Source organism: Salvelinus fontinalis, chromosome 9, assembly GCF_029448725.1.
Source record: "Salvelinus fontinalis isolate EN_2023a chromosome 9, ASM2944872v1, whole genome shotgun sequence".
NCBI classification, from domain to species: Eukaryota; Metazoa; Chordata; class Actinopteri; order Salmoniformes; family Salmonidae; genus Salvelinus; species Salvelinus fontinalis.
In genome coordinates, this window is record NC_074673.1 from 9,128,033 (window position 1) to 9,248,979 (window position 120,947).

A 120,947-nucleotide genomic window follows, 5' to 3' on the forward strand; every position below is an offset into this window, starting at 1 on the left:
TAGTAACAAGACAGGATACAGCCTTAAATACAGTCACGTTGGTAAAGGTCACGTGGCTTAGTAACAAGACAGGATACAGCCTAAAATACAGTCTCATTTGTTTTCACAGGAGACAGTCGGAGGCAAGAGCAAATCTGTCACAAATGGTAAGCAAGTTCTCTCACCATGGTGTCTGTGTGTGTGTTTTGAAACAGGGCTTTTCCGAACCTGTTTTGTGTGACATCGTCACACATGAAAAGGAGGTGAGACTAAGAAAAGTTTCTCTTCTGAAGGACGGACACACGGACACACGGACACACGGACACACGGACACACACACACACACACACACACACACACACACACACACACACACACACACACACACACACACACACACACACACACACACACCTCGAATTGATTTACGACCCCCTCCCATGGAAACCAGGTGTCCACAACTCCTACAACCATCGTCCTGTTTGTGTTCCTGCTGGCCACCGTAAATCAAATCTGCTAGTCATCTTGGGCATGGCTCCTTCAAAGGTCCCTGCCTCGCTGCATTGCTGTTCTATATTTAAAGAGGCTGTTCCCCCTGACCTTGTTTCCCTGTAGAAAGAACCTTTCACGCTCCTTAGATGGCTACCGTGTCACTGTCCTGCTTCCCAAATGGCTTCCTATTCACTGAATACTGCACTACTATAGACCCTGGTCAAAAGTAGTGCGCTACATAGTGTGCCATTTGGGACGCAGACCCATTCCTTCGTAGTTCATCCCATGCCACCAGGAGGCGCAGAATACCGTGCCGAGCGTCGGCTTGATGCCATGCATGCCACAGAGCAGCTGCTTGTATTGTCCCATTACTGTTGCATTACACCTGTGTGCTGTGGAGGATTACTAGCCGGTTAAGCAGCAAAGTCACCGGGCTTATACACTCAACGTTAATGTTTTAAAGGCTTGTTCTCTCAGTAGGTCAATGGCTGTTGAGTGAGACTAGTAACATAGTATTTACTGATGCAGTTGTACTGACACAGAGCAGAAAGACTTGGCACCTACTGTATGGGCATCAAGTTGATATGTTTATTACAGTACGCCTTTCTGCCCAAGTATCTTTCACCCGACAGTGGTACTTTTTCTAGTTCCCCAATACAGTATACACTGTATAATCAGTAGCACCCTCAGCCCAGTCCAAGCCCAACTAGGGATATCCTCTCAGGATGCTACCACTGAATCAGACTTGGGGGAATGGAAAAGCTGTCGCAAGTCCTTTTGAGTGTCACCCTAAATAGCGCCCCCACCCTTGAAACCTTCGCAATTCTTCAGCTGAAATAGCCCCATGGTAATGAATTGAAGGGCAAATGACAATGGTACAGCTATTAATCCCTCTAGTGTCACTGCAGAAACAGAGGTGTCAACAGAGATGTTGTACTGGGTCTGACACACAGCTACACACGCATTCACACACAAAGCAACGCTCACATACACAAACGCACGCTTGTACGTACACACACATACACACACAATTTGATTAACAGCTCTTACATTAGATGACTCGTTTATCAATCAGTGTCTCTATTAACACCCAATAAAGTTTGATACGCTATGCCATTGTCTGAAGGAGTGGATAGATTTGATTAACTATGACTCACTTAGTACTAGAATTACCTTACTCCTTTATTTTAAAGTGATTTATTTATTTATTTTTAAGAGTTTGGCTGTTCTGGTTGTTTTTCTGTTTTCTTGCAACATTTTGCCACTTTCTGCACAGTTTTTCCATTTTATAAGACTTTTGTGTCTTTTGTCCGCTTTTTGTTGGAGACATTTCTTCGGGACTAAATTATATTTTCCTTTTTGTCTCTCAGCAGGTGTTGGACATTAACAATACAAAGGAAAACCCCTGAGGAAGAAGCCCCAACTGATGAAATGCAAGACTCTACTATGTGTATTCATAACACAAAATATCTCCATAACAACCACACACAATATATCTCCATAACAACCACACACAAAATATCTCCACAACAACCACACACAATATATCTCCATAACAACCACACACAAAATATCTCCATAACAACCACACACAAAATATCTCCATAACAACCACACACAAAATATCTCCATAACAACCACACACAAAATATCTCCATAACAACCACACACAAAATATCTCCATAACAACCACACACAAAATATCTCCATAACAACCACACACAAAATATCTCCATAACAACCACACACAAAATATCTCCATAACAACCACACACAAAATATCTCCATAACAACCACACACAAAATATCTCCATAACAACCACTCACAAAATATCTCCATAACAACCACACACAATATATCTCCATAACAACCACACAGGGTTCACGTTAGGTTTTAGGGGGAGGGAGTACAGGTTATTCATTTTGGTTGGTATTAGAGTTGAGATCCTCACGTTTAAATCCTTAATTGATGTCAATGGGAGACATGCGCCATAATTTGAATACCATCTCAAAATACATATTTGTACTGTATTTAAAGCCCTTTATATTATGTGGTATTTCAGATTCTTTATGAAACAGCGTTTGCACAATCCCTTGTACGTCCTAATAGAATCAATGCTGTGAAAATGAAATTTGATCAACCACATTTGTAGGAAATAAATGTATGTTTGTAATTAAATATATTTTAACCCCACCCCTTTGGCTTGACAAAATTTCTTTGATAAAGAAAATCAATTCAAATAATAGATATGAAACCTTCAAAATAATTCAAAAAAGTTTAAATGTTATCCAAAACGTAATGTGTCTTCTGAAGAGACACAGTAATAATTTAAATAGGTAATGTAACTGTCCAAATAGCCATAGTGAAGTGAAAGCTCCCAGTTGCATAAGGTTGACATTATCGGGCAGTCTGATCACATACTACCTACACCAGACGAGGCTGGTGGGAGGAGCTATAGGAGGACGGGCTCATTGTAATGGCTGGAATGTGTTTGTAATGTTTGTAGTTGCAATGGAATGTCATTGTAATGGTCAAACATGTAGTTTCCATGTGTTTGATACCTTTCCATTTATTCCATTCCAGCCATTACAACGAGCCTGTCCTATAGCTCCTCCCATCAGCCTCGTCTGACATACGCTGAGTGTACAAAACATTAGGAACACCTTCCTAATATTGAGTTGCACCCCCTTTTGCCCTAAGAACAGCCTCATTTTGTCGGGGCATGGGATCTACAAGGTGTCGAAAGCGTTCCACAGGGATGCTGGTCCATGTTGACTCCAATGCTTCCCACAGTTGTGTCAAGTTGACTGGATGTCCTTTGGGTGGTGGAACATTCTTGATATACACGGGAAACTGTTTGAGCGTGAAAAACTCAGCAGCATTGCAGTTCTTGACACAAACCGGTCCGCCTGGCACTTACTACCATACCCCGTTCAAATGCACTTAAATCTTTTGTCTTCCCATTCACCCTCTGAATGGCACACATAGACAATCCATGTCCCAATTGTATCAAGGCTTTAACCTGTCTCCTCCCCTTCATCTACACTGATTGAAGTGGATTAAACAAGTGACATCAATAAAGGGATCAGAGCTTTCACCTGGATTCACCTGGTCAGTGTATGTCATGGAAAGAGCAGACATTCCTAATATTTTGTAAACTCAGTGTATATGTCATATTCACATTATTCAGACATACAGTAGGCCTATGTATGGGGTATTATACTTTACTTATTTTATGAGTACGGTGTCCATATTCGTACTGCTACCTAGTCATAAGAAGGCTGTCCTAATATAGACACCATATAAACTTAGCAAAAAAAGAAGCGTCCCCTTTTCAGGACCCTGTCTTTCAAAGATAATTCGTAAAAATCCAAATAACTTCACAGATCTTTATTGTAAAGGGTTTAAATACCGTTTCCCATGCTTGTTCCATAAACAATGAACCATAAACAATTAATGAACATGCACCTGTGGAACGGTCATTAAGACACTAACAGCTTACAGACGGTAGGAAATTAAGGTCGCAGTTATGAAAACTTAGGACACTAAAGAGGCCTTTCTACTGACTCTGAAAAACACCAAAAGAAAGATGCCCAGGGTTCCTGCTCATCTGTGTGAACGTGCCTTAGGCATGCTGCAAGGAGGCATGAGGACTGCAGATGTGGCCAGGGCAATAAATTGCAATGTCCGTACTGTGAGATGCCTAAGACAGCGCTACAGGGAGACAGGATGGACAGCTGATCGTCCACGCAGTGGCAGACCACGTGTAACAACACCTGCACAAGATCCGAACATCACACCTGCGGGACAGGTACAGGATGGCAACAACAACTGCCCGAGTTACACCAGGAACGCACAATCCCTCCATCAGGGGCTCAGACTGTCCGCAATTGGCTGAGAGAGGCTGGACTGAGGGCTTGTAGGCCTGTTGTAAGGCAGATCCTCACCAGACATCACCGGCAACAACGTCGCCTATGGGCACATACCCACCGTCGCTGTACCAGACAGGCCTGGCAAAAAGTTCTCTTCACTGACGAGTCGCGGTTTTGTCTCACTAGGGCTGATGGTCGAAATCACGTTTATCGTCGAAGGCCTGAACTCTGGAGCGGAATCGATTTGGAGGTGGAGGGTCCGTCATGGTCTGGGGCGGTGTGTCACAGCATCATCAGACGAGCGGCGGAGCCAGTGTAGTACGATTCAATCTTGACCCTTTGACTGTTTGATGGTTCGTTGGAGGGCATAACGGGATTTCTTATAAGCTTCCAGGTTAGAGTCCTGTTCCTTGAAAGCGGCAGCTCTACCCTTTAGCTCAGTGCGGATGTTGCCTGTAATCCATGGCTTCTGGTTGGGGTTTGTGCGTACGGTCACGGTGGGGACAACGTCATCAATGCACTTATTGATGAAGCCAGTGACTGATGTGGTGTACTCCTCAATGCCATCGGAAGAATCCCTGAACATATTCCAGTCCGTGCTAGCAAAACAGTCCTGTAGTTTAGCATCTGCTTCATCTGACTACTTTTTTATAGACTCACTGGTGCTTCCTGCTTTAGTTTTTGTTTGTAAGCTGGAAACAGCTGGAAACAGGAGGATAAAATGATAGTCAGATTTGCCAAATGGAGGGTGAGGGAGAGCTTTTTATGCATCTCTGTGTGTGGAGTAAAGGTGGTCCAGAGTTCTTTTCCCACATTGCACATTTTTTCCCACGTGCACATTTAACATGCTGGTAGAAATGAGGTAAAACGAATTTCAGTTTCACTGCATTAAAGTCCCCGGCAACTAGGAGTGCCGCCTCTGGATGAGCGTTTCCCTGTTTGCTTATGGCCGTATACAGCTCATTGAGTGCGGTCTTAGTCTCAGCATCGGTTTGTGGTGGTATATAGACAGCTACGAAAAATACAGATGAAAACTATCTTGGCAAATAGTGTAGTCTACAGCTTATCATGAAATACTCTACCTCAGGCGACCAAAACCTTGAGACTTCCTTAGTTTTCGTGCATCAGCTGTTGTTTACAAATATACATAGACCGCCACCCCTTGTCTTACCAAAGGCCGTTGTTCTATCCTGACGAAAAAGCTTACAACCCGCCAGCTGTATGTTATTCATGTCTTCGTTCAGCCACGACTCGTGAAACATAAGATATTACAGTTTTTAATGTCCCGTTGTTAAGATATACGTGATCGTAGTTTGTCTATTGTATTATGATTGATTGTACGTTGGCTAATAGGACCGATGGTAAAGGTAGATTACCCTCTCGGCGTCGGATCCTAACAAGGCACCCGGTCCTTCGTCCCCGATTCCTCCGTCCCTTTCTCCTGCGAATGACAGGTATGATGGCCTTGTCGGGCATCTGAAGTAAATCCTTCAGACGCCCGAAAAAGTATTCCTCCAGTACGGGGTGAGTAATTTCTGCCCTGATATCTAGAAACTCTATTTAGCTCTATTCAGTAGCACAATTGGTTACGGGATCGTAAAATGTCAGCCATCTTCTTCAGCGCCATTCTCATGTCCTCTCAAGTTGGGCTTGACTTCAGTTTTGATCCATGAGGATGTAAAGGGCTCAGTGTATAACAAGGCTAATGGAATTAAGGACAATCCAGGAAAAGTGTGACTAAAGCAAAAAATGTACACCTTTTTTGAGAATGTCCTATTTATGTTGTTGTTGTAATAATTGCTAATCATTCATTCTATTTTAAAGGTTAATGTTTTCAAATTATATTTGCATCATTTTGAAACACCATTGAAAAGTAACATTAGGTGATATTTGCAGCATATTGCAAGTTGAGGGGAAAAGTAAAAGACCCATCTGTGTAAAATACAGCATACTTCACTGATTTATACCACAATAAAATCCTGTACCAGGCTTCTAATTAACATACAGTGCTATACTCACTGATGTTTCACTGTGGCATTCTGAATATGAGGTAGTATCCGTCTCTGAATGGTCCTTGAGTAAATGGAGAGTACTGTAACTCCTATAATTTAAAGGACTGTTTCGTTTGAAGCTTGTTCATTGTCCCTGCTACAGCAATAAAATAAATATAACAACGTTGAGAATGTCTTGTGATTTGTTTTGATGTTTTGTCTTTCAAGAGATTTAAAAAAATATATTTGGATGGATGAAAAGTTGACAGACCTGTGCCGATTTTCATGGAGGGGAGTGTAGGGTAAGAATTTCAAAAAAACCTTGTGTGTAAAGTGCTTGCGTGTGTGCATGAGTATTGCCTTCTGATATGTTGGGGTTCAATTGTCTAAGGTTCTAACAATAGCTGGACAACCATAGGGCAGTGTAGTCACATGAGTAGGAAGGGAACACGCTATGTAGACTTGATGGCCAAACCTAAACCTGTTTGGATTCTGAACCCCAAAGAATTGCAGCCTCTGTATCGGTATCCCTCTTCTCCCTCTAGCTCTGCCTTGGGCTCAGGTAAGGGATATTACTTCATACTAACATACCTCTATACATAACTGCTTTGGTATTCATCACAGACATACCGTTACATTGTCTTGAAATCAAATCAACTTTTGATGGTTCTTTGCTTGAAGATGATTGGTTTTCTGCTGCAATATATTATAGGCTAAATGGGATGGTTATTAACTATTGACTTAATGAACTGAATTGTGAATACCGTTTAGAAAGACAATGAAGCAATGTTAAGGAAATAGTAAAATGATAATAACAAAATCCTCTGAATGGTCATAAAAGTTGCAGACAATTTATTCCCTCTACAACTGAGCCTAGGGGAAGGGGGGGGGGGGGCTTCACCCATTTAGTTCATTCTTTATTTGAAGTGTACGTACATAAGGACTTCATAACACTTTCAACAATTCTACTGCTTATGTATGTGTTATGTATGTGTTACGAATGTGTTATGAAGCCCTCATGTAGGTACTCTTAAAATAAATAATGACCTACATTTTTATTATGACCAATATTTAGACTTTTTTTAAATACAACAGAATCCAACAAATACAACGTAATAAGACCCAACAAATACACCGTAATAAGACCCAACAAACACAACGTAATAAAATCCAACAAATACACCGTAATAAGACCCAACAAACACAACGTAATAAAATCCAACAAACACAACGTAATAAAATCCAACAAACACAACGTAATAAGACCCAACAAATAAACCGTAATAAAACCCAACAAATACAACATAAAAAGACCCAACAAATACAACGTAATAAGACCCAACAAATGCAACGTAATAAGACCCAACAAATACCAATTAACTCACTACCTTGAACAACAAAAATCTAAAAACATCAAACCAAAAGCAACAGAAAACTGGACTACATTCAGATAGCATCATTGGCTAATCACAACACATTGAGCAAGAATATGCCAAGAGGGTTAGGCTTATTGCTTTAATGTAACACAATTTTAAGAATTACAGACATTTCTAAAGCCACTGACAGGGTTCTGGCAAGCCGTTAGACATCACCAGACATGAGGATCAATTTCATGAGTGGTGAAGGGTCTGGCACTGCCCAACAGTCCTAAAGCACATGACTGACAGTCCTGTTTGTGCGCAAAGCAGACAGTGGCCTTGGCCACCATTCCCAGTTTAGACTCAGTTACAAAGGCTTGTCTCCTTTTCCACTGGTCAGAAGAGATGCTGTAGACCCTTTGTATCTATAGTAGGGAGTATGGATGAGTGAAATTTTGTTTGGATCAAGCCCTCGTTAAATAAACAGCTCAGGCATATATAGATAGTGTTCTTCTAAGACGAGCTAAGTAACTGATCAGACCGACAATGTCCTCTGAGCCAATCAACAAGCCAGAGCCAATACCTCAGATGGCAAGAGAAGAGTGCTGATGTCAAGAGTGCTGTGAGAGGGAGATTGACTGAGTGCTGTGCGATAAAGTTTTAGTACTGTGTGAGAGAGATTTAGTACTGTGTGATAAAGTTTTAGTACTGTGTGAGAGAGATTTAGTACTGTGTGATAAAGATTTGGTACTGTGTGAGAAAGATTTAGTACTGTGTGAGAGAGATTTAGTACTGTGTGAGAGAGATTTAGTACTGTGTGAGAGAGATTTAGTACTGTGTGAGAGAGATTTGGTACTGTGTGTGTGAGAAAGATTTAGTACTGTGTGAGAGAGATTTGGTACTGTGTGTGTGAGAAAGATTTAGTACTGTGTGAGAGAGATTTGGTACTGTGTGAGAAAGATTTGGTACTGTGTGAGAGAGATTTGGTACTGTGTGAGAAAGATTTAGTACTGTGTGAGAAAGATTTAGTACTGTGTGAGAGAGATTTGGTACTGTGTGAGAGAGATTTGGTACTGTGTGAGAAAGATTTAGTACTGTGTGAGAAAGATTTAGTACTGTGTGAGAGAGATTTGGTACTGTGTGAGAAAGATTTAGTACTGTGTGAGAAAGATTTAGTACTGTGTGAGAAAGATTTAGTACTGTGTGAGAAAGATTTAGTACTGTGTGAGAGAGATTTGGTACTGTGTGAGAAAGATTTAGTACTGTGTGAGAAAGATTTAGTACTGTGTGAGAAAGATTTAGTACTGTGTGAGAGAGATTTGGTACTGTGTGAGAAAGATTTAGTACTGTGTGTGTGAGAAAGATTTAGTACTGTGTGAGAAAGATTTAGTACTGTGTGAGAGAGATTTGGTACTGTGTGAGAAAGATTTAGTACTGTGTGAGAGAGATTTGGTACTGTGTGTGTGAGAAAGATTTAGTACTGTGTGAGAGAGATTTAGTACTGTGTGAGAAAGATTTAGTACTGTGTGAGAAAGATTTAGTACTGTGTGAGAAAGATTTAGTACTGTGTGAGAAAGATTTAGTACTGTGTGAGAAAGATTTAGTACTGTGTGAGAAAGATTTAGTACTGTGTGAGAAAGATTTAGTACTGTGTGAGAAAGATTTAGTACTGTGTGAGAAAGATTTAGTACTGTGTGAGAAAGATTTAGTACTGTGTGAGAAAGATTTAGTACTGTGTGAGAAAGATTTAGTACTGTGTGAGAGAGATTTGGTACTGTGTGAGAAAGATTTGGTACTGTGTGAGAAAGATTTAGTTGTCACGATCGTGTGGGGGATTTACGGACCAAAACGCAGCAGTTGGAAAATAAGCCATCTTCTTTTATTATACCACGAAGATGAACACGACACAAAAACACTTTGACAAAACAAGAAAACAACAAAACGACCGTGAAGCTACAAACGTTGTGCACATACAAACAGGCTACAAACGTTCTTACATAGACAATTACCCACAACCAATGAGAGCCTATGGCTACCCTAAATAAGGCTCCCAATCAGAGACAACCGAAATCAGCTGTCTCTAATTGGGAACTCATTCAGGCAACCATAGACTCTCCTAGACAACTAAACATACATAGACAACACTATACACCTGTACTCCACACAAACCCATATATTATACAACAACCCCTATACCATAAAAAACACCCAAAACCAACAAAACAAAAACATTCCCCATGTCACACCCTGACCTAACTAAAATAATCAAGAAAACAAAGAATACTAAGGCCAGGGCGTGACATAACCCCCCCCTTGAGGCGCGAACTCCGGGCGCACCATACACAGTCTAGGGGAGGGTCTGGGTGGGCTTCCCTCCACGGTGGCGGCTCCGGCTCTGGTCGCGGTCCCCACGTCACCACAGTACCTAACCACCTCCTAGGCTTCCTCCAAACGACCCCCCTCCACATTAACCCCATTGTATTAAGGGGCAGTTCCGGACTAAGGGACAGCTCCGGACTAAGGTCCAGTACCAGGGTAAGGGGCAGTACCAGGATCAGGGGCAGTACCAGGGTAAGGGGCAGTACCAGGGTAAGGGGCAGCACCAGGGTAAGGGGCAGCACCAGGGTAAGGGGCAGCACCAGGGTAAGGGGCAGCACCAGGGTAAGGGGCAGCTCCAGGGTAAGGGGCAGCTCCGGACTGATGAATGGCAGCTCCGGACTGAGGGACTGCAGCTCCGGACTGAGGGACTGCAGCTCCGGACTGAGGGACGGCCCATGGCTGGCTGACAGATCTGGCTGCGTATGGCTGGCTAACGGATCTGGCTGCTCATGGCTGGCTAACGGATCTGGCTGCTCATGGCTGGCTGACGGATCTGGCTGCTCATGGCTGGCTGACGGATCTGGCTGCTCATGGCTAGCTGACGGATCTGGCTGCTCATGGCTAGCTGACGGATCTGGCTGCTCATGGCTAGCTGACGGATCTGGCTGCTCATGGCTAGCTGACGGATCTGGCTGCTCATGGCTAGCTGACGGATCTGGCTGCTCATGGCTAGCTGACGGATCTGGCTGCTCATGGCTAGCTGACGGATCTGGCTGCTCATGGCTAGCTGACGGATCTGGCTGCTCATGGCTAGCTGACGGATCTGGCTGCTCATGGCTAGCTGACGGATCTGGCTGCTCATGGCTAGCTGACGGATCTGGCTGCTCAAGGCTAGCTGACGGATCTGGCTGCTCATGGCTAGCTGACGGATCTGGCTGCTCATGGCTAGCTGACGGATCTGGCTGCTCATGGCTAGCTGACGGATCTGGCTGCTCATGGCTAGCTGACGGATCTGGCTGCTCATGGCTGGCTGACTGATCTGGCTGCTCCTGTCTGGTTGGCGGCTCTGGCAGATCCTGTCTGGTTGGCGGCTCTGGCAGATCCTGTCTGGTTGGCGGCTCTGGCAGATCCTGTCTGACGGACGGCTCTGGCGGCTCCTGTCTGGCTGGCGGCTCTAGCGGCTCCTGTCTGGCGGACGGCTCAGTGGGCTCATGGCAGACGGGCGGCTTTGCAGGCTCATGGCAGACGGGCGGCTTTGCAGGCTCATTGCAGACGGATGGCTCAGATGGCGCTGGGGAGACGGATGGCTCAGATGGCGCTGGGGAGACGGATGGCTCAGATGGCGCTGGGGAGACGAGCAGTTCAGTCAACGCTGTGCAGACGGCAGACTCCTGCCGGCTGAGGCGCACTGTAGGCCTGGTGCGTGGTGCCGGGACTGGTGGCACCGGGCTGGGGACACGCATCTCAGGGCTAGTGCGGGGAGCAGCAACAGGACGCACAGGACTCTGGGGACACACAGGAGGCTTGGTGCGTGGTTTAGACACTGGTGGTAAAGGGCTGGAGACACGCACCATATAGCTAGTGCGTGGAGGAGGCACTGGTGGTACTGGATTGGGGCGGGGAGGTGGCGCCGGAAATACCGGACCGTGCAGGCGTACTGGCTCCCTTGAACGCCGAGCCTGCCCAACCTTACCTGGTTGTATGCTCCCCGTCGCCTGACCAGTGCGGGGAGGTGGAATGACCCGCACCGGCCTATGTAGGCGAACCGGGGACACCATGCGTAAGGCTGGTGCCATGTACGCCGGCCCGAGGAGACGCACTGGTGACCAGATGCGTTGGGCCGGCTTCATGACATACGGCTCAACGCTCAGTCTAGCCCGGCCGATACGAGCTGAAATGTACCGAACCGGGCTATGCACGCGTACAGGAGACACCGTGCGCTCTACTGCGTAACACGGTGTCTGCCCGTACTCCCGCTCTCCACGGTAAGTACAGGGAGTAGGCGCAGGTTTCCTACCTGACTTCGCCACACTCCCTTTAAGGCCCCCCCCAAGAAATTTTTGGGTTGTACTCACGGGTCTCCAGCCTTGTCTCCGTGCTGCCTCCTCATATCGCCTCCTCTCGGCTTTCGCTGCCTCCAGCTCTTCACGAGAGAGGCGCTATTCTCCAGGTTGATCCCAAGGCCCCTTACCATCCAGTATCTCCTCCCATGTCCAGAAATCCTTTGTGGTTAGGTCCTGTTGCCGCCTTCCATGCCGCTTGGTCCTATGGTGGGTAATTCTGTCACGATCGTGTGGGGGATTTACGGACCAAAACGCAGCAGTTGGAAAATAAGCCATCTTCTTTTATTATACCACGAAGATGAACACGACACAAAAACACTTTGACAAAACAAGAAAACAACAAAACGACCGTGAAGCTACAAACGTTGTGCACATACAAACAGGCTACAAACGTTCTTACATAGACAATTACCCACAACCAATGAGAGCCTATGGCTACCCTAAATAAGGCTCCCAATCAGAGACAACCGAAATCAGCTGTCTCTAATTGGGAACTCATTCAGGCAACCATAGACTCTCCTAGACAACTAAACATACATAGACAACACTATACACCTGTACTCCACACAAACCCATATATTATACAACAACCCCTATACCATAAAAAACACCCAAAACCAACAAAACAAAAACATTCCCCATGTCACACCCTGACCTAACTAAAATAATCAAGAAAACAAAGAATACTAAGGCCAGGGCGTGACATTAGTACTGTGTGAGAAAGATTTAGTACTGTGTGAGAGAGATTTGGTACTGTGTGAGAAAGATTTAGTACTGTGTGTGTGAGAAAGATTTAGTACTGTGTGAGAAAGATTTAGTACTGTGTGAGAAAGATTTAGTACTGTGTGTGTGAGAAAGATTTAGTACTGTGTGAGAAAGATTTAGTACTGTGTGAGAAAGATTTTGTGCTGTGTGAGAAAGATTTAGTGCTGTGTGTGTGAGAAAGATTTAGTGCTGTGTGTGTGAGAAAGATTTAGTGCTGTGAGTGTGAGAAAGATTTAGTACTGTGTGTGTGAGAAAGATTTAGTACTGTGAGAGAGAGATTTAGTACTGTGTGAGAAAGATTTAGTACTGTGTGTGTGAGAAAGATTTAGTACTGTGTGTGTGAGAAAGATTTAGTACTGTGTGTGTGAGAAAGATTTAGTACTGTGTGTGTGAGAAAGATTTAGTACTGTGTGTGTGAGAAAGATTTAGTACTGTGAGAGAGAGATTTAGTACTGTGTGAGAAAGATTTAGTACTGTGTGAGAAAGATTTAGTACTGTGTGTGTGAGAAAGATTTAGTACTGTGAGAGAGAGATTTAGTACTGTGTGAGAAAGATTTAGTACTGTGTGTGTGAGAAAGATTTAGTGCTGTGTGTGTGAGAAAGATTTAGTACTGTGAGAGAGAGATTTAGTACTGCGTGAGAAAGATTTAGTACTGTGTGAGAAAGATTTAGTACTGTGTGTGTGAGAAAGATTTAGTACTGTGAGAGAGAGATTTAGTACTGTGTGAGAAAGATTTAGTACTGTGTGTGTGAGAAAGATTTAGTACTGTGTGTGTGAGAAAGATTTAGTACTGTGAGAGAGAGATTTAGTACTGTGAGAGAGAGATTTAGTACTGTGAGAGAGAGATTTAGTACTGTGAGAGAGAGATTTAGTACTGTGAGAGAGAGATTTAGTACTGTGAAAGAGAGATTTAGTACTGTGAGAGAGAGATTTAGTACTGTGAGAGAGAGATTTAGTACTGTGAGAGAGAGATTTAGTACTGTGAGAGAGAGATTTAGTACTGTGAGAGAGAGATTTAGTACTTTGAGAGAGAGATTTAGTACTGTGTGAGAAAGATTTAGTACTGTGTGTGAGAGAAAGTTTTAGTACTGTGTGAGAAAGATTTAGTACTGTGAGAAAGATTTAGTACTGGGAGGTGATGATAGTAGCCTAGTCTACAATGTGTTTTTATCCCGTATGGCTTACTCTTATCATGTACTCAAGTAAAGGTGTATCTTGTATTTTAGGGTTCAAATAAGACAAAATGTCAGACACAGAAGAAGTGGAGGAAGTGCAGTGAGTATCATCTGTATTATTATTACTACATATATTTCATGTTTCAAAACCTTCCACTATATCAAACTAACGAAATATTTATTTTGTTTTCACGCCACTTCTTTTGTGAAGGGAAGAAGAAGGTAAGATTGCTTTGTCTGAAAGTCTGTCGATAAATGGAGATTTTACTCAGAGGCGATATGAAAAATGTTTTGTATTTTTTGTCTATTTGAAAGATTTACTGCTTGTGTAAATGCCAATGCACTGTATATTGTATTACACAATAATACTTTTGACCCCACCCCATACAGCTTTAATAAAGGAGTATTCTATCCTGATTATCATGACATCCTTCTAATAATACTTACAACATTTACATTTAAGTCATTTAGCAGACGCTCTTATCCAGAGCGACTTACAAATTGGTGCATTCACCTTATGATATCCAGTGGAACAACCACTTTACAATAGTGCATCTAAATCTTTTAAGGGGGGGGGGTTAGAAGGATTACTTTATCCTATCCTAGGTATTCCTTAAAGAGGTGGGGTTTCAGGTGTCTCTTTTTTATGATACAACCTTTTGTATGATATTATCAAGCTAAGAGAGTCACTGTTCTTTATTACAGATGGAGCCAAGCCCAAACCAAAGTAAGTTTTTAGATTGAATTTGACAGACTGTGATTCAGGGCTCTTTTCAGTCTGTGAAGCTGAAGCGTTAAGGATTCAACAATAGAAATGTCAAGGTCGTTTCCGATTGAGCCGACATATGCAGCTTCTTTGTTGTTGTAATACCGCAAAACAGACGTGGCCGTGTCACCGCTACGGATTCCAGCTTTAAGACCGTGGCTCTTGTAAGGATCATAGGCCGTTGACGAATATCCTCCATCTCACTCGGTACGGGGCAAGTTTTTCCAGGTCACACCAGTTGAGGCCACTCTTATGTAACAGTATAACTTTAAACCGTCCACTCGCCCCGACACGGGCGCGAACCAGGGACCCTCTGCACACATCAACGACGGTCGCCCACGAAGCATCGTTACCCATCGCTCCACAAAGGCCACGGCCCTTGCAAAGCAAGGGGCAACACTACTTAAGTCTCAGAGCAAGTGACGTAACTGATTGAAATGCTACTAGCGCGTACCCGCTAACTAGCTAGCCATTTCACATCCGTTACACTCACCCCCCTTTCAACCTCCTCCTTTTCCGCAGCAACCAGTGATCCGGGTCAACAGCATCAATGTAACAGTATAACTTTAAACCGTCCCCTCGCCCCGACACGGGCGCGAACCAGGGACCCTCTGCACACATCAACAACGGTTGCCCACGAAGCACGGTCGTTACCCATCACTCCACAAAGGCCACGGCCCTTGCAAAGCAAGGGGCAACACTACTTAAGTCTCAGAGCAAGTGACGTAACTGATTGAAATGCTACTAGCGCGTACCCGCTAACTAGCTAGCCATTTCACATCCGTTACACTTAGTCATTTCTGCCTGGAGGACGCTCCTCCAAGTGTTTCTGGGTAGCCCATTTTTTATTTTCCCCTGACAGATGATACTGTAACGGTTTTCCTCCTCCTCTTCATCCGATGAGGAGGAGCAGGGATTGAACCAAAATGCAGCGGAGTTTGAAGACATGATTTATTAAAGAAAAAAACACGAAAACACGAACTTGACTAAACTAACAAAAACAACAAACGGTGTAGACAGACCTGGACGACGAACTCACATAAACACGAAGAACGCACGAACAGGGAAAATAGCCTACACATAAAAATGACGATAACCAAAACAAACCGAACAGTCCCTTATGGTGCGACAAACACAGACACAGGAGACAACCACCCACAACGAACACCGTGAACAACCTACCTAAATATGACTCTTAATTAGAGGAACGCCAAACACCTGCCTCTAATTAAGTGCCATACCAGGCAACCCATAAACCAACATAGAAACAGAAACCATAGAATTTCCACCCAAACTCACGTCCTGACCAACTATAACATACAACAAACTAACAGAAATAGGTCAGGAACGTGACAGATACGTTATATCATAAGTGGTCTTGAAAGATCACGACATTTACTGAAATGCTCAAATTGAGATTATATATACACATTATACACGCAATTTTAATTTCCATAGGTTTGTGCCAAACATCTCTGCACCAAAGATGCCTGATGGCGAGAAAGTGGATTTTGATGTAAGTTGAATCACATAAACACACACACCACAGGTGATTGGTGGCACCTTAAATGGGGAGGACGAGCTCGTGGTAATGGCTGGAGTGGAATGGTATCAAATACATCAAATGCGTGTTTGATGCCATTCCATTCGCTCCGTTCCCTCCATTATTATGAGCCGTCCTCCCCTCAGCAGCCTCCACTGACAAACACATCATGATAAGAAAACTAACTAACCATTCGTGACAGACTTGCCTCCAACTGTATCCTGTTAAGATGAAGCAAATGAGAGGTACAGAAAGTCAAAAGATGACGTCTAACTAAGGAAATGACTCTTTTCAGGGTGTATTACATGTATGTTGTCTTACCAAAACAAACTATTCTTATTACTTAATCTGATTCTTCTGTGTGGTGGTCAGGATATACACAGGAAGCGTCAGGAGAAGGACCTGTCTGAGCTCCAGTCTTTGATCGAGTCTCACTTTATCCAGAGGAAGAAGGAAGAAGAGGAGCTCATCAGTCTCGTCAACAGGATTGTGAGTCAGCCATTTTAGAATCTGGAGTGAATGTTCTTTCACTGTTCCTAGAAACATTGCAATGCGACACCTGACAACTTGGTCACTGAGTGTGCGTGTGTGTGCAGGAGAAACGTCGCGCAGAGAGGGCAGAGCAGCAGAGGGTTCGTGCAGAGAGGGAGAAGGAGAGGCAGGCCAGGGTTGCGGTGAGTCTTCTCCCCATTATGACACCTAACTAATGTGTGTTCTATGCTGGAATTGAACCCACAACCTGTGTGTTGCATACTCTTACCAACTGACAGGACCACATATGACTAATACAATATAACTTCTAATGGCTAACGGGGAAACAGATTGTGGATGTAATTTCTATGATAGATCTTGATATTTATTCCCTAATGTTTTGTGTCTTTCTTCCCTCATGCTCCGTGTCTTTCTTCCCTCATGCTCCGTGTCTTTCTTCCCTAATGCTCTGTGTCTTTCTTCCCTCATGCTCCGTGTCTTTCTTCCCTCGTGCTCCGTGTCTTTCTTCCCTCGTGCTCCGTGTCTTTCTTCCCTCGTGCTCCGTGTCTTTCTTCCCTCGTGCTCCGTGTCTTTCTTCCCTCATGCTCTGTGTCTTTCTTCCCTCATGCTCTGTGTCTTTCTTCCCTAATGCTCCGTGTCTTTCTTCCCTCGTGCTCCGTGTCTTTCTTCCCTCATGCTCTGTGTCTTTCTTCCCTAATGCTCTGTGTCTTTCATCCCTAATGCTCCGTGTGCAGGAGGAGAAGGACAGGAAGGAGGCAGAGGATCAGCGTAGGAAGCAGGATGATGACGCCAAGAAGAAGAAGGCTCTCACCAACATGACCCACCAGTATGGAGGTATCCAGCAGAAGGTCAGTGGAATATTGTATCTTCAAAAACATTTTAGAAAACAACCCCCAGTGTTTTCTTTATCATATATTGACAATAGTGTAACGGAAGCATCAAGTAATGTTAGGCAATGAACATTTCCTCCAAAATATCTTTGAGAACAATGGTATTTGTGATGTTTCAACACTCAGAGTGAAAACCGCAAAGGAGCCAAGAAACAGACAGAGAGAGAGAAGAAGAAAAAGATTCTTGCTGACCGAAGGAAACCTCTCAGCATCGACCATCTGAACGAGGACAAACTCAAGTATGACGTCATCGTTAAAATTCAAAATCAACCTGTCCTCAGAAAAGCTGAGTGTTATCATATTTATTTATGATGGTTTACGTCTGATTTTTTAAAGTTTATGACTGAACACATGACTATGTGAACGGTTCGAATGATGAACATTCTTCAGTGAGACCAGGGTTCTTTGGGGCGTGTTCTGATCCACTGTTGCCCAACAGGGAGAAGGCCAGTGAGATGTGGCAGCGGATGATGGAGTTGGAGGCAGAGAAGTTTGACCTCAGTGAGAAACTCAAGAAACAGAAGTATGATGTAAGTCACCTAGACAACACACATGACAAACTCAAGAAACAGAAGTATGATGTAAGTCACCTAGACAACACACATGACAAACTCAAGAAACAGAAGTATGATGAAGTCCCCTTGACCTAACACAGAAACAGGTATACAACAGTCACCCTCAATGAAGTACAATATTTTCCAGTATTTCTCAACGGCAGCAAGGTTTTCATAAGTTGAAAGGGATCTGGGTGGTCTTACCTTTAGTATTGACTATCGTCTCAGGTCGTGTAGTCCCGTCTCAGTGTATTCTCTCACCTTGAGATGCAGTCTCCTCTTCTTTCGGTTGGCGATGTGGGAGGTCCCAGGCAGTGGCTACATCAGAGGTGACCTACAGGTCAATTCTGAAGTCTACAGGGTCATCGGCAGGTTTCTGGGTTCATTTCTCCTCTCAACCTCCCTGGGATCTGAGGAATACTGTGATATAGTCTTGTCTTCTTTCGGTTGGCAATGAGAGTTCCCAGGCAGTGGGTACCAGGGTTGGGGTCAATTCCATTTCAATTCAGAAAGTAAACGAAATTCCAAATAAACATTTTCCTCATTGAAAATCATTGAAGACACTTGGAATTTCAAATTACTTCCTGAATTGGCCCAAACCCTGGTGGGTACATGAAAGGTGAACAAGTTAAACTAAAAGTGAATTATGTGGTCTATAGTATCATCACGCTCCTGGGTTTCTCTCCGATGGACTCCACCTGTACAGGTTTCCACCACAGTAACTAAAAGGTGTTGTTAATCAAAGCTTACAGCAAGTCTTGTGTCCTTACAGATTAACCAGCTTCTCACCCGGGTCCAGGACCACCAGAGGTAAGTAACACGGAGGTTCAGAATTTTGGACTTTGAGGGACAAAGAAATTCTGAGTCGTGTTTATTAGGGTACAAAATGAAAACACGTAGACTAATAAACAGACAAGCATCTCTTATTGGACGAGTATAGAGTACAGTTTAGAACAGTTTCTTCCATGTTGTGCCTAATGAACAAGACCCAGCATTGTGGTTTTCATTTTAATTGGGCTGAGTCACTGGTTTCCATTCCATCAACAACTCCATTTCCCATCATTCCTTTCAAACTCTCAAGCAGGGATGGTCAATTAATGACCAGTGGAACAAACATTGATTGAAACCAAAGAAACAGCCATGACCATCACTTACACCGCCTATGTCCGTCTGTGTGTACGCATTGCGTATAGCACGATCACTGCACGATAGCTTGAAGACATTGTAAGTGGTGACAATGCAAATTGCCAACATGGTCTGGTCTGAAATTACAGCACAAAACTTTTTAATGATAAACATCAAGCCAAAATAAGTAAAATCCTGTGTAACTGATGGACTGACAAACCATTAAAACGTATTCACACTTGACCCAGAAGTGGAACACTTTTACCGCCAGGCTCTTGCATGAGAGGGAGTGAGAACAAGTGCACACTTCTGGGTGAAGCATTAGACTCAGAATGCAGTGAAGTGCTGCAACAGAGACATTCACTACTGGGCTTACTACCTGGCTGCCAAGTGATTCAGATTTCTTAACCCTGTCCTGCCCCTCAGCGCCAAAGGTCGAGGCAAGAAGATGGGCCGTGTGAGGTAAAGGAGCAGCCGCCATGGTCGAGGGCAGACAGCCGTGACTGGCGATCGGCCCATGATGATAATGTGTCTGTATACGTGTTGATAAACACATTTGATGTTTATTGTTCCGTCTGGTATAACAGCAGACTGGATCACAAGTCAATAAATGACTCATTCAACTCTGGTACCACTTTTTGAGAATATACAGAATAAACCTGCCACTTCAAGTTAGACGTTGCCACACAATTCTGCCCTGCCTTTACTACCCAATAGTTTACCACATGGTATTGTGGGTATGACAACAAATTATCATTATCCATATCAATATAGTAGGACAAATGACCTCATCAATACACTAGATATCTTAAACACATTTAACGACAGACGTACAGTAGAGTCAAAATAACACACAAGACGGTGTAGCATTGTTTGGTGAAAAGACATGAAATCCCATTCAGAGAACATGGAAGTGTAAGGTTTGCAGCTGCATTGTGGTGCATTCAACCAACAAATAACACTTACTCTACGTCAGAGTGGCATTTCTCTGCGCTTTGTAAACATCAGCAACACAAATGAGAGATTGTTACCATGTAAGGACATTTTCTGCAGTAGCATAGACATGCGAGACAATAGATCAGTAACCATGATGAAGACAGACAGCATTTACAAGTCGCAGCATACATTCCAGCAAGCCAGAAACTAGAGTAAACATCTTTAATGTAACTCCACATTATTCAGTAGGTAGACCTCACACATTCATCAATATAATACTGACATATGAAAGACCATTTGGTGTGCGATGTGGTGCAGGTGAAGACTGATACTGTATAGGTCAAGTCCATATAATACAATCTACAACTATATCCAAATGTGCGTCCCCATTCTCATGTGGTTTTACACTCCCGGTCATGCATTTAACAAATGGTTGAAACTCCCTTCAGCCAAGGCTTACACCAATCCATTGCTTTTAAAACCATGACAGGGGAGTGTGGAAGTGACAACTTCAGGAGGATGGAGCATTGATGATACTCAATAAACACAAATTGCCACCAGTGTATTTCCAAAGTTGTCCGTCTCTGCAGTCCAGGTAGGTTTGAGACAGAACAGGGTTCAGTGCTTAGGGTCCATGTGGAGGGAGAGCGTATGGAGGGAGAGCGTATGGAGGGAGAGCGTATGGAGGGAGAGCGTATGGAGGGAGAGCGTATGGAGGGAGAGCGTATGGAGGGAGAGCGTATGGAGGGAGAGCGTATGGAGGGAGAGCGTATGGAGGGAGAGGCCCTCACCACAGGTGTGTTTCTCTGATCTCAGCGATCACCTGACTGGCTTTCTGCAAGGCCTGCGGACACAGAGTGGAAAAGACAGTTCAGATGAGCAAATTCATACAGAAACAAAACACCCCCAGTGACGTCAAAGCCAGAGGCCACAGTTAGTCCCATTAGCTGCTACATTCAAGCAGCAGTTAGATCACGTTTGAAAAGGGTTAAAACACACTACCAAGCTTCTCGTTTGTGGTGCTGTGAGTTACTGCCCCAAAAACACATGTGTCATATTTCAAACTCCCATAGTTCTGTAACTAATAGCAGGCCTGTACATTGAGCATGTCTTCAGACTCGGTGAGCACGTTCTACACACACACACACCTGTACCTTGAGCATGTCTTCAGACTCAGTGAGCACGTTCTACACACACACACACACACACCTGTACATTGAGCATGTCTTCAGACTCAGTGAACACGTTCTACACACACACACACACACACACACCTGTACATTGAGCATGTCTTCAGACTCAGTGAGCACGTTCTACACACACACACAGCTGTACCTTGAGCATGTCTGCAGCTTCGTTGCGTCTCTGGGCCATGTCTTCCGACTCAGTGAGCAGGTCATCCAGCAGACCAGCCTTATACAGCTGCCCCACCAGCTCACTCTGCAGGCTGTCCTTTACATGGTTCACCAGGAAGTGCATCACCGCCTTGGGCACGCTGCAGAAGGAAGTGCCGAGGGAGAGACAAGTACACTGTGTACTAAACATTAGGAACAACTGCTCTTTCTATGATAGACTGACGGGGTGAAAGCTATGATCCCTTAATGATGTCACCTGTTGGGCCTCCCGGGTGGCGCAGTGGTCTAGGGCACTGCATCGCAGTGCTAACTGCGCCACCAGAGTCTCTGGGTTTGCGCCCAGGCTCTGTCGCAGCCGGCCGCGACCGGGAGGTCCGTGGGGCGACGCACAATTGGCATAGCGTCGTCCGGGTTAGGGAGGGTTTGGCAGTATGTAAAAAAAAAAAAAAAAAAAATCATAAAATGTATGCACTCTACTGTAAGTCGCTCTGGATAAGAGCGTCTTCTAAATGACTAAAATGTAAATGTAAAATGTAAAAAATAAATAAAATGATGTCACCTGTTAAATACAGCGTCGATGAAGGGGAAGAGGCAGGTTAATGAAGGATTGTTAAGCCCTGAGACATGGATTGTGTATGTGTGCCATTCAGAGGGTGAATGGACGAGACAAAAGATTTAAGTGCCTTTGAACGGGGTGTGGTAGTAGATGCCAGGCGCATCGGTTTGAGTGTGTCAAGAACTGCAACACTGGTGAGGTTTTTCACGCTCAACAGTTTCCTGTGTGTATCAAGAAAGGTCCACCACCCATCAACATGGGCCAGCATTCCTGTGGAACGCTTTCAACACCTTGTAGAGTGTGTGTCCTGGTGAATTGAGGCTGTTCTGAGGGCAAAAGGGGGTGCAACTCAATATCAAGAAGGTGTTCCTAATGTTTTATCACTCAAAAATGATGACTTTATAAATTTCTTCGAAGCAGGTGAAAAGGAAAAGAGGACAGATTGAGAGTCAAGTAGAACGACAAATAAAACAGAGGAAAACCATTTCAGCATATTATTTCTAGAAATCACATGGAGTCTAACAACAGGAAGTAGAAACACAGCGGGCACCATACCTGTCCTGGATGTTTTTCCTGACGATGAGGAAGTAGGACTTGATAAGCCTCTCGATGACCTCACAGTCCCTCTGCTCTCTGGCCGACAGCTTCCTGGAAACGGGAACAGGCTGGGGGGGGGGATACAAGGACACAAACAGACCAATCACTGACAACTCAAAAAGTTATGTGGTTGCTTAGCATTAAAATCTTCTCTCAAACAGCCTAGAGATGAATCTCTTAGAATAAGTTTTACTCCTAAGAATTAAGAGTTACGTTAGATTTTTTTTGTATTATTATGTGGTAAATCAGGCTAAATATTTCTGTCTGGATGCTACTACCCACCACATCCAGCAGGTTGACGGCGTGGCCCCTCTGAGGGCTGCCAGGGTTAGAGGTCTGGAGCATGGACTTGTCTCCGCCCACCCCCTCCTCTCCCTTCTTCAACATGCCCCTCCAGTTCCCTGTCCCTACATCCTGGTCTCCCTGGAAACCACCACCTGCAGCCTGGAGACCAGGAAATAGACAGACAGAACGGTTAGAGGTCATTTATACAGTCTCCTTGAGATTAAAATCTCTTTTATAAGAGATCACTTTTCAGTAGAGCCTCAATCATACACGTGTGACCATGCATTTCCAAAAAGCATGCCTCTCTCCAGGCTACTACATCAGCCTGGCTGGTATGACGGAACATCTACAGACTATACAGTTATGCCTGCACATATACTGACTTTCTGGAAGAAATAGCATTCTGACAGTGGCAGAGTCACATATTGTACGAAGACTTCCCTCCAGGGACCCTTCCTCTGTACAGAAGCACACATGCCGGGAGGAGGTATCAGATGGGAAATGTAGTTCACCCTCAGAGGGGTGGAAGGGGAATAGAGAAGGGGAACACAGAATTGCACCATACACAAAGTAGGGTCTTCAGTCTTCAGGCTTGGAGTCAAGGGAGAATGATGGTGGCTTGGAGTCAAGGGCAATTCCATTTGAATTAGTTCTGAATTGACGACCGCCAATTTTACTTAAAGTTAACTTCCCAAATTAACTGAATTGAAATGAAGCCCAACCCTGGTTGAGGTAGGATGCAGACAGGCATTGAGTGACACAGGGACACACCTTGGGTCTTTCTCCTTCTGGGGGAGGAAGATCAGTGGGGGAGAGAGACTGACCCCCTGGGCCCTTAAAGGACTAGAGAGAGCGCGAGAGAGAGAGAGTGAAAGACGAAGGAGCAATGGACAGAAGACTAGAGGAAATAAAAAAATAATCGGACAGACAAGACACAGGGACAGACATATGGCTTCTAGCGCTGCTCTAAAGGACAGACTGGGAGCCATAAAGACATATGGCTTCTAGCGCTGCTCTAAAGGACAGACTGGGAGCCATAAAGACATATGGCTTCTAGCGCTGCTCTAAAGGGTAGACTGAGAGCCATAAAGACATATGGCTTCTAGCGCTGCTCTAAAGAGTAGACTGAGAGCCATAAAGACATATGGCTTCTAGCGCTGCTCTAAAGGATAGACTGAGAGCCATAAAGACATATGGCTTCTAGCGCTGCTCTAAAGAGTAGACTGAGAGCCATAAAGACATATGGCTTCTAGCGCTGCTCTAAAGGATAGACTGGGAGCCATAAAGACATATGGCTTCTAGCGCTGCTCTAAAGAGTAGACTGGGAGCCGTAAAGACATATGGCTTCTAGCGCTGCTCTAAAGGATAGACTGGGAGCCATAAAGACATATGGCTTCTAGCGCTGCTCTAAAGAGTAGACTGGGAGCCATAAAGACATATGGCTTCTAGCGCTGCTCTAAAGAGTAGACTGAGAGCCATTAAGACATATGGCTTCTAGCGCTGCTCTAAAGGATATACTGGGAGCCATAAAGACATATGGCTTCTAGCGCTGCTCTAAAGAGTAGACTGGGAGCCGTAAAGACATATGGCTTCTAGCGCTGCTCTAAAGGATATACTGGGAGCCATAAAGACATATGGCTTCTAGCGCTGCTCTAAAGAGTAGACTGAGAGCCATAAAGACAAAGCTTCTAGCGCTGCTCTAAAGAGTAGACTGGGAGCCATAAAGACATATGGCTTCTAGCGCTGCTCTAAAGGATATACTGGGAGCCATAAAGACATATGGCTTCTAGCGCTGCTCTAAAGAGTAGACTGGGAGCCATAAAGATATATGGCTTCTAGCGCTGCTCTAAAGGATAGACTGGGAGCCATAAAGACATATGGCTTCTAGCGCTGCTCTAAAGGTTAGACTGGGAGCCATAAAGACATATGGCTTCTAGCGCTGCTCTAAAGGTTAGACTGGGAGCCATAAAGACATATGGCTTCTAGCGCTGCTCTAAAGAGTAGACTGGGAGCCGTAAAGACATATGGCTTCTAGCGCTGCTCTAAAGAGTAGACTGGGAGCCATAAAGACATATGGCTTCTAGCGCTGCTCTAAAGGGTAGACTGGGAGCCGTAAAGAAACAGTGAGAAAACTGTACTTTTTGTAGCGATCGAACAAATCCTAACCATATGACGGTCTGTTACCTTATCCCGAGGAACAGACGAGGGCAGCTCTCTCATTCTGTTACGTCTTTGTTCCTATGACACACAACCACATGATATCATTAAGTACAACACTTCATATACTGTAGAATAGAATTTAAAGAAGCAATTTCCAACTCTGAACAATGTTTCATACCTCTATGTTGTTGTTCATGAGGCCACAGGCATCAGCAAAGTCAGGGTGTTTGGTGTTAATGTAGGCCAACTCAATGGCCACCAGGTTATGAACCTGAAAAGAAAGACAGGAAATGTGATTTGGTACACTTAAATCTATGGGGTTTATGGGTTATTGTAGTGAATCAGAGAGCATTTACAAACATTTATAATGGCTTATTCATGCAAATGATTCTAAAAAGTGTAAGCGAAAACACTCACCATCTCATTGGTGACTGGTAACCTTTTCCTGAGGAGGGATGTGACCACTTCTACTATGGCATCATGGAGCTTAGGAAACCTCAAAAGCTCCTAGAGAGATACAACACAAATTCAACAAATTAACAAGGCACACCGGTTACTTGAAATGCATTCCAGGTGACTACCTCATGAAGCTGGTTGAGAGAATGCCAAGTGTGCAAAGCTGTCATCAAGGCAAAGGGTGGCTACTTTGAATTCTCAAATATATTTTGATTTGCTTACTTCATGATTCCATGTGTTATTTCATAGTTTTGATGTCTTCACTATTATTCTACAACATAGAAAACAGTACAAATACAGAAAAACCCTAGAATTAGGTGTGTCTACACTAGTACCACTCAAAAGTTACACACTGAACCACTCAGAAGTTACGCATACATAAACTCAACAAAAAAGAAACACCCCTTTTTCAGGACCCTGTCTTTCAAAGATAATTGGTAAAAATCCAAATAACTTCACAGATCTTCATTGTAAAGGGTTTAAACATGGTTTCCCATGCTTATTCAATGAACCATAAACAATTAATGAACATGCACCTGTGGAACGGTCGTTAAGACACTAACAGCTTACAGACGGTAGACAATTAAGGTCACAGTTATGAAAACATAGGACACTAAAGAGGCCTTTCTACTGACTGAAAAACACCAAAAGAAAGATGCCCAGGGTCCCTGCTCATCTGCGTGAACGTGCCTTAGGCATGCTGCAAGGAGGCATGAGGACTGCAGATGTGGCCAGGGCAATAAATTGCAATGTCCGTACTGTGAGACGCCTAAGACAGCGCTACTGGGAGACAGGACGGACAGCCGATCGCCCACGCAGTGGCAGACCATGTGTAACAACACCTAAACAGGATCGGTACATCCGAACATCACACCTGCGGGACAAGTACAGGATGGCAACAACAACTGCCCGAGTTACACCAGGAACGCACAATCCCTCCATCAGGGGCTCAGACTGTCCGCAATAGGCTGAGAGAGTGATAATGGAATTTACGTTTAAATTAATGATTAGAATATTCCACCCTGAAACCATATAATTGTATGAAATTGATTAGAACCATAAAATTTTATTCTGATGATGTGTGTAGTTTTAGTCAGAATTTTGTTAAAACAATGTATCTGTATAGTGGAAAACCCCAGACTGTCTGAGCAAGGCGTAGCTCAGGATTTTAACTTGTGTGTGTGTGTGTGTGTGTGTGTGTGTGTGTGTGTGGGGGGGGGGGGGGGGGGGGGGGGGGGGGCAAAGAAAGATACCGAGAACAGTTAGACTGTGTTTGAACCCACCTGGCAGGAACTGAGAACTTATGAGGACAGGGAGGACTTCTCAAGGTTTCCCTAATCTCGGGGGAGTGGAACTGCCGGTAGCCCACGCGGCTTGGTAGTGATAAACAGTGATACAACTCACCTACTGTTCGTATGTATGTGCGTATGATATCTACTGTTCGTGTGGAAGTATGTGCGCAGCTATAAAATGGATGTTTTTGTATTCTTCACTTCAGAGCGCTCTCGTGAATAAACATTTGACTATTATAGGCTAGGCCTCTGTTTTCATTTCAACCAGTATCTTACAAATTCTGGGTTGCAGACTGAGTAGTTAAAGTTCAGTTTATGAACATTGAGAACATACTTCTCTTAACAGAGAGGCTGGACTGATGGCTTGTAGGCCTGTTTTTCAGCTTCTATATACCAGCTTTGATGCACCTGTACTGTCTCCGCCTTCTAGATGATAGCGGGGTGAACAGGCCGTGGCTCGGGTGGCTGAGGTCCTTGATGATGTTCTTGGCCTTCCTGTGACATCGGGTGCTGTAGGTGTCCTGGAGGGCAGGCAGTGTGCTCCCGGTGATGCGTTGGGCAGACCTCACCACCCTCTGGAGAACACTGCGGTTGTGTGCAGTGCCGTACCAGGCGGTGATACAGCCCGACAGGATTCTCTCAACGGTGCCTCTGTAGAAGCTTGGCTGTGGTCAATGAACAGCATTATTACATAGGTATTTATCTTGAGGTGGGATAGGGCAGTGTGCAGTGCAATGGCGATTGCGTCTGTGGATCTGAAAATTGTTGTGGGACTAGGGTGTCTGGTAAGGTGGAGGCGATATGGTCATTAACTAGCCTCTCAAAGCACTTCATGATGACAGAAGTGAGTGCTACAGGGCGATAGTCATTTAGTTCAGTTACATTCGCTTTCTTGGGTACAGGAACAATGGTGGACATCTTGAAGCAAGTGGGGACAACAGACCGGGAAAGGGAGAGATTGAATATGTCCGTAAACACTCAAGAGGACACGACTTGGGATGCCGTCTGGGCCTGCAGCCTCGTGTGGGTTAACATGCTTAGTCCAGGGACTGAACGTTGGCAAGTAATATACTGGGAAGCAGTGGATGGTATGCACGCCACCTGAGTCTGACTAGGGCACAACTCCTATCTCTTCAACGTGGGCGGTTCGGTGCAGCTCCTGGGATGATCAGAACTGACTAGGGCACAACTCCTATCTCTTCTCCAACGTGGGCGGTTCGGTGCAGCTCCTGGGATGATCAGAACTCCCTCGGGAAGGTCAAAACAAAGGATCCAGGTCAGGGAAGTCCAATTTCTGGTAAGTGACCGCCGATCTAATATCCAAAAGTTATTTCCGGCTGTACATAATAATACAAGAAACATTCTGAGTAAATAATGTAAGAAATAACACTGAACAAAAAAAACGAAATACTGCAAAGTTGGCTAGGAGCAAGGCGACCGTGTCTGTCGGCCACCATCTTTTTAAAATGTATTTATTTATTTTACCTTTATTTAACTAGGCAAGTCAGTTAAGAACAAATTCTTATTTTCAATGATGGCCTAGGAACAGTGGGTTAACTGCCTTGTTCAGGGGCAGAACGACAGATTTGTACCTTGTCAGCTCGGTGATTCAATCCAGCAACCTTTGGGATACTGGTCCAACGCTCTAACCACTAGGCTATCTGCCGCCCCACAAATGTACTGCCAAAACAGAGTGTGTGTGCGTCCCTCTACCTGTGTGCTGTAGTTGCTGTGTGTGTGTGTGTGTGTCCCTCTACCTGTGTGCTGTAGTTGCTGTGTGTGTGTGTGTGTGTGTGTGTGTCCCTCTACCTGTGTGCTGTAGTTGCTGTGTGTGTGTGTGTGTCCGTCCCTCTACCTGTGTGCTGTAGTTGCTGTGTGTGTGTGTGTGTCCGTCCCTCTACCTGTGTGCTGTAGTTGCTGTGTGTGTGTGTCCGTCCCTCTACCTGTGTGCTGTAGTTGCTGTGTGTGTGTGTGTGTGTGTGTGTGTGTGTGTGTGTGTGTGTGTGTGTGTGTGTGTGTGTGTGTGTGTGTCCCTCTACCTGTGTGCTGTAGTTGCTGTGTGTGTGTGTGTGTGTGTGTGTGTCCCTCTACCTGTGTGCTGTAGTTGCTGTGTGTGTGTCCCTCTACCTGTGTGCTGTGTGTGTGTCCCTCTACCTGTGTGCTGTAGTTGCTGTGTGTGTGTGTCCCTCTACCTGTGTGCTGCAGTTGCTGTGTGTGTGTGTGTCCCGTAGTTGCGTGTCCTGTAGTTGCTGTGTGTGTGTGTGTGTCCCTCTACCTGTGTGCTGTAGTTGCTGTGTGTGTGTCCCTCTACCTGTGTGCTGTAGTTGCTGTGTGTGTGTGTGTGTGTGTGTGTGTCCCTCTACCTGTGTGCTGTAGTTGCTGTGTGTGTGTGTGTGTGTGTCCCTCTACCTGTGTGCTGTAGTTGCTGTGTGTGTGTGTCCCTCTACCTGTGTGCTGTAGTTGCTGTGTGTGTGTGTGTGTGTCCCTCTACCTGTGTGCTGTAGTTGCTGTGTGTGTGTGTGTGTGTGTGTGTGTCCCTCTACCTGTGTGCTGTAGTTGCTGTGTGTGTGTGTGTGTGTGTGTGTCCCTCTACCTGTGTGCTGTAGTTGCTGTGTGTGTGTGTGTGTGTGTGTGTGTGTGTCCCTCTACCTGTGTGCTGTAGTTGCTGTGTGTGTGTGTGTGTGTGTGTGTCCCTCTACCTGTGTGCTGTAGTTGCTGTGTGTGTGTGTGTGTGTGTGTGTGTCCCTCTACCTGTGTGCTGTAGTTGCTGTGTGTGTGTGTGTGTGTGTGTGTGTTTCCCTCTACCTGTGTGCTGTAGTTGCTTTGTGTGTGTGTGTGTGGGCACTCTACCTGTGTGCTGTAGTTGCTGTGTGTGTGTGTGTGTTCCTCTACCTGTGTGCTGTAGTTGCTGTGTGTGTGTGTGTGTCCCTCTACCTGTGTGCTGTAGTTGCTGTGTGTGTGTGTGTGTGTGTCCCTCTACCTGTGTGCTGTAGTTGCTGTGTGTGTGTGTCCCTCTACCTGTGTGCTGTAGTTGCTGTGTGTGTGTGTGTTCCTCTACCTGTGTGCTGTAGTTGCTGTGTGTGTGTGTGTTCCTCTACCTGTGTGCTGTAGTTGCTGTGTGTGTGTGTGTTCCTCTACCTGTGTGCTGTAGTTGCTGTGTGTGTGTGTGTCCCTCTACCTGTGTGCTGTAGTTGCTGTGTGTGTGTGTGTCCCTCTACCTGTGTGCTGTAGTTGCTGTGTGTGTGTGTGTCCCTCTACCTGTGTGCTGTAGTTGCTGTGTGTGTGTGTGTCCCTCTACCTGTGTGCTGTAGTTGCTGTGTGTGTGTGTGTCCCTCTACCTGTGTGCTGTAGTTGCTGTGTGTGTGTGTGTCCCTCTACCTGTGTGCTGTAGTTGCTGTGTGTGTGTGTGTCCCTCTACCTGTGTGCTGTAGTTGCTGTGTGTGTGTGTGTCCCTCTACCTGTGTGCTGTAGTTGCTGTGTGTGTGTGTGTCCCTCTACCTGTGTGCTGTAGTTGCTGTGTGTGTGTGTGTCCCTCTACCTGTATGTGTGTGTGTGTGTGTCCCTCTACCTGTGTGCTGTAGTTGCTGTGTGTGTGTGTCCCTCTACCTGTGTGCTGTAGTTGCTGTGTGTGTGTGTGTTCCTCTACCTGTGTGCTGTAGTTGCTGTGTGTGTGTGTGTGTGTCCCTCTACCTGTGTGTGTGTGTGTGTGTGTGTGTGTGTGTGTCCCTCTACCTGTGTGTGTGTGTGTGTGTGTGTGTGTGTGTGTCCCTCTACCTGTGTGCTGTAGTTGCTGTGTGTGTGTGTCCCTCTACCTGTGTGCTGTAGTTGCTGTGTGTGTGTGTGTCCCTCTACCTGTGTGCTGTAGTTGCTGTGTGTGTGTGTGTCCCTCTACCTGTGTGCTGTAGTTGCTGTGTGTGTGTGTGTCCCTCTACCTGTGTGCTGTAGTTGCTGTGTGTGTGTGTGTCCCTCTACCTGTGTGCTGTAGTTGCTGTGTGTGTGTGTGTCCCTCTACCTGTGTGCTGTAGTTGCTGTGTGTGTGTGTGTCCCTCTACCTGTGTGCTGTAGTTGCTGTGTGTGTGTGTGTGTGTCCCTCTACCTGTGTGCTGTAGTTGCTGTGTGTGTGTGTGTGTGTCCCTCTACCTGTATGTGTGTGTGTGTGTGTCCCTCTACCTGTGTGCTGTAGTTGCTGTGTGTGTGTGTCCCTCTACCTGTGTGCTGTAGTTGCTGTGTGTGTGTGTGTTCCTCTACCTGTGTGCTGTAGTTGCTGTGTGTGTGTGTGTGTGTCCCTCTACCTGTGTGTGTGTGTGTGTGTGTGTGTGTGTGTGTGTCCCTCTACCTGTGTGTGTGTGTGTGTGTGTGTGTGTGTGTGTGTCCCTCTACCTGTGTGTGTGTGGTGTGTGTGTGTGTGTGTGTGTCCCTCTACCTGTGTGTGTGTGTGTGTGTGTGTGTGTGTGTGTCACTCTACCTGTGTGTGTGTGTGTGTGTGTGTGTGTGTGTGTCCCTCTACCTGTGTGCTGTAGTTGCTGTGTGTGTGTGTGTCCCTCTACCTGTGTGCTGTAGTTGCTGTGTGTGTGTGTGTCCCTCTACCTGTGTGCTGTAGTTGCTGTGTGTGTGTGTGTCCCTCTACCTGTGTGCTGTAGTTGCTGTGTGTGTGTGTGTCCCTCTACCTGTGTGCTGTAGTTGCTGTGTGTGTGTGTGTCCCTCTACCTGTGTGCTGTAGTTGCTGTGTGTGTGTGTGTCCCTCTACCTGTGTGCTGTAGTTGCTGTGTGTGTGTGTGTCCCTCTACCTGTGTGCTGTAGTTGCTGTGTGTGTGTGTGTCCCTCTACCTGTGTGCTGTAGTTGCTGTGTGTGTGTGTGTCCCTCTACCTGTGTGCTGTAGTTGCTGTGTGTGTGTGTGTCCCTCTACCTGTGTGCTGTAGTTGCTGTGTGTGTGTGTGTCCCTCTACCTGTGTGCTGTAGTTGCTGTGTGTGTGTGTGTCCCTCTACCTGTGTGCTGTAGTTGCTGTGTGTGTGTGTGTCCCTCTACCTGTGTGCTGTAGTTGCTGTGTGTGTGTGTGTCCCTCTACCTGTGTGCTGTAGTTGCTGTGTGTGTGTGTGTGTGTCCCTCTACCTGTGTGCTGTAGTTGCTGTGTGTGTGTGTGTGTGTCCCTCTACCTGTGTGCTGTAGTTGCTGTGTGTGTGTGTGTGTGTCCCTCTACCTGTATGTGTGTGCTGTAGTTGCTGTGTGTGTGTGTGTGTCCCTCTACCTGTGTGCTGTAGTTGCTGTGTGTGTGTGTGTGTGTCCCTCTACCTGTGTGCTGTAGTTGCTGTGTGTGTGTGTGTGTGTCCCTCTACCTGTGTGCTGTAGTTGCTGTGTGTGTGTGTGTGTCCCTCTACCTGTGTGCTGTAGTTGCTGTGTGTGTGTGTGTGTCCCTCTACCTGTGTGCTGTAGTTGCTGTGTGTGTGTGTGTGTCCCTCTACCTGTGTGCTGTAGTTGCTGTGTGTGTGTGTGTGTCCCTCTACCTGTGTGCTGTAGTTGCTGTGTGTGTGTGTGTGTCCCTCTACCTGTGTGCTGTAGTTGCTGTGTGTGTGTGTGTGTCCCTCTACCTGTGTGCTGTAGTTGCTGTGTGTGTGTGTGTGTCCCTCTACCTGTGTGCTGTAGTTGCTGTGTGTGTGTGTGTGTCCCTCTACCTGTGTGCTGTAGTTGCTGTGTGTGTGTGTGTGTCCCTCTACCTGTGTGCTGTAGTTGCTGTGTGTGTGTGTGTGTCCCTCTACCTGTGTGCTGTAGTTGCTGTGTGTGTGTGTGTCCCTCTACCTGTGTGCTGTAGTTGCTGTGTGTGTGTGTGTCCCTCTACCTGTGTGCTGTAGTTGCTGTGTGTGTGTGTGTCCCTCTACCTGTGTGCTGTAGTTGCTGTGTGTGTGTGTGTCCCTCTACCTGTGTGCTGTAGTTGCTGTGTGTGTGTGTGTCCCTCTACCTGTGTGCTGTAGTTGCTGTGTGTGTGTGTGTCCCTCTACCTGTGTGCTGTAGTTGCTGTGTGTGTGTGTGTCCCTCTACCTGTGTGCTGTAGTTGCTGTGTGTGTGTGTGTCCCTCTACCTGTGTGCTGTAGTTGCTGTGTGTGTGTGTGTCCCTCTACCTGTGTGCTGTAGTTGCTGTGTGTGTGTGTGTGTCCCTCTACCTGTGTGCTGTAGTTGCTGTGTGTGTGTGTGTGTCCCTCTACCTGTGTGCTGTAGTTGCTGTGTGTGTGTGTGTCCCTCTACCTGTGTGCTGTAGTTGCTGTGTGTGTGTGTGTCCCTCTACCTGTGTGCTGTAGTTGCTGTGTGTGTGTGTGTCCCTCTACCTGTGTGCTGTAGTTGCTGTGTGTGTGTGTGTCCCTCTACCTGTGTGCTGTAGTTGCTGTGTGTGTGTGTGTCCCTCTACCTGTGTGCTGTAGTTGCTGTGTGTGTGTGTGTCCCTCTACCTGTGTGCTGTAGTTGCTGTGTGTGTGTGTGTCCCTCTACCTGTGTGCTGTAGTTGCTGTGTGTGTGTGTGTCCCTCTACCTGTGTGCTGTAGTTGCTGTGTGTGTGTGTCCCTCTACCTGTGTGCTGTAGTTGCTGTGTGTGTGTGTCCCCCTCTACCTGTGTGCTGTAGTTGCTGTGTGTGTGTGTCCCCCTCTACCTGTGTGCTGTAGTTGCTGTGTGTGTGTGTCCCTCTACCTGTGTGCTGTAGTTGCTGTGTGTGTGTGTCCCTCTACCTGTGTGCTGTAGTTGCTGTGTGTGTGTGTCCCTCTACCTGTGTGCTGTAGTTGCTGTGTGTGTGTGTCCCTCTACCTGTGTGCTGTAGTTGCTGTGTGTGTGTGTCCCTCTACCTGTGTGCTGTAGTTGCTGTGTGTGTGTGTGTCCCTCTACCTGTGTGCTGTAGTTGCTGTGTGTGTGTGTCCCTCTACCTGTGTGCTGTAGTTGCTGTGTGTGTGTGTCCCTCTACCTGTGTGCTGTAGTTGCTGTGTGTGTGTGTGTCCCTCTACCTGTGTGCTGTAGTTGCTGTGTGTGTGTGTCCCTCTACCTGTGTGCTGTAGTTGCTGTGTGTGTGTGTGTCCCTCTACCTGTGTGCTGTAGTTGCTGTGTGTGTGTGTGTCCCTCTACCTGTGTGCTGTAGTTGCTGTGTGTGTGTGTGTGTCCCTCTACCTGTGTGCTGCAGTTGCTGTGTGTGTGTGTGTCCCTCTACCTGTGTGCTGTAGTTGCTGTGTGTGTGTGTGTGTGTGTGTCCCTCTACCTGTGTGCTGTAGTTGCTGTGTGTGTGTGTGTCCCTCTACCTGTGTGCTGTAGTTGCTGTGTGTGTGTGTCCCTCTACCTGTGTGCTGTAGTTGCTGTGTGTGTGTGTCCCTCTACCTGTGTGCTGTAGTTGCTGTGTGTGTGTGTCCCTCTACCTGTGTGCTGTAGTTGCTGTGTGTGTGTGTCCCTCTACCTGTGTGCTGTAGTTGCTGTGTGTGTGTGTCCCTCTACCTGTGTGCTGTAGTTGCTGTGTGTGTGTGTGTGTGTGTGTGTGTGTGTCCCTCTACCTGTGTGTGTGTGTCCCTCTACCTGTGTGTGTGTGTCCCTCTACCTGTGTGCTGTAGTTGCTGTGTGTGTGTGTCCCTCTACCTGTGTGCTGTAGTTGCTGTGTGTGTGTGTCCCTCTACCTGTGTGCTGTAGTTGCTGTGTGTGTGTGTGTCCCTCTACCTGTGTGCTGTAGTTGCTGTGTGTGTGTGTGTCCCTCTACCTGTGTGCTGTAGTTGCTGTGTGTGTGTGTGTCCCTCTACCTGTGTGCTGTAGTTGCTGTGTGTGTGTGTGTCCCTCTACCTGTGTGCTGTAGTTGCTGTGTGTGTGTGTCCCTCTACCTGTGTGCTGTAGTTGCTGTGTGTGTGTGTGTCCCTCTACCTGTGTGCTGTAGTTGCTGTGTGTGTGTGTGTCCCTCTACCTGTGTGCTGTAGTTGCTGTGTGTGTGTGTGTCCCTCTACCTGTGTGCTGTAGTTGCTGTGTGTGTGTGTCCCTCTACCTGTGTGCTGTAGTTGCTGTGTGTGTGTGTGTCCCTCTACCTGTGTGCTGTAGTTGCTGTGTGTGTGTGTGTGTGTGTGTGTGTGTCCCTCTACCTGTGTGCTGTAGTTGCTGTGTGTGTGTGTCCCTCTACCTGTGTGCTGTAGTTGCTGTGTGTGTGTGTCCCCCTCTACCTGTGTGCTGTAGTTGCTGTGTGTGTGTGTGTCCCTCTACCTGTGTGCTGTAGTTGCTGTGTGTGTGTGTCCCTCTACCTGTGTGCTGTAGTTGCTGTGTGTGTGTGTGTCCCTCTACCTGTGTGCTGTAGTTGCTGTGTGTGTGTGTCCCTCTACCTGTGTGCTGTAGTTGCTGTGTGTGCGTGTCTAGTCTACCTGTGTGCTGTAGTTGCTGTGTGTGTGTGTGTGTCCCTCTACCTGTGTGCTGTAGTTGCTGTGTGTGTGTGTGTGTCCCTCTACCTGTGTGCTGTAGTTGCTGTGTGTGTGTGTGTGTGTGTGTGTGTGTGTGTCCCTCTACCTGTGTGCTGTAGTTGCTGCAGTGCTGGATGATCCTCTGCATCTCCTCGTGGACCAGCTCCACACAGCGCAGACTGGGCTCCTCCAGTCTCTTCACCTGTCTCTTCACCAGCAGCTCAAACGACACCTCAGGCACAAACAGGGCTGGCCGCGGGCCCTACAGAGAGAGAGAAAGAGACTACATTACCCAGCAGTCTCTGGCTAACACACAACTCACAGTTTAGAAGAACACTTAAGTGTTCATTTTCTTGAGAGAAGGTAAATGTGTCTTTTTCTGCTTTGAACTCAAGTTAAACAAACAAGCTTACGCCTTAAACAGATGTGTCAAACTGATCGTCAAAACACTGAACATTGCATCATTATACTTGAAAAGAAAATGGACCCCAGCAAATGTGAGGCTGTACATAACCATTAGCATACAACTCACTGTAGCGTTCCTAATAGCTGTTAGCACGTCTATGGTGGTCAGCCCTCCCAGTGGGTCGACGGACTCCAGCGTCCGACCAAACGTCTCATGGAAAATATAACAGATTCGTGCTCCACCACACCTGGAAGAGAACAACAATGTCATTTCGAGAGCTTGGGATTATAAGGTTCTATAGGCATTTGTCAAAATTGAGTTGACAGCCTTGTTCTACTATATAGTACTCTAAATGACCCAATTGTTATGTAAAATAAACACACACATTTGCTGACACCATTCAAACCAATGAGGTTTTGGAACTTTAAAGCCAATTATCTCAGAATCCTCATTTAGTAGATAGAACGTTGAAGTCCCAAGCTCTCGCTTTGTAACTGAAAGATCAAAGTAGTAGGCTAGCTAATCTACCTCCTACACAGGTGTATGGGCTCCCGAGTGGCGCAGCGGTCTGAGGCACTGCATCTCAGTGCAAGAGGCGTCACTACAGTCCCTGGTTCGAATCCAGCCTGTATCACATCTGGCAGTGATTGGGAGTCCCATAGGGCGGCGCACAACTGGCAAAGGTTTGGCCGGAGTAGGACATCATTAAAAAAAATATTTGTTCTTAACTAACTGACATGCCTAGTTAAATAAAGGTTAAATTAAAATTGAACTGCAAAAGCTTCCAATTGTTTGACTTGTGACGCTCAATTTGTACTGGTGCCACCTTCTGGCAATTAGTAGAGGTGCTCGGATGTTTGAAAGAGGTTACTTCCATCCTTCCTATTTTCCTCTTCAAATAAATGAACAAAATACTAAAGAGTAGGAATTCACACCTTTTTGGGGGAGGGGGGTATAAGATGCTCACAGTTCTGTTGTCTCTATGTACTTAGCGGTGCCCTCAATAGTGTGGCAGTACTCTGCAGCAAACTTGGTGATGAGCTGCAGCAGAGTAGAGCTCTGGTCCTCTACAGGTTCACCGTAGCTACTCAGCAGGGACTGGTACTGGGCCGCCAGCACATTGATACGAGTCTTCAGCTCCGGGAGACAGTCTCTAATGTGATGCATCAACAACCTGGCAACGAGGAGGAGAAGAATGTGAAGTTAGAAGTGAGAAAAGGGCAACAGACAGCATGATAGTCGTCCACAACGAAAGTGACTTGCTAGTTGCTTAGAGTGACATTACACTTCAAAATCAGAAGTTGGTCAAATGTTTTCAAACCTCAAAAGTTGTCTTCTGTTGAAGACTTGTTTGCTGAATAGATCTCTATTTTCATACCTGTTCAGCGTTCTGGCTAAGTATTTGGTTCCATTTCTGCTGGCGAGGGAGGGGTACTTCTTCTGTAGGAAGGCATATTCATCACGGATGGCGTCGGCCACTGACTTCTTATTGTTGATGTCGAGCTGACTCCTTGGAAAGGGATGTAGGTGGTACTGTGTCAGGTTTTTTAATGACATTGTTGTGTTAAAGAACATTGTAAACAAAACATCAAAAGAAATGCTGGCCCTTTCTCCATTTTGATCTTGAGGGACTGTTGGCTTCTTGAACCCTTTGAGGCACGAGGAGAGGCAATCCTCTCCCTTTAAAATATATACAGGATTTTCAAGAAGGCTGAAGTCTTGCTCTATTCAACATGTTAGAGACTGAAGTGTATTGTGTAAAGGTGCAGACCTGTTGACCACTCCTATGAGGCCCAGTTTGACAGGGATGACCCGACCCATCAGTACATCCATGGCATCTGTCCCAGCATCCATTAGGTCCAGTTTGGTCACCACAGCCAACGTCCTCCTGCCTACACACAGCGACAGAAACAGCAGAACCCATATTCATAAAATAATCAAGAGTAGGAGTGCTGATGTAGGATCAGGTCCTCCCTGTCTGGAGAAACTACAGGTAAAAAACAGGTAACCAAGGGGTTTATAGTAGGCGGTGTATCCTACACCCAGGTAACCAAGGGGTTTATAGTAGAGGGTGTATCCTACACCCAGGTAACCAAGGGGTTTATAGTAGAGGGTGTATCCTACACCCAGGTAACCAAGGGGTTTATAGTAGGCGGTGTATCCTACACCCAGGTAACCAAGGGGTTTATAGTAGGCGGTGTATCCTACACCCAGGTAACCAAGGGGTTTTCAGTAGGTGGTGTATCCTACACCCAGGTAACCAGGGGGTTTTCAGTAGGTGGTGTATCCTACACCCAGGTAACCAAGGGGTTTAAGGTAGGCGGTGTATCCTACACCCAGGTAACCAAGGGGTTTATAGTAGGCGGTGTATCCGACACCCAGGTAACCAAGGGGTTTATAGTAGAGGGTGTATCCGACACCCAGGTAACCAAGGGGTTTATAGTAGGCGGTGTATCCTACACCCAGGTAACCAAGGGGTTTATAGTAGGCGGTGTATCCTACACCCAGGTAACCAAGGGGTTTATAGTAGGCGGTGTATCCTACACCCAGGTAACCAAGGGGTTTTCAGTAGGTGGTGTATCCTACACCCAGGTAACCAAGGGGTTTTCAGTAGGTGGTGCATCCTACACCCAGGTAACCAAGGGGTTTATAGTAGAGGGTGTATCCTACACCCAGGTAACCATGGGGTTTATAGTAGAGGGTGTATCCTACACCCAGGTAACCATGGGGTTCATAGTAGGCGGTGTATCCTACACCCAGGTAATCAAGAGGTTTATAGTAGGCGGTGTATCCTACACCCAGGTAATCAAGAGGTTTATAGTAGGCGGTGTATCCTACACCCAGGTAACCAAGAGGTTTATAGTAGGTGGTGTATCCTACACCCAGGTAACCAAGGGGTTTATAGTAGGCGGTGTATCCTACACCCAGGTAAACAAGGGGTTTATAGTAGGCGGTGTATCCTACACCCAGGTAACCAAGGGGTTTATAGTATGCGGTGTATCCTACACCCAGGTAACCAAGGGGTTTATAGTAGGCGGTGTATCCTACACCCAGGTAATCAAGGGGTTTATAGTAGGTGGTGCATCCTACACCCAGGTAACCAAGGGGTTTATAGTATGCGGTGTATCCTACACCCAGGTAACCAAGGGGTTTTCAGTAGGTGGTGCATCCTACACCCAGGTAACCAAGGGGTTTTCAGTAGGTGGTGCATCCTACACCCAGGTAACCAAGGGGTTTTCAGTAGGTGGTGCATCCTACACCCAGGTAACCAAGGGGTTTATAGTAGAGGGTGTATCCTACACCCAGGTAACCATGGGGTTTATAGTAGAGGGTGTATCCTACACCCAGGTAACCATGGGGTTCATAGTAGGCGGTGTATCCTACACCCAGGTAATCAAGAGGTTTATAGTAGGCGGTGTATCCTACACCCAGGTAATCAAGAGGTTTATAGTAGGCGGTGTATCCTACACCCAGGTAACCAAGAGGTTTATAGTAGGTGGTGTATCCTACACCCAGGTAACCAAGGGGTTTATAGTAGGCGGTGTATCCTACACCCAGGTAAACAAGGGGTTTATAGTAGGCGGTGTATCCTACACCCAGGTAACCAAGGGGTTTATAGTATGCGGTGTATCCTACACCCAGGTAACCAAGGGGTTTATAGTAGGCGGTGTATCCTACACCCAGGTAATCAAGGGGTTTATAGTAGGTGGTGCATCCTACACCCAGGTAACCAAGGGGTTTATAGTATGCGGTGTATCCTACACCCAGGTAACCAAGGGGTTTTCAGTAGGTGGTGTATCCTACACCCAGGTAACCAAGGGGTTTATAGTAGAGGGTGTATCCTACACCCAGGTAACCAAGGGGTTTATAGTAGAGGGTGTATCTTACACCCAGGTAACCAAGGGGTTTATAGTAGGCGGTGTATCCTACACCCAGGTAAACAAGGGGTTTATAGTAGGCGGTGTATCCTACACCCAGGTAACCAAGGGGTTTATAGTATGCGGTGTATCCTACACCCAGGTAACCAAGGGGTTTATAGTAGGCGGTGTATCCTACACCCAGGTAATCAAGGGGTTTATAGTAGGTGGTGCATCCTACACCCAGGTAACCATGGGGTTTATAGTAGAGGGTGTATCTTACACCCAGGTAACCATGGGGTTCATAGTAGGCGGTGTATCCTACACCCAGGTAATCAAGAGGTTTATAGTAGGCGGTGTATCCTACACCCAGGTAATCAAGAGGTTTATAGTAGGCGGTGTATGCCATGGCATGTCGGATATAAGGATTAAAGGACTTTGAGAAACCACTGTAGGAGACAACCAATTGAGATTAACAGAGAGAGAGCAGGAGAGAGCGTACGGAACAGAGACAAAGAGCGAGAGAGACAGACAGTCAGCTACACACAAAAGAGAAGAAATTGAGAGCGGGAGAAAGGTGTTTACCGTCAGGGTCAACCTCGCGAGCCACTTTGAGGGCCTCTGAGGTAGCCATGTCTGTGTTGGCAGCAGTCACAGCCAAGATGATGGAGTTGGGGTTAGAGATGTGCTTCACGATCAAGTCTTTGATCTGCACCTCTATGTCTTTGGGCTGGTCTCCCACCGGCACCTGGGTGGACATACAGACTGTCAACGTAGCCTGCCCCTTTCATATTTCAAACCATACTTGGGGTTCTGTCTCCTTCAATGTTCAGTGAACCATGCTGGCAACATGAATAACCTCACCTGAGCTCTGAAGACTTTAATTAGCTCCCAGAGATAATGCCTTGGCTTTAGCTCAGCAGACTAAGTACGTTTCGAGGCGGGTTCAAACCAACTCGATCCCACTTGCGCAACTCAATTACCATTTTGATTTGAAATAAACACATACCTTTGTGATACCTGGCAGATCCACCAGTGTGAGGTTGACTACGTGAGGGGAGAAGATTTTCAGGTGTATGGGTTCATCCGTGATTCCCTGGAGGAAGACAAACAGAAACGTCAGTTCAGTAGTTGGTAATGATAACACGTGTTTGACATTGTTTGGGACTATCTTCGCACTAAATGATTTTGTTGATATTTGTATTTATTATGGATCCCCATTAGCTGTTGCCAAGGCAGCAGCTACTCTTCCTGGGGTCCAAACACACCAAAGCATCCACATGAAATATAAAACAGTGAACTGTTTGTACTGAATGGACTAAAGATAAAACAGTACATCATATAACATCTCTATACCACCACATATCCACAGCATGTTCAATACCACCATACAACAATATCACAGTGTGTGCTGATGCGTGTGTCTGTACTTTTGTGTGTCTCTTCACAGTCCCTGTTGTTCCATAAGGTGTATTTAAAAAAAAAAAGAATCTGATTCTACTGCTTGCATCAGTTACCTGATGTGGAATAGAGTTCCATGTAGTCATGGCAGTGAGTTGTACTGTGTACATCCCATAGTCTGTTCTGGACATGGGAACTGTGATGAGACCTCTGGTGGCATGTCTTGTGGGGTATGCATGGGTGCCAAACCTTGTTCTTGTTATGGCCCAACCTTGTTCTTGTTATGGCCCAACCTTGTTCTTGTCAAGGCCCAACCTTGTCAAGGCCCTACCTTGTCAAGGCCCTACCTTGTCAAGGCCCTACCTTGTCATGGCCCTACCTTGTCATGGCCCTACCTTGTCATGGCCCTACCTTGTCATGGCCCTACCTTGTCATGGCCCTACCTTGTCATGGCCCTACCTTGTCATGGCCCTACCTTGTCATGGCCCTACCTTGTCATGGCCCTACCTTGTCATGGCCCTACCTTGTCATGGCCCTACCTTGTCATGGCCCTACCTTGTCATGGCCCTACCTTGTCATGGCCCTACCTTGTCATGGCCCTACCTTGTCATGGCCCTACCTTGTCATGGCCCTACCTTGTCATGGCCCTACCTTGTCATGGCCCTACCTTGTCATGGCCCTACCTTGTCATGGCCCTACCTTGTCATGGCCCTACCTTGTCATGGCCCTACCTTGTCATGGCCCTACCTTGTCATGGCCCTACCTTGTCATGGCCCTACCTTGTCATGGCCCTACCTTGTCATGGCCCTACCTTGTCATGGCCCTACCTTGTCATGGCCCTACCTTGTCATGGCCCTACCTTGTCATGGCCCTACCTTGTCATGGCCCTACCTTGTCATGGCCCTACCTTGTCATGGCCCTACCTTGTCAAGGCCCTACCTTGTCAAGGCCCTACCTTGTTAAGGCCCTACCTTGTTAAGGCCCTACCTTGTTATTGCCAGAAACTCTTTCCGTTTCAGCTTCGATCTCGAGCCGGATTTCATCGAAGTCTGTGTAAATCTAAAAACAAAACAAATTTAACCTTAAAATGGAATAACACATTATTACATTAGGGTTTATATAGCTGCACATGACATCAATGTAAATATGATTTACTATGATCTGGTTCCAACATCAAAAGGCTACTGCAAAAATCTAAATATAATTTTACAAATAAAAGCATGAAGAAAAGTATAATCCTGTATCACCCACAGCATCCATTTACAGCACGTCACAAGGCCTTCTCTGTTCCTGACCATAAAGGAGACATCTAGAGCACCAGAGCAGTTCGCTGCACACGTCTGTACTATATATAGACCTATTCATCCCCATTCCCTTCCCTCTGGTGTATATTCAGACCTATTCCCTCTACTGTAAGATCATTCTGGGTCACTTTCAGAGGGGGGGGGGGGGGGGGGGGGGGTGACAGAGCGAGCAAGAGAGAGAGCGAGAGAGAGCGGTGTGACAGAGCGAGCGACAGAGAGAGAGGAAAGAGAGAGCGAGAGAGAGGGGGCTTGTGTGACAGAGAGCGAGAGAGAGGGGGCTTGTGTGACAGAGATCGAGAGATAGGGGGCTTGTGTGACAGAGAACGAGAGAGAGGGGGCTTGTGTGACAGAGAACGAGAGAGAGGGGGCTTGTGTGACAGAACGAGAGAGAGGGGGCTTGTGTGACAGAGAACGAGAGAGAGGGGGCTTGTGTGACAGAGAACGAGAGAGAGGGCGCTTGTGTGACAGAGAACGAGAGAGAGGGGGCTTGTGTGACAGAGAACGAGAGAGAGGGGGCTTGTGTGACAGAGAACGAGAGAGAGGGGGTGTGACAGAGAGAGAGGGGGGGGTGTGACTGATCATGTGACTTAGAGATAGTTCCTCTCCTACACAAAACATTGAGTTATTCCAATGTGAACAAATCAATACAATAGCCAAGGGTTCCCAAACTCAGTCTTGGGAAGCCTTGGCTCTGCGAAAGCCTACTGTGTGTGTTTATATCTGCTTAGGTTAATCAAATGTTTAAGCTGCGTGGCTATTTTTGGCAGTGAAAGGGAACTCTATGGAGAAGAAGAGAAAGCTGAGGGAGTGCTTTGCTTGGTCAGCAACCTGCTTGCTTCGAACCAACAGAGACTAGCTCGGAGGCATTGTTAGTACTGAGACATAGCCTACCTTGTTTTTGGTGTGTAGAAATTTGCCCCATTCCTCTCCGTCGACACCTGTGGGAATATGACAAGGCAGTCTCAGTCCCATTTCCCAGTCTATATGGCAGATGTCATTTGAAGTGGGCCTAGCAGCCTACTCTTAGGGCCAGTTTCCCAGACACAGATTAAGTTTAGGACTAATTTACATCAACAGGAAGCTACATTGTACCTGATTTTCAAGGTCTAGGCTTCATCTGTGTCTTGGAAAGCAGCCCATTGTGTTGTAATTAAACTGTCATGTTGACTGGTGTCTCAAAGGAGGATGTAGACCTATTTATTCGTTTGTTCAGCTGGGATGGGAATACGTTGTGCAGGCCAATAACCCAGGGGGATACGGACAGAGATCGGAACAAACAATACAGTGAGAAATGTGTTTTTTGACAAAAGCAAAAACAATATAGCTGCTGTGAGAAAAGCATGGTTGGTGCATTATGGGAAGCAAAGGAATAGGCATTACTACTACCTAGCTACCAAATATCTTTCATATAACAACAATGTTATTATTTAAACTATAATACATTTATTAGTTGGAACAATTCAACTGAAATAATTACCTACCAAACTATGTAATAAATTAAACAAGATGGTGGGTCGGCTGTTAGTTAGCTACAAGCAGCTATTTGAGGACATTTTAAGAGGTGTTTGTTTTTCAGCATGTTTAGAATTGGTGTGAATTAAAACAGAACATTTTAATTTGCCCTTAAGGGCCCTACTTACCACCAAATAAGTTATCACACTGTGACCATGCACTCCAAAATAGTTTTTCTTATGATGTCCTTTCCTTATACAGAATATAAAGTGTTTTGTCTGAATCAGAGTTTGACCTTCCTGGGCTTGATTCGCTGAATCAAGCTAAGCCACAGGGTTTGTCAGCTCAAAACCAACGGGCTAAAAGGCAGGATGGGAGAGGGGGCTAACAGAAAGGGGTAGGCCTAGACTAGAGTAAGAAGCTGCTGATTGAACACAGACAACAGGCAATAAGGGAACAAGGAAAAGGAGACCTTTGTAAAGGCGCATGTTTCTCCAAGCATTGGGGTCTGTGGTTCAGAAGAGATCAGACAGGAGAGAGGGGTTAGTAGTTATAGATGCAGCTCCTGCATCATGGCCATCTGCAGCAGTGCAGTGGTTTACATCATCCTTCATGTGACTATTCCCTGCAGCAGGGCAGACTCAAGCACTCCGCCTATAGGGCAGAATGTCTCATAAACCACACAAGGTTTACTACATTTGTCATTCTATTGGGGAAAGCCTAATCGTGGCATATCTCATAAGATGGTTTTGCGTTCAAATGTCTTGGATGTCATTGTGGATGGAGTATCATGACATTGCACGCTGTTGTGACTTGGTGGCTATGTAAGAACAATCAGGTGCCTGTAGAACTTTGATAGATAAGGGAAACCCTGTTAAAGCTTAAGTGCCTAATTTACGGCTAGAACTTGCTAGCTTGTCCACTGCTGTGAATGCAGACTTGTATATATGCTGAGGTGATATGGCACTTCTCACAGTCCAACTGAATAATGCACTGTGACGTGACTTGCTGGTGCAGTCATTCATACGAGCATGTCCTGGCCTAAGAAACTCTACCACACTTCTTCTAAAAAGGCTGGCCAATCAGAGTCAGAAACACAGGCACACAGAGCGTCAAAACACAGCATGTCACAGACACACAAACAGACACAATAAACGCACAGACACACAAACCTAGGACACACACTCAACTAAATTGGTTTAAATAGTAATCTGAGGACTGTAGACATGAGGGACAGGAAGGATGAAAACCACAACACCATCCCCAGTCAACTGCCAAGAGACACAGAGCAGCAACCAGCAGAATGTCACTTTGTCAAAGTTCACAGATTTTTCAGAAACTCTGGTTGGAGGATTTCCTTCCAGAATCAGAAGGTAATAGCCTAAGCAGAGGAAATACTCCAACCCCGGTTTCTGAAAAACCTGGGAACATTGATGCGAAGCATCCCAGAATTGTACAATCCTAGAGCAGTGATGGTGTCGTGTTTCACAGTACCATTCTCCTCACTGGTCTTCCTGCGGTCCTCTGGGTCCACATGGACCAGCTGGAGGATGAGGGGCCGACGGGTGACAACGCCAGTACCACGGGGCAGAAGGTCTCTCCCCACCAGAGCCTCTAGCACTGAACTCTTCCCACTGCTCTGGAGACAGAAACACGGCCCAATCAGTAACAACACAAAAAGTAAACGTGAGATAGTAAACAACACAAGTCAGCATCACTTACAAAACAAAAGAACTGACGCAATGACAGAGTTAAATCTTTCCACAACAACATTGATTTTAACCTACCTGGTCTCACCTCAGCTGCACCTGTCTGTAGTTGACCTATTTTAGTTTGCACTCGGTCATGTGGAAAATAGAAAAATCCCTGAAATCACTGTCAGTTCTAACAAACCCCTCGGAGTGAATCTGTCCTTTGAAAAGCAGTAACAAGACAATGCAGAAACACTCTGGAGGCCAGATAATTGGGGAAACATCCTATGGCTGCCCTCTTGTCGCCATGGCACCTTCAGTTCAGAGGTTTCCAAAGGGCTGAGACAGTGACATCCTCTTAGCAAATCAGTGGAATTATGTGTGACTGGGAGGGGATGGCTGCTACTGTAAACATGTTATGTAACACCAACAACAGCTGTGTGGAGGGAAGGGTACAGGTGCCGCCTATTTTGGTACAGGTATAGCCTATTTGAAGTATATCATCTATGTTCATCTAAGCAGATGGAAGGTAATTCTAGAAATCAAACAAAGAGGATGCCTTGGAAGACTTCAATTATGTTCACATTCATTGAAAAATATTAAAGTCTTCCAAGGCAAGGAGAAGAATGGATACAAGTTAGTGTAAACAAAACACAACACTGTAGCGTGTCAATTTAATGACGTGATTGCGTTTCAAAATCACCTGTAGTTAGTTGTTTGCTTTACTTTGGTCACGGCTTATGACACCTGCTGCTGAACATAGTAGTATGTTACAAGGATAGTTGGCCATGTTGCAATGCTTGTCAAATTCGCTCTAGTTATCGGCTCACAATAGTGTTAACTAGCTAACTAACAAGTTAATTCACGTGATAGTGGTTAGCTACAGCTAAGTAACTAACGTCAGATATCCTTCCCTTGAAAACAGAGCACACGAAGCTATATTTCTATGTTCCATGAGTGGATCTGCGTGATAGACAACAGTAGCTAGCTAACGTCGTAAGAGTGAATGAAACTCTGTGGTGAGAGCATGCTAGATAGCTAAAGTTCGCTAGCTGGCTGATTCTTACCTGCGTTCCAACAACAGCAATCTGCGGCAGTTGGATAATGTCCGCGCCAACTGTATTAAACACATCTTGTAATTTGTTGATGACCGGGATAAGGGCCTCCATAGCTCTGAAAAGGCTGTACCTGTCAAATAAATGGACTAACTAAAAAGCAACCCTGCTAACCACAGACACAAAGTCATCCAATGTCCCTCACACGGTCACAATGTATACTGCCCTGAAAACTGCGCAAAAAAAAAAATAGTCGGCGTTGCATTATGGGACTTGGCGTTTTTACATAGGGAAACGGTCAAAGGAACAGTAAAAAAAAAAAAGTTTTATAAACAAGTACAAAAAAATAAACTACATTTACAAGCGTTGACATCATGATGCACCAATGTTACTGTAGCTTGTTTTCCATCCAATTGGCGACAGATTTTCAGTGGCCAGAAAGAACAATGAGACTGAGATTTAACCGGATGAATAAATGTGAAGCATCCGGTTGGCGTTTCCATTCACTACCAAATATGGTGGTGAGAGGAAGAGCAGTGGCCGGCGGTGGGAGAATATAGATTTTGGCCGACAATTTCAATGGAACATTTGATCTCAAAAAAGTTTTCGGTTTCTAAAACGATGAACGTTACGAAAAGAGTGGACTGATTTTTGTATACGTTATCCTTTGCCAAAGTTTACAAAAATTGCGTTGTTTAGAAGGAGTGCAAAGAAGGAAGGAGCGCACACGCACAGAGTAGGCGTTCCCTAACGGAAATACATGCTACAACGGCCAATGGGCTCTCGCTAGCTCGTGCTTGTCTCTGCACACTATGATTAATTTAGCTTAAAAAGCTGTGATCTATCTTGGGTTAGTTAAACATCTTTGAGAGGTGTTTCCTTCAAACGGACTTGTTGCGCATAAAAAGTGTGTGGTGACGTAGTGCACACAAAATGTACTTTTTCTGTTCACATGTTCCGAATAAAAATGTAAAGTTCAATGTTTCCATCGGACTTTAAAAACTCTACCGATTAGTTGTCACGAAAACGGTTGCGTTAAATAGAAAATGTACCTACTCTGGTATTGGCACGTGCGCTCGAGCAAACTGCTCGCAGATACAGTGCGGGGAAGGCTACTCTACAATAACATTATTATGAATGAGAGCGAGAATATTTTATTTGTCAAACGTCAGTCAAGCGTCGATCATCGTGTCACCAGAATAGGACGTTCGATATTTATTGGAAAGCTCATCACCGTTCACCAACCTTATTTCATCTGTAGCCTAATAAACTGCATGGTTTCCCTCGTAGGACCACACACACACACCATATCATCGCACTTCCCCAAATAAAAGTTAGGTTGCAGAGAAAATTAGACTTGAGTGTGCAAACCTGCCACACACCTGACAAAGATTGGTACAATTTCACAGAATGAAAATACACATCGTTTGTTCTCATCTTTAATTTCCTGAAGCCTTTTAGATTTTTTTCCCCCTCCATTTTCGAAGGACTATACCCTATTTCCAGTCAAGATGTAACACATTTTACCCATAGGATTACAATAACAAAAGTGCTATATGGGTCATACATCAACATATCACAAAGCCAGCTAGTAACAGTGGCGAAACATATGAATACAAGAGGAGCTGGCTTTAAAATATTGCACATGACATTAACTTGGGCACATATTCATCAAGTGTCTCGGCATAGGTTTGCTGCCGATCCAGAATCAGTTCCACCTGACCATGTAGAATGTTATTCACATTTTTTTTTTTTTTTTTGATCAGAGGCAAAACTGATCCTCGATAAGCACTCCTACTCAGAGAACATTTCTGAATACAAGCCCAGGAGAACAGATATTTCTAGTCTACAGACTAGTGAAACATGAGGTAACGGGGAGGTTATGAGGTATTGGATGAATAACACTGGATTTTATTTACACCAATGTTAGCTTATAAATTCAAGTGGTCCATGCAGACAGCAGAAGAGATGTTAAATTTCCTCTGGAGTGAAAATCATAACAATGTAGCTAGTTACATCAACAGCAAAAAGTTTCCATGATATGATCTTTGCCAATACAAGTTCTTGTCGATCTGAATATTTCTTTCCTAATTTCAATTTAAAGTGGCGAGCATCCCTTACCACAAAAAAAGGAACTTCAGGCAGCATCAAAATGCTGCCATACAGTTTTAGTAAATGTTCTGAGGGAACATTTTTGCAGACGTTCTCCATTTATCAAGCAAAAGCAAACCTGTCACAGTTCATTATCCACACTGTTTTGTTCCAACCAAAGGTTGCTGGATTCACACAATGGAGCCGTAGGCTATACAAAATACTACATGCACACAGAAAATGTCTAGGTTCGGCAGTGGTAGTAGTTACTGAAACGTTTTGGCTGACGAATTACAATAACAATGCACAAGTGAAAACATTCTTCCATAAAAAAAAAATATTCAATAAAATAACTCTCATGGACAATTGAAGTTGCTTAAGCCAACAATACTGATACTATGTTCAATTGCATCTTTAGGTTTGCAAGGGACTATATAATGAATAGCTTCTCCTCAAAAAGCCTATGTATATATTAAGGGGGTTTCTAAATATACGGTATATATCATTCTAAGTAGCTAATGAAAATCTGGATCCAGATTAGACTTAACACTACCCAAAAAATATTTCTCTACATTTAAATTCGTAACTATACTGTGAGTGATATGCTTCAAAAGCTTTTCAGTGCTTTAATTCATTGTTAAAAATTTAACTGAGTGTGCTAAAAAAGTGTTTTCATTAGCTACTGTGACTCAACAAAATAGCAATGACCAGCATTTAGGTCACAGCAGCAACAAAAACAGCTTGCTCCCACCACAGGGGCCTACCCATGTGCAAGCTGTGGCAGGGTCATGTTCATTAGAGCACAACGTAGAGAAACATTTCAAAATGTTGTGCAATGGAAAACAAGCCTTTCTTATTGGACAAGTACAGATAGTACCCCCCCCCCCCATTTCAGGCTGCTTTCTTCCATTTCGTGCCTGATGAACACAACCCAGAGGACGTGGATACCGACAAGACCTCTGTCCTCAGGAGCCAGTGCAGTCAGTGTAAGTGGTGACCATGTTCCCCCTGCGCTGTGTCACTGTTCTGCAGTGTTGCTTCGTTGTAGTACCCTGAAATGTGCTCTCCGTTCGCTTAGTAGTGTCCCTGTCAAAAGTAAACATCTTCTCCATGTCGTCAAACATGTCGTCAAAGCCACCACCACCTGCTGCTCCAAAGGCACCCTGGAAGTGTCTCTTGTGTCTGCTGTGGTGAGCCTCCTGGTGGTTCCGGAAGTTGTCCTCGAAGTGCCTTTGGTGATGGGCGTGCCGGTTCTGGCTGTAAATATCAAAGTCCTTAAACATGTCGTTGAAGTTGAAGGGCTGGTGGACGTTTGGACCGTTTCGGTCTTTGGTTATGTCATTATAGAATGTGCCGTGATCAAACTGGTCGTACTCTTGTCTCCTCTTCTCATCTGATAATGTTTCATATGCTATAGATGACAGAAGTGCAAGAAAAGGTTTCAGATCAAAGCAATGATTCTATTAGCAGTACAGTGTAAAATAAAACCACTCGTTTTGCACAACAATGATGTAATTTGGCTACAGCACAATAATAAAGAAAGATCACACTGGAAGGAATGTGAGAAGATGGACATTTTTACATAAATAAAAGACACGAAAGAGCAAAGAATAATGGGAATATTTAAGATGACCAAAGTTCATATTTAGTTTAGAGTGATCAACACAACCTTTAGCATGTTTGGAGTTTCTTTAGTACACATCATTTCCAGTGTTACACTCAAGGTGCAGGTTGAGGGTCACTAGACTAGAAGCTGAATGTTGTTATGGATTACTCTCATGTCTGTTGATAGTGATTGACTCCAGACTGGAGGTAAAAGAACCGAGGACACTGATTATTCACGGCTGTATTGATGACATTCTGTGAACACCGTGTGATTCTGTAGCAGCTGACCAAGTCACTGCCTGTTTGTTGTGACTTCCTACAAGCCTCTCGGGCTGGTGTTTACAGAACATGTTGTGCTCTCTGATTAGGATACAAGCGCCTATGCTGAAAAGGCCAGTTAGACATTTTCTCGGCTTCTGCTCTGGAGGAGACTCACTGTTGCAACTTGTAATAAACCGGAATTACTTCTCTTTTGTTCACCTGGAATTTCCTATTACACTTACCCTCAGCAATTCCTCTGAACTTTGTCTCAGCATCTGGGCTCTTGTTCTTGTCTGGATGATACTTCATTGCCAGCTTGTGAAAAGCCTTCTTTATCTGACGCTCGTTGGCATCTTTCCGCACACCCAGTATGTCATAGTAGTCCTTCTTGGCAAGTATCAACTCTGTTATCATCAGGATACACACTGCAAATGTTAATGCTGACTGTGCAGTTGCCATGGTGCTGGTGGCTTCTGTAAAGTAGATATTGGGAGAGTAGAAGAACAGTTGAGATCCCATATCTTGGCCTATACCTCTATGGTTGAGATAAGCTACACTACAGCATACACATGTTCAAAACTTCAACGCATTGAAACCAGTGACATTTGTGATTTATGTAAAGGAGTGAGCAGAAAATGTCTTAATGTCTACTAGTATTAATATCATGTCCAACATAAAGATCCCCCTGTTCCCACATAATCTTGTATAGCAGCTTTAGTTAAATAGTGCCTTGAGTTGAGAGCAGTGATACAGCTATCAAATTTACACTGATCATCTGCATAGTCACGGTCATCTTGACTAACGTTAGGCAATATTGATGGAGCCAGCCAGACAAATTGAGCCTGGTTGAGCGAAGTAGCAACTCCCTAAGAAAAGTCAGTTTACCTGAACTGACACGATGTTACCAATATTTTCCATTTATCTTTTTCATTAATCCGAATGACGCTGGCACAACAAACGACATTGCTGATGATGTTAAATTAGCTTGCTAGTTAATATATAGGTGGTTAGCAAATGTTAGCTAGGTGGCTAGTTAAGCATTTAGCGCTAGCAAGCTTGATTGCCCAGTAAATCTAAAACCAATAATTCAATGACACTAATAATGAAGTTATGTGAGGACACATAGCTGCGACAATACAGCTTTGCTTACCTTTTTGCTGAACTGCGAAGGATAACTTCAGTTAGCTAGCGGTTATCGCGACGCTCTATTTTGACGCTCCATCACACTGAACGAAAACAACACGAATCGCAATGTGATTGGGCAGCTCCCTACCAAGTGATTTCTGACTCCGCCCTTACTTCCTCACTTTCCGCGGGAAAATAAACCAGTGGAAGCGGGTTTGTTTTTGCATGGAGATAAATTGCTAATTTCCAACGTGAGGCCTCGATCGAATTTTTGTTTCGTAAAGCGTAGGTTGTTACGAATGTACTGGTGTAAGTGGACGTTGTAAACAGCATCCCTCTTTTCCTCTGTTGAAGACGACATGACCACAGATATAAAACACAGATTTATTTAACCTTTATTTTATCAGGGAGTCATAATGAGACCACGGTCTCTTTTACAGATGAGCCCAGAACTACATAAATGACAGAAAATACACTCATCAATATAAATTCAAAATGCAAGTAGAAAGAGAAGCATGGTCATAAAAAACAAACCCCTTCATCAGTAATAAGGTCCCCAATCAGCCTTCTGAATTGCCCTAGAGCACAGGTGTCAAACTCATTTCACGGAGGGCCTTTTGAGTGTCTGCGGGTTTTCGCTCCTCCCTTATACTTGATTGATGAATTAACATCACTAATTAGTTAGGAACTCCCCACACCTGGTTGTCTAGGGCTTTATTGAAAGGAAAAAACAAAAACCTGCAGACACTAGGCCCTCCGTGGAATGAGTTTGACACCCCTGCCCTAGAGGCATCAAGTGGCTCCTGAGTGATGCAGCGGTCTAAGGCCCTGCATCTCAGTGCTTGAGGTGTCACTACAGACACCCTGGTTCGAGTCCAGGCTGAATCACAACCAGCCGTGATTGGGAGTCCCATAGGGCGGCGCACAATTGACCCAGCGTAGTCTGGGTTTGGCCTGTGTAGGTGGTCATTGTAAATAAGAATTTGTTCTTAAGTACTTTAAAGTACTACTTAAGTTGTTTTTTGGGGTATCTGTACTTTACTATCTATATTTTTGACAACTTTGACTATTACTTCACTACATTCCTAAAGAAAATATTGTACTTGTTACCCTGACAACCAACAGTACTCCTTACATTTTGAATGTGTTAAATTCACGTACTTATCAAGAGAACACGTGGTCATCCCTACTGCCTCTGGCCTGGTGGACTCACTAAACACAAATGCATATTTTGTAAATAATGTCTGAATGTTGGAGTGTGTCCCTGGTTATCTGTAATGATGTCTGAGTGTTGGAGTGTGCCCCTGGCTATCCATACATTTTAAAAACAAGAAAATCATGCCGTCTGCTTTGCTTAAGATAAGGAATTTTAAATGATTTATACTTTTTCTTTTGATACTTAAGTATATTTTAACAATTACATTTCTTGCTATTTATGTAAAACCAAAATACTTTAACACTTTTACTCAAGTAGTATTTTACTGTCTGACTTTCACTTTTACTTGTAACTTTCTATGAAAGTATCTATACTTTTACGTGTACTTTTTCCACCACTGGAGCTAAGAGGCACAGAGTCATCTGCAGCTATTTGTTGAGTGAGCTGAGACTTTGCCAAGGTCCCTGGCCAAACATGTGAGAGCAGAGCAGACTGACAAAAACCTCCCTCAAGTCGCTGGATTCAGGGGCTGGGGCGGGACTTGGGAGAGCAGTGTTGGCAGAGCTCAGTCCACACTGATGAAGCACCCTCCACAAGGAGTGGAGCTGCTGCAGTGGATCAGAGTGGCTGCCAATGCTCCATTCTGGGTGTGCACAGGAGGCCTTGGTGTGGCTCCTGTAGCAGGGTTGGTGCTGCCAGTTTTTTTGCCAATTCTCAGTTTGTAATTCCAGACATGATTAATGATTTGTCCTCTTCTTCTTCTTTTTTGGTGTCATGGCGTTCGCACAGTTTGTTTGTGTATGCTGCCATCTACTGTGCAGGAATGTGTTGTCGATCACCTTACATTTTGTGATACAAAAATAAAAAGGAAGGGGCAAAGGATAAAATTGAACCACCAACTAACCCTCCACCTATATACCACTATTACACCTATATACCACTATCCCATCCAACTACTTTGACCCTACACCGGCCTGGGAGGACGGGACTCTTTCGTTCAACACACCCTGTAACTCTTCTGCAGTAAAATCTCGTATACCCAAGTACTTCCCTGCAGCTGCCACCACAACATCTATTTTCTGTGATTTACATTCAATTTCAGTGGTACAGTTGATAACCATGGCAATGAATGCTAAGAAGCCAACCTTTCTGTAACATACATTTGTATCACTCTGTATTTGCCCAGGCTTGGCATCTGAAGCTTGGCATCTGAAACACCTTAGTGGGTTCGGCACAAAAGCTCTCATGGATAACTGGCATATCCCAACATGGCTTTATCAGGTGAAGACTGCTTTAGAACTAAAAAGGACAGATTGTCTTCTCAGTTTCACCACGCTCGTCACCGGGTCTGTGTCGTACCAAACGGCGGGCGTCACAGACACATGGAATCTTTAAATTCAGTTGCTCCACCTCAACATTAAAAACACCCCAGTAATCACTTCTTGTCCCAAAGCACGTGACGCGGAGAGCTCGCTCGCTCTGGGTAGAAGAAACACAGAAAATCATCACAAGTCCACTTTGAGCTACCTTCACTGATTTAAATTTTCTACCCAGCCTGAGACTACATTTGGGCCAGCCAAAAGTCAGGGATCCACTTTCTTCAAAAATGTCACTCCCACTAGGCCACTCCCACTAGGCGCTTTGCATGACCATCAGGGCGAGACTCAGAGATCTTCACCACACCTGCCACTGCAGGTAATGTATCCTCACTTTCTTGTCAGCTTACGTTTCTGTAACGTCCTGACCAGAGTTCGTATGTGTTTTGCTTGTTTAGTGTTGGTCAGGACGTGAGCTGGGTGGGAATTCTATGTTGTGTGTCTAGTTTGTCTGTTTCTATGTTGGGTTAAATGTGTTGCCTGATATGGTTCTCAATTAGAGGCAGGTGTTTGACGTTTCCTCTGATTGAGAACCATATTAAGGTAGGCTGTTCTCACTGTTTGTTGGTGGGTGATTGTTCCTGTGTCAGTGCTACACGGGACTGTGACGGTTAGTGTGTTTTGTCAGTTTGTATAGTGTTTTGTTTAATTAAATTCATTATGTCTAATTACCACGCTGCACATTGGTCCTCTGATCCTTCTCGCCTCTCCTCGTCCGAGGAGGAGGAAGAGCTAGACTGCCATTACAGTTTCTGAGCTATCAGAGACAGCAGAGTACGGTTTGTACTTGGCGCCATTCTTCCTCAACACATCTTCCCTCTGCATCAGCTCTTCTCCTTCTTTCTCGCTATCCATAACAATATATATCTGTTCACCACGCTCTTGCTGCGCCTTCATCCCCTGTATTGTCTTCAATACCCAGCTTCTGTTCCTTAGCCGAATTTACTAGTATGGCGATCTATGGCCTCTCCATGCTCGCCATTAAAAATAATCACACGTAGCTGATGCCAAATAACCCTTCTTCTTCTTCTATCCCCTCCACCAGTTCATCTGTTTGAACGGTAATCTGCATTGCTCTGTCATATTGTCAACAACGCAGCATGGTGTATCGTTCAGAAACATACAACATCTATTTTCCATAAAATATATGTTTGAATTTTCTTAACTAGTTTCATTGGGAAGGCAGATAAAGTGTTTGTATGTGAAAATACAGATCCTCGTGCTTAATCTACATTTTTATTTGAGCCAACTTCACCGTTGGCCAGAACCTGGCCAGAAGGGGCACCTGGCCAGAGAGGAAGAGGCAAAGCAAGAGGTTTTGCACCGCCCCAAAATCTGTTGTTGAAAATAAGCTTGCAAAGTGAATATTTTTTTGTATGAAGGTCAATGAGTGTCGAATTTGGTCAACAAAAAATGTAATTGCTAATTTGCTATGTGAGGCTTATTTGATCAAGTAGAAGTTTCGTAATGGTTAGGTCGGTTGTTACGAATGCACTGATATATGTGGATCCATTTGGCATTTCGGCAACTTTGATAAAAAATAGTTTAGCATGGACATTGCCATTGAGGGCTTCCACAATTTTAAAGTAGTCAACTGGGTGGGATATCCTATGAGTTGGAAGCAATCAGCCAAATGAAGAAGAAAATCGACTACTTTAAAATGGAGATAGCCTCAATGGCGCTGCCAATGCTGTCACATACACTATAATGGCACTGACCTAATGTAGCAGGCGTAAAATAAATGCCTGAAACTAGATTCCCTACATACTGGTCTTGACGAGAAGAAAAAAAAACTGTCCGTGGAGGTTCTCTTCTGCACTGTTCAACCAATCCAGTAAATGTGGAGGAGAAGTTAAGATGGCGTGCCGCCTTGTTAACATCCAAAAGCGGAGGTCCCATCACAGGTTCTCTTTCCATTTCCCCCCCAAAACGGAACGTCCGGTTGTTAGGGACTGGGCAGAGGCTATAATAGAGAGAATAGTAATGGTGTCTTTTTGTAGGCACTAACTCCGCCATTGTTCGTTAGAGGAAGACTATGAGTAAAATTTATGCCGTTTTTCTAGGGTTTTTGGATAAACACTGAAAATAAGGTCTGTGGTAAACAGGCTTAGGAGATCTTATGCATATTGTTCTACGAGATAATCTTCATCAACTAATGTCACTTTTTGTGAATTTTAAGAATTTATGTAATAAATAAAAAACACAAATCACATAAAGGCTTCATAACTCATGAAGGTCAATGTTAACTGACTGCTATTATCTCATAGAACAAAACATATAAGATCTCCTAAGCCTGTGTTAACGTCAGACCTTGTTTTCTGCGTTCATAGAGTACCGCAGGATGAGTCATAATACCCATAAAACCTAGCAGTGAAACAAGGAAATTGTTCCAATCGTTTTTCCATCATTCATTTTGCACGTAGGGGATTTTAGAAACGCTTAAAATAAGGTCTTTATTTCGTGTAGGTTTACCCTTGGGTGACGTTTTGATATCCGTGTAAATCTCTCTAGGACAATATAACTTTTATAAATATATTCATTCACCTGTATTTTCCCCCCCAAAATAAAATGCTAATTAGCTAATGTGGTTATTATAATACACTACAAATGCCATGATGATGTGGACGATATTGCCGAATCAGGCAAAGATAAGAATCACTGGATTAACGATCTAATGTTAGCTACATTTTGTAATGATTAAATTGGTTAAATTTCTTTCAATTGACAATTCTGTGAACTCTCTAGTGCAAGTTCTAAATTGACACAATACCTGTTAGCAAATGTGTCAGATAGAGATGACATGCAGGAGTCTTGCATGATGTCTACTTTGATGCATAGCTGTCATCAAGGCAAAGGATGGCTATTTGAAGAATCTCAAATATAAAATATATTTTGATTTGTTTAACACTTTTTTGGTTACTACATGATTCCATATCTGTTATTTCATACTTTTGATGTGTTCACTATTATTCTGCAATGTAGAAAATAGGAAAAATAAAGAAACACTTGAATGAGTAGGTGTTCTAAAACGTTTGACAGGTAGTGCATATCTATTTTAATAGATGTAGGTTTCCGGATGATGCACAATGCTGCCTTGATGGCAACACGACCGAGCGGCGCAGATTACTGTTTGATTTGAGAAGGGCGCTCCTCCCTCTCCGCTTTTGCACGGTCACGTCACGGGCCATAGAACGGTGTCCCGCGGCTCAGCATAATCGAATCTACCCATTTGTTAGAGCAGTCACTAGACTAGACTACTGTAATAGACTCCTAGCTCAGGCCCGTTAGGCAGTCCGGTTCCAAATCGAATGCAAACAACTAACCCGGTTCACCCGGGCCATTAATCGAATTCCCCTCAGTGGGCTGATAGTGGCAGGTGATAAATAGCCAATTGTAGGTCAGATCAAAGACCGCGTGATCATTGTTTTCCTCTGTTTTTTGTCCGTTTTTTTTTGTCCGTGGATATAAACTGTCGAGTCGAATGACTTCAACACACACCAAGAAGCTTGTTGTGAACCGTGTTTACATGTTCGTTTGATTTCGCTGTTACGAGAGTCAATGAATTCTTCAGATTTCCACAAACGGTCAACAAGAAACTGGTATGTTATCATTGCCTGGCTAGACTGTTACATTTAATATAGCTAACGTTACCCGTTTAGTGGCTGTTTCTGGAAAACCGGTAGCTAGCAATTCTAGCTAACTAGCTGTTGTTGTAAACTAGCTAATGTTCATGCATAGATTGCCTACTTCCCCAGCTTTAATCAAAAAGTGCTATAGATATGATTGTAATCCAATGGGATAACACATCTACAACATGGTGATATAACATATATTAACTGCGGTTAGCTAGCACACATTGGTCATTAGGTGCATTTGGAGTTCTGCAATCGACACGCTAGCGCCACTAGTAAGCCATCCAGATAACAGCCGCCTATCCCAGAGCTGGCCTTACCAGTTAGTTACATACATCTCCAATGTGTTGATACTACACAGTACCTCTTTTAGTAATGTTTATTTTTATTGTTCACCAGCTTCATGAAGGAATAAACAAATGAAAGCTGCCTTCCAAGACCAAGAGGGATGTCTCTGAGATGTGTTCCAGATTCTTGTGTGCTTAAAGTAAGCAGAGCAGCGAACTTCTGGCATACACAAGGTCAACGAGCAGCATCACTTCCATTGTCTTCTCAGCAACACCCCCCTTGTAGGTTTGATGTCCAAGCAGGCCTGAGCCACAAAGTTGGCTTTCTCAGCTGGAAGTATACCCACAGCACAAAAAGTAGAATTCGCAATAAGATATGGCTCTCCAGAGCTAGTCATATAAGACACAGGCTTGGCCTCCACACCAGCGCCTACTACTTAAATACATCCACCTCACGCTGGTCCACTGGTCTCAGCCACACCATGTCGCGCTTCAGGAGCACCCTGGACTCCGTCTCCAAGGCGGTGAGCGGGTCACACACTGAGCTCCTCTCCAAGATAGCCCGGCTCAAAGCCAAACCCAAACAGAACGCCATTGAGGCTGGCAAAGTGTTGGCAGCCAGCCCGGAGATGGGGCTAACACCACAGGGTCATGGTACTGTAGGGTACCCAGCCCCAGCTCTAACCCCAGCTCTAACCCCAGCCCCAGCTCTAACCCCAGCCCCAGTTCCTGCCTATACCTCCGCTAACATCACTGTTAATGCTAATGCTACTACACCTTCTCCAATCCCTGCCTCGGTGTCTGCCCCTAGTCCTCCAGGGGACACTACTACAGACACTACTACAGCCACTGCTTCTACACCCACACCTACTCTATCTCCAACACTTACACCTACTCCATATCTTACACCTGGCCCTACTCCTGGCATTAACACAAGCGCCCCTCCCATTGCCACCCCTCGCCCCAACATTGCCAGGGCAAATGCTGCTGTCTCAGGCCCCAGTATCCAGGAAGTCAGACAGAGGGTGCAGCGTGCAGCATCCACTGTCCCAACCACTGTGGCCACCAACGGGACCTCCAAAAGGCTGGAGCAGGTCAAATCACCACTACCAACAGAGAGTAGTGCACCTGAGAGAGCCACCACCACAGTCTCCCAACAGACCACAACACAACTCTTCCATCCCAGCTCCTTCTCTGTTAACCTGGATGAGACATACAACTACCTGTCCCACCACGTGAACTCGTACTTCAGCAGCATAACAAAGTCTGATGAGGAGAAAGCGCAAAACACAGACCGTGGTTCCACTGACCTCCTGCCGATGTCAGACAAAACGTCCTCAGGGTCTGCTGCTGCACCCGTAAGTTCCCCATCTTCTAAAAAGGGTATCGGCCGTTACCTATCCTACTCTGGTGACACTGTACAGGCCTTTGTAGGGAGCTACATTGCTCCCCTGGTCCCCAGGTTCAGCAGGGCGGCTGCTGAACCCAAGAGTGCTGCTGTAGAGCAGAAGAGGCTGAAGGCAGAAGAGGCAGGGGCAAAGCCATGGCAAGGAGAGGTGGCGGTGAATACAGAACAGAAGGCTGCAGAGGAGAGGGCCAAGAGACTGCTGCTCCAAAGAGAGAAGGTAGGCCTACATTATACCGTCTGTCAAGGGTCTGACTGTTTGGAATCATGTTGAAAAGGAATGGGACCTGTTGATGCATGACAGACAGACTAGGTGAATCCAGGTGAAAGCTATGATCCCTTATTGATGTCACTTGTTAAATCCACTTCAATCAGTGTAGATGAAGGGGATGAGACAGTTTAAAGAAGGATTTTTAAGCCTTAAGACAATTGAGACATGGATTGTGTATGTGTGCTTCAGAGGGTGAAAGGGCAAGACAAAAGAGTAAGTGCGGGGTTTGAACGGGGTATGGTAGTAAGTGCCAGGCGCACCGGTTTGTCAATAACTCGTTTTTTGTCACTACTGTGGCCTGTTTTCATATCAATACAACAACATACACAGGCAAAATACACCTGTTTACTAGGCTGTCGATTCCAGAAGGCTCACACCCAGGGTTATTTTTGAAGAGGGATTCTAGGAACCCTCTATCTAGCACATCGTGCCACTGTCACATCATACGTTGGAGTCACAACTGGTGTGACATGAGTCCTGGCAACGTTCCACCATAGGCTATACCCTCCATATACAACTATGTCATGTAGGCATCAGTGGAGGCTGCTGAGGGGAGGACGGCTCATAATAATGTCTAGAACGGAGCCAATGGAATGGCATCAAACACATGGAACCATGTGTTTAATGTTTTTGATTCCACCAATAATTCTGCTCCAGCCGTTACTACGAGCCCGTCCTCCCCACTTATTCTGCTCCAGCCGTTACTACGAGCCTGTCCTCCCCACTTATTCTGCTCCAGCCGTTACTACGAGCCCGTCCTCCCCACTAATTCTGCTCCAGCCGTTACTACGAGCCTGTCCTCCCCACTTATTCTGCTCCAGCCGTTACTACGAGCCCGTCCTCCCCACTAATTCTGCTCCAGCCGTTACTACGAGCCTGTCCTCCCCACTTATTCTGCTCCAGCCGTTACCACGAGCCCGTCCTCCCCACTAATTCTGCTCCAGCCGTTTCCATGTAGCCCGTCCTCCCCACTTATTCTGCTCCAGCCGTTACTACGAGCCAGTCCTCCCCATTTAAGATGCCAGCGACCTCCTGTGGTAGGAGAAGAAATCCTCTTAACATTCTAGCAATATAGATGGTTTTTGGTTCTTACAAAATAAACTGTTTCAGGCTTATAGACCGGTCATTTTAGAGCAAGCACCCCTAAATACATGTAAAGTGCAAATGTAGGTAGGTTGTGTCTGAGTTATTGACATCATGGCTAAGTCAAGTAATAATAAATGAGGTATTAGATAAGCCAGACTTAACTTGTTGTTGTGGTGATTGAGAAAGTGTCTAACCTGTGTGTGATCTGTTCCTAGATCATAGCTAGGGTGAGTGTGGACAACCGGACCCGGTCCCTGGTCAAGGCGTTAAACCGAGCGTCTGATGTCAGGGTCTACATCAACAGAGTGGAGGAGCTCAGCTATCATCTACTGGAGTTTCCAGAGACCCGCGGCGCGGCTGTCAAGGTGGGCTGGCTGACTGCTGTAAACGCCTATCGTATCAGCATGGTCAGAAAATCAATGTTTCACTAATGTGGATTTGAACTTAATGGGGGGGGGGGGAAATGGCACTATTTACTGCTGTTCAGTAGTTTGGACACACACACACACACACACACACACTAACAACTGTATTACAGCAGTGTCTCACATCTCTCCAGTACAGCAGTGTTTTTCTGCATACATAATCATTTAAGTCATTTAGCAGACGCTCTTATAATCATGTTGTCTGGTGAGAATATCTGGGGCGGCTGTTCTGTTTGTGTTACTCTTTTGGGTTCTGTCCAAATGGTACCGTATTCTCTATATAGTGTACTACGTTTGACCAGGGCACGTCCTTAAGCTCTCTGACTTGCTACATGTCAACTTTTGCTATGGCTAGAGGCGAAAGAAACACACACCTGTGTAGGCGAGGTGCTGGCTAGCGGAGTAGAACACTTGGAAAGGAGAGCCGGACACTCTAGGAGCTCCGACGCAATAAATGAATAACCTAATAACCAACGTTTCGACGCTGATGAAATGTTGGTTATTAGGTTATTTAAATGATTGAATCTGAGCTCCTATAGTGTCCGGCTCTCCTTTTCCTTTCCAACTTTTGCTATGACAACAGTTTAGCCAACATAGTGCTTGTATAAGATAAAGTCATAAATTGAGAGAAATGTGTTCCTATATAACTTTGTATGTGGGCCTATACACTGAGTGACAAAACGTTAGGAACACCTTCCTAATATTGAGTTCACCCTCTTTTTGCCTTCAGAACAGCCTCAATTCCTCCGGGCATGGACTCTCTAGTGTAGATGGCGTTCCACAGGGATGCTGGCCCATGTTGACTCCAATGCTTCCCTCAGTTTTGTCAAGTTGGCTGGATGTCTTTTCTGTGGTGGAACATTCTTAATACACACAGGAAACTGTTGAGCTTGAAAAACCCAGCAGCGTTGCAGTTCTTGACACACTCAAACCGGTGCGCCATACCCCGCTCAAAGGCACTTCAATATTTTGTCTTGTCCATTCACCATCTGAATGCCACACATACAGAATACGTCTCAGGGCTTAAAATTCCTTCTTTAACCTGTCTCCTCCCCTTCATCTACACTGATTGAAGTGAATTTAACAGGTGACATCAATACTGGATGATAGACTTCAGCTGGATTCACCTGATCAGTCTATGTCATGGAAAGAGCAGGTGTTCATAATGTTTTGTACACTCAGTGTATGTTCCCTTATCATCATGCAGGTTATTTACATTACACATACCTGTATCTGTAGGGACTGTCCCATTGGACAACTTAACCCAAGGCCATTGTTTCTGGCCTGAGGAAGCATTGGTTAACCTCGTGAACAGTGCTCAACTGAGGATACAGTAGAGTGTTTTTAAAGTCTGTTCAGTTACAGTATAGTAATGTCTAACCACTGGTCACAGATGGTGCGTGCTATTTCCTCTAAGGTGTTGTTTGTATTAAGGTCAATGTGTGTGTATGCTGGAGGCATGACCTCTGTTCCCCAGGAGTCACATGTACTAAATGCGTACCCTACTGTATGCATGCCACTCGCTGTACTCTGTTGCTTTGGATAAAAGCTTCTGCTAAGTTTGTGTTTGCTGAACTTTTTAATACCAGGGACTGGTGCACTATGGTTCCTTCTTCCTTGGGGGCAGGTTTGGTCCACATTCTTTTTTTACATTTTCACTTAGTAAATTCATGAAGTAAACTTAAATTCCAATTCTTTACCACGCTTATTTGAGAAGAATGTGCAATTTCAGCGTAGTTCCTGAATTGACTGATTTGAAAACGACTTACATTAGTTCTAGAACTGACCATATGGATGTCAGTGATGTCAACTATATATTGTTATATCTTGCTGTGTGTGTGGCCCTCAGGAGAAGGCGATCCCTTGCCTACTGCGTCTCCGCCAGGCTGAGGACCCGTCTCTGAAGGCAGCAGTCAGGGAGGCCCTCACTCTGGTGGGATACACCAACCCTGTCAAGGGCCAGGGGATCAGGGTCCTGTCCATCGACGGAGGGGGAACCAGGTACAGTAGGGTGTGTGTGTGTGAAGGAAAGGGTAGCATGTGAGGGGAAAAAAGGAAAATAAGAGAGCTAGTAAGAGCGATGGAAAGACTGTTGCCATCGTTCACCACGTTCAAGTTTATCCAATGTTTTCCATTTGAATGTGTGTGTCACTGGCGGATGTTGTTATCTGTGTTATTACTTCGTCCCCACTCACTTTTACATACCGTAGAGAATCTATATCAGTACTCTTCATGATGTGTGTGTTTTCTGCTGTCCAGGGGACTGATTGCCCTTCAGACTCTGCAGAAACTGGAAGCCCTGACGGGAAAACCCATCTACCAACTGTTTGATTACATCTGTGGTGTCAGCACAGGTATGTTGCATTGTCCTCCTAACCAACTTTATCTCTGGCTAATAGTGTGTTAGCGAGAGGAGGGCGTGTTAGCGAGAGGAGGGCGTGTTAGCGAGAGGAGGGCGTGTTAGCGAGAGGAGGGCGTGTTAGCGAGAGGAGGGCGTGTTAGCGAGAGGAGGGCGTGTTAGCGAGAGGAGGGCGTGTTAGCGAGAGGAGGGCGTGTTAGCGAGAGGAGGGCGTGTTAGCGAGAGGAGGGCGTGCTAGCGAGAGGAGGGCGTGCTAGCGAGAGGAGGGCGTGCTAGCGAGAGGAGGGCGTGCTAGCGAGAGGAGGGCGTGCTAGCGAGAGGAGGGCGTGCTAGCGAGAGGAGGGCGTGCTAGCGAGAGGAGGGCGTGCTAGCGAGAGGAGGGCGTGCTAGCGAGAGGAGGGCGTGCTAGCGAGAGGAGGGCGTGCTAGCGAGAGGAGGGCGTGCTAGCGAGAGGAGGGCGTGCTAGCGAGAGGAGGGCGTGCTAGCGAGAGGAGGGCGTGCTAGCGAGAGGAGGGCGTGCTAGCGAGAGGAGGGCGTGCTAGCGAGAGGAGGGCGTGCTAGCGAGAGGAGGGCGTGCTAGCGAGAGGAGGGCGTGCTAGCGAGAGGAGGGCGTGCTAGCGAGAGGGCAGCTTGCAGGGTGGATCATTCTAAACAGAGCAGAGTGCTCACTGCTCCTCCCAGTCAGCTCTGTACTGGGACTGAACCCAGACTCAGGTTCCTGCTCTGCTCAGTCCCATGGCTTACCCAGGTTCCTGCTCTCTGATGTGTACCCTGCACTGCATGCCAGGACACAGGCATTATGGCACATTAGGGGGCAAATCTTTAGTCTTGTTGTCATTTTCTTTTGTACTGTTGTGGGCAAGCTCTTAATTCAACAGAGCTCCTCTCTTATTTCAGACTTCATTAATGGTCTCCAGTTTATATAATACTAGAAGGTAGATGACTGGTGTATTTTGAGTGCCAGAGAAGGGAAGAAAAAAAAATGTAATGGAATAATTTTGTATAATTTTTTTTCTTTGTTTATTCTTTCCCAGTAGCGGAAAAAGAAGATTAAACGTTACATAAAAAATAGAACAGCTATTGAAGGATTTGACTACTGTGGCTGACAATGGAAATCCTTATCAGACCTACATAATCTACTGGCAGTTGTCATGTTTTGTCTGTCTATTTATATATGACAGAAAAAAACATTTTTATTTAACTAGGCAAGTCGGTTAACAACAAATTCTTAAGTACAATGACGGCCAAACCCGGACGACGCTGGGCCAATTGTGCGCCGCTCTATGGGACTCCCAATCACGGCCGGTTGTGATACAGCCTGGATTCGAACCAGGGTGTCTGTAGTGATATCTCAAGCACTCCGATGCGGTGCCTTAGACCTCTGCGCCACTCGGGAGGCCCAATATAATATTGTAGTACTCTCAACCACCACAAGGTGGTGCTGTTTACCATAACCCCCTGCTCTTCCTCTCAAGGTCCATCATGGCCTGACCATTTCTCTCATTTTAGGAAGCCTAATGTTTTCCCTCTCACAAAGCGCTACCCTACAGCTGCCACCAAACCTCTATCTTCCCCGGCCATGCTCTCTGTCTGTCTCCCCCTCTCCGTATCCATTGTCCCTAATCCGTTCCAGTTGGAGGTAGACAGCCACGCCCTTGGCTCACAGAAGGTCTGTGTGCGTGTGTTTCTGCGTGTGTTTCTGCGTGTGTTTCTGCGTGTGAGACTGCTGGCCAGTGTGTTAGCGTATCTGGTGGAGGGGATTACCTTGACTAAGTAAAGTGCTTTAAACTTTAACATTAAGGACAGCCACCACGTTTGGAGTTGGCTGCCCGTCTCGCTCTGGGCACGATGGTCTGGCTGGCTGGCACACCCTGGGTTCACCCTGTCATGCCAGTTTTGGGACAGGGGCCTGTCTTCTTGGATAGTGGCTGGCAGCAGCTGGGGGGTGGGTGGGGGACATCCTCTCCCCAGGTGGGGTTTGGGCCCCAGAGAGAGTTCAGCAGGAAGGCAGGCACAGATTTGGGTTGTTGGGTTAGGATTGAGCTGCTGTTAGTATTGGTTGGGTTGGTATTGTGGAGCTGCTAGCAGGCGGCCTGGGTCAGGTGACTGGTGATGGGTGTGGGAAATGCTACTGGAGAAACAGCGAGACATGGGGTTTGTGTTTTGGCTGTTAGCGGAGGTGTTTACAGAGCAGGAGACTTGTCTTGTCTACAGAGCAGGAGACTTGTCTTGTCTACAGGGCAGGAGACTTGTCTTGTCTACAGGGCAGGAGACTTGTCTTGTCTACAGGGCAGGAGACTTGTCTTGTCTACAGGGCAGGAGACTTGTCTTGTCTACAGGGCAGGAGACTTGTCTTGTCTACAGGGCAGGAGACTTGTCTTGTCATGTACATCACTATATGGTCATAGCACCTGTAGACGCTAGCAGTGATCTGCTTGTCACTGGTTGTTTTTTTTGGTGGCCATTTTAATCCCAGCCAGTGTCTGTGGATTGATCATCCCTGGGTAATGATACCCATAACGGATGATCCTACAGACAATTAGCCTCCTATCCAGTTTGCCTCTTGCTCCGTAAAGCCCCAGACCCTGATGCTATTTGAAATCTTTCAAATAGTTTGAGCGTTTCCTCTAGCGTGCCTGGGGGGCCAGATGTACATGGGTTTCTGTTTTGGGACTATTCTGTTTGAACCCAGGTCTGCCCCTGATGTATACGTCTCCTGATGTACTGGCCTGTCTCCTGGTAGCGCCTCCATGCTCTGGACACTACGCTGACAGACACAGCAAACCTTTTTGCCACAGCTCGCATTGATGTGCCATCCTGGATGAACTGCACTACCTGAGCCACTTGTGTGGGTTGTAGACTCTGTCTCATGCTACCACTAGAGTGAGAGCACCGCCAGCATTCAAAAGTGACCAAAACATCAGCCAGGAAGCATAGGAACTGAGAAGTTGTCTGTGGTCACCACCTGCAGAACCATTCCTTTTTTGGGGGTGTCTTGCTAATTGCCTATAATTTCCACCTTTTGTCTATTCCATTTGCACAACAGCATGTGAAATTTATTGTCAATCAGTGTTGCTTCCTAATTGGACAGTTTTATTTCACAGAAGTGTGATTGACTTGGATTTACATTGTGTTGTTTAAGTGTTCCCTTTATTTTTTTGAGCAATATATATATATCACCATTTATGGCCTTTAATGCAGGGCCGACAGACAATTTCCTTATCCCCATTCTACTTGCCTCTTCCATTTTTGTGGTAATGCTGCAATTAGCTGGTTTTAATATTAGGGTTTGTTTTATAGTGTCTAGTTATAAGGGGTAGGGTTTGTTTTATAGGGTGTAGTTATAAGGGGTAGGGTTTGTTTTATAGTGTAGTTATAAGGGGCAGGGTTTGTTTTATAGTGTCTAGTTATAAGGGGCAGGGTTTGTTTTATAGGGTCTAGTTATAAGGGGCAGGGTTTGTTTTATAGGGTCTAGTTATAAGGGGCAGGGTTTGTTTTATAGGGTCTAGTTATAAGGGGTAGGGTTTGTTTTATAGGGTCTAGTTATAAGGGGTAGGGTTTGTTTTATAGGGTCTAGTTATAAGGGGTAGGGTTTGTTTTATAGGGTCTAGTTATAAGGGGTAGGGTTTGTTTTATAGGGTCTAGTTATAAGGGGTAGGGTTTATCCATGTTTCTCCTCAGGCCTCGATCTGAAAATGTGTTGGTGTTATTGGACTAACAAATAATGATCTTTAAAATGTACATCCTCTGTCCTGTGTGGCTGAATATCCTGCTGTTCTCACTCTGTCAGGTTCCATCCTGGGCTTCATGCTGGGTGTATTCCAGATCCCTCTAAATGAGTGTGAGGTGCTCTACAGGAAGCTGGGTTCTGACGTCTTCAAGCAGAACGTCATCGTGGGAACCGTCAAGATGGGCTGGAGCCACGCCTTCTACGACTCTGAGACCTGGGAGAACATCCTCAAGTCAGTATTTAATATAATGGAATAGATTAACTTCATGAATTAAGAACAGCACAGCAGATCAATTCCTCTCAAAGCTCATTGGTGGAGATGATCAAATGTCCCTTCCTCTGACTTCCTCCAATGAGCTTTGAGGGGACTGGAGAAAACGAGTACAGAGGAAGCAAGGATTTTAAGGCTAGTAACTTGTTCAGACAGCCCCAGACTAAGCTCTCCTTTCATTTTCTCCCACAGAGAAAAAATGGGCTCTGATCTGATGGTGGAAACATCAAGAAACCCCAAATGCCCAAAGGTGAGTTTTTGTAACATGGCGTGACTAACAGTGTGGAGCTGGCAAACACACACACCCTCACGGTTGCTGAGGGAGGACCATGAAAAGGAAGTTCTTCCGTCTCTTAATAATGAGGTCACTGAGAAAGCCCCTGGCCATCGTCTCACTGGCTGGCTGGAACCATTTCTACCACACACACACTTCTACTGCTGCAGCTCCGGTGGCTCGACTGACACAGAATCCACACATACACTAGTTCCATGTACGACAGCCAGGCTGAGGCTAGGCAGTGAAATAATAATGAGGTGTTTGGTAAGGATTACACTGTATGTGTCAGAATACGTGCTTGTCTGTGGTGTTATTAGGCTTTTATAACATCTGACAGTGTAATGACTAACAGTTGTATAGATTTAATTTCAATCATTCCTCAGAGCATTACTGTGTTCTAAAGTATGTTTATGGCTCTAAATGTTGTCACTACGGTAATATAACTTCTATAGTAGTGCATTTGTGGTGTTCTGCTTTTAATGTTATTGTCCTATTTAATGTAAATGCCACCCTTCCTGTTTCTCTTATGGGGACTAAGTGGATATAGCAACACATTCTATTAATGCCACTCTTCTTCAATACAGGGTTATGTACATTGACATTTTAAATCACCATCAGCTTTATCAAATGGGGCCAAATGGAAAAACAAAACATGTCATGTACCCTCTTACCACCAGATGGCAGCAGTGAGTACCATCGTGAACAGGGGCACTCCTCTGAAGGCCTATGTGTTCAGGAACTATAACCTGCAGCCAGGGGTGCGCTCCCACTACCTGGGGGGCTGTGAACACAAGCTGTGGCAGGCTGTCAGAGCGTCCTCCGCTGCCCCAGGGTACTTCCAGGAGTTTGCCCTGGGACACGACCTTCACCAGGTAAGACGAGTTTTAAAAACCCTAATGCTTTGTCCCTCACAATGCTCTACACTACAGCTGCCACCAATACACCAATATCTTCCCTGGCCTCGCTCTCTCTCCTGTCTGCCTTCCCTATTCCACATCCCTTTTCCCTCATCCTCTCCGGTTAGAGGGATCCAGCACTTAGCTCTCTGACGGCCTGTGTAGTTTACGACTTAGTGTTAATATATTATACAAGGGGTGGTTCTAATGCTGATTGGTTATCAACCACATTCCAGCCGGTGTCTATTCCACAAGTTACCACCAGCTAAATCTATTATGTTAAAATGCCCATTTACTCTGTTCCATCTGACTGCACAATCCACTGTCTCATCAGCCCAGCCAAGCAATTTATAAACTTGATCTCCACTATAAAAAACAGACATTATCTCACATTTCTTTTAGACCAACAGGCTTCAACAGCGGAGATTTGTATAAACCCTGCTGTCTGTCTCTCCGACATTTACAACATTGTTTCAATATTCAAATTGGATCTCCAGCTGTCCCATAGTAATGAACGTGTTGGGAGTCAGGACATGGCAGACTGCTTTACTCAGCCAGTTGAAATCATGAATCAGCATAATTTTTATGGATGGACACAAAGACTAGAAGAAAACAGGTGAGATGAAGTGCAGCTAGTTTGCAGTCATTCCAGCTTCAGTTTGAAGTGATTGTGTTAGCTGTGTTGTTGGCTAGCTCCTCTGAACAACAGTGTTCTGACAAGTGAGCGCATTTTCTAAGCCAGGCGAAATCGCACCTCATTAGCTCATTGTTATGGATGTGTGCAAATAAATGTCACTAGAAAACAGCTTGAACAAATACAGCTACTTCGTTATTTTGGCTGCACTGTTTGACATGACTAAGTTAGCTGTAGTTGACTAACAAGCAAGGGATAAGAACGTTACCAGCCAGTATGGAAATGAACCATTTAGAACGAACGACTTGGGTCGCGTCCAAAGATGCAGAACAGAAAGACAATGACTGAGGCGCGTCTCTGGTAACCGAACCGATAGAACGAACGACCAGCCTGCTTGGGTAGCAACCCTAGATTTGTGTCGGGACTATATCTTGTGGAAGGATGAAATGGTATGAATTAATTCATCAAAATAATGTTTTTAATGAAAATATGTAAGTCATTATTTTAATATGTTGGTAACCATTGTATAAAAGTGATAATGCCCTCAGCCGGTGTTTGGAGGATATACTGTCACGTTTGGCTGGCGCTCGACTTTGTTTCGGGCCAAACACCCGTGCCAATATATCCTCCAAACCTGCATTACCACTTAAATAATGTATACCACTTAATGCAAAGTGACATAGGCCTACAGCACAGAAAGTATACTGCATAAATGTTTTATAGTGTATGTGATTTGCACCAGAACCTTGGTGTTGCTATCTCCACACTCTTACCAACTGAGTCATACAGGACCAAGGGTCTAACACGGTCAGTATGGACGGGGGTTGATGTAGGCGTTGTAACAGGATTATTATTCATGGTAGAATACTTCAGGATGTGTCCTTCGCAGCAGCCTGGATTTAAAGGACTGAGGTTTGTTTATGGCCTCCCTCCAGTCTGTTCCTGCTTCACATTATCCTGGATCATCCCAATTTCCTCAATACACTTCAGGAGTTTTGGTTTCATGTGAAAACCATCAGCGTGGTAAAATGGAGGAGCTCAATCCCTCTCCCGTCAGTGTTTGTTTGTTTCCAGGCAGTTCCATTTGGACGGAGAGCAGGAAGAGTCGGTCAAACTAACGGTTTGGTACCCTATCCCTTAAATAGTGCACTACTTTTGACCGGAGTCCTATTAGTGTAGTGCATAGGAAATAGGGTGGTGTTTGAGACGCAAGCCTGCCTGAGATACTTAACGTCAATATCCATTCTAAATAGGCATCTAAAGACGCATTCCATTAGACAGGAGAAGAGCACTGCAACAACAAATACCTACATCCTGACTCCTCTCCCTCCACTCAGCTATTTTACTGATCAATAATATTATGTCCCCTCTTCCGCCCACACACACACACACACACACACACACACACACAGTGCTGGGTGGGGCTTATTCATCAGTAAGCCCATCTGGCTTGCTACTAGAGACATCAGATCATGTCTCTCTTCAACCCCAGGTGAATGATGTGTGGGGTTTCATGTCTGCCTGGGCTTGACATCTCATAATGTAATCCTGGCAATATCCTCCCAATTGGCTTAGGAAACACACACATTTTACATCAAAGGTGGAATCCTGTGCTCCCAACACTCTTAATTGGAATTGGTGTAAGTTCTCTAGGTGAGTGGGGAACTCTCTGGCTGGTATATGAAATAGAATGGTTGATGACCTCGCTACTTCCTGGTCTCATCTCTCCCAGAGACACACACACAGACACACAGACACACAGACACACAGACACACAGACACACAGACACACAGACACACAGACACTCACACTCACACTCACACTCACACTCACACTCACACTCACACTCACACTCACACTCCTCATCCCACACTGTCTGACTGCTACATCTACATCAGCCTCGTTAAAATAGAGAAGCAAGCAGACAACCTCCATTATGGATGTTTGTCAAATCTCTGCTAGCCCGCTAGGTGCTTTCTAACTGGGGAAGCTCTTTCCTCTAACTGGGGAAAGTGGGTCACCTTAGTACTTAAAATGTAAAAACGACACCTGGGTTTCAACAAGGTCTCGTGATCCATTACTTTACATTGGGGTTGCATTGGGGTAAGATTGAATCATGACATTTTCTCAATTCCATAATCTTTCATAATTTCTCCAGTCCAATAAGCAATATTTAGAAGCCCACCAGCAGTCCGATACCCTTCTTCTGGTTGAGTGGATGTTTTTCTGAAGCGACGCGTCTGCATGAAATGGCGTCTGTGTGTGTGATGTCAGAATTCCCCAGTGAGGGAGTCATAGGTCGCCCTTCCGTTACCTCTCAACCCCGAAACAATCGTCGCCTTGTGTCGGAAGTGCCATAAAACAGCCATGTCCATGTGCTGAATGAATGCCGGGAAATTCTGGAATTCTCAAGCAACCATTTCAAGATTGTTTTGATTGCGCTTTAATTTCTTTCCATATTCAGCAGCCCTGGATTGGTGGACATTTTAAGCTCTAACTGACAGGATTCTGATTCTAGAACTGTGGTAAACAGTGGAGAAAGAAGACCTTTGAAGCAGAGGAGCTACAGCGCTATTACATCACGACACTACAACCATAGAGAGAATGCCTCTCTGGTGGAGGAAGAGAAGAGGGAGGAGCCATACCACATTAAAGCTGCTATTATCCCTCTAAAGACCACAGAACTAGAAGACTTCAGAAGTTGACAGAGGATACCAGGATGCCAGCCAGGGAATGCCATGCATGGAGAACTGAAGAACGGTCAGACATCTCCCTTGGCGGTGGGCAGGAATGGGGCATGTTTGTGTGGCAATCTCCTGTCTCACACGGTGCTGTCCCAAACAGAAAGACTCCTCACTGGCCTGGCAGAATGAATACTAGCCCTCTATACATACTTACTACACTCTATACAGTCTATACATTCACTGTCACTCACATGGACGGGAGAGGATGAGAACTAAGAATGAAGCGTTGAAGAGAGGGCTTCAGAAAATGTTCAGTTAAAAACCTTTAAGATAAAGACATTTTGAGTATGTGGTTTCACCTGCTTCAAGTACCAGTGTACTACTGAAATATTGAATATGTAGGCTATTATCTAGTATTGCTAGTAAACCTGGCAGAGTTTATTTCTTTCTGTGTTGTCATTGGCCAGAAGGGATGCTATTATCAGCCTTGTGCTGATGAGGCAGACAGGGAGGAGGGCTTGGTGAGGGGGGCTAGGGGAGAAGTAGAGGGGGGGCTAGGGGACAAGTGGAGGGGGGGGCTAGGGGACAAGTGGAGGGGGGGGCTAGGGGACAAGTGGAGGGGGGGGCTAGGGGACAAGTGGAGGGGGGGGCTAGGGGACAAGTGGAGGAGGGCTAGGGAGAAAGGACAGGAAGGAGGGACGGGGGAGAAGTGGAGGAGGGATAGGGGATAAATAAGTGCTTTGGGCTCTGTCTGCTCCTCTCCTCAGGGCTTGCTCTCCTCCTGTGTTAAACCCTGGAGGAACATGGAGCTTTTCCACCAGGCTACTATCCAACTCCTGTATCCCTCTATTCCCTTATAGACACTGTCTCCCTGGTATTCACACATTCACTCTGTTATTGCAGACACACATTACACTCTCTTCCCATCTCTTTCTCAGACACACTACACACCGCAGGAGGTGGGTGGCACCTTAACTGGGGAGGACAGGCTCGTGGTAATGGCTGTAGCGGAGTAAGTGGAATTGTATCAAATACATCAAACTTAGGGGTTCCATGTGTTGGTGCCATTCAATTATGTCCTTTCGAGCTGTTATTATGAGCCGTCCTCCCCTCAGCAGCCTCCACTGATACACACACACACACTATGCCACCCACCTGGTTGTGCTAGCACACTTCTTTAGGCATTAGGCTAGTCCACTGATATACATTGACTGACTGCTGTGTGAGAACCTGCCTCCCTCCATCACTCTCTCTATCCCTAACCCCCTTATCCCTCACAGTACTACCTCTGCACCAGCCATCTCTCTGGAGTGGCTCAAATGAGATTTTCTCATAGAAATCTCTGCGTTGAAGCCGCTGTTGTAAAACGGGCTGTCCGTCGATCACGTATTAATACATTCATATGTGAGTTCAGTCACTTAGACCTGTACTTCCACTGATCTCCCCTGGGACATTTCTGATTCATGCACTTGGGAAATCACTTTGCTTTATTTATTATAATGGGACTGTGAAAATGTGCCATATGAATATGAGGCAGCCAAATATGACCTATTGCCTAAGAGGGTACTGTCACATGTCAGGGGTCACAGCAGGAGAAGCGGATAATTCAGTGCTCTCGGGTGGGTGGGTGGGAGAGACTCAATTGCTTTTCCTAACCTGAGGGCATATTTGTCACTCCGTGTCTCTGTCTCACACAGATGAATACTTCATCCCTCTCCATTTTCTTCGTGGGAGGACGGCTTGGACCTCATTCTGACCCTTCTGTCCTCTCAGGTCAAAGGTCAAATAGGAGAACCAGGCTGCGTAATTACATAATGTGGCATGGAGACCTTTTGGTTTGACTTGGCCACTCATTCTTAGATGATGATGATGATGATGATGGTGGTGACATCACACTAACACCATTGTATGTCTGTCTCATCCTCGTTGGTGAAAGGGACTATGGATTAGTTGTTATCTGGACAATTGATTCATTGAACAGCCTGATTTATTCACTTGATCAGATGGATAGATATTATTTAAGGTTGTGTATCTGCTTTAACGAACACCCTTGATTTAGCAAACCTTGTTCAATATACTTGTGATTACATAGCTAAGAGTTGGTTTAATCTGGACAATGAATCAATAGAACAGACAGATTAATTCACTTGATTGCGTAGTAAACATGATTTTATACCTGTTTGATCTTAACATCCTGAGTTGAACAGGAAGACTCATGCTAAACCTTATTCAGTATATCCGTGAGGGCCTAGCTGAATATGCTCGTGGAGGCTGAAGGATCGGCTCCTGAAAACAGGGCTGCTATTGTAACACACACTAGGTAGCATCCATCAGATGGTCCATAATGATTTATGTAACCTCTCCCCAATTAAACCGTGTTTAAGCTTCAGTGCCAAAGTCTTTATGGGTAAATCAAGGCAGCAGCACTGGGCTCCAGCTCTGCCTAAAGTAGGGCACTATATAGGGAATAGAGTGCACTATGGTACTCAGCCAGACGTTCTGAGAGCAGCTCCTAATGACCAGAACAGCTGACTGGAGCTGAAAAGAGTGAATGCAGCATGGAACACATGTACTGGACCCGTCTCTTTGGACCAGAGTGTCCCATGTGCTGTGACCACTCATCTTGGCCCTCACCCAAGGGGCTATTGGCGCATAGCTGAGAGGGAGGGAGAGGGAGGTATGGGGAGAGGGATGGAGAGACTCATATATATATATTGTGAGGAGGAAGTTGCTAATAGGCGCTGACAAACGCTGATGCGTGAAATGACTTTTACTGATCACAACGCTAGATGGGAATTGGGTTCTATCTAAATCACACCCCCTAAAAAACAGCTTAGTGGAACAATGCAGATAAGCCAACAGGTCTTGGTAGTAATGGCAGCAGAATTAATTTGAAGTAGGAACTAACCGTCTCTTAAATTGTAGCTATTTATTTTTTTATCCTTTCATCTCTTCTCGTATATATGATCTTAATGGAACGTATTCTGCTACTTCTTCTTTTACACACTAATTCCGTTTAATTCGCCAATATCTTAGCAGTCAAACATGCTCCCACAGGTGCAGGCAGAGCCTTATTAGCTAGTAGGAATCTTGTGGCCTGACTAAAACAAGTCTGATGTGTGTATCATCCATTAGTGCCTGAAGGAGAGAGAACAACACCAGAGGAGGAATGTTGCCCCAGGAGGAGTATAAGGACAAGATCTGTCTTTTAACACCAGACCAGCAAACATATTACACTATATATACAAAACAATGTTTATTATTCAATTCAAATGATTGGATTCGGCTATTTCAGCCACACCCGTTGCTGACTGGTGTATAAAATCGAGCACACAGCCATGCAATCTGCATAGACAAACATTAGCACTGTCATAGGATGCCACCTTTCCAACAAGTCAGTTTGTCAAATTTCTGTCCTGCTAGAGCTGCCCCGGTCAACTGTAAGCGCTATTATTGTGAAGTGGAAACGTCTAGGAGCAACAATGGCTCAGCCACGAAGTGGTAGGCCATACAAGATCACAGAACAGGACCGCATAGTGCTGTAGCGTGTCTGTCCTTGGTGAAACATTCCCTACCGAGTTCCAAGCTGCCTCTGGAAGCATCATCAGCACATTAACAGTTTGTTGGGAACTTAATGAAATGGGTTTCCATGGCCGAGCAGCCGCACACAAGCCTAAGATCAACATGTGCAATGCCAAGCATTGGCTGGAGTGGTGTAAAGCTCACCGCCATTGGACTCTGGAGCAGTGGAAACGCGTTCTCTGAAGTGATGAATCACACTTTACCATCTGGCAGTTCGACTGACTAGTCTGGGTTTGGCAGAAGCCAGGAGAACGCTACCTTCCCCAATGTATAGTGCCAACTGTAAAGTTTGGTTTGGGCTAGGCCCCTTAGTTTCAGTGAAGCGGAATCTAAACGCTACCGCATACAATGACATTCTAGATGATTCTGTGCTTCCAAATGTGTGGCAACAGTTTGGGGAAGGCCTTTTCCTGTTTTAGCATGACAATGCCCCGGTGCAGAAAGCGAGGTCCATACAGAAATGGTTTGTCTCGATCAGTGTGGAAGAACTTGACTGGCCTGCACAAAACCCGACCTCAACCCCATCAAACACCTTTGGGATGAATTTCAACGCCGACTGTAAGCCAGGCCTAATCGCCTAACATCAGTGGCTGAATGGAAGCAAGTCCCTGCAGCAATGTTCCAACATCTAGTGGAAAGCCTTCCCAGAAGAGTGGAGGCTGTTATAGCAGCAAAAGGGGCCAACTGCATATTAATGCCCATGATTTTGGAATGATATGTTCGAGCAGGTGTCCACATACTTTTGGGCATGTAGTGTAAGTATGTTTTGGCTTGCAGTTCTGCATCATGCTCCACCTTTCTGTCTTGTTCTGCCTTTGATTCTGGGGGTTCTACTTTGAAGGGGTGCTAAGCTGCCGTCCTGAACCTTTCTTCAATATTTCAATTGCAGTTTAGCCTTTGGCACCGGGGTTACACTCTGTCAAATCACCTCAATAGAGAGGGGCTGTACCCTTCACCCAAAGGAGGACATTTTGACCTGTGGGAAGAGCTGCTTTCTATACAGGCATTGGCTACGGGATAGAGGTATTAAAATGAGACTTGCATTACAGCTCTAAATCCCTCTGAAGGGAAGTGACCCCTGACCTGCGTCATGCTGAGTTTGACAGGCAGCTTCTGTTGCCTCTTTCTGTGTGCCCAGCTCATTTGCCACAGTTTGGCCCCTAAGTAAATAATTGTTTCTAACTTTAACCCTCCCGTCCAAATTATACTCTGAAGAGACCCTTTCTGTGAGAACATGGCAACGGTCCAAGTGTATAAGCCATACCAGTATGCTTCTAAGATAAAGTTCCCCCCCCAAAGACCTCAAGCAGTGCTTCGCTGTGGCACTGGCATCAGTTGGGAAAGAAACTGTGTAGTGGGTGTTCAGCTGAAAAGACCCCAAGCAGTGTTGCAAAGCATACAATGGCATCAGAAGTCTGACACCGTAATTGACATCCATGTCTTCAGGGAACAGTGGGTTAACTGCCTTGCTCAGGGTCAGAGCGACAGGTTTTTACCTTGTCAGCTCTGGGATTTGAACCAGCAACCTTTTGGCTACTGGCCCAACACTCCTACCTGCCAGTCTACCTGCCGCCCACAGTGAACAAAGCCAGTCTTTGGAAACAGTCTTCTACCCGGACCCAGTATAATAATAACACTGTGGAATCTCTTCATCGTCTTCAGTGTTTAAAAACAGACTTCCCTACATAGTGCACTACTTTTGACTAGGGCTTATAGGGCTTATAGGGCCCTGGTCAAAAGTAGTGAACTATGTAGTGAATATGCTGCCTTTCGGGATGCAGCCTGTGCTTCAATGAGCCGACTCTTGTCTACAACCCTAACAGGTGCCGAGTCATTGACAAGTTGTAGCATTCAGAATGATTCTACTCTCGGCTCACTGGGAGACTGTGTGTCACACTGGTTATGAGTGGAAGGCATTGTGCTCTGTGCTTTTTGAAATCTGGCCACTCCAGCTATCAAGGAAAAGAAGCTGCGATGTGCCGTATCTAAGCCACTGCCATAATTAAACAAAAATGGAGTCACTCAGTGGGTCGAGTGATGATAAAAGCACTGAGTTGTTTTGTCCGGTCGGTCAGTCAACTTTGTCTAGTGCTTCTGGCTGCAGCATGATTTCCTCCCATTAAGAGTACATCTAGCGTGCACACACACCGATTGACAAGCCCACGTCCACCAACCACAATGGAAGTGTTTCCATATACAGTACCAGTCAAAAGTGTGGACACACCTACTCATTCAAGGGTTTTTCTTTATTATTACAATTTTCTGCACTGTAGAATAATAGTGAAGACATCAAACATATGGAATCATGTATAAAAAAAAAAAGTTTTAATCCTTCAAAGTAGCCTGCCTTCGCTTTGAGTTTTGCACCCTCTTGGCGTTCTCTCAACCAGCTTCATGAGGTAGTCACCTGGAATGCATTTCAATTAACAGGTGTGATATGTTAAGTACATTTTTGGAATTTCTTTCCTTAATGCATTTGAGCCAATCAGTTTTGTTGTAACAAGGTAGCAGTGGAATACAGAAGATAGCCCTATTTGGTAAAATACCAAGTCCATATTATGGCAAGAACAGCTCAAATAAGCGAAGAAAAACGACAGTCCATCATTACTTTAAGATATGAAGGTCAGTCAATGGAGAACATTTCAAGAATTTTGAAAAGTTTCTTCGAGTGCAGTCGCAAAAACCGTCAAGCGCTATGATGAAACTGCCTCTCATGAGGACCGCAATAGGAATGGAAGACCCAGAGTTACCTCTGCTGCAAATGATAAGTTCATTAGTTACCAGCCTCAGAAATTGCAGCTCAAATAAATGCTTCAGAGTTCAAGTAACAGACACATCTCAATATCAACTGTTCAGAGGAGACTGTGTGAATCAGGCCTTCATGGTTGAATTGCTGCAAAGAAACCACTACTAAAGGACACCAATAATAATAAGAGACTTGCTTGGGCCAAGAAACACAAGCAATGGACATTAGACTGGTGGAAATCTGTCCATTTGATCTGAGTCAATGTAACATTTTTGGTACCAACCACTTGTCTTTGTGAGACGCAGTGTGGGTGAACAGATGATCTCTGCTCATGTGGCTCACACCGTGAAGCATGGAGGAGGAGGTGTGAGGGTGTTTTGCTGGTGACACTGTTGGTGATTTTATTAAGAATTCAAGGCAAACTTAACAAGCATGGCTACCACAGCATTCTGCAGCGATAAGCCATCCCATCTGGTTTGCGCTTAGTCCCACTATCATTTGTTTTTCAACAGGACAATGACCCAACACACTGTTTTCCAGGCTGTGTAAGGGATACCTAAACAAGAAGGAGAGTGATGGAGTCCTGCATCAGATGACCTGGCCTCCACAATCACCTGACCTCAACCCAATTGAGATGGTTTGGGGTGACTTGGACCGCAGAAAAAGCAGCCAACAAGTGCTCAGCATATGTGGGAGCTCCTCCAAGAATGTTGGAAAAGCATTCCAGGTGAAGCTGGTTGAGAGAATGCCAAGAGTTTTCAAAGCTGTCATCAAGGAAAAGGGTGGCTACGTTGAAGAACCTAAATTATATTTAACACTTTTGCTCACTACATGATTCTATATGTGTTAATAGTTTTGATGTCTTCACTATTATTCTACAATGTAGAAAATAGTAAAAACCCTTGAATGAGTAGGTGTGTCCAATCTTTTGACTGGTACTGTAGTCTAGGAAGGGTTGCCTTATTTTCACAAAATGTTGAAGTAATCAAGTTCGTAGGAATACACTTATTCATCTTCTAGTTGAGACTTTTGCCTTCAAAAAGTATTCACATCCCTTTGACTTATTCCACATTTTCTTGTTAAATCTTCCCCCAGAGAGTTTCTAGCTAGACACTCCGGGCCCCAAAGCTCCCACCCCCCCCAGCCTGGCCTTCCTAATGAGGGCTGGCCCCTCGGTGTTTGATCCTGTAGCCAACCCGAGGCTCCCAGCCTCCCTAACACCCCCAGCCTCATGCATATTCAACACCCCCCTCAGACCATACACTCTCATTGCTCCTGGGTGGACACCACCTTGCTCCTGGGTGGCTGTTCGATATCAAAGCCAGTCAGACAGAAGGGAAGAGAAAAGCTACAGCCGTGTGTCTGTGTCCTGTACGTGTGTCTGTGTCCTGTACGTGTGTCTGTGTCCTGTACGTGTGTCTGTGTCCTGTACGTGTGTCCTGTACGTGTGTCCTGTACGTGTGTCCTGTACGTGTGTCTTGTACGTGTGTCTGTGTCTTGTACATGTGAAACTACACCATTGATCTGTTCTGTTACCTTCCTTTCCACAGATGTTCATAAATTATTTAACAACTGACGTTTTGGCTTTTCCTACTTTCCAAACTGCAACAAGCATGGAAATCTTTGAAATTAACTTAGTGTGTCAATAACTATTAAATGCTAAATGATGCTGGTACATAACTGTAGCCATGACTTTTTAAATTCTATACTGTATTATTTAAATGTTTAGAACTTTTATTTAACTAGGCAAGTCAGTTAAGAACAAATTCTTATTTACAATGACGGCCTACTCCAGCCAAACCCAGATGACGCTGGACCAATGGAACTCCCAATCACGGCCGGTTGTGATTCAGCCTGGATTCAAACCAGGGTGTCTGTAGTGATGCGTCAAGCCCTGAGATGCAGTACCTTAGACCACTGTGCCACTCGGGAGCCCCAAATGGGCATAGCAATAGCAGGAGCATAATAGTTTGTTCTCTCTCTGTCCCCAGGACGGAGGTCTCCTCATCAACAACCCCACAGCGTTGGCCATCCATGAGTGTCAATGCCTGTGGCCCAATACCCCTGTCCAGTGTGTGGTGTCACTGGGTACGGGCCGCGTGGAGACGGCTGGCAAAAACAACACCACGTACACCAGCCTCAAGACCAAGCTCACCAACGTCATCAGCTCTGCCACCGACACAGAGGGTACGTCTGGGTGGGTCCATGTACCCTCTGATATACACCCTGTAATACATCTCTGCATCACTTCAGCAATACAAATTCTATTAGTCTCATGCACCGAATACAACAGTACAGTTACTGTGAAATGCTTACTTACGAGCCCCTAACCAACAATGCAGTTTAAACATTTAAAATACGAAAAATAAATAAGTAAGCAGTTGTAAAATAACAATAGCAGTGTAACTATGTTCTAATGGCCACTTTGATTCTCACCACATTTTCCCAGTAAGGATGAGATGAAATGAATGCCGTCTGTGGTTGGAGTAAATGGTTTTTATTTAACCTTTATTTAACAAGGCAAGTCAGTTAAGAACAAATTCTTATTTACAATGTCGGCCTACACCGGCCAAACCCGGACGATGCTGGACCAATTGTGCACCACCCCTATGGGACTCCCAATCACGGCCGGATGTGATACAGCCTGGATTCGAACCAGGGACTGTAGTGACACCTCTTGCACTGAGATGCAGTGCCTTGTGCCACTTGGGAGCCCGTTAAAACAGGCATACCCACACAGCCTCTGCATGACTTCAGGTCCACTTCGCATCAACACAGCCTGTACACACCTTATCTCTGTACACACCAACACAGCCTGAACGCTACACTGTCTTACACACTGAGAGGGCTGAGGTGGTCTCAGTGAGTGCCGTGGTGCTAGGGGAGAGTGTTTTTAGGTGTTAATCTGCTGGTTATAAATAACCCCCTGAAAGGGGAGATGGGTGTAGAGCGGGAAAGATTCATCCCAAACTACAGGAGCACCACACAGAGACACAGCACTCATCTGTTTCACTACTACACCACTGATACCACACAGAGACACAGCACTCACCTGTTTCACTACTACTACACCACTGATACTACACAGAGACACAGCACTCATCTGTTTCACTACTACTACACCACTGATACCACACAGAGAGACACAGCACTCATCTGTTTCACTGCTACTACCACACAGAGACACAGCACTCATCTGTTTCACTACTACTACCACACAGAGACACAGCACTCACCTGTTTCACTACTACTACTACACCACTGATACCACACAGAGACACAGCACTCATCTGTTTCACTACTACTACACCACTGATACCACACAGAGAGACACAGCACTCACCTGTTTCACTACTACTACTACACCACTGATACCACACAGACACAGCACTCATCTGTTTCACTACTACTACACTACTGATACCACACAGAGAGACACAGCACTCATCTGTTTCACTACTACTACACTACTGATACCACACAGAGAGACAGCACTCATCTGTTTCACTACTACTACACCACTGATACCACACAGAGACACAGCACTCACCTGTTTCACTACTACTACTACACCACTGATACCACACAGACACAGCACTCATCTGTTTCACTACTACACCACTGATACCACACAGAGACACAGCACTCATCTGTTTCACTACTACTACACCACTGATACCACACAGAGAGACACAGCACTCATCTGTTTCACTACTACTACACTACTGATACCACACAGAGACACAGCACTCACCTGTTTCACTACTACTACTACACCACTGATACCACACAGACACAGCACTCATCTGTTTCACTACTACACCACTGATACCACACAGAGAGACAGCACTCATCTGTTTCACTACTACTACTACACCACTGATACCACACAGAGAGACACAGCACTCATCTGTTTCACTACTACTACTACTACACCACTGATACCACACAGAGACACAGCACTCATCTGTTTCACTACTACTACACCACTGATACCACACAGAGAGACACAGCACTCACCTGTTTCACTACTACTACTACTACTACTACTACACCACTGATACCACACAGAGACACAGCACTCATCTGTTTCACTACTACTACACCACTGATAACACACAGAGAGACAGCACTCATCTGTTTCACTACTACTACACCACTGATACCACACAGAAACACAGCACTCACCTGTTTCACTACTACTACTACACCACTGATACCACACAGAGACACAGCACTCATCTGTTTCACTACTGGTACCACACAGACACAGCACTCACCTGTTTCACTACTACTACTACACCACTGATACCACACAGAGAAACACAGCACTCATATGTTTCACTACTACTACACCACTGATACCACAGAGACACAGCACTCATCTGTTTCACTACTACTACACCACTGATACCACACAGAAACACAGCACTCACCTGTTTCACTACTACTACTACACCACTGATACCACACAGAGACACAGCACTCATCTGTTTCACTACTGGTACCACACAGACACAGCACTCACCTGTTTCACTACTACTACTACACCACTGATACCACACAGAGAAACACAGCACTCATATGTTTCACTACTACTACACCACTGATACCACAGAGACACAGCACTCACCTGTTTCACTACTACTACTACACCACTGATACCACACAGAGAAACACAGCACTCATATGTTTCACTACTACTACACCACTGATACCACACAGAGAGACAGCACTCATCTGTTTCACTACTACTACACCACTGATACCACACAGAAACACAGCACTCACCTGTTTCACTACTACTACTACACCACTGATACCACACAGAGAAACACAGCACTCATATGTTTCACCACTACTACACCACTGATACCACACAGAGATACAGCACTCACCTGTTTCACTACTACTACTACACCACTGATACCACACAGACACAGCACTCACCTGTTTCACTACTACTACACCACTGATACTACACAGAGACACAGCACTCATCTGTTTCACTACTACTACCACACAGAGACACAGCACTCACCTGTTTCACTACTACTACTACACCACTGATACCACACAGAGAGACACAGCACTCATCTGTTTCACTACTACTACTACACCACTGATACCACACAGAGAGACACAGCACTCATCTGTTTCACTACTACTACACTACTGATACCACACAGAGAGACACAGCACTCATCTGTTTCACTACTACTACACTACTGGTACCACACAGACACAGCACTCATCTGTTTCACTACTACACCACTGATACCACACAGAGACACAGCACTCATCTGTTTCACTACTACTACACCACTGATACCACACAGAGAGACACAGCACTCATCTGTTTCACTACTACTACACTACTGGTACCACACACACAGCACTCACCTGTTTCACTACTACTACTACACCACTGATACCACACAGAGAAACACAGCACTCATATGTTTCACTACTACTACACCACTGATACCACATAGAGACACAGCACTCACCTGTTTCACTACTACTACTACACCACTGATACCACACAGACACAGCACTCACCTGTTTCACTACTACTACTACACCACTGATACCACACAGAGACACAGCACTCACCTGTTTCACTACTACTACTACACCACTGATACCACACAGAGACACAGCACTCATCTGTTTCACTACTACACCACTGATACCACACAGAGACACAGCACTCATCTGTTTCACTACTACTACACCACTGATACCACACAGAGAGACACAGCACTCATCTGTTTCACTACTACTACACTACTGGTACCACACACACAGCACTCACCTGTTTCACTACTACTACTACACCACTGATACCACACAGAGAAACACAGCACTCACCTGTTTCACTACTACTACACCACTGATACCACACAGACACAGCACTCACCTGTTTCACTACTACTACTACACCACTGATACCACACAGAGACACAGCACTCACCTGTTTCACTACTACTACTACACCACTGATACTACACAGAGAGAGACAGCACTCATCTGTTTCACTACTACTACTACACCACTGATACCACACAGAGAGAGACAGCACTCATCTGTTTCACTACTACTACTACACCACTGATACCACAGAGAGACACAGCACTCATCTGTTTCACTACTACTACTACTACACCACTGATACCACACAGAGACACAGCACTCATCTGTTTCACTACTACTACACCACTGGTACCACACAGAGACACAGCACTCATCTGTTTCACTACTACACCACTGATACCACAGACACAGCACTCATCTGTTTCACTACTACTACACCACTGATACCACACAGAGACACAGCACTCATCTGTTTCACTACTACTACTACTACACTACTGGTACCACACACAGACACAGCACTCATCTGTTTCACTACTACTACACCACTGATACCACACAGAGAGACACAGCACTCATCTGTTTCACTACTACACCACTGATACCACACAGAGACACAGCACTCATCTGTTTCACTACTACTACTACACTACTGATACCACACAGAGAAACACAGCACTCATATGTTTCACTACTACTACACCTCTGATACCACACAGAGAAACACAGCACTCATCTGTTTCACTACTACTACACCACTGATACCTCAGAGACACAGCACTCACCTGTTTCACTACTACTACTACACCACTGATACCACACAGAGAGACACAGCACTCACCTGTTTCACTACTACTACTACACCACTGATACCACACAGAGAGACAGCACTCATCTGTTTCACTACTACTACTACTACACCACTGATACCACACAGAGAGACAGCACTCATCTGTTTCACTACTACTACTACTACACCACTGATCAATCAATTTTCAATTTTATTTTTATATAGCCCTTCGTACATCAGCTAATATCTTGAAGTGCTGTACAGAAACCCAGCCTAAAACCCCAAACAGCTAGTAATGCAGGTGTAGAAGCACGGTGGCTAGGAAAAACTCCCTAGAAAGGCCAAAACCTAGGAAGAAACCTAGAGAGGAACCAGGCTATGAGGGGTGGCCAGTCCTCTTCTGGCTGTGCCAGGTGGAGATTATAACAGAACTATGCCAAGATGTTCAAAAATGTTCATAAGTGACAAGCATGGTCAAATAATAATCATGAATAATTTTCAGTTGGCTTTTCATAGCTGATCATTAAGAGTTGAAAAACAACAGGTCTGGGACAGGTGGCGGTTCCATAACCGCAGGCAGAACAGCTGAAACTGGAATAGCAGCAAGGCCGGGCGGACTGGGGACAGCAAGGAGTCACCACGGGCGGCAGTCCCGACGCATGGTCCTAGGGCCCAGGTGCTCCGAGAGAAAGAAAGAGAGAAGGAGAAAATTAGAGAGCCAAGATTTTCAAAATGTTCATAAATGACAAGCATGGTCAAATAATAATCAGGAATAAATCTGTTGGCTTTTCATAGCCGATCATTAAGAGTTGAAAACAGCAGGTCTGGGACAGGTAGGGGTTTCGTAACCGCAGGCAGAACAGTTGAAACTGGAATAGCAGCAAGGCCGGGCGGACTGGGGACAGCAAGGTGTCAGCATGCCCGGTAGTCCTGACGTATGGTCCTAGGGCTCAGGTTCTCAGAGAGAACGAGAGAATTAGAGAGAGCATACTTAAATTCACACAGGACACTGGATAAGACAGGAGAAGTACTCCAGGTATAACCAACTGACCCTAGCCCCCCGACACAAACTACTGCAGCATAAATACTGGAGGCTGAGACAGGAGCGGTCAGGAGACACTGTGGCCCCATCCGAAGAAACCCCCGGACAGGGCCAAACAGGAAGGATATAACCCCACCCACTCTGCCAAAGCACAGCCCCCACACCACTAGAGGGATATCCTCAACCACCAACTTACAATCCTGAGACAAGGCCGAGTATAGCCCACAAAGGTCTCCACCACAGCACAACCAAGGGGGGGGCGCCAACCCAGACAGGAAGTTCACGTCAGTAACTCAACCCACTCAAGTGACGCACCCCTCCTAGGGACGGCATGAAAGAGCACCAGCAAGCCAGTGACTCAGCCCCAGTAACAGGGTTAGAGGCAGAGAATCCCAGTGGAGAGAGGGGAACCGGCCCGGCAGAGACAGCAAGGGCGGTTCGTTGCTCCAGAGCCTTTCCGTTCACCTTCACACTCCTGGGCCAGACTACACTCAATCATATGACCTACTGAAGAGATAAGTCTTCAGTAAAGACTTAAAGGTTGAGACCGAGTCTGCGTCTCTCACATGGGTAGGCAGACTGTTCCATAAAAATGGAGATCTATAGGAGAAAGCCCTGCCTCCCGCTGTTTGCTTAGAAATTTTAGGGACAATTAGGAGGCCTGCGTCTTGTGACCGTAGCGTACGTGTAGGTATGTACGGCAGGACCAACTCGGAAAGATAGGTAGGAGCAAGCCCATGTAACGCTTTATAGGTTAACAGTAAAACCTTGAAATCAGCCCTTGCCTTAACAGGAAGCCAGTGTAGGGAAGCTAGCACTGGAGTAATATGATCAAATTTCTTGGTTCTAGTCAGGATTCTAGCAGCCGTATTTAGCACTAACTGAAGTTTATTTAGTGCTTTATCTGGGTAGCCGGAAAGTAGAGCATTGCAGTAGTCTAACCTAGAAGTAACAAATGCATGGATAAATTTTTCTGCATCATTTTTGGACAGAAAATTTCTGATTTTTGCAATGTTACGTAGATGGAAAAAAGCTGTCCTTGAAACAGTCTTGATATGTTCGTCAAAAGAGAGATCAGGGTCAAGAGTAACGCCGAGGTCCTTCACAGTTTTATTTGAGACGACTTTACAACCATCAAGATTCATTGTCAGATTTAACAGAAGATCTCTTTTGTTTCTTGGAACCTAGAACAAGCATCTCTGTTTTGTCCGAGTTTAAAAGTAGAAAGTTTTCAGACATCCACTTCCTTATGTCTGAAACACAGGCTTCTAGCGAGGGCAATTTTGGGGCTTCACCATGTTTCATTGAAATGTACAGCTGTGTGTCATCCGCATAGCAGTGAAAGTTAACATTATGTTTTCGAATAACATCCCTAAGAGGTAAAATATATAGTGAAAACAATAGTGGTCCTAAAACGGAACCTTGAGGAACACCGAAATGTACAGTTGATTTGTCAGAGGACAGACCATTCACAGAGACAAACTGATATCTTTCCGACAGGTAAGATCTAAACCAGGCCAGAACTTGTCCGTGTAGACCAATTTGGGTTTCCAGTCTCTCCAAAAGAATGTGGTGATCAATGGTGTCAAAGGCAGCACTAAGGTCTAGTAGCACGAGGACAGATGCAGAGCCTCGGTCTGACGCCATTAAAAGGTCATTTACCACCTTCACAAGTGCAGTCTCAGTGCTATGATGGGGTCTAAAACCAGACTGAAGCATTTCGTATACATTGTTTGTCTTCAGAAAGGCAGTGAGTTGCTGCGCAACAGCTTTTTCTAAAATTTTTGAGAGGAATGGAAGATTCGATATAGGCCGATAGGTTTTTATATTTTCCGGGTCAAGGTTTGGCTTTTTCAAGAGAGGCTTTATCACTGCCACTTTTAGTGAGTTTGGTACACATCCGGTGGATAGAGAGCTGTTTATTATGTTCAACATAGGAGGGCCAAGCACAGGAAGCAGCTCCTTCAGCAGTTTAGTAGGAATAGGATCCAGTATGCAGCTTGAAGGTTTAGAGGCCATGATTATTTTCATCATTGTGTCAAGAGATATAGTACTAAAACACTTAAGTGTCTCTCCCGATCCCAGGCCCTCGCAGAGCTGTGCAGATCCAGGACAGCTAAGCCCTGGAGGAATACGCAGATTCAAAGAGGAGTCCGTAATTTGCTTTCTAATGGTCATGATCTTTTCCTCAAAGAAGTTCATGAATTTATTACTGCTGAAGTGAAAGCCATCCTCTCTTGGGGAATGCTGCTTTTTAGTTAGCTTTGCAACAGTATCAAAAAGAAATTTTGGATTGTTCTTATTTTCCTCGATTAAGTTGGAAAAGTAGGATGATCGAGCAGCAGTGAGGGCTCTTCGGTACTGCACGGTACTGTCTTTCCAAGCTAGTCGGAAGACTTCCAGTTTGGTGTGGCGCCATTTCCGTTCCAATTTCCTGGAAGCTTGCTTCAAAGCTCGGGTATTTTCTGTATACCAGGGAGCTAGTTTCTTATGACAAATGTTTTTCGTTTTTAGGGGTGCAACTGCATCTAGGGTATTGCGCAAGGTTAAATTGAGTTCCTCAGTTAAGTGGTTAACTGATTTTTGTCCTCTGACGTCCTTGGGTAGGCAGAAGGAGTCTGGAAGGGCATCAAGGAATTTTTGTGTTGTCTGAGAATTTATAGCACGACTTTTGATGCTCCTTGGTTGGGGTCTGAGCAGATTATTTGTTGCGATTGCAAACGTAATAAAATGGTGGTCCGATAGTCCAGGATTATGTGGAAAAACATTAAGATCTACAACATTTATTCCATGGGACAAAACTAGGTCCAGAGTATGACTGTGGCAGTGAGTAGGTCCAGAGACATGTTGGACAAAACCCACTGAGTCGATGATGGCTCCGGAAGACTTTTGGAGTGGGTCTGTGGACTTCTCCATGTGAATATTGAAATCACCAAAAATTAGAATATGATCTGCTATGACTACAAGGTCTGATAGGAATTCAGGAAACTCAGAAAGGAATGCTGTATATGGCCCAGGAGGCCTGTAAACAGTAGCTATAAAAAGTGATTGAGTAGGCTGCATAGATTTCATGACTAGAAGCTCAAAAGACGAAAACGCCATTTTTTTTTTTTTGTAAATTGAAATTTGCTATCGTAAATGTTAGCAACACCTCCGCCTTTGCGGGATGCACGGGGGATATGGTCACTAGTGTAACCAGGAGGTGAGGCCTCATTTAACACAGTAAATTCATCAGGCTTAAGCCATGTTTCAGTCAGGCCAATCACATCAAGATTATGATCAGTGATTAGTTCATTGACTATGACTGCCTTTGAAGTGAGGGATCTAACATTAAGTAACCCTATTTTGAGATGTGAGGTATCACGATCTCTTTCAATAATGGCAGGAATGGAGGAGGTCTTTATCCTAGTGAGATTGCTAAGGCGAACACCGCCATGTTTAGTTTTGCCCAACCTAGGTCGAGGCACAGACACAGTCTCAATGGGTATGGCTGAGCTGACTACACTGACTGTGCTATTGGCAGACTCCACTAAGCTGGCAGGTTGGCTAACAGCCTGCTGCCTGGCCTGCACCCTATTTCATTGTTGGGCTAAAGGAGTTAGAGCCCTATCTATGTTGGTAGATAAGATGAGAGCACCCCTCCAGGTAGGATGGAGTCCGTCACTCCTCAGCAGGTCAGGCTTGGTCCTGTTTGTGGGTGAGTCCCAGAAAGAGGGACAATTATCTACAAATTCTATCTTTTGGGAGGGGCAGAAAACAGTTTTCAACCAGCGATTGAGTGCTGAGACTCTGCTGTAGAGCTCGTCACTCCCCCTAACTGGGAGGGGGCCAGAGACAATTACTCGATGCCGACATCTTTCTAGCTGATTTACACGCTGAAGCTATGTTGCACTTGGTGACCTCTGACTGTTTCATCCTAACATCGTTGGTGCCGACGTGGATAACAATATCTCTATACTCGCCAGATTTAGCTTTAGCCAGCACCATTTTAAGATTAGCCTTAACGTCGGTAGCCCTGCCCCCTGGTAAACAGTGTATGATCGCTGGGTGATTCGTTTTAAGTCTAATACTGCGGGTAATGGAGTCGCCAATGAATAGGGTTTTCAATTTGTCAGAGCTAATGGTGGGAGCCTTCGGCGTCTCAGACCCCGTAACGGGAGGAGTAGAGACAAGAGAAGACTCAGACTCAGACTCCGACCCGCTACATAATGGGGAAAACCGGTTGAAAGTTTCTGTCGGCTGAATGAGCGACACCGGTTGAGCATTCCAACAGCATTTCCCTCCAGAAGCCATGAGAAAGTTGTCCGGCTGCGGGGACTGTGCGGGGGGATTTATACTAACGTTACTATCTGTACTTACTGGTGGCACAGACGCTGTTTCTTCCTTTCCTACACTAAAATTACCCTTGCCTAACGATTGCGTCTGAAGCTGGGCTTGCAGCACAGCTATTTTCGCCGTAAGGCGATCGTTCTCCTGTATATACAGTACAGCGACTGCAATTAGAAGACATCATGTTAATGTTACTACTTAGCTTCGGCTGTTGAAGGTGTTGACGAACCATGTCCAGATAAAGCGTCCGGAGTGAAAAAGTTGAATGAGGGAAAAAAGTTGCGATGGAAAAACTAAAAATATAAACGGTAATTAAAAACAGAAACAAAACAAAAAACGTAAAGTTGTCAGCTAGCAAAGTAAAGTAAAGTTGGCAGCAAAACGCACAGCAACAAAACGCACAGCAACACGTCTGCAGATTCAACAGGAAGTGACGATCATTGCACCTGTACACTGATTCTGATTCTGTACACTGATACCACACAGAGAGACACAGCACCCTCTGTTTCACTACTACTACACCACTGATACCACAGAGGGCCAGTCACAGCGCCGCAACAGAGGGAATGCAGTTTTAGTTGATCTATAGCTCTAGGGTGGAGTGTTTTTATAATGAGAACAGTGAAAACAATCCCTCCACCATCTCAGCTTATTTGTGGTGATAATGATTTTATATAGAGCATTGGTTGGGACCCAGAATCCACCACTCAGCCTCCAGATTTGTCGTCTGAAAAGTGTGTTGAACAGAGTCAAAGTCAATCTGTTATGTACTATAATGGCACATGTCTCCTGAACTGAGACTCACATTCCCACAGAGAAGTGAGTGAGGTAACATTGACGGGAACAGTTTTTCAAAGGTGATGTATTTGTGCCATTTTGACCTGTTTTTGTGTAACCTTCACACCCCCTCACTATTCTCCCAATCAGAAGTCCACATCATGCTCGATGCCCTCCTTCCACCTGACTCGTACTTCCGCTTCAACCCTTACATGAACGAGGACATCGCCCTGGATGAGAGCCGCGGTGAGAAGCTGAACCTGCTGCAGGCCGAGGGCCTGCGCTATCTGGACCGGAACCAGGATAAGCTGCAGAAAGCTGCCCGGATACTCACCAGGGACAAGACCACCGTCCAGAGGCTGACGGAGTGGGCCAAGCTCAAACATGACATGTACGATGGTATTCCCATCTTCAACTCCAAGCTGTAGAGGAGTAGGTCTCAGACTCCACCACAACACTAACTTCACCTAAAACTCTCTCCTAACACTGAATCATACATAGAATAATATAATGTATATGTTAGTCTCTGTGCTGGTAGACAATGTATTTTAGATTGGTAGAATACGTTTATTGTTGTGTTTTTACTGCACCCATGTAGGTGTTACTGCACCCATGTAGGTGTTACTGCACCCATATAGGTGTTACTGCACCCATATAGGTGTTACTGCACCCATGTAGGTGTTACTGCACCCATGTAGGTGTTACTGCACCCATGTAGGTGTTACTGCACCCATGTAGGTGTTACTGCACCCATGTAGGTGTTACTGCACCCATGTAGGTGTTACTGCACCCATGTAGGTGTTACTGCACCCATGTAGGTGTTACTGCACCCATGTAGGTGTTACTGCACCCATGTAGGTGTTACTGCACCCATGTAGGTGTTACTGCACCCATTTGCCAGTGACTGTTCCTATGCTCTGGCAGCACTTGGAGGGAGAGAGAGGTCTGGCAACATCAACAGAATGTTTCTTATTATCATACTCTGTAAGCCAGAGTAGATAACTTACCAATACCCCACTAATAGATCTATATAGGGCTCTGGTTAGAAGCAGTGCTTTCTATAGGAGATGGGGTGCTATTTGGAACACAAGCGGTTTCCTCTTCTGACGACTGGACTGACTGTTCTCCAATGAAGCACCTTTTTCACCTTTAAAAAGAACAAAAGATCACAGCCATTTATATCCTGACACTGTATAAGAGATATATCTGGGATATATTTTGGATTTAAATAGTTTTTTGTTTTTTTTAACTTTGACTTGAACCTAATCTGCCACCAATAACTTAATTTTTTAAAGGTTAGGACCATAAACAAACATATACCATTTTGGGGGGGGAATAACTATCTTGTCATGTCCAACGGTTGGATGTCAAGGTTTTACTTGAATGTATGCCTCAGAGAAAGATTAATGGCTGGTCACTTGACATTTCTGTTTCTAGTACTTTTTAACACCAATGCAGCTAGTGGTCCTTCATTTGATTGTTTTAATGTTGACGGTGATATTGGTAAATACATCAGGGTACAACTTTTTTGACATATACTATATAAATTGTTTATTAAAAAAATGTACCATGGTATTTAGAGGAAGATGTTAGCCACTGACCTGGCTAGTTCGCACATACGGCTGCTTTAAATCAGAGTAGGGTCCTAATCTATGGCTTATGTAGTAGCCTATAAGCTGCAAAATGTTCACTCCTCTCTTGTTTGATTTTAAGAATGCGTTACAGAACAATGACTTGACTGTTGTATTACTATTGTGAAGTTGTAGATATAGTTTGAAATGCATTAAGATTTAAAATGCTCCTGAATTAAGTCTTTTGACGCTGTATTATTTAGATTTAAATCCATGCTGCTTTTGTTTATTTTTTTTGCTTAGAGTAATTTATATCCTTCTATAATTTATTTGCATGAGCGATGCTGATGTTATGCATCCACTAATAACAGGTTAGGAAAACTTTCCTATCTCCAATTTGCTGTTTTCCAGACATGGGTTCAAGTACTATTTAAAACACTTAAAGAAATTGAATGGGATCTTCAGCACATACAAATTCAGGACATATTTTACGAATTGGCTTTCGTTACATATTCTACGAAATGGGTGCTGTTGTTGTACATGAGCGCTACTTTCAAAACTACTGGCTGAATTTACACACAACCTTGTATAACGCATTTTTTAAGCTGTGCTTGATTGAGCTTGCATGGCACAATAGAACCAATAGGACAGTCCCAAAATGGCAAACCCTGCCCACCCACACTCCAGGAAGGCTAAAGAAAATGCTCAAAATATTTGAAAGATTTCCAATAGTATTTGAACCCAGGTATGTTATCTCCATCCTAGCTACCCTGAAGTGCTGTTTCCCCTGTGCTATGCTATCGTCTGCCATGTTGTGGTATTATTACTGTTAGTTTGAATCATGCCGGTGTAGCAGAGGGATTGTATTCTATTATAGGCTGCTGCTTACTGCACTGCTACTGTTGCTCAGGAACTGTTACAGTAGTGCTGTGGCAAGTGAATGATGATGACATAGCTTAAAGATCTTCCACAGTATAGACTCATTTCAACTGTCAAACCTGAGTCCTGTATTCATCAAGCATCTCAGATTAGGAGTGCTGGTCTAGGATCAGGTCCTCTCTCCAGATAATCTAATTCATTACGGTCAGAAAGTCAAATGATGATCAGTAGTCTATAGTACCCTACCAAGCAAGAAGGCAGTAACTGCTCATCTGGTCGCAAATTAGTTAGTCATTTTTGCTACATTAAATACGTCCTTAATCATGTGGACAAGTATCCTGCCTCTGTGTTTTGGAGAAAATGGGGGTCATGTTAGCAGTAACTGCATAAAGTTACTGTGAAACCAAGGTAAATAAAAGCAATTTTTCTCAGTTCCATGTTATGAGCAGTTACTGCCGTTTTTCATGGTAGGGCAGTATACTACTCTGATGTTTTAAATAGGGTCCCAGGTTGATGACTGTGTAGCCAGGATGATGTCTTCATCACTCCTGAGGGACCGAAGGCAAGATGGACAGAGATATTGACTTGATTTGTTTTAATTACCATTCTCCTATTGATCCGATGTAAGCAGTGTGTGTGTGTTGAACATGTATATTGTGTAATTAAAATGCATCACTGAAACACTCTGACACGTCTTGTTTATTATGTAATTATCTGAGTACTGCTGTTCTTTTCCCCCATTAACAGACAACTTGTTCATCGTTCTTAAAGAATGAAGTGTAGGTCCTTGATGTTTTTTTAAATCATGTTTTTACATGGGTGATACAGCACATGCACACGGCACCACTTATATAAACTGAGTGTATAAAACGTTAGGAACACCTTAATATTGAGTTGCACCCCTTTTTGCCCTCAGAACAGCCTCAATTCCTCCGTGCATGGACTCTACAAGGTGTCGCTAGCGTTCCACAGGGATGCTGGCCCATGTTGACTCCAATGCTTCCCTCAGTTGGGTCAATTTGGCTGGATGTCCTTTGGGTGGTGGACCATTCTTGATACACACGGGAAACTGTTGAGTGTGGAAAACCCAGCAGCATTGCAGTTCTTGACACTGACTCAATTGTCCCCAGGCTTAAAAATCCTTTAACTTCTCTCCTCCCCTTTATCTACACTGATTGAACTGAATTTAACAGGTGACATCAATATGGGATCATAGCTTATACCTGGTCAGTCTGTCACGGAAAGGACAGGTGTTCCTAATGTTTTCTATACTCTGTGTATTTCACTGCTATGTAAATACATGCTGATTGCCTACACTTTTACCCTGGTGGTTCAATTTACTGGGCTTCCACTAATATTATGGAGGATTCAGTATATATTCATACTACTAACTACAGACACACCTGAGGAAACACCAGCTGGTGAGTGCAAGTTTGAAGGTAATTCGAAGCCGTTTTCCCTACCCAGCTGCACCACATATCCGACTCAAAGGAGAAGGTGAGATGACTGTGCAAGGCTGTGCTTAGACACCTGGGTAACCGAGACAGCTGCTACCCGGTGATGGATCACACACCCCCCCCCCCCCCCCCATCCCTAGAGCATAAACACCGGGCGGCCACAGACCGCTCTTTCCTTGATTCTTGCTGCTTACATGCATGGAGGCACAGGGAAGGCCCCACAACCACCCCAGCGCCATAATGTCTTATACACAGTAATCGTTCCATATAGTGAGAAACTGCTACAGGAAACGACACCATAATGTTTTATATACAGTAATCGTTCCATATAGTGAGAAACGGCTACAGGAAACGACACAATAATGTCTTATACACCGTAATCGTTCCATATAGTGAGAAACGGCTACAGGAAATGACACCATAATGTCTTATACACAGTAATCGTTCCACATAGTGAGAAACGGCTACAGGAAATGACACCATAATGTCTTATATACAGTAATCGTTCCATATAGTGAGAAACGGCTACAGGAAATGACACCATAATGTCTTATATACAGTAATCGTTCCATATAGTGAGAAACGGCTACAGGAAACGACACCATAATGTCTGGCCCAGAGGCTACAGCTAGATTGCTCCACATACACAAGCCACTGTGCTACAGTTACAGCCCTCCCACTCTGCTGCAGTTACAGCCCTCTCACTGTGCTACAGTTACAGCCCTCCCACCGTGCTACAGTTACAGCCCTCCCACTGTGCTACAGTTACAGCCCTCCCACCGTGCTACAGTTACAGCCCTCCCACTGTGCTACAGTTACAGCCCTCCCACTCTGCTACAGTTACAGCCCTCCCACTGTGCTACAGTTACAGCCCTCCCACTCTGCTACAGTTACAGGCCTCCCACTGTGCTACAGTTACAGCCCTCAGTAATTGGGTTTAGACGTAATCACACTCATTAAGATAATATTTACAGACATGCCAGACGTTAATGCCAGGTGATGCCGTCATATAAATAAAATTACTGTCCATGCCCAATCTAGTAATTATGTTCCTATGGGTGCAGCCTAGATGCCTGGCACAGATCGTAATGACGTGTGTGTGTGTGTGTGTGTGTGTGTGTGTGTGTTAAGTACACTCAGGTCAGGTCTTTGCCCCCCCTGTGTGTAAACATAGTTAGGCTGACTGTAGAGGCTGTATGCGGCTCAGTGTAGAGGTAGTAATGAAATTACTGATCTGAGGGAATGCAGCCTCCTCTGAGATGTAAACTGAATCGACTGGTGGACTTGTTTCAACGCAATAATCGTATTAGTGATTTGATTTCTTTGCACCGTTTGGGCATAGTTTCAAGCCTCTAGGGCTAGCTACCTGTGATTGCATTTCAATGGCGCCTCTCAAATAAACTCTGACTGTGCAGCGCCTCGCCCTTTTTAGATTGATTTTGAGAACACATCTTGCGGTGGGTTTAGATGTGTTCTGTTGTTCCCTCCCTTCCATCTGAACACTTATGTACTGTTGATGTTTACGCTTGGGGTGTCACTGCTACTCAATCATGCCTGGGATTCAGCCCAAGTGAATATCCTTTGCTCGTTAGCTCTTAATTTGTTTTGAAGTCAATATTGGATGGGGGATGAGTTAGTTAGATAGATGATGGTGAATAGGGGGATGAGTTATTTAGATAGATGATGGTGAATTGGGGGGATTAGTTGTTTAGATAGATGATGGTGAATAGGGGGGATGAGTTGTTTAGATAGATGATGGTGAATAGGGGGATGAGTTATTTAGATAGATGATGGTGAATAGGGGGATGAGTTATTTAGATAGATGATGGTGAATAGGGGGATGAGTTATTTAGATAGATGATGGTGAATAGGGGGATGAGTTATTTAGATAGATGATGGTGAATAGGGGGGGATGAGTTGTTTAGATAGATAATGGTGAATTGGGGGGATGAGTTGTTTAGATAGATGATGGTGAATTGGGGGGATGAGTTATTTAGATAGATGATGGTAAATAGGGGATGAGTTATTTAGATAGATGATGGTGAATAGGGGGATGAGTTATTTAGATAGATGATGGTGAATGGGGGGATGAGTTATTTAGATAGATGATGGTGAATGGGGGATGAGTTATTTAGATAGATTATGGTGAATAGGGGGATGAGTTATGAGTTGTTTAGATAGATGATGGTGAATTGGGGGGATGAGTTATTTAGATAGATGATGGTGAATAGGGGGGATGAGTTATTTAGATAGATGATGGTGAATAGGGGGATGAGTTATTTAGATAGATGATGGTGAATAGGGGGATGAGTTATTTAGATAGATGATGGTGAATAGGGGGGATGAGTTATTTAGATAGATGATGGTGAATAGGGGGATGAGTTATTTAGATAGATGATAGTGAATAGGGGGGTTGAGTTGTTTAGATAGATGATGGTGAATAGGGGGATGAGTTATTTAGATAGATGATGGTGAATAGGGGGATGAGTTATTTAGATAGATGATGGTGAATAGGGGGGATGAGTTATTTAGATAGATGATGGTGAATAGGGGGATGAGTTATTTAGATAGATGATGGTGAATAGGGGGATGAGTTATTTAGATAGATGATGGTGAATAGGGGGATGAGTTATTTAGATAGATGATGGTGAATAGGGGGGATGAGTTGTTGAGATAGATGATGGTGAGAAGGGGGGATGAGTTATTTAGATAGATGATGGTGAATAGGGGGATGAGTTGTTTAGATAGATGATGGTGAATAGGGGGATGAGTTGTTTAGATAGATGATGGTGAATAGGGGGGATGAGTTATTTAAATAGATGATGGTGAATAGGGGGGATTAGTTATTTAGATATATGATGGTGAATTGGGGGGATGAGTTATTTAGATAGATGATGGTGAATAGGGGGGATGAGTTATTTTGATATATGATGGTGAATAGGGGGGATGAGTTATTTAGATAGATGATGGTGAATTGGGGGGATGAGTTATTTAGATAGATGATGGTGAATAGGGGGATGAGTTGTTTAGATAGATGATGGTAAATTGGGGGGATGAGTTATTTAGATAGATGATGGTGAATAGGGGGATGAGTTGTTTAGATAGATGATGGTGAATTGGGGGGATGAGTTGTTTAGATAGATGATGCTGAATAGGGGGGATGAGTTGTTTAGATAGATGATGGTGAATAGGGGGGATGAGTTGTTTAGATAGATGATGGTGAGAAGGGGGGATGAGTTATTTAGATAGATGATGGTGAATAGGGGGATGAGTTGTTTAGATAGATGATGGTGAATAGGGGGGATGAGTTATTTAGATAGATGATGGTAAATAGGGGGGATGAGTTATTTAGATAGATGATGGTGAATAGGGGGATGAGTTGTTTAGATAGATGATGGTGCATTGGGGGGATGAGTTATTTAGATAGATGATGGTGAATAGGGGGGATGAGTTATTTAGATAGATGATGGTGAATAGGGGGGATGAGTTATTTAGATAGATGATGGTGAATAGGGGGATGAGTTATTTAGATAGATGATGGTGAATAGGGGCGATGAGTTGTTTAGATAGATGATGGTGAATAGGGGGATGAGTTATTTAGATAGATGATGGTGAATAGGGGGATGAGTTGTTTAGATAGATGATGGTGAATTGGGGGGATGAGTTATTTAGATAGATGATGGTGAATAGGGGGATGAGTTATTTAGATAGATGATGGTGAAAAGGGGGATGAGTTGTTTAGATAGATGATGGTGAATAGGGGGGATGAGTTATTTAGATAGATGATGGTGAATAGGGGGATGAGTTGTTTAGATAGATGATGGTGAATTGGGGGGATGAGTTATTTAGATAGATGATGGTGAATAGGGGGGATGAGTTATTTAGATAGATGATGGTGAATAGGGGGATGAGTTATTTAGATAGATGATGGTGAATAGGGGGATGAGTTATTTAGATAGATGATGGTGAATAGGGGGGGATGAGTTGTTTAGATAGATGATGGTGAATAGGGGGATGAGTTATTTAGATAGATGATGGTAAATAGGGGGATGAGTTGTTTAGATAGATGATGGTGAATAGGGGGGATGAGTTATTTAGATAGATGATGGTGAATAGGGGGATGAGTTATTTAGATATATGATGGTGAATAGGGGGATGAGTTGTTTAGATAGATGATGGTGAATAGGGGGATGAGGTATTTAGATAGATGATGGTGAATGGGGGGATGAGTTATTTCGATAGATGATGGTGAATAGGGGGATGAGTGTTTTAGATAGATGATGGGGAATAGGGGGGGTGAGTTATTTAGATAGATGATGGTGAATAGGGGGATGAGTTATTTAGATAGATGATGGTGAATAGGGGGGATGAGTTATTTAGATAGATGATGGGGAATTGTGGGGATGAGTTATTTAGATAGATGATGGTGAATAGGGGGATGAGTTATTTAGATAGATGATGGTGCATAGGGGGATGAGTTATTTAGATAGATATGGTGAATAGGGGGGATGAGTTATTTAGATAGATGATGATGAATAGGGGGATGAGTTATTTAGATAGATGATGGTGAATAGGGGGGATGAGTTGTTTAGATAGATGATGGTGAATAGGGGGATGAGTTATTTAGATAGATGATGGTGAATAGGGGGATGAGTTATTTAGATAGATGATGGTGAATAGGGGGGATGAGTTATTTAGATAGATGATGGTGAATAGGGGGATGAGTTATTTAGATAGATGATGGTGAATAGGGGGGATGAGTTGTTTAGATAGATGATGGTGAATAGGGGGATGAGTTATTTAGATAGATGATGGTGAATATGGGGATGAGTTGTTTAGATAGATGATGGTGAATAGGGGGATGAGTTATTTAGATAGATGATGGTGAATAGGGGGATGAGTTGTTTAGATAGATGATGGTGAATAGGGGGGATGAGTTATTTAGATATATGATGGTGAATAGGGGGGATGAGTTATTTAGATATATGATGGTGAATAGGGGGGATGAGTTATTTAGATAGATGATGGTGAATAGGGGGGATGAGTTATTTAGATATATGATGGTGAATAGGGGGATGAGTTATTTAGATATATGATGGTGAATAGGGGGGGTGAGTTGTTTAGATAGATGATGGTGAATAGGGGGGATGAGTTATTTAGATAGATGATGGTGAATTGGGGGGATGAGTTATTTAGATAGATGATGGTAAATAGGGGGATGAGTTGTTTAGATAGATGATGGTGAATTGGGGGGATGAGTTATTTAGATAGATGATGGTGAATAGGGGGATGAGTTGTTTAGATAGATGATGGTGAATTGGGGGGATGAGTTGTTTAGATAGATGATGGTGAATAGGGGGGATGAGTTGTTTAGATAGATGATGGTGAATAGGGGGGATGAGTTGTTTAGATAGATGATGGTGAGAAGGGGGGATGAGTTATTTAGATAGATGATGGTGAATAGGGGGATGAGTTGTTTAGATAGATGATGGTGAATAGGGGGATGAGTTGTTTAGATAGATGATGTTGAATAGGGGGGATGGGTTATTTAGATAGATGATGGTGAATAGGGGGGATGAGTTATTTAGATATATGATGGTGAATTGGGGGGATGAGTTATTTAGATAGATGATGGTGAATAGGGGGGATGAGTTGTTTAGATATATGATGGTGAATAGGGGGGATGAGTTATTTAGATAGATGATGGTGAATTGAGGGATGAGTTATTTAGATAGATGATGGTGAATAGGGGGATGAGTTGTTTAGATAGATGATGGTAAATTGGGGGGATGAGTTATTTAGATAGATGATGGTGAATAGGGGGATGAGTTGTTTAGATAGATGATGGTGAATTGGGGGGATGAGTTGTTTAGATAGATGATGGTGAATAGGGGGGATGAGTTGTTTAGATAGATGATGGTGAATAGGGGGGATGAGTTGTTTAGATAGATGATGGTGAGAAGGGGGGATGAGTTATTTAGATAGATGATGGTGAATAGGGGGATGAGTTGTTTAGATAGATGATGGTGAATAGGGGGGATGAGTTATTTAGATAGATGATGGTGAATAGGGGGGATGAGTTATTTAGATAGATGATGGTGAATAGGGGGAAGAGTTGTTTAGATAGATGATGGTGAATTGGGGGGATGAGTTATTTAGATAGATGATGGTGAATAGGAGGGATGAGTTATTTAGATAGATGATGGTGAATAGGGGGGATGAGTTATTTAGATAGATGATGGTGAATAGGGGGATGAGTTGTTTAGATAGATGATGGTGAATAGGGGGGATGAGTTGTTTAGATAGATGATGGTGAATAGGGGGATGAGTTATTTAGATAGATGATGGTGAATAGGGGGATGAGTTGTTTAGATAGATGATGGTGAATAGGGGGGATGAGTTATTTAGATATATGATGGTGAATAGGGGGGATGAGTTATTTAGATAGATGATGGTGAATAGGGGGATGAGTTGTTTAGATAGATGATGGTGAATAGGGGGGATGAGTTATTTAGATAGATGATGGTAAATAGGGGGGATGAGTTATTTAGATAGATGATGGTGAATAGGGGGATGAGTTGTTTAGATAGATGATGGTGCATTGGGGGGATGAGTTATTTAGATAGATGATGGTGAATAGGGGGGATGAGTTATTTAGATAGATGATGGTGAATAGGGGGGATGAGTTATTTAGATAGATGATGGTGAATAGGGGGATGAGTTATTTAGATAGATGATGGTGAATAGGGGGATGAGTTGTTTAGATAGATGATGGTGAATTGGGGGGATGAGTTATTTAGATAGATGATGGTGAATAGGGGGATGAGTTATTTAGATAGATGATGGTGAAAAGGGGGATGAGTTGTTTAGATAGATGATGGTGAATAGGGGGGATGAGTTATTTAGATAGATGATGGTGAATAGGGGGATGAGTTTAGATAGATGATGGTGAATTGGGGGGATGAGTTATTTAGATAGATGATGGTGAATAGGGGGGATGAGTTATTTAGATAGATGATGGTGAATAGGGGGATGAGTTATTTAGATAGATGATGGTGAATAGGGGGGGATGAGTTGTTTAGATAGATGATGGTGAATAGGGGGATGAGTTATTTAGATAGATGATGGTAAATAGGGGGATGAGTTGTTTAGATAGATGATGGTGAATAGGGGGGATGAGTTATTTAGATAGATGATGGTGAATAGGGGGATGAGTTATTTAGATATATGATGGTGAATAGGGGGATGAGTTGTTTAGATAGATGATGGTGAATAGGGGGATGAGGTATTTAGATAGATGATGGTGAATGGGGGGATGAGTTATTTAGATAGATGATGGTGAATAGGGGGATGAGTGTTTTAGATAGATGATGGGGAATAGGGGGGGTGAGTTATTTAGATAGATGATGGTGAATAGGGGGATGAGTTATTTAGATAGATGATGGTGAATAGGGGGGATGAGTTATTTAGATAGATGATGGGGAATTGTGGGGATGAGTTATTTAGATAGATGATGGTGAATAGGGGGGATGAGTTATTTAGATAGATGATGGTGCATAGGGGGATGAGTTATTTAGATAGATGATGGTGAATAGGGGGGATGAGTTATTTAGATAGATGATGATGAATAGGGGGATGAGTTATTTAGATAGATGATGGTGAATAGGGGGGATGAGTTGTTTAGATAGATGATGGTGAATAGGGGGATGAGTTATTTAGATAGATGATGGTGAATAGGGGGATGAGTTATTTAGATAGATGATGGTGAATAGGGGGGATGAGTTATTTAGATAGATGATGGTGAATAGGGGGATGAGTTATTTAGATAGATGATGGTGAATAGGGGGGATGAGTTGTTTAGATAGATGATGGTGAATAGGGGGATGAGTTATTTAGATAGATGATGGTGAATATGGGGATGAGTTGTTTAGATAGATGATGGTGAATAGGGGGATGAGTTATTTAGATAGATGATGGTGAATAGGGGGATGAGTTGTTTAGATAGATGATGGTGAATAGGGGGGATGAGTTATTTAGATATATGATGGTGAATAGGGGGGATGAGTTATTTAGATATATGATGGTGAATGGGGGGATGAGTTATTTAGATAGATGATGGTGAATAGGGGGGATGAGTTATTTAGATATATGATGGTGAATAGGGGGATGAGTTATTTAGATATATGATGGTGAATAGGGGGGGTGAGTTGTTTAGATAGATGATGGTGAATAGGGGGGATGAGTTATTTAGATAGATGATGGTGAATTGGGGGGATGAGTTATTTAGATAGATGATGGTAAATAGGGGGATGAGTTGTTTAGATAGATGATGGTGAATTGGGGGGATGAGTTATTTAGATAGATGATGGTGAATAGGGGGATGAGTTGTTTAGATAGATGATGGTGAATTGGGGGGATGAGTTGTTTAGATAGATGATGGTGAATAGGGGGGATGAGTTGTTTAGATAGATGATGGTGAATAGGGGGGATGAGTTGTTTAGATAGATGATGGTGAGAAGGGGGGATGAGTTATTTAGATAGATGATGGTGAATAGGGGGATGAGTTGTTTAGATAGATGATGGTGAATAGGGGGATGAGTTGTTTAGATAGATGATGGTGAATAGGGGGGATGGGTTATTTAGATAGATGATGGTGAATAGGGGGGATGAGTTATTTAGATATATGATGGTGAATTGGGGGGATGAGTTATTTAGATAGATGATGGTGAATAGGGGGGATGAGTTGTTTAGATATATGATGGTGAATAGGGGGGATGAGTTATTTAGATAGATGATGGTGAATTGGGGGATGAGTTATTTAGATAGATGATGGTGAATAGGGGGATGAGTTGTTTAGATAGATGATGGTGAATTGGGGGGATGAGTTATTTAGATAGATGATGGTGAATAGGAGGGATGAGTTATTTAGATAGATGATGGTGAATAGGGGGGATGAGTTATTTAGATAGATGATGGTGAATTGGGGGATGAGTTATTTAGATAGATGATGGTGAATAGGGGGAAGAGTTGTTTAGATAGATGATGGTGAATTGGGGGGATGAGTTATTTAGATAGATGATGGTGAATAGGAGGGATGAGTTATTTAGATAGATGATGGTGAATAGGGGGGATGAGTTATTTAGATAGATGATGGTGAATAGGGGGATGAGTTGTTTAGATAGATGATGGTGAATAGGGGGGATGAGTTGTTTAGATAGATGATGGTGAATAGGGGGATGAGTTATTTAGATAGATGATGGTGAATAGGGGGATGAGTTGTTTAGATAGATGATGGTGAATAGGGGGGATGAGTTATTTAGATATATGATGGTGAATAGGGGGGATGAGTTATTTAGATAGATGATGGTGAATAGGGGGATGAGTTGTTTAGATAGATGATGGTGAATAGGGGGGATGAGTTATTTAGATAGATGATGGTAAATAGGGGGGATGAGTTATTTAGATAGATGATGGTGAATAGGGGGATGAGTTGTTTAGATAGATGATGGTGCATTGGGGGGATGAGTTATTTAGATAGATGATGGTGAATAGGGGGGATGAGTTATTTAGATAGATGATGGTGAATAGGGGGGATGAGTTATTTAGATAGATGATGGTGAATAGGGGGATGAGTTATTTAGATAGATGATGGTGAATAGGGGGATGAGTTGTTTAGATAGATGATGGTGAATTGGGGGGATGAGTTATTTAGATAGATGATGGTGAATAGGGGGATGAGTTATTTAGATAGATGATGGTGAAAAGGGGGATGAGTTGTTTAGATAGATGATGGTGAATAGGGGGGATGAGTTATTTAGATAGATGATGGTGAATAGGGGGATGAGTTTAGATAGATGATGGTGAATTGGGGGGATGAGTTATTTAGATAGATGATGGTGAATAGGGGGGATGAGTTATTTAGATAGATGATGGTGAATAGGGGGATGAGTTATTTAGATAGATGATGGTGAATAGGGGGGGATGAGTTGTTTAGATAGATGATGGTGAATAGGGGGATGAGTTATTTAGATAGATGATGGTAAATAGGGGGATGAGTTGTTTAGATAGATGATGGTGAATAGGGGGGATGAGTTATTTAGATAGATGATGGTGAATAGGGGGATGAGTTATTTAGATATATGATGGTGAATAGGGGGATGAGTTGTTTAGATAGATGATGGTGAATAGGGGGATGAGGTATTTAGATAGATGATGGTGAATGGGGGGATGAGTTATTTAGATAGATGATGGTGAATAGGGGGATGAGTGTTTTAGATAGATGATGGGGAATAGGGGGGGTGAGTTATTTAGATAGATGATGGTGAATAGGGGGATGAGTTATTTAGATAGATGATGGTGAATAGGGGGGATGAGTTATTTAGATAGATGATGGGGAATTGTGGGGATGAGTTATTTAGATAGATGATGGTGAATAGGGGGGATGAGTTATTTAGATAGATGATGGTGCATAGGGGGATGAGTTATTTAGATAGATGATGGTGAATAGGGGGGATGAGTTATTTAGATAGATGATGATGAATAGGGGGATGAGTTATTTAGATAGATGATGGTGAATAGGGGGGATGAGTTGTTTAGATAGATGATGGTGAATAGGGGGATGAGTTATTTAGATAGATGATGGTGAATAGGGGGATGAGTTATTTAGATAGATGATGGTGAATAGGGGGGATGAGTTATTTAGATAGATGATGGTGAATAGGGGGATGAGTTATTTAGATAGATGATGGTGAATAGGGGGGATGAGTTGTTTAGATAGATGATGGTGAATAGGGGGATGAGTTATTTAGATAGATGATGGTGAATATGGGGATGAGTTGTTTAGATAGATGATGGTGAATAGGGGGATGAGTTATTTAGATAGATGATGGTGAATAGGGGGATGAGTTGTTTAGATAGATGATGGTGAATAGGGGGGATGAGTTATTTAGATATATGATGGTGAATAGGGGGGATGAGTTATTTAGATATATGATGGTGAATGGGGGGATGAGTTATTTAGATAGATGATGGTGAATAGGGGGGGTGAGTTATTTAGATATATGATGGTGAATAGGGGGATGAGTTATTTAGATATATGATGGTGAATAGGGGGGGTGAGTTGTTTAGATAGATGATGGTGAATAGGGGGGATGAGTTATTTAGATAGATGATGGTGAATTGGGGGGATGAGTTATTTAGATAGATGATGGTAAATAGGGGGATGAGTTGTTTAGATAGATGATGGTGAATTGGGGGGATGAGTTATTTAGATAGATGATGGTGAATAGGGGGATGAGTTGTTTAGATAGATGATGGTGAATTGGGGGGATGAGTTGTTTAGATAGATGATGGTGAATAGGGGGGATGAGTTGTTTAGATAGATGATGGTGAATAGGGGGGATGAGTTGTTTAGATAGATGATGGTGAGAAGGGGGGATGAGTTATTTAGATAGATGATGGTGAATAGGGGGATGAGTTGTTTAGATAGATGATGGTGAATAGGGGGATGAGTTGTTTAGATAGATGATGGTGAATAGGGGGGATGGGTTATTTAGATAGATGATGGTGAATAGGGGGGATGAGTTATTTAGATATATGATGGTGAATTGGGGGGATGAGTTATTTAGATAGATGATGGTGAATAGGGGGGATGAGTTGTTTAGATATATGATGGTGAATAGGGGGGATGAGTTATTTAGATAGATGATGGTGAATTGGGGGATGAGTTATTTAGATAGATGATGGTGAATAGGGGGATGAGTTGTTTAGATAGATGATGGTAAATTGGGGGGATGAGTTATTTAGATAGATGATGGTGAATAGGGGGATGAGTTGTTTAGATAGATGATGGTGAATTGGGGGGATGAGTTGTTTAGATAGATGATGGTGAATAGGGGGGATGAGTTGTTTAGATAGATGATGGTGAATAGGGGGGATGAGTTGTTTAGATAGATGATGGTGAGAAGGGGGGATGAGTTATTTAGATAGATGATGGTGAATAGGGGGATGAGTTGTTTAGATAGATGATGGTGAATAGGGGGATGAGTTGTTTAGATAGATGATGGTGAATAGGGGGGATGAGTTATTTAGATAGATGATGGTGAATAGGGGGGATGAGTTATTTAGATAGATGATGGTGAATAGGGGGAAGAGTTGTTTAGATAGATGATGGTGAATTGGGGGGATGAGTTATTTAGATAGATGATGGTGAATAGGGGGGATGAGTTATTTAGATAGATGATGGTGAATAGGGGGGATGAGTTATTTAGATAGATGATGGTGAATAGGGGGATGAGTTGTTTAGATAGATGATGGTGAATAGGGGGGATGAGTTGTTTAGATAGATGATGGTGAATAGGGGGATGAGTTATTTAGATAGATGATAGTGAATAGGGGGATGAGTTGTTTAGATAGATGATGGTGAATAGGGGGGATGAGTTATTTAGATATATGATGGTGAATAGGGGGGATGAGTTATTTAGATAGATGATGGTGAATAGGGGGGATGAGTTATTTAGATATGTGATGGTGAATAGGGGGATGAGTTATTTAGATATATGATGGTGAATAGGGGGGATGAGTTGCTTAGATAGATGATGGTGAATAGGGGGGATGAGTTATTTAGATAGATGATGGTGAATAGGGGGATGAGTTATTTAGATAGATGATGGTGAATAGGGGGATGAGTTGTTTAGATAGATGATGGTGAATTGGGGGGATGAGTTATTTAGATAGATGATGGTGAATAGGGGGGATGAGTTATTTAGATAGATGATGGTGAATAGGGGGGATGACTATTTAGATAGATGATGGTGAATAGGGGGATGAGTTATTTAGATAGATGATGGTGAATAGGGGGGATGAGTTGTTTAGATAGATGATGGTGAATAGGGGGATGAGGTATTTAGATAGATGATGGTGAATAGGGGGGATGAGTTATTTAGATAGATGATGGTGAATAGGGGGGATGAGTGTTTTAGATAGATGATGGGGAATAGGGGGGGTGAGTTATTTAGATAGATGATGGTGAATAGGGGGATGAGTTATTTAGATAGATGATGGTGAATAGGGGGGATGGGTTATTTAGATAGATGATGGTGAATAGGGGGGATGAGTTATTTAGATAGATGATGGTGAATTGTGGGGATGAGTTATTTAGATAGATGATGGTGAATAGGGGGGATGAGTTATTTAGATAGGTGATGGTGAATAGGGGGATGAGTTGTTTAGATAGATGATGGTGAATATGGGGATGAGTTGTTTAGATAGATGATGGTGAATAGGGGGGATGAGTTGTTTAGATAGATGATGGTGAATAGGGGGATTAGTTATTTAGATAGATGATGGTGAATAGGGGGATGAGTTATTTAGATAGATGATGGTGAATAGGGGGATGAGTTATTTAGATAGATGATGGTGAATAGGGGGATGAGTTATTTAGATAGATGATGGTGAATAGGGGGGATGAGTTATTTAGATAGATGATGGTGAATAGGGGGGATGAGTTATTTAGATCTGGGTTTCCCAAACTCGGTCCTGCCCCCCCCCCCCCCCCCCCGGTGCAAGTTTTGCTTTTTCCCTAGCACTACACAGCTGATTCAATAATCAAAGGTTGATGATGAGTTGGTTATTTGAAACAGCTGTGTAGTGACAGCGCAAAACCAAGACATGCACAAAGGAGGGGCCCCAGGACCGAGTTTGGGAAACCCCGGTTTAGATGATGGCGCTTAAACATTAGGCTATATCAGCATTGTCTGTCTATAACCTAGTCCCATACACAGACCTAGACGTACGCATTTATATACACCATCATTGGTCCCATTGGAATTTGTACGCTGTATATTGTACGGCTTGACAATGATGGAACAGTCGACGACAGTAAATAGATTGGACGAGGCATATCTTTTCTACGACGTGTCATAAGCATAAAGAAGAGAGTTATCTGTCAGACAGTTGTGTGTGACTGCAGGTCTGGCTTTAAGCAGTAGGGTGGTGTGTCCCCCATCTTTCTCACTGAGGTTAATAATGTCAACAACAACAAAAAGAAGTCACCGTGGGGTCTACACCTGCATTGCTCGCTGTCTGGGGTTTTAGCCTGGGTTTCTGTACAGCACTTTGAGATATCAGCTGATGTAAGAAGGGCTATATAAATACATTTGATTTGATTTGAAAACTCTCCACATGTTTTATTTAACATTGTTATCAGGAAATGTTCCAAAATGATGAGAATCAGTTATTGTGCTGCCGCTCCATAAGAGAGGATAGGGGTCATAAGAGGAGATAGGGATCATAAGAGGAGATAGGGGTCATAAGAGGAGATAGGGGTCATAAGAGGGGACAGGGGTCATAAGAGGAGATAGGGGTCATAAGAGGGGACAGGGGTCATAAGAGGGGATAGGGGTCATAAGAGGGGATAGGGGTCATAAGAGGGGACAGGGGTCATAAGAGGGGATAGGGGTCATAAGAGGAGATAGGGGTCATAAGAGGGGATAGGGGTCATAAGAGGGGATAGGGGGGGCCTCCCGGGTGGCGCAGTGGTCTAGGGCACTGCATCGCAGTGCTAACTGCGCCACCAGAGTCTCTGGGTTCGCGCCCAGGCTCTGTCGCAGCCGGCCGCGACCGGGAGGTCCGTGGGGCGACGCACAATTGGCATAGCGTCGTCCGGGGTAGGGAGGGTTTGGCCGGTAGGGATATCCTTGTCTCATCGCGCTCCAGCGACTCCTGTGGCGGGCCGGGCGCAGTGCGCGCCAGCCAAGGGGGCCAGGTACATGGTGTTTCCTCCGACACATTGGTGCGGCTGGCTTCCGGGTTGGAGGCGCGCTGTGTTAAGAAGCAGTACGGCTGGTTAGGTTGTGCTTCGGAGGACGCATGGCTTTCGACCTTCGTCTCTCCCGAGCCCGTACGGGAGTTGTAGCGATGAGACAAGGTAGTAATTACTAGCGATTGGATACCACGAAAATTGGGGAGAAAATGAGATAAAAATGTAAATAAAATAAAAAAAGAGGGGATAGGGGTCATAAGAGGGGATAGGGATCATAAGAGGAGATAGGGATCATAAGAGGGGATAGGGGTCATCTTCATCATTATCGCCCCGTTCCAAGGCTTCCTTGTCTAGCTTAGATTCCTGAATCCTTGGTAAATGTACAACTTTGCTCTTTTTTTGTATTTAGAATGTAAACCAATCAGGGTTTAGTCCTGGGCACAGCACTATTACAGCTACAACTTCTTGTCAATGCTGTAGACACTAAAATGACATGTTCTGGTTTGTTTGTGGACCTGTCAAAAGCTTTTGATACTGTTGATCATGTTGTTTTATTGAATACGTTTTCCTCAAAAGGCCTGAGCTTTGACGCCTGTTTATGGTTTCATGACTATCTTACATTGACAGAACTCGTGATTGATGGGGTTAAGTCTGAATTTCTTGAAGTACATAAAGGTGAACCACAGGTGTCGAGTTTGGGACCTGTTCTCTTCACTATTTAAACTCAGCAAAAAAAGAAACGTCCTCTCACTCTCAACTGCGTTTATTTTCAGCAAACTTAACATGTGTAAATATTTATATGAACATAACAAGATTCAACAACTGAGACATAAACTGAACAAGTTCCACATACATGTGACTAACAGAAATTGAATAATGTGTCCCTGAACAAAGGGGGGGGGTCAAAATCAAAAGTAACAGTCAGTATCTGGTGTGGCCACCAGCTGCATTAAGTACTGCAGTGCATCTCCTCCTCATGGACTGCACCAGATTTGCCAGTTCTTGCTGTGAGATGTTACCCCACTCTTCCACCAAGGCACCTGCAAGTTCCTGGACATTTCTGGGGGGAATGGCCCTAGCCCTCACCCTCTGATCCAACAGGTCCCAGACGTGCTCAATGGGATTGAGATCCGGGCTCTTCGCTGGCCATGGCAGAACACTGACATTCCTATCTTGCAGGAAATCACGCACAGAACAAGCAGTATGGCTGGTGGCATTGTCATGCTGGAGGGTCATGTCAGGATGAGCCTGCAGGAACGGTACCACATGAGGGAGGAGGATGTTGTTGCTGGGGATGTCTGGTGAGGACCTGCCTTACAACCGGCCTACAAGCCTTCAGTCCAGCCTCTCTCAGCCTATTGCAGACAGTCTGAGCACTGATGGAGGGATTGTGCATTCCTGGTGTAACTCCTGGTATGTTGTTACACGTGGTCTGCCACTGCGAGGACGATCAGCTGTCCGTCCTGTCTCCCTGTAGTGCTGTCTTAGGCGTCTCACAGTACAGACATTGCAATTTATTGCCCTGGCTACATCTGCAGTCCTCATGCCTCCTTGCAGCATGCCTAAGGGACGTTCACACAGGTGAGCAGGGACCCTGGGCATCTTTCTTTTGGTGTTTTTGAGAGTCAGTAGAAAGACCTCTTTAGTGTCCTATGTTTTCATAACTGTGACCTTAATTGCCTACCGTCTGTAAGCTGTTAGTGTCTTAACGTCCGTTCCACAGGTGCATGTTCATTAATTGTTTATGGTTCATTGAACAAGCATCGGAAACCATGTTTAAACCCTTTACAATGAAGATCTGTGAAGTTTTTTGGATTTTTACGAATTATCTTTGAAAGACAGGGTCCTGAAAAAGGGACGTTTCTTCTTTTTGCTGAGTTTATATAAACACCATTGGTCAATCTGTACAAAATTGTAAACTTAATCTATATGTGGATGCTACAATTATGTCTGCTATTGCCCTGACTGTTGATCTGACTGTTGATCTGGCTGTGTCTAAACTACAGTCAGATGTTATATCTATGTAGGAATCACTTGCTGATTTAAATCTTGTGCTTAATACGGGCAAAATGAAATACATGTTGTTTTCAAACTCTTGTAAGAATGTTTCAGATGAACTACATGTTGACTCATTAGATTGTTCTACCAATCAAACGTGTTCCCGCTTATAAATACTTAGGCATTGGGATTGATATGGATTTGACATTTAAAAACATTGATGAGCTGGTTAATAAGATAAGATTTAAATTTTGATTTTTCTACAGAAACAGATGGTGTCTTTCTCTAAGCAGTAGGAAGCAGATTATTCAGTCAACCTTTTGATCTGTTCTTGATTACGTTCATATTATTTATTAAAGTGCAGCTGCTACTACTGTTAAACATTTAGCTGCCATCTACCATAGTGCCCTTCATTTAGTTACAGGTGACAGTTTCAAATCAAATCACTGTATCCTGTATCCTGCATCATGTATCCTGTATCCTGCATCCTGTATCCTGCATCCTGTATCCTGTATCCTGTATCCTGTATCCTGTATCCTGCATCATGTATCCTGCATCCTGCATCCTGTATCCTGCATCCTGTATCCTGCATCCTGCATCCTGTATCCTGTATCCTGCATCATGTATCCTGTATCCTGCATCCTGCATCCTGTATCCTGCATCCTGTATCCTGCATCCTGTATCCTGCATCCTGCATCCTGTATCCTGCATCCTGTATCCTGCATCCTGTATCCTGTATCCTGCATCCTGTATCCTGCATCCTGCATCCTGTATCCTGTATCCTTCATCCTGTATCCTGCATCCTGTATCCTGCATCCTGTATCCTGCATCATGTATCCTGCATCGTGTATCCTGTATCCTGCATCCTGTATCCTGCATCCTGCATCCTGTATCCTGTATCCTGCATCCTGTATCCTGCATCCTGTATCCTGCATCCTGCATCCTGTATCCTGCATCCTGTATCCTGTATCCTGCATCCTGTATCCTGCATCCTGCATCCTGTATCCTTCATCCTGTATCCTGCATCCTGTATCCTGCATCCTGTATCCTGCATCATGTATCCTGTATCCTGCATCATGTATCCTGTATCCTGCATCCTGTATCCTGCATCCTGCATCCTGTATCCTGTATCCTGCATCCTGTATCCTGCATCCTGTATCCTGTATCCTGTATCCTGCAGCCTGTATCCTGCATCCTGTATCCTGTATCCTGTATCCTGCATCCTGTATCCTGCATCCTGTATCCTGCATCCTGTATCCTGCATCCTGTATCAAAAGGTTGGCTGGACTTCGATAAAGACCAGTAGATCTCTACATTATTCCCTTTTTGTTTACAAGGCCTTGCTTCATTAACTTGCTGTTGAAGTATAGACACATGAGTTGCCTAATCCTTTCACAGGATTGGTTAACTCATGATTTTCCTAGGGTCTCCACCGAGCTAGGTAAATCTGCTTTTAGTTTCAATGCACTGTATTGCTTGAACAATTAATACATCTTGATGTTCTGGTGCCGCTCGGGCAATTTAAAGTATTGATTGGGAACTTATTTGTAGAGGAATTAAAAAAATTATCTCCCATGAGTATACAAAATACTGTGCAGTGACATTAAATACTTATATTAGACTGTGTTGTGTTTGGTGTGTGTATGTGTGTGTGTGTGAGTATCTCTCTTCTCTGTGTGTATCTCCCTTCTCTGTGTGCATCTCCCTTCTCTGTGTACATCTCCCTTCTCTGTGTTCATCTCCCTTCTCTGTGTTCATCTCTCTTCTCTGTGTTCATCTCCCTTATCTGTGTTCATCTCCCTTCTCTGTGTTCATCTCCCTTCCCTATGTTCATCTCCCTTCTCTGTGTTCATCTCCCTTCTATGTGTTCATCTCCCTTCTCTGTGTTCATCTCTCTTCTCTGTGTTCATCTCCCTTATCTGTGTTCATCTCCCTTCTCTATGTTCATCTCCCTTCTCTATGTTCATCTCCCTTCTCTGTGTTCATCTCCCTTCTCTGTGTTCATCTCTCTTCTCTGTGTTCATCTCCCTTATCTGTGTTCATCTCCCTTCTATGTGTTCATCTCCCTTATCTGTGTTCATCTCCCTTCTCTATGTTCATCTCCCTTCTCTATGTTCATCTCTCTTCTCTGTGTTCATCTCCCTTATCTGTGTTCATCTCCCTTCTCTATGTTCATCTCCCTTCTCTCCCTTCTCTGTGTTCATCTCCCTTCTCTATGTTCATCTCCCTTCTCTATGTTCATCTCTCTTCTCTGTGTTCATCTCCCTTATCTGTGTTCATCTCCCTTATCTATGTTCATCTCCCTTCTCTGTGTTCATCTCCCTTCTCTGTGTTCATCTCCCTTCTCTATGTTCATCTCCCTTCTCTCCCTTCTCTGTGTTCATCTCCCTTCTCTGTGTTCATCTCCCTTCTCTGTGTTCATCTCCCTTCTCTATGTTCATCTCTCTTCTCTGTGTTCATCTCCCTTATCTGTGTTCATCTCCCTTCTCTATGTTCATCTCCCTTCTCTCCCTTCTCTGTGTTCATCTCCCTTCTCTATGTTCATCTCCCTTCTCTATGTTCATCTCTCTTCTCTGTGTTCATCTCCCTTATCTGTGTTCATCTCCCTTATCTATGTTCATCTCCCTTCTCTCCCTTCTCTGTGTTCATCTCCCTTCTCTGTGTTCATCTCCCTTCTCTATGTTCATCTCCCTTCTCTCCCTTCTCTGTGTTCATCTCCCTTCTCTGTGTTCATCTCCCTTCTCTGTGTTCATCTCCCTTCTCTATGTTCATCTCCCTTCTCTGTGTTCATCTCCCTTCTCTGTGTTCATCTCCCTTCTATGTGTTCATCTCCCTTCTCTGTGTTCATCTCCCTTCTCTCCCTTCTATGTGTTCATCTCCCTTCTCTGTGTTCATCTCCCTTCTCTGTGTGCATCTCCCTTCTCTGTGTTCATCTCTCTAGTTTGTTGTTTTAGTAAGGCAGGGAAACACTGACTCATTCAGGAAAAGGGACCTGGTTCCTGCCGGGTGATGACGCCTCTGTTTTCATGCGCCAGATTCATAATGCCTCCTTCAGCATCATCAAACAGATGAATAAGGTACATGTATACGTTTCTTGGCTTTTCTGACTCTCTGTTTTTGATGGTGCTTGAACATGAAGTGTTGTTCTTCAGGGTCCCTGGTTTGACCCCAGGGCGGGACGTAAACAGGACCTACTCTGTGTCTCAACAATGAGTTTACGTAGGAACATGCTAGAGAGCCATACATCCCTATAGCCACCAACACTCTCACATGAACTCTTAGAGTAACACTCCGCACAGTATGTTCCAGATAATTTGCATGCAGAAGGAAATTAAGTGAATATTTTAATTGGGATGATCCACAGACATGTCTGCAAGCAGTGTGAGATGAGAGGAGGGGAGGACAATAAGAGTATTTCTTAATGTGGTTCTGGGAGGATGTGGGCCGGGTGGCAGGCACGACTCCCCAGGCCCCTTGCAACTGATAATGAATAGGAGTGTGCAGGAGGAGAGGATCGAAGACATAGAAATAAAGGTTCTAGAATGGACATTCCCTTTAAAGAAATGCAATGACCAATAACGCTGCGCTAACAGTAGGCCTTAATTATAGGCTAGTCATTTGCCTGGTCCCTTAACAATAGATAATGCGTAGGACTACGGTGTACAGGAGAGGAGGACTGAAGACACAGCCTGTTACACTTTATGTATAGTATCGCTATGGTTATATATATTATAAGATCCTGGTATTGTCATGTTTTTATCTATTCTTGTGGGATACGGTTATTGTGTTTTTATTGTATGCCTGCACTCTTAGAAAGAAAGGTGATATCTAGACCCTTAAAGGTGATATCTAGACCCTTAAAGGTGCTATCTAGACCCCAAAAGGTGATATCTAGACCCTTAAAGGTGATATCTAGACCCTTAAAGGTGCTATCTAGACCCTAAAAGGTGCTATCTAGACCCCAAAAGGTGATATCTAGACCCTTAAAGGTGATATCTAGACCCCAAAAGGTGCTATCTAGACCCTAAAATGTGATATCTAGACCCCAAAAGGTGATATCTAGACCCTTAAAGGTGATATCTAGACCCTTAAAGGTGATATCTAGACCCCAAAAGGTGCTATCTAGACCCTAAAATGTGATATCTAGACCCCAAAAGGTGATATCTAGACCCTTAAAGGTGATATCTAGACCCTTAAAGGTGATATCTAGACCCTTAAAGGTGATATCTAGACCCCAAAAGGTGATATCTAGACCCTTAAAGGTGATATCTAGACCCTTAAAGGTGATATCTAGACCCCAAAAGGTGCTATCTAGACCCTAAAATGTGATATCTAGACCCCAAAAGGTGATATCTAGACCCTTAAAGGTGATATCTAGACCCCAAAAGGTGCTATCTAGACCCTAAAATGTGATATCTAGACCCCAAAAGGTGATATCTAGACCCTTAAAGGTGATATCTAGACCCTTAAAGGTGATATCTAGACCCTTAAAGGTGATATCTAGACCCCAGAAGGTGATATCTAGACCCTTAAAGGTGATATCTAGACCCCAAAAGGTGATATCTAGACCCTTAAAGGTGATAACTAGACCCTTAAAGGTGATATCTAGACCCCAAAAGGTGCTATCTAGACCCTAAAAGGTGATATCTAGACCCCAAAAGGTGCTATCTAGACCCTTAAAGGTGATATCTAGACCCCAAAAGGTGCTATCTAGACCCTTAAAGGTGCTATCTAGACCCTTAAAGGTGCTATCTAGACCCTTAAAGGTGATATCTAGACCCTTAAAGGTGATATCTATACCCTAAAAGGTGCTATCTAGACCCTTAAAGGTGATATCTAGACCCTTAAAGGTGCTATCTAGACCCTTAAAGGTGCTATCTAGACCCTTAAAGGTGATATCGATACCCTAAAAGGTGATATCTAGACCCTAAAAGGTGATATCTAGACCCTAAAAGGTGCTATCTAGACCCTAAAAGAGTTCTTTGGCTATCCCCATAGGATAACTCTTTGAAGAACCGTGTTTGGTTCCAGGTAGAACCCTTTTGGTTCCAGGTAGAACATTTTTCGGTTCCATGTAGAACCCTTTCCTCAGAGGGTACTACATGGAACCCAAACGGGTGCTGCTATGGGGACAGTCAAAGAGCCCTTTTAGAACCCTTTCCTCAGAGGGTACTACATGGAACCCAAACGGGTGCTGCTATGGGGACAGTCAAAGAGCCCTTTTGGAACCCTTTTTTCTAAGAGTGTGCGTTTGAGTGTAGCTTTTTTTATACAATAATAGCTAATTAAATTGCCCAATGTTGGGACAATACAGCTTTTCTGAATCAGAACAGTAGTAGGATGTTTGGAAAACTAGTGGAGACCATTTCCCATGTATTCTGACTGGCTGGATTCTCTCATTCTGGACCGCTTTGGTTGTGTTGTGTCTTTTCCACAAGATGATATCTGTAACCTCACATTACATCATGATGAGTCAGAGCAGAACCTATAACTTGGAGATGAGAGGAGGAAAGAGATGTCTCTCTCTGTTATCCAACGTCATCCTTGTTTTATTAGGACATGCTCCAGTTCGCAACACAACCACAGATCAAAATGTGGCTGCCTCGCAGCAAGACAGATTGCATGTGTGTCCGCACTGTGTGGTAGTTAAAGCTAAATTAAGGGATTGTGTTGCTATTTTGCCAAACCAGGCTTATTTAATCCCTCCTTCAGTAATAACAGAGTAACATTAAACCACAGTAACTTGCCTGCAGGCAGTGGAGAGCATCTCCAGTAGAATCACTAGAGGGCCTGGTGGTTGATTCCATACATAGAATTAGAATGAATCGTTATAATTCTAAGGTTCCATCCTGGTAGACTGCAGATGGCTTCCCGTGCTAAACCGCTGATAATGTGTGTGTTGTAACATCGGCATGCCTGGTTGAGTGTGACTCGCTCCAGATGGAATTGACAGGAAATGTATCTCGCTTTCTAGAGTCCCATAACCAGACCACCACAGCCACCAGGCCATCAGGACAATGGGAGGCTACAATAGAGGAGACATCAGGACAATGGGAGGCTACAGTAGAGGAGACATCAGAACAATATGAGGCTACAGTAGAGGAGACATCAGGACAATGGGAAGCTACAGTAGAGGAGACATCAGTACAAAGGGAGGCTACAGTAGAGGAGACATCAGAACAATAGGAGGCTACAGTAGAGGAGACATCAGGACATTGGGAGGCTACAGTAGAGGAGACATCAGGACAATGAGATGCTACAGTAGAGGAGACATCAGGACAATGGGAGGCTACAGTAGAGGAGACATCAGGACAATGGGAGGCTACAATAGAGGAGACATCAGGACAATGGGAGGCTACAGTAGAGGAGACATCAGAACAATAGGAGGCTACAGTAGGGGAGACATCAGGACAATGGGAGGCTACAGTAGAGGAGACATCAGAACAATGGGAGGCTACAGTAGAGGAGACATCAGGACAATGGGAGGCTACAGTAGAGGAGACATCAGGACAATGGGAGGCTACAGTAGAGGAGACATCAGGACAATGAGATGCTACAGTAGAGGAGACAGCAGGACAATGAGATGCTACAGTAGAGGAGACATCAGGACAATGGGAGGCTACAGTAGAGGAGACATCAGGACAATGGGAGCCTACAGTAGAGGAGACATCAGAACAATGAGATGCTACAGTAGAGGAGACATCAGGACAATGGGAGGCTACAGTAGAGGAGACATCAGGACAATGGGGGGCTACAGTAGAGGAGACATCAGGACAATGGGAGGCTACAGTAGAGGAGACATCAGGACAATGGGAGGCTACAGTAGAGGAGACATCAGGACAATGGGAGGCTACAGTAGAGGAGACATCAGGACAATGAGATGCTACAGTAGAGGAGACATCAGGACAATGGAAGGCTACAGTAGAGGAGACATCAGGACAATGAGATGCTACAGTAGAGGAGACATCAGGACAATGAAATGCTACAGTAGAGGAGACATCAGGACAATGGGAGGCTACAGTAGAGGAGACATCAGGATAATGGGAGGCTACAGTAGAGGAGACATCAGGACAATGGGAGGCTACAGTAGAGGAGACATCAGGACAATGGGAGGCTACAGTAGAGGAGACATCAGGACAATGGGAGGCTACAGTAGAGGAGACAGCAGGACAATGAGATGCTACAGTAGAGGAGACATCAGGACAATGGGAGGCTACAGTAGAGGAGACATCAGGACAATGGGAGGCTACAGTCGAGGAGACATCAGGACAATGGGAGGCTACAGTAGAGGAGACAGCAGGACAATGAGATGCTACAGTAGAGGAGACATCAGGACAATGGGAGGCTACAGTAGAGGAGACATCAGGACAATGGGAGGCTACAGTAGAGGAGACATCAGGACAATGGGAGGCTACAGTAGAGGAGACATCAGAACAATGGGAGGCTACAGTAGAGGAGACAGCAGGACAATGAGATGCTGCAGTAGAGGAGACATCAGGACAATGGGAGGCTACAGTAGAGGAGACATCAGGACAATGGGAGGCTACAGTAGAGGAGACATCAGGACAATGGGAGGCTACAGTAGGGAGGGACATCAGGACAATGGGAGGTGATGGAGACATTAGGGCTTCCTGCCATTAGGACCAGATAGCCTAAAAGGTTCTGCTGATGGCTGAACAGCTAGGAAGCAGCTCAGAGTCAGGATTTGTCCCAAATGGCAACTTATTCCTTATATAGTGCACTACTTTTGACCAGGGATCATAGGGCTCTGGTCTAAAGTAGTGCACTATGTAGGGAATACGGTACCATTTGGATCAGACTGTAGCTTCACTCCTGCTGGTGATATGATGCATTCTGTTTCAGAACATGTTTCTTAGGAGACTTAATCATTTAAAGGCACAAATGTATAGGTCTACTGTTTATGCCTGAAGGGGAAGGAATTAACCTCATCTTACTTTCTGTTTATGCCTGAAGGGGAAGGACCTCATCTTACTTACTGTTTATGCCTGAAGGAATTAACCTCATCTTACTTACTGTTTATACCTGAAGGGGAAGGAATTAACCTCATCTTACTTACTGTTTATGCCTGAAGGGGAAGGAATTAACCTCATCTTACTTACTGTTTATGCCTGAAGGAATTAACCTCATCTTACTTACTGTTTATACCTGAAGGGGAAGGAATTAACCTCATCTTACTTACTGTTTATGCCTGAAGGGGAAGGAATTAACCTCATCTTACTTACTGTTTATGCCTGAAGGGGAAGGAATTAACCTCATCTTACTTACTGTTTATGCCTGAAGGGGAATGAATTAACCTCATCTTACTTACTGTTTATGCCTGAAGGGGAAGGAATTAACCTCATCTTACTTTCTGTTTATACCTGAAGGGGAAGGAATTAACCTAATCTTACTTACTGTTTATACCTGAAGGGGAAGGAATTAACCTCATCTTACTTACTGTTTATACCTGAAGGGGAAGGAATTAACCTCATCTTACTTTCTGTTTATACCTGAAGGGGAAGGAATTAACCTCATCTTACTTACTGTTTATACCTGAAGGGGAAGGAATTAACCTCATCTTACTTACTGTTTATACCTGAAGGGGAAGGAATTAACCTCATCTTACTTTCTGTTTATACCTGAAGGGGAAGGAATTAACCTCATCTTACTTACTGTTTATGCCTGAAGGGGAAGGAATTAACCTCATCTTACTTACTGTTTATGCCTGAAGGGGAAGGAATTAACCTCATCTTACTTTCTGTTTATACCTGAAGGGGAAGGAATTAACCTCATCTTACTTACTGTTTATGCCTGAAGGGGAAGGAATTAACCTCATCTTACTTTCTGTTTATACCTGAAGGGGAAGGAATTAACCTCATCTTACTTACTGTTTATGGTGACTGTTGTTTTTGTTTGCGTACTTCCATTATAATACATCGTTATGCATGAATCAAACAAAAGTTTATAAATGGTGAAAGTAT

At 44.5% G+C, this 120,947-nt stretch overlaps 4 protein-coding genes and 2 long non-coding RNA genes across 11 annotated transcripts; 2 read left to right on the plus strand and 4 right to left on the minus strand.

Annotated features, from left to right (window-relative positions):
* The first annotated feature begins 14,295 nt into the window (after nucleotides 1-14,295).
* Nucleotides 14,296-20,009, plus strand: LOC129862943 (troponin T, cardiac muscle isoforms-like). Its single transcript, XM_055935047.1, has 10 exons — nucleotides 14,296-14,304; nucleotides 14,694-14,743; nucleotides 16,241-16,298; nucleotides 16,698-16,814; nucleotides 16,922-16,999; nucleotides 17,552-17,665; nucleotides 17,834-17,946; nucleotides 18,147-18,237; nucleotides 19,034-19,071; nucleotides 19,813-20,009. Exons 1-10 carry the CDS (start codon nucleotides 14,296-14,298, stop codon nucleotides 19,850-19,852), a joined length of 708 nt encoding a protein of 235 aa, XP_055791022.1. The 3' UTR covers nucleotides 19,853-20,009.
* On the minus strand, nucleotides 19,117-46,998 carry LOC129862028 (dynamin-1-like protein). 4 transcript variants are annotated; one of them, XM_055933319.1, is made up of 20 exons: nucleotides 46,598-46,998; nucleotides 45,334-45,478; nucleotides 44,312-44,347; nucleotides 43,279-43,325; nucleotides 42,071-42,142; nucleotides 40,692-40,778; nucleotides 40,268-40,430; nucleotides 37,597-37,717; nucleotides 37,204-37,335; nucleotides 36,793-36,999; nucleotides 35,952-36,072; nucleotides 35,526-35,681; nucleotides 25,693-25,782; nucleotides 25,454-25,546; nucleotides 25,300-25,353; nucleotides 23,887-23,958; nucleotides 23,113-23,274; nucleotides 22,789-22,898; nucleotides 21,658-21,817; nucleotides 19,117-21,166 (listed from the first exon to the last, which is right to left on the minus strand). In XM_055933319.1, the coding sequence occupies exons 1-20, from the start codon at nucleotides 46,697-46,699 to the stop codon at nucleotides 21,110-21,112; spliced, it is 2,187 nt and encodes a 728-aa protein (XP_055789294.1). In that variant the 5' UTR covers nucleotides 46,700-46,998; the 3' UTR covers nucleotides 19,117-21,109. The 4 variants fall into 4 exon arrangements, with proteins under 4 accessions (XP_055789294.1, XP_055789296.1, XP_055789292.1 ...); XM_055933321.1 differs by lacking the exon at nucleotides 44,312-44,347 and having other exon boundaries at nucleotides 46,598-46,997; XM_055933317.1 differs by lacking the exon at nucleotides 23,887-23,958 and having other exon boundaries at nucleotides 46,598-46,995.
* LOC129862031 (uncharacterized) lies at nucleotides 26,975-31,367 on the minus strand. The gene is made up of 4 exons (XR_008760710.1): nucleotides 31,194-31,367; nucleotides 30,592-30,835; nucleotides 29,433-30,041; nucleotides 26,975-29,215 (listed from the first exon to the last, which is right to left on the minus strand). It is a non-coding gene; the product is annotated as an uncharacterized LOC129862031 (long non-coding RNA).
* Nucleotides 33,002-35,517, minus strand: LOC129862030 (uncharacterized). Of its 3 annotated transcripts, XR_008760708.1 has the most exons (4): nucleotides 35,307-35,517; nucleotides 35,111-35,266; nucleotides 33,661-35,016; nucleotides 33,002-33,580 (listed from the first exon to the last, which is right to left on the minus strand). It is a non-coding gene; the product is annotated as an uncharacterized LOC129862030 (long non-coding RNA). The 3 variants fall into 3 exon arrangements; XR_008760707.1 differs by having other exon boundaries at nucleotides 35,111-35,517; XR_008760709.1 differs by having other exon boundaries at nucleotides 33,524-33,542; nucleotides 35,111-35,517.
* Nucleotides 46,999-48,008: 1,010 nt separating the features above from the next.
* On the minus strand, nucleotides 48,009-51,802 carry LOC129862029 (dnaJ homolog subfamily B member 9-like). Its single transcript, XM_055933322.1, has 3 exons — nucleotides 51,693-51,802; nucleotides 50,785-51,015; nucleotides 48,009-50,087 (listed from the first exon to the last, which is right to left on the minus strand). Exons 2-3 carry the CDS (start codon nucleotides 50,999-51,001, stop codon nucleotides 49,642-49,644), a joined length of 663 nt encoding a protein of 220 aa, XP_055789297.1. The 5' UTR covers nucleotides 51,002-51,015; nucleotides 51,693-51,802; the 3' UTR covers nucleotides 48,009-49,641.
* A 5,543-nt stretch (nucleotides 51,803-57,345) lies between these two features.
* On the plus strand, nucleotides 57,346-94,436 carry LOC129862027 (calcium-independent phospholipase A2-gamma-like). Its single transcript, XM_055933316.1, has 10 exons — nucleotides 57,346-57,798; nucleotides 58,231-59,743; nucleotides 61,096-61,245; nucleotides 63,155-63,306; nucleotides 63,565-63,659; nucleotides 67,455-67,626; nucleotides 67,858-67,915; nucleotides 68,620-68,814; nucleotides 80,477-80,672; nucleotides 91,451-94,436. Exons 2-10 carry the CDS (start codon nucleotides 58,280-58,282, stop codon nucleotides 91,726-91,728), a joined length of 2,760 nt encoding a protein of 919 aa, XP_055789291.1. The 5' UTR covers nucleotides 57,346-57,798; nucleotides 58,231-58,279; the 3' UTR covers nucleotides 91,729-94,436.
* The last annotated feature ends 26,511 nt before the right edge of the window (nucleotides 94,437-120,947 follow it).

What these genes read in the sequence shown, in the direction of transcription:
- LOC129862029 (XM_055933322.1), bottom strand. Translation starts at nt 51,001, where the DNA reads ATGGCAACTGCACAGTCAGCATTAACATTTGCAGTGTGTATCCTGATG. An exon ending in GTTCAGAGGAATTGCTGAGG is followed by an intron (nt 50,088 to 50,784) that starts GTAAGTGTAATA and finishes TGTCATCTATAG; the next exon opens with CATATGAAACATTATCAGAT.
- LOC129862943 (XM_055935047.1), top strand. An exon ending in ATGGAGGTATCCAGCAGAAG is followed by an intron (nt 17,666 to 17,833) that starts GTCAGTGGAATA and finishes TTCAACACTCAG; the next exon opens with AGTGAAAACCGCAAAGGAGC. An exon ending in CGGGTCCAGGACCACCAGAG is followed by an intron (nt 19,072 to 19,812) that starts GTAAGTAACACG and finishes CCTGCCCCTCAG; the next exon opens with CGCCAAAGGTCGAGGCAAGA.
- LOC129862028 (XM_055933319.1), bottom strand. Translation starts at nt 46,699, where the DNA reads ATGGAGGCCCTTATCCCGGTCATCAACAAATTACAAGATGTGTTTAAT. An exon ending in GAGTTTCTGGCAATAACAAG is followed by an intron (nt 40,779 to 42,070) that starts GTAGGGCCTTAA and finishes GTCTTCCTCCAG; the next exon opens with GGAATCACGGATGAACCCAT. An exon ending in AAGCTGCAGACATGCTCAAG is followed by an intron (nt 21,167 to 21,657) that starts GTACAGCTGTGT and finishes CTGTGTCCGCAG; the next exon opens with GCCTTGCAGAAAGCCAGTCA.
- LOC129862027 (XM_055933316.1), top strand. Translation starts at nt 58,280, where the DNA reads ATGTCTCTGAGATGTGTTCCAGATTCTTGTGTGCTTAAAGTAAGCAGA. An exon ending in CCCGCGGCGCGGCTGTCAAG is followed by an intron (nt 61,246 to 63,154) that starts GTGGGCTGGCTG and finishes TGTGGCCCTCAG; the next exon opens with GAGAAGGCGATCCCTTGCCT. An exon ending in TGGGACACGACCTTCACCAG is followed by an intron (nt 68,815 to 80,476) that starts GTAAGACGAGTT and finishes CTCTGTCCCCAG; the next exon opens with GACGGAGGTCTCCTCATCAA.